At 47.0% G+C, this 133615-nt stretch overlaps 2 protein-coding genes and 1 non-coding gene across 8 annotated transcripts; all 3 read left to right on the forward strand.

Moving 5' to 3' along the window:
* Positions 1 to 255: 255 nt before the first annotated feature.
* PSMD9 (proteasome 26S subunit, non-ATPase 9) lies at positions 256 to 29657 on the forward strand. Of its 2 annotated transcripts, XM_055236994.2 has the most exons (6): positions 256 to 633; positions 6814 to 6916; positions 11679 to 11890; positions 14939 to 15040; positions 28873 to 28961; positions 29301 to 29657. In XM_055236994.2, the coding sequence occupies exons 1-6, from the start codon at positions 496 to 498 to the stop codon at positions 29326 to 29328; spliced, it is 672 nt and encodes a 223-aa protein (XP_055092969.1). In that variant the 5' UTR covers positions 256 to 495; the 3' UTR covers positions 29329 to 29657. The 2 variants fall into 2 exon arrangements, with proteins under 2 accessions (XP_055092969.1, XP_055092971.1); XM_055236996.2 differs by lacking the exons at positions 6814 to 6916; positions 11679 to 11890 and having other exon boundaries at positions 392 to 633.
* LOC129461318 (U7 small nuclear RNA) lies at positions 20305 to 20365 on the forward strand. Its single transcript, XR_008650472.1, has one exon. It is a non-coding gene; the product is annotated as a U7 small nuclear RNA (small nuclear RNA).
* Positions 29658 to 31109: 1452 nt separating the features above from the next.
* CFAP251 (cilia and flagella associated protein 251) lies at positions 31110 to 116102 on the forward strand. Of its 5 annotated transcripts, none has more exons than XM_055236958.2 (22): positions 31113 to 31707; positions 33967 to 34367; positions 36299 to 36676; positions 44690 to 44830; positions 47185 to 47294; positions 55474 to 55585; positions 55830 to 55910; positions 61938 to 62015; positions 64424 to 64474; positions 67051 to 67265; positions 70063 to 70257; positions 71562 to 71812; positions 72153 to 72304; positions 74103 to 74276; positions 75467 to 75651; positions 80679 to 80793; positions 81732 to 81895; positions 88920 to 89010; positions 89221 to 89364; positions 111909 to 112137; positions 113664 to 113765; positions 115835 to 116102. In XM_055236958.2, the coding sequence occupies exons 2-22, from the start codon at positions 33987 to 33989 to the stop codon at positions 115945 to 115947; spliced, it is 3462 nt and encodes a 1153-aa protein (XP_055092933.1). In that variant the 5' UTR covers positions 31113 to 31707; positions 33967 to 33986; the 3' UTR covers positions 115948 to 116102. The 5 variants fall into 5 exon arrangements, with proteins under 5 accessions (XP_055092936.1, XP_063470721.1, XP_055092933.1 ...); XM_055236959.2 differs by having other exon boundaries at positions 31113 to 31694; XM_055236960.2 differs by lacking the exon at positions 31113 to 31707 and adding an exon at positions 31753 to 31976.
* Positions 116103 to 133615: the final 17513 nt, after the last annotated feature.

A 133615-nucleotide genomic window follows, 5' to 3' on the forward strand; every position in this document is an offset into this window, starting at 1 on the left:
TTGCCGTTAAGTGGCAAGATGCGGGGTGTGTACTCAGGCATATCGGATCTGTAAAGTGAGGGATAAGGAACCTTAATGTATTTTGTAAATCCTTCAGGGCTGTGTGGATGTGAAGAACTGAACTGGAGCGCCACGCAGCAGTTCTCTGGCGTACAGTATCCATCCATACAGTAGGCGCTCAATAAATGTCTGCTGCACGAATGAGGAAAGAAAATGAGTCAGCTGGGGCGAGATCATCCCCTAGCGTTGGTATACAACTGCGTGGGGATCCATCGCTCCCGACGCTACTCCTGCCGGGCCACCACAGGCCCAAGTGTTCCGGCAGGGCGCGGCTTCCGGCGACCCAGCTCCGTCCTAAGCCCCCCTCTTGCCTGTTCGCGCGCTCGCGGACAGCTGCGGTGTTTTGGCCCACGGGCGGAGCCGTAGTTACGGTCTACTGGGGCGTCGTCCGTAGCCCGGGAGCCGGGTGTCTGGAATCGCGGCCCGAGGTTCACGATGTCCGAAGAGGAAGCGAGGCAGAGCGGAGGGTCCTCGCAGGCCGGCGCCGTGACTGTCAGCGACGTCCAGGAGCTGATGCGGCGCAAGGAGGAGATAGAGGCGCAGATCAAGGCCAACTATGACGTGCTGGAAAGCGTGAGTGTGGGTTCGGGGCGCCCCAGGTCGCCTAACCCGGCCCCCAGTCCCTGGAGGACTGGGAAGCCAGGGCGGCCTCAGCTTGGGCGCTCCGCAACGGAGTTTCTCCCTGGGAGGCCCAAGGCGCCGCAAGTGCGGCCTCTGTCGGCACAAGAAGGCAGGCAAAGAACTTTAGCAACTGAACAGTTAGCCATATTGATACCAGCAAGCGTTTATGGACCCCTACTGTGTGCTAGGCGCTGGTTTAAGTGCTGTACATTGTTGAGTTCATTTAATCCTTGCAACAACCCTTTGAGATGGATGCTGTTACTCTCTCCATTTTAGGGAGGGGGAAACAGGTATTACTTGGTGATTGAACAGCTGTCATGTGCCTCGCTGTCTGCCTTATCTTAATTTTGTATTTTTTGTAAAGACAGAGTCTCGCTATGTTGCCCAGGTTGGTATCGAACTCTTGGCCTCAAGCGATCCTCCCACCTCGGCCTTTCAAAGTGCTGGGATTACAGGCGTGAGCTACCGCACCCGGCATTTGCTGCTTGCATCATAAATTCTTAAACTTCAGTGTGTATGTGAATTACCTGGGGATCTTATTAAAATGCAGATTTTGTTTGAGGCAAGGGAGCAAATTCTGCATTTGTAGCAAACTCCCAGCAATGCTGATGCTGGTGGTCTAAGGACCGAACTTTGAGTTACAAATAAGGCTCATCATCCTTATTGCATAAGGAGGAAACTGAGGCCCAGAGTGGGGCAAACGCCTATCTAAGGTCATGCAGTTCGGAAGTGGCAGCGGTGGGTCTGGCTCAAAAGCTGATGCAGGTTTTCTTTTTCTTTTTTTTTTTTTTTTTGAGACGGAGCCTCGCTCTGTCGCCCAGGCTGGAGTGCAGTGGCGCAATCTCGGCTCACTGCAAGCTCCGCCTCCCGGATTCAAGTGATTCTCCTGCCTCAGCCTCCTGAGTAGTAGGGATTACAGGCGAGTGCCAGTATGCCAGGCTAATTTTTTATTTTAAGTAAAGACAGGGTTTCACCATGTTGGTCAGGCCGGTGTTGAACTCCTGACCTCAGGTGATGTGCCCACCTTGGCCTCCCCAAGTGCTGGGATTACAGGCGTGAGCCACCGCGTCCGGCCATAAGATGAAGTTTCATACAGAGGGCCAGAGAACCATTTTACTGGGTGCTGACTATATGCTCAAAGTGGGATTCAGACCTCAAGTCTATTCCATTCAGAACCTGTGCTTTCAAGCAAATTACCAGCAATTTCTCAAACTTTAGTTTATTTTCTACCACATGGAGTATACTATTATGCATATACGACTTGTACTGTTATTCCTTTGATATTTTTATTTAAATAGATCTACTTTTAATCTTTTTTTTTTTTTTTTGAGACGGAGTCTCGCTCTGTCGCCCAGGCTGGAGTGCAGTGGCGCAATCTCGGCTCACTGCAAGCTCCGCCTCCCGGGTTCACGCCATTCTCCTGCCTCAGCCTCTCCGAGTAGCTGGGACTACAGGCGCCCGCCACCACGCCCGGCTAATTTTTTTTTTTTGTATTTTTTAGTAGAGACGGGGTTTCACCGTGGTCTCGATCTCCTGACCTCGTGATCCGCCCGCCTCGGCCTCCCAAAGTGCTGGGATTACAAGCGTGAGCCACCACGCCCGGCCATACTTTTAATCTTATATAAATGTATTATTACTATTATTATTATTATTGTTATTATTATTGAGACAGGGTCTCACTCTGTTGCCGAGGCTGGAGTTCAGTAGCACCATCTTGGTTCACTGCACCTTCAACCTCCTGGTCTCAAGCAATCCTCCCACTTCAGCCTCCCAAGTAGCTGAGACTGCAGGTACGTGCCACCACGCCCAGCTAATTTTTGTATTTTTTGTAGCTACGGATGTAGCTCACTATGTTGCTCAGACTGGTCTTAAACTCCTGGGCTCAAGCAGTCCTCCTGCCTCTGCCTCCCAAAGTGTTAGGGTTACAGGCATGAGCCACAATGCCTTGCCATAAATGTATTTTAAAAGGAAATTTCAAAACTCCACTGCATATGGAAAATGATATTCTTTTCTCTTAAATATAAGATCAGATGCTTTGCATGTTGATACGGCATGTTGGTTGCTTCTGGCTAGCTGCTGTTGCTTGCTGAAAGCTTTCAGCCTGAAACCGTGCTCTATATTTGTTTTTAAAAAGTGGGTTTGGGCCGGGCGTGGTGGCTTACGCCTGTAATCCCAGCATTTTGGGAGGCTGAGGCGGGTGGATCACCTGAGGTCAGGAGTTTGAGACCAGCCTGGCCAACATGGTGAAATCCCGTCTTTACTAAAAATAACAAAAATTAGCCAGGCGTGATGGCCGCATGCCTGTAGTCCCAGCTACTTTGGAGGCTGAGGCAGGAGAATCACTCAAACCCGGGAGGTGGAGGTTGCAGTGAGCCGAGATCCTGCCACTGCACTCCAGCCTGGGTGACAGAGTGAGACTCTTGTCTCAAAAAAAGAAAAAAAAGAAAAAAAGTGGGTTTGGGTGCAGTGGCTCACTATTTGGGAGGCCAAGGTGGGAGGCTCACTTGAGGCCAGAAGTTCAATACCAGCCTTGGCAACATAGACTGTGCCTCTACAAAAAAAATTTTTTTTTAATTAGTTGAGCGTGGTGGTGCATGCCTGTAGTCCTGGCTCCTGAGGCAGGAGGATTGCTTGAACCCTGAATGTTGAGGCTGCAGTGAGCTATAATTGCACCACTGCACTCTCTTGTGGGCGACAGAGTGAGATGCTGTCTCTTTAAAAAAAAAAAAAAAAGTCCAGGCGCGGTGGCTCACGCCTGTAATCTCAGCACTTTGGGAGGCTGAGGTGGGCGAATCATGAGGTCAGGAGATCGAGACCATCCTGGCTAACACGGTGAAACCCCGTCTCTACTAAAAATACAAAAAATTAGCTGGGCGTGGTGGTGGGCGCCTGTAGTCCCAGCTACTCTGGAGGCTGAGGCAGGAGAATGGCCTTAACCTGGGAGGCGGAGCTTGCAGTGAGCCAAAACTGCGCCACTGCACTCCAGCCTGGGCGACAGAGTGAGACTCTGTCTCAAGAAAAAAAAAAAAGACTGGGCATAGTGGCTCGCGTCTGTCATCCCAGCACTTTGGAAGGCCGAGGCATGCGGATCACTTGAGGTCAGGAGTCCAAGACCAGCCTGGCCAACATGGTGAAACCCTGTCTCAACTAAAAATACAAAAATTAGCCAGGCATGGTGGTACACATCTGTAATCCCAGCTACTCGGGAGGCTGATGCAGGAGAATCGCTTGAGCCTGGGAGGTGGAGGTTGCAGTGAACCAAGATTGAGCCACAACACTCCAGCCTGGATGGCAGAGATTCCATTTCAAAAAAAAAAAAAAAAAAAAGTGGACAGCTAAAACTATATATCTGGTATAATAAAGCATGGGAGTAAATCTTCATGACCTTGGATTAGGCAAAGCCTTTTTAGATATGGCACCAAAAACATAAGCTACAAAAGAAAAAATGATAAGTTGGACTTCAACATTTAAAACTGTGTTTCAAAGGACATAGTAAAATGAAAAGATAAGCTCCAGAATGGGAGAAAATATTTGCATATCATTTCTCTGGTAAGAGGATAGTATCTATAGTAAGAGCTCTTACAACTCACTAGTAAAAAGACAGCCAATCAGAAGACGAGAAGGATCTGAATAAACTTTTCTCCAAAGAAAATACTGTCAATACAAATGGTCAATGGCCAGGCATGGTGGCTCATGCCTGTATTCCCAGGACTTTGGGAGTCTGAGGCAGGAGGATCACTTGAGGCCAGGGGTTTGAGACTAGCCTGGGCAACACAGTGAGAGCCTATCTTTACAAAAAATTCAAAATTAAAGGCCGGGCGTGGTGGCTCACGCCTGTAATCCCAGCACTTTGGGAGGCTGAGGCGAGCGGATCACGAGGTCAGGAGATCGAGACCATCTTGGCTAACACGGTGAAACCCCGTCTCTACTAAAAATACAAAAAAATTAGCCAGGTATGGTGGCGGGCGCCTGTAGTCCCAGCTACTCGGGAGGCTGAGGCAGGAGAATGGTGTGAACCCAGGAGGTGGAGCTTGCAGTGAGCTGAGATCACGCCACTGCACTCCAGCCTGGGCAACAGAGCAAGACTCTGTCTTTAAAAAAAAAAAAAAATTTAAAAATTAGCCAGGTGTGATGACATGTGCCTGTGGTCCCAGCTACTTAGGAGGCTGAAACAGATTGCTTGAACCCAGGAGTTTAAGGTGGCAATGAGCTATGAACACACCACTGTACCCCATCCTGGGCAACAGAAGATCTTGTCTCAAACCAACACAAACACAAAATCCATTACCTTTTACACTTTACATGGGTCAGTTATATGGTATCTGAATTATATCTCAATAAAACTGTTATAAAAATGGAAGGTCCTAGAGATAGCAAGTAACTGGGGTGTTGCAGAGACCAGCACCAAATGGACACTTTTGCCTTGACAATTGTAGGATTGAAGAGAATTGGGAAGGAATATGTATTTTTTATTCAGGGTTATTTAATGCCCTGTGTGTGAGCTGCCAATGTTATGGACCCCACCCTTTGAGAAGCATTATTCAATGTGATATTGATTCTCAAAGGCTGGTCAACTCTTAACCACTGTGGGAAGGCAGGAGCAGATACAGGTTTTTAGCCTCTGGCGCATTTCTGCAGTGTCATGGCGAGTCCTGTGTTAGGGGAGTGTGGAGAACTATCTCCCTGCACAGTGGACAGTAGGTTTGGGTGTAACCCGGAGGCTTCCAGAGAGAAAGGGAGCAAAGTGAACAGAATCCCTCTTCTCAGTGTCTATGTACACTGGCAGCTTGTCCCTGGACTGACTAATCCTTACAGCCACTATTTATGACCTCTGTGCATAGTCGTTTTCTGAGGCCACCTTAACACCATAGAGTTGGTGACTTAAAACAGGAATTTACTTTGTCCCAGCTCTGGAGGCCAGAAGTCTGAAATCAAGGTGTCAGCAGGGTTGGCTCCTTCTGCAGGCTCTGAGAGAGAAGCTCCCAAGCCTTTCTCCTGGCCTCTGGTGGCTGCCGGCGGTCCTTGGCTTACAGCTGTGTCACTTGAACCTCTGCCTGCATCTTCACATGGCCTTCCTCCTGTGTCTGTCCCACACCTACCTCTGCCTTTCTTTTATGAGGACATCAGCCACCAGATGAGCTTATCTCGAGATCCCTAACATAATTACATCTACAAAGACTTTTTCAAATAAAGTCATATTTACAGGTTCTGGGGGTTAGCTCGTGGTTATCTGTTTTTGGGGGCCGCTCTTCAACCCACTATGCTGTGTATGCGCGTGGCACTGTGCTGCGTACTCTGCAGGTCAGGTCATTAGTTCTTGCAGCAGGTAGGGAGGGAGGTGAGTGCTCCTATTCCCATTTCATAATTGAGGAAGCTGAGGCTTAGAGAGGAGAAGGTCTCAGCTAAGGATGCCCAGCTTGTACATGGCAGAATTGAGATTCAAATTAAAGTCTAACCAACTGCAAAGCTCCTCCCCTGAACCATGTGACTGGTTTCACTGCTTTTATGTACTCTCCTCCGACTCATGTTAAAAAAAAAAAAAAAAGTGTTGTTTTGAATAAAGAATACATTCCCATAGGCAAAATTCAAAACCTACAGAGGGGTGTAAAATGGACCGTTTCTCTCCCTGCCCTGTCACCTAGCCACCCAGTTCCTCTCCCCAGAGGCAGCTGTTTCCTTCTTGGAAAGCCCTTTTAGATCTTTTTATTTTCAGAAGAATCAAAGCCCTGCCACAGCTGGGTGCTGTTTGGACTTTTCACTCCCCTCTAGTTTCCAGGGCCAGCAGCCAGGTGTCAGCCACCTGTGGGAAGGAGGGTCTGAAGGAGTGGAGGAAGAGGCTGGCCTTGGGGATGGTGCTCAAAGGAGTCTTTGGTTTTATCGGCACTGTTTTAACTTCAAAAAAGAATAGATTCATGCATTACTTGTGTCGTTAAAAATAAAAAATGAAAAACACAGTGCCCACCCCAGGGTAGTTGTGAGGCCATGAGTAGAGCCCCTGGTGTAAGTGATCAGTATGTGGCAGTTTTCATTACTGTCACCTTTATTATGACTTCAGAGGAGAAGGGTCTGGGGAAAGACATCCTGAGGACATTATACCCATGAGCACCTTTTAACCACATTTCTTTCCTCCAGCAAAAAGGCATTGGGATGAACGAGCCGCTGGTGGACTGTGAGGGCTACCCCCGGTCAGACGTGGACCTGTACCAAGTCCGCACCGCCAGGCACAACATCATATGTGAGTGGCCCTCTTAGAAGACTTTCCCCACCTTATGGTGGGAGGTGTTAAAGGCATACAAATAAAACCAACTATCTGCATTATCCACTGCCTTCTCTTCTGCCATGATGGGATTGTCTTGTCCCCATCCAAGGACTGAGAACCAAGGGAATGGGCTAGACTCCGAGGTTCTATATTTCTGGTTTCATTCTCTCTCTCTCTCTCTTTTTTTTTGAGTCAAGGTCTTGCTCTGTCTTCCAGGCCGGAGTGCAGTGGCGCTAACATGACTCACTGCAGTCTCAACCCCCCAGGCTCCAAGTGCTCCTTCTGCCTCAGCTTCCCAAGTAGCTGGGACTATAGGCGTGTGTCACTGTGCCCGGCTAATTTTTTTTAGTAGAGACAAGTCTCACTAAGTGGCCCAGGTGAGTCTTGAACTCCTGGACTCAAGTGGTCCTCCTGCCTTGGCCTTCCAAGGTGCTGATTTGTTTTTAATTAAAGAGCTAGCAGAGAGTACAGATTGGATAGTATATTTGTTTCTGTTTCTGCCATAACAAATGACCACAGACTTAGTAGCTGGAGATAAGAAGTCCAGATGGGTCTCACTGGACTAAAATCAAGCTGTTGGCAGGGCTGGCTCCTGGAGGACCTAGGGGAGAACCTGTTTCCTGGTCTTTTCTGGTTTCCAAAGGCTGCCCATCGTCCTTGGCTCATGGCTTCGTCCATCTACACAGCCAGCAATCGCATTTCCCTCACTCTGATTCTGTCATCACATCTCTTTCTCTCACTCTCCTGCCTCCCTCTTTCACCTATAAAGACCTCTGTGATGACACCAGGCCCACCTGGATAATCCAGGATCATGTCCGAATCTCAGGGTCCTTAATCACATCTGCAGAGCCTCTTTTGCCATGTAAGGTGGCATATTCCCAGATTCTAGGGGCTAGGATGTGGATGTGTTGGGGGACATTATCCACTCAGCCGTAGGTAGGCAACCGTCTCCACCACAGAGTCCTATTAGTGTTTATCCTCCACATTTTTCACTTACTAACTCCTCTTTAATCTGTTTGAATCTTGATTCCATCTGCATCACATCTTATTTATTTATTTATTTTTTGAGACAGAGTCTCACTCTGTCACCCAGGTTGGAGTACAGTGGCACGATCTTGGCTCACTGCAACCTCCACCTCCCGGGTGACAGAGCAAGAGACCATCTCAAAAAAAAAAAAAAAAAAATCTGTTTGAGCAATTCCTTATTGGTCTTTTTTTGAAAAATCTGTTCTCGGCCAGGTGTGGTGGCTCATGCCTGTAATCCCAGCACTTTGGGAAGCCAAGGCGGGCGGATCACCTGAGGTCAGGAGTTTGAGACTAGCCTGACCAATATGGCGAAATCCTGTCTCTACTAAAAATAGAAAAATTAGCTGGAAGTGGTGGCACATGCCTGTAATTCCAGCTGCTTGGGAGGCTGAGACAGGAGAATCGCTTGAACCCAGGAGGCAGAGGTTGCAGTGAGCCGAGATTACACCACTGCACTCCACCTTGGGCGACAGAGCAAACAAAACTCTATCTCAAAAAAAAAAAAAATCTATTCTCACAAGTTTATTTTATTGTACAAAATAGGTTTTTTAAGGAACAGTTATAGATTTACATAAAAATTGGAAAATAATGGCCGGGCACAGTGGCTCACGCCTGTAATCCCAGCACTTTGGGAGGCCGAGATGGGCGGATCACCTGAGGTCGGGAGTTCGAGACCAGCCTGACCAACATGGAGAAACCCTGTCTCTACTAAAAATACAAAATTAGCTGGACATGGTGGCGCGAACCTGTAATCCCAGCTACTCAGGAGGTTGAGTCGGGAGAATCACTTGAACCCAGGAGGCGGAGGTTGCGGTGAGCCAAGATTGTGCCATTGCACTCCAGCCTGGGCAACAAGAGCGAAACTCTGTCTCAAAAAAAAAAAAATTGGAAAATAATGTGGAGGTCCTTTGGCTTCTGTATGTAGTCTCCCATGTTGTTAACAGCATATATACACATACATGTAAATATATACACATGTATAAAATATACACGTGCATGTGTATATATGTAAAATATATGTATATATGTAAAATATATACGTGGATATATACGACATATATACACGTGTACATATAAGATGTATATATACAATATATATGTATATATACATATGTGTACATATAAGATATATGTACATACATATATACACATATGTGTATATACACGTGTACACATATATATGTACCTACATATATATCTTATATGTACACGTGTACATATATATGTATGTGTATATATATATTTTTTAAGACAGAGTCTTACTCTGTTGCCAGGCTGGAGTGCAGTGGTGTGATCTCGGCTCACTGCAACCTCTGCCTCCCAGGTTCAAGCGATTCTCTGGCCTTAGCCTCTCGAGTAGCTGGGATTACAGGTGCCCACCACCAAGCCCGACTAATTTGTTTTTTTTTTTTTTTTTGAGATGGAATCTCACTTAGCCGCCTAGGCTGGAGTGTAGTGGCACGATCTCGGCTCACTCACTGCACGCACCATCTCCTGGGTTCAAGTGATTCTCCCGTCTCAGCCTCCCAAGTAGCTGAGATTACAGGCATCCGCCATCATGCCTGGCTAATTTTTTTATTTTAGTAGAGACAGGGTTTCACCATGTTGGCCAGGCTGGTCTTGAACTCCTGACCTCAGGTGATCGGCCTGCCTCGGCCTCTTAAAATGCTAGGATTACAGGCGTGAGCCACCTTGCCTGGCCTAATTTTTTAGTAGTATTTTTTTTAGTAGAGACGGGGTTTCACCATGTTGGCCAGGCTGGTCTCGAACTCCTGACCTCAGGTGATCTGCCCGCCTCGGCCTCTCAAAGTGCTGGGATTACAGGCGTGAGCCACCGCGCCCAGCCAACAGCTTATGTTAATATGGTATGTTTGTTATAATTGCAAATTTGTTTTTTGAAATATACTGCAGAAACATTTTGTACTGAAAAAAACCCTTTCAACATTTTGATTAGAATTATAATATGTTGTAAATAGTCATTTGTTCCATTCCCCAACAGCTGTGTATTGAGCACTTCCCTGTGCCAGGCATTGTAGATTCTAGGGATGCTGTGGACCTCATCGGGGGAGGGCTTTTCTAGTGAAAGTGACCATGTATTATGTAAGTCTGCCTCCCAGGTACATGTCTCCACTTGTTCTGATCTGGGTTCTTTTCCCACATCTGCTCCTGTGGGTTGAGAACTTGAATCTCTTCACGACTGAGGGTCTCGCCTTTGCTCCAAAATGACAGTGGCAGAGGAGGCAGGTCAGGTAGTACCGCAAACCCCCTGACAGGCACAAGGTATCAAAACATCAGCTGCTGTGCTGGCATGGCCTGCCGATTGCCATGGTGGTTCACAACATTTTGAATTAGCCATCTATACTGAAAAATCAGAGAATTTCACTTCAAAGATCCCAATTTTCAGCTTTTCTGGAAAAATCAAAGATTTTGTGGCATGGGCTCTTCCTCCCAAACCCAGCCAATTGGCAAGAGCCCTGTAGCAGGGGTGCCCTTTGGCCACCTCCCTGTGGACTCCCTCTTCTGGACTGAATGTCTCCAGGATTTCTAGGCTTATGCAGCATTTTTTTTTTTTTTTTTGAGACGAAGTCTTGCTTTCTCGCCAGGCTGGAGAGCAGTGGTGCGATCTCGGCTCACTGCAACCTCCGCCTCCTGGGTTCAAGCAATTCTCCTGCTTCAGCCTCCCAAGTAGCTGGGATTACAGGCACCCGCCACCACGCCCAGCTAATTTTTGTGTTTTTTAGTAGAGACGGGGTTTCACCATGTTGGCTAGGTGGTCTCGATCTCTTGACCTCGTGATCCACCCTCCTCGGCCTCCCAAAGTGCAGAGATTACAGGCGTGAGCCTCTGTGCCCGGCTTATGCAGAATTTTTCCTCCTAGAGGATTTCAGAGAAAAGTGAAATCTTTTTTTTTTTTTTTGAGACGGAGTCTTGCTCTGTCCCCCAGGCTGGAGTGCAGTGGCGCGATCTCAGCTCACTGCAAGCTCCGCCTCCCGGGTTCACGCCATTCTCTTGCCTCAGCCTCCCGGGTAGCTGGGACTACAGGCACGCACCACCACATCCAGCTAATTCTTTGTATTTGCCTCAGCCTCCCGAGTAGCTGGGACCACAGGCGCCTGCCACCACGCCCGGCTAATTTTTTGTATTTTTAGTAGAGACAGGGTTTCACTGTGTTAGCCAGGATGGTCTCGATCTCCTGACCTCGTGATCCGCCCGCCTCGGCCTCCCAAAGTGCTGGGATTACAGGCTTGAGCTACCGCGCCTGGCCTAAAAGTGAAATCTTGATTACATCCAGCCTGAGTCATTCATTCACATGATCACAGTGCTGGCCCCTCATATATATGCCTTTGAGTTCATGGCTATGGATTCAGCTGGATGTTACCTTCCTTCTGCTCACCTCTCAGGGCTCACCCGAGACAGCACTGCCTTCAGGAAGCCTTCCCTCATCTCCTAGACTAGCGAGAGCAGACTTTCCTGCTGGCCAGGCCTCCCTGCAGTCATCAGATGTTACTGTAATTACTTATTCTGGAGCTGCTCCTTGCAGGACTGAATGCTGCATGAGGGAATGTCCTCTGTCTTGGTCAGAGACTCCTCCTCGCCTGTAGCTCCACGTCTGGCATGTAATAAGCACTTGTTAACTCTTCAGTGAATGAATGTAGGAGTCTTGTGTCCTCCACTGTCTTCCTTGGCTCCTGATGTGTGGTTCTCATCCCAGGCCTGCAGAATGATCACAAGGCTGTGATGAAGCAGGTGGAGGAGGCCCTGCACCAGCTGCACGCTCGCGACAAGGAGAAGCAGGCCCGGGACATGGCTGAGGCCCACAAAGAGGCCATGAGCCACAAACTGGGCCAGAGTGAGAGCCAGGGCCCTCCACAGGCCTTCGCCAAAGTGAACAGCATCAGCCCCGGCTCCCCAGCCAGCATCGCGGTAATCCAGGGGTTGGCCACTCAAGTCCATGCCCAGGGGACACTGTGGGTCAGGTAGCCTTCGGGATGTGGAAAGACAGACTGGTTCTCTCTGTGCTGCGGTGCTGAGTTCAGTTACTCATTTAACAAACACTGACTGAGGCCTGTTGTGTATCCAGCCCTGTGCTGGGGGCAGAGTTTAGAGAGGGGTTGGCCCCGGCTGCCCACTGCATTGGTCGGGGAGTGACCTCTTCCCAGTGACAGAAGATGAGAAATGTCCCAAGAGAGGGAGAGGATCTCTTCTTGGGGCTCATTTTAGCTGGGCACTGAATGATGAAAATGAGAATGGCGTCTTGCCAAATGAGTTATGCATCTTATGTGGTGTCTTAAAAAAAAACATTAGGCTGGGCACAGTGGCTCATGCCTGTAATCCCAGCACTTGAGAAGGCTGAGGCTACTTGGAAAGCTGAGGTGGGAGGATCACTTGGGCTCAGGAAGTCGATGTTGCAGTGAGCTGTGACTGTGCCACTGCACTCCAGCCTGGGTGACAGAGTGAGACCTTGTCTTAAAAAAAATTTTTTTTTGACCGGGAGCATTGGCCCACGCCTGCAGTCCCAGCACGTTGGGAGGCCAAGGCCGGTGGATCACTTGAGGTCAGGAGTTCGAGACCAACCTGGCCAACATGGCGAAACCCCGTCTCTACTAAAAGTACGAAAATCATGCCACTGCACTCCAGCCTGTGCAACAGAGTGAGACTCCGTCTCAAAAAAAAAAAAAAAAATTACCCATTTAAAGTGTGTATACAGTTTAGTGTCTTTTGGTGTATTCACAGAGCTATGCATCACCACAATCAATTTTATTTCTATTTTAAAAATTTTCAGCCAGGTGTGGTGGCTCACGCCTGTAATCCCAGCACTTTGGGAGGCTTAGTTGGGCGATCACCTTATGTCAGGAGTTCAAGACCAGCCTGGCCAACATGGCGAAACCCCATCTCTACTAAAAATACAAACATTAGCCGGGTGTGGTGACATGTGCCTGTAATCCCAGCTACTCAGGAGGCTGAGGCAGGAGAATCGCATGAACCCAGGAGGTGGAGGTTGCAGTGAGCGGAGATCGTGCCACTACACTCCAGCCTGGGTGACAGAGTGAGACTCTGTCTAAAAGAAAAAAATAGAGATGGGGTTTCGCTCTGTTGCATAGGTTGGTCTCCACCTCCTGGGCTCAAGTGATTCTACGACCTTAGCCTCCCAAAATGCTGGGATTATAGGCATGAGCCACCATGCCCAGCCATAATCAATTTCAGAACATTGTCATTGTCCCGTAAAGAAACTCTATAGTGATTTGCCATCACTTCCCAATCCTCCAGCTCCCCGCACCCAGTTATCTACTTTCTGTCTCTATGGATTTGTCTATTCTGGACATTTCCTATAAGTTGAATCATATAATATGTGACCTTTTATGACTGGCTTCTTTCACTTAGCAAATTTTCAAGTCATCTGTATTGTAGCATGGATCAGTGCTTCATTTGTTTACAGACAGGGTCTCACTCTGTCACCCAGACTTGAGTGCCATGGTGCCATCATAGTTCACTGCAACCTCAAACTCGCAGAGTCAAGTGATCCTCCTGCCTCAGCCTCCCAAGCAGCTAGGACTGTAGGCACATGTGACCATGCCTGGTTAATTTTTTATTTCCTTTTTTTTTTAGAGATGGGTTCTCACTATGTTGCCCAGGCTGGTCTTGAACTCCTGGCCTCAAGCGATCCTCCTTCCTCGGCCTCCCAAAGTGCTGGAATTACAGGCATGAGCTGTCCATGCCTGGCCCTTCATTCCTTTTTTTTTTTTTTTTTTTTTTGAGATGGAGTCTCACTCTGTCGCCCAGGCTGGAGTGCAGTGGCACAATCTCGGCTCACTGCAAGCTCCGCCTCCCAGGTTCATGCCATTCTCCTGCCTCAGCCTCCTGAGTAGCTGGGACTACAGGCGCCTGCCACCACGCCCAGCTAATTTTTATTTTTTGTATTTTTAGTAGAGACGGGGTTTCACCGTGTTAGCCAGGATGGTCTCGATCTCCTGACCTCGTGGTCCACCTGCCTCAGCCTCCCAAAGTGCTGGGATTACAGGCGTGAGCCACTGCGCCCGGCCCTTCATTCCTTTTTATGGCCAAATAATATTCCACTGCCTGGATATATCATATTTTATTTATCCATTTGTCAGTTAATGGACATTCAGATTGTTACCACTTTTTGGCTATTACGAAGAATGTTGCTGTGAACATTCTTGTACGGTTTTTTTGTGGAGATGTAGTTAAATTTAACTCCACAGCCACTTCTGGGATAGGTCCTAATCTTTACTCATTTCACCCTTGAGGAAAAGCCTCGCAGACCTGAAGTAACTTGTGTCAGGACACATAGTTCCTGACAGGTGGAATGGGGTCCTAAACCCTGGTCCTACTAGTCTCCTTTAATGGTCACAAGTCTGTAAGTTACACAGAAGCTCCATATCATTCACTACCCCATCTACAGCATCTAGCCCAATGCCAGTTGGCCCACAACAAATACTTGTTACAGGGGTGAATGAGTGGTGGTCTGTGTTCTTAGGACCCAGAACAAGAGTATCACTCTAGTCTTGGGTCTGCCCTGTGCCTGTGGCTGCTTGTCTGGGGGCTTCTAGGGCAAATGTCTTGTCTAAATGTTGACCACTGAATAAAATGGGCCCAGCCTGGCTTGCCTTCTCTTACCCTTGAAGGTGGGTTAGGACCTCAGAGAGCAGCATTTGGCCTTTCCCATTCTCCTCAAGGCCTTCACAGTGTCTGTTAACTGCCAGCTCTGAGACATTGGGCAGACCTGGTCATCTTTACTAGAGCTGCCCTCAAAGGAACCCCAGGAGGAGGTGGCCCCGTTACCCACTGCCCCTTCCTGCATGAGGTGTCTACATCCCTGACCTCTTTGTTCTGAGCCTACCCTGTAGAAAACAAGCTCATGACCTTGGCATTAAATTGGGTATTAAAGGTTAGAGACCACCAGGAGCACACTGAACCTCTAGCCCGATTTTCCATTTTTCCTTCCCTCTTCAGGGTCTGCAAGTGGATGATGAGATTGTGGAGTTCGGCTCTGTGAACACCCAGAACTTCCAGTCACTGCATAACATTGGCAGTGTGGTGCAGCACAGTGAGGGGGTGAGTGGGGCTCCCTGGTGCCTCGGTCTGTTTGGGTTTCTCTGACAGCATGCCATAGACTGGGTGGCTTACAAACAACAAGTTCATTTTTCACAGCTCTGGAGGCAGGAAAGTCCAAGATCAAGGCACCAGCCGATTTGGTGTCTGGGGAGGGCTTGCTTCCTAGCTCCTAGGTGGTGCCTTCTTGCTGTGTCCTCACATGGCAGAAAGGGGAGGAACCCTGGGAGCTCTTGTATAAGGGCACTAATCCCAGTGGGGGCGCCACCCCTCATGACCTAATCACCTTGCAGAAGCCCCACCCCTAATACCATCTCATTGGTGGTTAGGATTTCAACATATGAATTTCAGGGGGCCACAGACATTCAGGTCATAGCACTCGGCCTCTGGTCTATAGCCCTGGAGTTACTGGAAGTGTTGTTGAGGCCCTGGACTGCTGCCTTCATGGTGTTGCTCAGCACAGCCCCATTCAAGGCCTTGGCACCTGCTATTCCTTCTGCCTAGAATGCTCTTCCTCTTCATCCTCCTTCTGTTTTACACTGGTGACATGCTTGCAGGGGGCCTTTCCTGGCTACCCTAACCCAAATTCCCCTCTCTCTACCCTGTCTCTGTTTTCATTTAACAAAGTTTCTTAGAGATCTTTTCTTTTCTTTTTTTTTTTTAAGACAGGGTCATGCTCTGTCACCCAGGCTAGAGTGTGGTGGCGCCATCGTAGCTACCTCACTAGCTAATTTTTTTATATTTTGCAGAGGCAGGGTCTTGCTATGTTGTCCAGGCTGGAATTTTTGTTGTTGTTGTTTTATAGCAAAGATCCACACTTTTCAAGAGTGATATTGTGGCAAAGCCCAGGAAAATTATTAACTAAAATTTTTGGTTCCCAAATGAAGTCTCCAGTTTACTGAACAGTTCTGGATTTTTTGACTCCTGCTCAGCTGCACGGTTCATCTACTTGTAACCCATCAGTGCAGGCCAGGCCAGGTCAAGTCAGGAGATGGCTGGCAGTTGCCTGTGCCCCTGCTAGTGGTCAGGCCATCATTTCTGCACTGATACTGTCATCAAATCTGTAACTTGTATGGACGTTTAAAATGATGATTTTGTGAAATTTATCAGTTTTTTTGCTTATGGCTCTTGCATTTTGTGTCTGCTTAAAGAAATTTTTTTTTTTTTTTAATTAAGAAATTCTTTGGGCCGGGCGTGGTGGCTCACGCCTGTAATCCCAGCACTTTGGGAGGCCGAGGCGGGTGGATCACGAGGTCAGGAGATTGAGACCATCCAGGCTAACATGGTGAAACCCCGTCTCTACTAAAAATACAAAAAATTAGCCGGGCGCAGTGGCAGGCGCCTGTAGTCCCAGCTACTCAGGAGGCTGAGGCAGGAGAATAGCGTGAACCCGGGAGGCGGAGCTTGCACTGAGCCGAGATCGCGCCACTGCACTCCAGCCTGGGCAACAGAGCGAGTCTCCATCTCAAAAAGAAAAAAAAGAAATTCTTGGCCGGGCACGGTGGCTCACGCCTATAATCCTAGCACTTTAGGAGGCTGAGGAGGGTGGATCACGAGGTCAGGAGATGGAGACCATCTTGGCTAACACGGTGAAACCCCTTCTCTACTAAAAATACAAAAAATTAGCCGGGTGTGGTGGCATACGCCTGTAGTCCCAGCTACTTGGGAGGCTGAGGAAGGAGAATCGCTTGAACCTGGGAGGCAGAGCCTGTAATGAGCCGAGATCGCGCCATTGCACTCCAGCCTGGGTGACAGAGTGAGACTCCGTCTCAAAAAAAGAAATTCTTTTAATTATTTTATTGTTTTATTTTTGTTTTTCCTTTAGTCCATCTGAAATTTATTATTATTATTATTTTATTATTTGAGATGGAGTCTCGCTCTGTCACCCAGGCTGGAGTGCAGTGGTGCGATCTTGGCTCACTGCAACCTCCGCCTCCCAAGTTCAAGTGATTCTCCTGCCTCGGCTTCCTGAGTAGCTGGGATTACAGGCGCCCACCACCACGCCTGGCTAATTTTTGTATTTTTAGTAGAGACGGGGTTTCACCATGTTGGCAAGGCTGGTCTTGAACTGGACTCCTAAAGTGCTGGGACTACAGATGTGAGCCACTGTGCCCAGTCTGTTTTTATTATTTTTACAACAGTTTTATTGGGATTTAATTCACATACTACACAGTTCACCCATTTAAAGTGGTTTTTAGTGTAGTCACAGAATTGTGCAACCATCACAATTGTACATTTTCATCACCTCTCCTCCTGAGACAGCCACTTTCCAGCCACGTGTCCTTCAGAAAGACGGCTCATATACCAGCACACAGAGCTGCCAGTTGATTTTATTTTATTAAGGTGTAATTTACCTGCAGCAGATCCACCTTTTTCAGTGTACAGTCCCATGAGTTTTCTTCTTTTTCTTTTTTTTTTTTTTAGGTGGAGTCTTGCTGTGTCACCCAGGCTGGAGTGCAGTGGCGCAATCTCGGCTTACTGCAAGCTCTGCCTCCCAGGTTCACGCCATTCTCCTGCCTCAGCCTCCTGAGTAGCTGGGACTATAGGCGTGTGCCACCTCGCCCAGCTAATTTTTTTGTATTTTTAGTAGAGACGGGGTTTCACCGTGTTAGCCAGGATGGTCTCAATCTCCTGACCTTGTGATCTGCCCGCCTTGGCCTCCCAAAGTGCTGGGATTACAGGTGTGAGCCACCGCACCCAGCTGAGTTTTCTTTTTTTTTTCTTTGAGATGGAATTTTGCTCTTTTGCCCAGTCTGGAGTGCAGTGGCACTATCTCGGCTCACTGCAACCTCTGCCTCCTGGGTTCAAGCGATTCTCCAGCCTCAGTCTCCCAAGTAGCTGGGATTATAGTCGCCCACCACCAAGCCCAGCTAATTTTTTTTTGTATTTTTAGTAGAGACAGGGTTTCACCATGTTGGCCAGGCTGATCTCAAACTCCTAACCTCAGGTGATCCACCCACCTCAGCCTCCCAAAGTGCTGGGATTACAGGAGTGAGCCACTGCCTGGCCATTCCCGTGAGTTTTCACAAATGTATGTAGTATGTCATTGCCACCATGATGAAGGTCGAGAGCATTCCATCACCCCGTAAAATTGCCTTAGGCTTCTTTGTAGTTAATCCCTCCCGGTCAACTTCCAGAATGTCATAGAGAGAAAAACCACACAATATATTGCCTTTTGAGTCTGGTGTTCTTCACTCAGCACAGTGGATTCTGAGACTTCTGTCTGTTGTGTGGATCTGTGAGAAGAGCTGCTGGTTTTTAATCTGTCTTTTCCAGTTAACTGTATTCCCAGCTTCCTTGTAGGCCTATAAATCCTTCTTTATAAAAGTAGTTATTCAATTTTAAGCAAAACGAATCTTTTCTTCATGTGAAATTTCATGGGGAATTCCAAGATGTCACTGGATAAAAGCTGAGCTGTCTTGGTGGGCTGGAGGATGAAGGTTGTGTGTTGTGAGTAGGGCCTGCCTGGCATCAGCCTCATCCCCTCAGGGGACCTGAGCTCAGCTGGAGAATCAAGAATCCGGGTTTTGTTGTCTGTTTTGTGAGTCAAGAAAAAAAACCTCACCTAGCGCAGCGGCTCACGCCTGTAATCCCTGCACGTTGGGAGGCCCAGGCAGGTGGATCACCTGAGGTCAGGAGTTCGAGACCAGCCTGGCCAACATGGTGAAACCTCATCTCTACTAAAAATAAGAAATTAGGCCTGGCACGGTGGCTCACACCTGTAATTCCAGCACTTTAAGAGGCCAAAGTGGGCGGATCACAAGGTCAAGAAATCGAGATCATCTTGCCCAACATGGTGAAACCCCGTCTCTACTAAAAATACAAAAAAAAAAAAAAAAATTAGCTGGGTGTGGTGGTGTGTGCCTGTAGTCCCAACTACTTGGGCTGCCGAGGCAGGAGAATCACTTGAACCTGGGAGGTGGAGGTTGCAGTGACCCGAGATCACGCCACTGCACTCCAGCCTGGGCCACACAGTGAGACTCAATCTTAAAAAAAAAAAAAAATTAGCCGGGTGTGGCGGCACTCCACAGCTACTTGGAAGGCCGAGGCAGGAGAATCGCTTGAACCCGGGAGACAGAGGTTGCAGTGAGCCGAGATCATGCCACTGCACCCCAGCCTGGGTGACAGAGTGAGGCTCTGTGTCAAAAAAAAAAAAACAAACCTCACAGTGTTCTAGTGTGAGACATTTAGATAGTTTGCAATTTTGTAGAGATTAACACTCTTGCAGATCCATTTCTATTTCTTTTTTTATTTTTTTTTGAGACGAAGTTTTTCTCTTGTTGCCTAGGCTGGAGCGTGATGGCACGATCTCAGCTTACTGCAGCCTCCACCTCTCAGGTTCAAGCGATTCTCCTGCCTCAGCCTCCCGAGTAGCTGGGTGGCACCTGCCACCACGCCCAGCTAATTTTTGTATTTTTAGTAGAGATGGGGTTTCACCATGTTGGCCAGGCTGGTCTTGAACTCCTGACCTCAGGTGATCCACCTGCCTCGGCCTCCCAAAGTGCTGGGATTACAGGCGTGAGGCACCACGCCCGGCCTTTCTTTTTCTTTCTTTTTTTTTTTGAGATGGAGTCTTGCTCTGTCGCCCAGGCTAGAGTGCAGTGGCGTTATCTCAGCTCACTGCAACCTCTGCCTCCCGGCACCCAGCCTTCTTTAGCAAACTTTCTACAGGTGGGATTTCTAGATCAAATGCATACATTTTCAAGGGGAAAAAATCTTTAAAAAAATGTAAGTGACTGCTGATGGATAAGGGATTTCTTTTTGGGTGATGAAAATGATCCAGAATTAGATAGTGATGGTTGTTTATACTAAATACATAGAATATACTGAACTCTGAATATACTAAAACTCACTTAATTGTATACTTTAAAATGGTGAATTTTATTGTATGCAAATTACGTCCCAATGATAAAAATAGGCTGGTTGCAGTGGCTCACGCCTGTGTTCCCGACACTTTGGGAGGCTAAGGCGGGAGGATCACTTGAGGCCAGGAGTTTGAGACCAGCCTGGGCAATATTGTGAGACTGTGTCTCTCCAAAATATTAAAAAAAAATTAGCCAAGCGTAGTGGCACGTGCGTGTAGCCCCAGCTGCTCTGGAGGTTGAGACAGGAGGATCACTTGACCCCAGGAGTTCAAGGGTGCAGTAAGCCAAGGTCACGCCACTGCACTCCAGCCTAGATGACAGAGTGAAACCCTGTCTCAAATAAATAAAATACATATTTATCCTTAAAATCACGTAGTGCAATTGTATTTACAAATAAAATCCTAGTGTTATAGCTCTAAGAATTTGTCTACCAGGTTTTCTGGTTGTCACTGGAAACGCCCCCTCCCCCCAAAATAATTTTTTTTTTTTGTTTGAGACAGAGTTTCGCTCTTGTTGCCCAGGCTGGAGTGCAATGGCGCGATCTTGGCTCACTGCAACCTCCGCCTCCCGGGTTCAAGCGATTCTCCTGCCTCAGCCTCCCAAGTAGCTGGGATTACAGGCATGCACCACCAAGCTCAGCTAATTTTGTATTTTTAGCAGAGATAGAGTTTCTCCATATTGGTCAGGCTGATCTCTAACTCCTGACCTCAGGTGATCCGCCCGCTTTGGCCTCCCAAAGTGCTGGGATTACAGGCCTGAGCCACCATGCCTGGCCCCAAAATAACTTTTTAGAAAGTCCTGTGTCTCTCCCTTCCTTAGTGCCTCTTCCGCTGCACATGCTGGGTCCCGGCCTAGGTACTGGGGCTGTAACGGGGAACGAAACAAACAGGGTCCTTGCCTTGGGAGCACTTTGGTGGGGGAGCCAGGCCTTAATCAAATAATCTCAGCTGTATAATGATACACACTGATAAGTGTTACGAAGGAAGAGTGTTAAGAAGCTCAGAGAGTAAATCATGGGGCCCTGATTTGGTTTGGGATTGAAGGAGTGTTCCTCAGAAAGTGACCTTCAGATGTGTATAGAAGTTTCTTTGGTCGAGGGGAAGCTGGCAGGGGGAAAAGCCTTCAAAGCAGGTTCATAGGCCCTAGGGTGGGAGAATCAAAGAACTCAAAGGAGGGTGGAGCCCACAGCAGAATGGAGAGAAGGGGAGGAGGTGAGGCCAGGAGGTGTTAAGGTCAGGCCTGTGGTGCTTAGTAAAGATGGTGCTGTTTTTTTCCTGAGGTGCAGAAGGGAGCCACCACACAGTTCTAGATTGGGGTGTGACAGGGGTAAGAAGCCTTCTCTGGATGTTAGGTAGAGAACAGATTGGAGGGTGACAGAGCTGTAGCAGTCAGTCAAGAGAGGATGGTGGCTGTGACAAATGGGGTGGAGGAAGGGGCCAATCAAAGAGACATTTAGGGTGTAAAATTCATGGGCCTTAACCTGATGGAGTGTGTCAAGGAGGCCTGCAGGTTTCCAGCCTGCCCAGGGGTGTCATTTATAGAACTGGAAGCACACGAGTGTGTCCCTCACACAGTTTCCGTGCGTGGGTGTGTGTGTCTACAGCCACTGTTTTTTTTTTTTTTTTCTTTTTAAGGACAGGGTCTCTCGCTCTGCTGCCCAGGCTGGAGTGCAGTGGTGCAATCATAGCTCACTGCAGCCTCAAACTCCAGGGCTTGAGCAATCCTCCTGCCTTGGCCTCCCAGGTAGCTGGGACTACAGGTGTGCACCACCACGCCCAGCTAATTTTTTTTTTTTTTCATTTTTTGTAGAGACAGGGTCTTGCTGTGTTGCCCAGGCCAGTCTAGAGCTCCTGGGCTCAAGTGAGCCTCCAGCCTCAGCCCCTCAAAACATTGGGATTATTAAGCATGAGCCACCACACCTGGCTGTGATTGCTTTTTGACAAAGATGACACAGAAAAGGCCTAATGTAAGGCCGGGCGCGGTGGCTCAAGCCTGTAATCCCAGCACTTTGGGAGGCCGAGGCGGGCGGATCACGAGGTCAGGAGATCGAGACCATCCTGGCTAACACGGTGAAACCCCGTCTCTACTAAAAATACAAAAAATTAGCCGGGCGTGTTGGCGGGCGCCTGTAGTCCCAGCTACTCGGGAGGCTGAGGCAGGAGAATGGCGTGAACCCGGGAGGCGGAGCTTGCAGTGAGCCGAGATCGCGCCACTGCACTCCAGCCTGGGGGACAAAGAAAGACTCCGTCTCAAAAAAAAAAAAAAAAAAAGAAAAGGCCTAATGTACATGTTGCTCTGCATTTCCGCCCACTTGGAAGGGAATTCCATGTCGGCACATTTGTATCTTCATTCCTTTGAATGATCCCACCATGTTCCATTGGTCGGTTCACCATCTTTTACTTAGCCAGCCTCCCATGTTCGACGTTTAGGTTGTTTCCAGTGTTTGGCCTTAACAAACAGTGGTGTAGTGAGTGTCCTTGCCTGTGGGAGAATTTCTGCCGTGTTGCTAGATGTGTCATTACTGAGTTAAGGGCAGTGCACATTTACCCTTCATAGATCTTGTCAAGGTGTCCTCCAAGAAGCTTGTGCCAGTGCACATTCTCTCAAGTAGCACCCGTGAGCGCATCTGTTTCTAGCTCTCCCAACTATGTTATAGTCTTTGGCAATAGCATAGATACTCTTTGACAATCTGGTAGGAAATGACTTTTTTTTTTTTTTTTTTTTTTTTGAGATGGAGTCTCGCTCTGTCGCCAGGCTGGGATCTCGGCTCACTGCAACCTCCGCCTCCCGGGTTCAAGCGATTCTCCTGCCTCAGCCTCCCGAGTAGCTGGGACTACAGATGCCCGCCACCATGCCCAGCTAATTTTTGTATTTTTATTAGAGACAGGGTTTCACCATGTTGGCCAGGATGGTCTCAATCTCTTGACCTCATGATCCGCCTGCCTTGGCCTCCCAAAGTGCTGGGATTACAGGTGTGAGCTACCATGCCCGGCCTATGCTATATTTTCTTAGATTTACAGATTCCATTGATAGAGCTGACATATTTAGTTTTTTGTGGTAAATATATATAATATAAAAATTACCATTTTAGGCCAGGCGCGGTGGCTCACGCCTGTAATCCCAGCACTTTCAGAGGCCAAGTTGGGCGGATCACCTGAGGTCAGGAGCTGGAGACCAGCCTGGCCAGCATGGTGAAACCCCATCTCTACTAAAAATGCAAAATTAGCCGGGCATCGTGGTGGGCGCCTGTAATCCCAGTTACTCTGGAGGCTGAGGCAGGAGAATTGCTTGAACCCGGGAGGTTGCAGTGAGCCGAGATCGCGCCACTGCACTCTGGCCTGGGTGACGAGAGAAACTGTCTCAAAAAAAAAAAAAAAAAAAAAAAATTACCGTTTTAACCATTAAAAAATCTACACTTTAGTGGCATTAAGTACATTCACATTTTTTTACAAATATCACCCCTACCCATCTCCCATCTCCAAAACTTTTTCACCCTCCTAAACTGAAACCCGATCTCCATTAAACACTAACTCTCCATTCCCACTTCCCGCAGGCCCTGGTACCCCCCATCCTACTTTCTCTATGAATTTGACCACTCCAGGGACCTTATCTAAGTGAAATCTTATATACTGTATAGTTTTTTTGTTTTGTTTTTGAGATGGTGTCTCACTCTGTTGCCCAGGCTGGAGTGCAGTGGCGCGATCTCCACTCACTGCACCCTCCGCCTCCCAGGTTTGAGCCATTCTTCTGTCTCAGCCTCCTGAGTAGCTGGGACTGTAGGCGTGCGCCACCAGGCATGGCTAATTTTTGTATTTTTAGTAGAGAGGGGGTTTTGCCATGTTGGCCAGGCTGGTCTTAAACTCCTTACCTCAGATGATCTGCCTGCCTCTGCCTCCCAAATTGCTGGGATTACAGGATACTGTATAGTTTTTGTCTGGCTTATTTCACTTAGCATAATGTCCTCAAGGTTCATCCATGTTACAGCATGTGTCAGAATTTCCTTCCTTTTAAAGGCTGTATAATATTCTACTGTATGTATACACCACATTATTTTTATCCATTCATTAGTCAATGGACACTAGGATTGCTTCCACCTTTTTGTTGTGAACAATGCTGCTGTGAACATGGTTGTACCAATATCTGTTCAAATCCCTGCCATTTCTTTGTATATATGCCCAGAAATTTAATTGCTGCATCATGTGGTCATTCTATGTTTAAAGTTTCTAAAATTTTTTTTAACTTGAATTTATGAACTTTTTTTTTTTTTTGAGATGGAGTCTTGCTCTCACCCAGGCTGGAGTGCAGTGGCACAATCTCAGCTCGCTGCAACCTCCGCCTCCCAGGTTAAAGTGATTCTCCTGTCTTAGCCTCCCGAGTAGCTGGGATTACAGGCACCCATCACCACTCCCAGCTAATTTTTGTATTTTTAGTAGAGACTGGCTTTCACCATGTTGGCCAGGCTGGCCTTGAACTCCTGACCTCAAGTGATCCGCCTGCCTTGGCCTCCCAAAGTGCTGGGATTGTAGGCATGAACCACCACACCTGGCCTATGAACATTTTAAAATGTCAAAGATGACTTCCAGGTTTCTGGAATGAGTTTGTTTGTTTGTTTATTTATTTATTTATTTTGAGACAGGTTCTCACTCTGTTGCCGAGGCTGGAGTGCAGTATTGTGATCTTGGCTCACTGCAGTGTGGACTTCCCAGGCTCAGGCAATCCTCCCACCTCAGCCTTGCGAGTAGCTGGGACTACAGGCATGTGCCACCATACCCAGCTAATTTTTGCATTTTGTGGTTTTGCTGTGTTGCCCAGGCTGGTCTTGAATTCCTGGGCTCAAGAGATCCTACCTGTCTTGGCCTCCCAAAGTGCTGCTATTATAGGTGTGAGCCACCGTGCCCAGCGCTTTGTTTAGGTTTTGGAGGACCCTCCATTACTGTTTTCCACTGCCGTGCACCGTTTCATATTCCCACCAGCGGTGCACAGGGCTCCAGTTTCCCCACTTCCTCGCCAGCCCTTGTTTTCTGTTTCATAATCGGTATGTGGTAGAATCTCATTGTGGTTTTGATTTTCATTTCTCTTATGATTAGTGACATGGAGCATCTTTTCCTGTGCTTTTTGATCATTTGTATATCTTCTTTGAAGAAATGTCTATTTAGGCTGGGCGCTGTGCCTCACGCCTGTAATCCCAGTGCTTTGGGAGGCCGAGGCAGGTGGATCACTCGAGCTCAGGAGTTTGAGACCAGCCTGGGGATCATGGCGAAACCCCGTCTCTGGAAAAAAATACAAAAATTAGCTGGGTGTGGAGGCTTGTGCCTGTAGTCACAGCTACTCAGGAGGCTGAGGCAGGAGAATTGCTTGAGCCCAGGAGGCGGAGGTTGCAGTGAGCTAAGATTGTGTCACTATGCTCCATACACTCCAGCCTGGGCAACAGGAGTGAAACCCTGTCTCAAAAAAAAAAAAAAAAAAAGAAAGAAAGAAAGAAATGTCTATTCAAGTCCTTTGCTCATTTTCTTTTCTTTTTTTTGAGATGGAGTCTCGTTCTGTTGCCCAGGCTGGAGTGCAGTGGCGCGATCTCGGCTCACTGCAAACTCTGCCTCCTGGGTTGACGCCATTCTCCTGCCTCAGCCTCCCTAGTAGCTGGGACTACAGGCGTCCATCACCATGCCCGGCTAATTTTTATTATTTTTTTTTTTCGTATTTTTAGTAGAGACGGGGTTTCACTGTGTTAACCACGGTGGTCTCGATCTCCTGACCTCGTGATCCGCCCACCTCGGCCTCCCAAAGTGCTGGGATTACAGGCGTAAGCCACCACGCCTGGCCATTTTTTTGTATTTTTAGTAGAGATGGGGTTTCACCGTGTTAGCCAGGATGGTCTCGATCTCCTGAACTCATGAGCCGCCTGCCTTGGCCTCCCAAAGTGCTGGGATTACAGGCGTGAGCCACCGCACCTGGCCCTTTGCTCATATTCTAATCAGATTTTTTTTTGTTGATGTTGAGGTATAGGAGTTCTTTCTATGTTCTGGATATTAAATCCTTATTCGATATATGATTTGCATGTATTTTCTTTCTTTCTTTTTTTTTTTTTTTTTTTTTTTTTTTTTGAGACGGAGTCTCGCTCTGTCGCCCAGGCTGGAGTGCAGTGGCGCAATCTCGGCTCACTGCAAGCTCCGCCTCCCGGGTTCACGCCATTCTCCTGCCTCAGCCTCTCCGAGTAGCTGGGACTACAGGCGCCCGCCACCACGCCCGGCTAATTTTTTATATTTTTAGTAGAGACGGGATTTCACCGTGGTCTCGATCTCCTGACCTCGTGATCCGCCTGCCTCGGCCTCCCAAAGTGCTGGGATTACAAGCGTGAGCCACCGCACCCGGCCTTCTTTCTTTTTTTTTTTAAAGACAGAATCTCACTCTGTCACCCAGGCTGAAGTGCAGTGGCACATTCATGGCTCACTGCAGCCTTGAGCTTCTGGGCTCAAGTGATCCTCCCACCTCAGCCACCCAAGTAACTGGGACTACAGATGTGCACCATCAAACCTGGCTAATTAAAAAAATATATATATATATTTTTTGTAAAGACGAGATCTCCCTCTGTTGCCTGGCTGGTCTTGAACTTTTGAGCTGAAGCAGTCCTCCTGCCTGGGCCTCTGAAAGTGTTGGGATTACAGGCATGAGCCACCGTACCCAGCATGTACGTGTTTTCTCCTATCATGTGGGTTGCCTTTTCACTCTGTTAATAGTGTCATTTGATACACAGAAGTTTTAGATTTTGATGGCATCTTGTTTTATTTATTTATTTATTTTTGAGACAGGGTCTCACTCTGTCGCCCAGGCTGGAGTGCAGTGGTGCAGTCACAGCTAACTGCAGCCTCGACCTCCCAGGCTTGAGCAATCCTCCTGCCTCAGTCCCCCAAGTAGCTGGGACTATAGGTGCACACCACCATGCCTCACTAATTTTTATACTTTTTGTAGAGTCAGGGTTTCACCACGCCCAGCCCGGTCTTCAACTCCTGGGCTCAGGTGATCTTCCTGCCTCCCAAAGTGCTGGGATTACTGGCGTGAGCCACCGTGCCCGAATATCATATTTTAATTTGTAATTTTCTTTGGTATGTACTCCCCCCGCTTTAATTTTAATTTTTTAAAGTACTATATACAGGCTGGGTGCGGTGGCTCATGCCTGTAATCCCAGCACTTTGGGAGGCCAAGGTGGGTGGATCACCTGAGATCAGGGGTTCAAGACCAGCCTGGCCAACATGGTGAAACCCCATCTGTACTAAAAATACAAAAATTATCCAGGCGTGGTGGTGCGTGCCTGTAATCCCAGTTACTCAGGAGGCTGAGGCAGGAGAATTGCTTGAACCCGGGAGGCGGAGGTTGCAGTGAGCCTAGATTGTGCCACTGTACCCCAACCTGTGTGACAGAGAACCCGTCTCAAAAAAAAAAAAGAAATACATACATACATACATGCCAGGTATGGTGGCACACACCCAAAATCCCAGCACTTTGGGATGCTGTGGTGGGCAGATCATTTGAGCCCAGGAATTTGAGACCAATATAGGTGAAACCCTGTCTCTACTAAATATACAAAAAAATTAGCTGAGCATGGGGATGCATGCCTGTAGTCCTAGCTACTCAGGAGGCTGAGGCACGAGAATCACTTGAACCTGGGAGGCTGAGGTTGCAGTGAGCTGAGATTGCACCACTACACTCCAGCCTAGGCAACAGAGCAAGACTCTGTCTCAGAAAAATAAAGTAATACATACAGATGGTTAAAAAATTAATGATATGAAAATATGTAAAAGTAAACATCTTCCTCTTATTCCAAAGGACTAGTCCTCTCTGGAAGTAACCACTCTTTTTTTTTTTTTTTTTTTTTGAGATGGAGTCTTGCTCTGTCGCCCAGGCTGGAGTGCAGTGGCACGATCTCGGCTCACTGCAAGCTCCGCCTCCCGGGTTCATGCCATTCTCCTGCCTCAGCCTCCCGAGTAGCTGGGACTACAGGCGCCCGCCACCACGCCTGGCTAATTTTTTGTATTTTTTAGTAGAGATGGGCTTTCACCGTGTTAGCCAGGATGGTCTCGATCTCCTGGCCTCGTGATCTGCCTGCCTCGGCCTCCAAACTGCTGGGATTACAGGCGTGAGCCACCACGCCTGGCCTGGAAGTAACCACTCTTAACAAGTTTTTCATGTTCTTCCAGAAAACTTTGCACACTAGAGCAACACAGGTGTCCTTTTAGAAAATATTATCAGCCAGGCACGGTGGCTCACGCCTGTAATCCCAGCACTTTGGGAGGCTCAGGTGGGTGGATCACCTGAGATCAGGAGTTCTGAGACCAGCCTGGCCAACATGGTGAAACCCTGTCTCTACTAAAAATACAAAAATTAGCCGGGTGTGGTGGCGGGCACCTGTAGTCCCAGCTACTTGGGAGGCTGAGGCACGAGAATTGCTAGAACCTGGGAAACAGAGGTTGCAGTGAGCCAAGATTGCGCCACTGCACTCCAGCCTGGGTGACAGAGTGAGACTCTGTCTCAAAAAAAAAGAGAAAATATTATCAAATAGGTTCATGGGGTTTTGGTTTGTTTTGACTAAAACCCTTCATTCTCCATACTGTATTTGAACAATACCTATTGATGGACATTTCTGGTATTTTCAGTTTTTGAATTTCTACACAGCCCTGGAATGAACACTTCATTTGTATGTCATCTTGTAATTGTGTACTATGTACCTTGGACATACCTTTTAAAGACTGTTGGTGGGGGGACACGTGTTTTTTGAGGAAGATGGTACTGAGGTGAGCACCCTGGCTGCCCTGAGAGTGCAGTGCCACGTTCCCCACCCTCTCACCAACCACAGGATTATGCTGAAAATGTAAATCTTTACCAATTTGATAGGCAAAAAATGGGATCTCAGCATTTTAGCCTGCATCTCTGAGTACTAACGAGGCTGAACACAAAACGAGCTTATTTTCTTTTCAGAAGCCCCTGAATGTGATGGTGATCCGCAGGGGGGAAAAACACCAGCTTAGACTTGTTCCAACACGCTGGGCAGGAAAAGGACTGCTGGGGTAAAGTATCTGTTTCTGTTGATTCTCACTGGGGCATCATTTGAATGTTTGTTAAACATGAAGCTGGAGGGGAAGGCTGGGGAGACATTGGGGAATAATGGGAACCCCCAGTTTGCATGGAAACTGCAGATAAATCCTTGTGGTAGGAACAAGACTACAGCTCTAGAAGCAGAGGGAGCCCCAGTGTCTCTCCTGGGAGTCTCTCTAGTTCATTCATGCATTGGGCATTTGCTTTAAAAGAATGAAAGAACATTGGTGAAAAGGTCAGAAGGGCTCGGCCTCTGACCTTCCTGAAGGGAGCCTCCAAACTTACGCCATTCCTTTTCTTCTTTCTTCCAGCTGCAACATTATTCCTCTGCAAAGATGATTGTCCCTGGGGAACAGTAACAGGAAAGCATCTTCCCTTGCCATGGACTTTGGTCTAGGGATTTCCAATTTGTCTTCTCTCCCTGAAGCATAAGGATCTGGAAGAGGCTTGTAACCTGAACTTCTGGGTGGTGGCAGTGCTGTGGCCCACCAGTGTAATCTCCCTGGATTAAGGCATTCTTAAAAACTTATGCTTGGCCTCTTTCGCAAATTGGGCCACGGCCCTAAATAGGAATTCCCTGGATTGTGGGCAAGTGGGCGGAAGTTATTCTGGCAGGTACTGGTGTGATTATTATTATTTTTAATAAAGAGTTTTACAGTGCTGATATACCCTGTTGTCACCCCAACTGAATTTCTTATGACCCTCCCAAACCAAAGCTCAGACGGGGTCAGAAGAGCTTCATAGAAAGTTGGGCAAAACAGGCTAGCAATTGCGAAGTCAGGCTTTGACCAACATATTTCTTTGCACTGAGGCCTTGCTGCTGTGGATACGGAAATTGCTAAGTACTGTGCTTCCTCAGCAGCTGGGCCGTTAGGGCCATAGTAGCTCCCTTTGGAGAACAGGGAAAGCCTGGAGGCTTCCCAGGTAGCCCAGCGTGGTGTGTCAGCTTCCTCTTTAGGAACCCACCAGAGGGCAGCAAGCTCCTTTCACTTCGGTAGTAAGAACCCCTCCGTTTTTGTGTGTTTTTGTTTTGTTTTCTGGAGACAGGGTCTTGCTTTGTCACCCAGGCTGGAGTGCAGTGTCGTGATCAAGGTTCACTGAAGCCTTGACCCCCGGGCACTGCCTTAGCGCCCAAGTATCTGGGACCACAGGTGTGCACCACCATGCACAGCTAATTTATTTTTTGTAGAGACAGGGTCTCCCTGTGTTGACCAGGTTGGTGTCGAACTCCTGGGCTCAAGCAGTCCTCCTACCTTGGCCTCCTAAAGTGCTGGGATCACAGGCGTCAGCCACTGTGCCCAGCTCACTGGTAGTTTGACTTTTTATAACTGAACCTCCTGGCTATGCCCTGAGATCAGCGCTATTTTGTAAACCGCTGAGGTATGGATAGGAACGAGTAGATCAGACCTCTTGAAAATACTTATTCTTCCTCCCTTCTATTTTTTGTCTCTTTTAAGATGGTAAAATGGTTCTCAGGGATTCCTGCCAATGCTTTGAATTATTTTTTTCCTCTCCATGGTATCAGTGTTCATTTCCCCAGTTCTTGCACACTACTTTCTGTTTTGGCAGTTCTGCCAGGCATGCCCTGTGTTCCTTGGGACTGGTTTTGCTGTGGTTGGATACAGATACCAGCTCGCCTTGATGGGATCGGTATTGCTGTGTGCTTCCAGCCACAGGTTCTCACACTCAATTCCAAAGCCCTCCTATTGGGTGAATTCCCTCAAACTCTATTTGACCCGACAGCCACACGTATTCCCCTCTGGTAGCCACAGACCATGCTGTGTTTACCAGTGTTTGCTGTTTAAATTGCATGTTCTAGTTCCACATATTTTCCAGTCTCTTTATAAAGTCTCAGGCTATAATAAACACAGTTTGCCTCAGTTTATCCTTTTTTATTTTAAGATGTATGCATATTAATCAAATTACCATCACTGGGGCGTGGCAGTGTGGGTGGGGAGAATTATTCACATTCTCCTAAAATGACAGCAGCAGAGAGCCTTCTGCCTCAGTGGCTCTGGCTGGTTTCCTGCAGGGCTCCCAGTGGAAACCCGTGTGGCCACCTGTTGCTGTCTTCCATGAGATGTTAGTGGAGAGCCACTTTGACGTGGAATGATCCTAACAGATTTAGCCAGACTGGTTTTGCAGAAACGCTTTGTGCTGAGAACCGCAAGCTGGTGCACCCTGTGTCATATCTGCCCCCAGCCAGCTGGAATTGTCTGCAACACGCGGTGCCCGGTGAGGAGGCAGGACAGTTGTGTGCTGCATCCGTGAGACCTGGAAATTCAATTTGCTTTTGGAAAAGAGAATTGTATCCGAGTTCATACTTCTCCAGCCCATCTTGCCAAGGTTGCGGAAAGTGAAAATTGGCAGTATTGGCCGCTGCAGCTTCTTAGGGGACGGAACCATGTGAAAAGGTGGGGATCGCACGAGCAGAGGGAGAGAAAAGCGAGGAAAGCCTATGCCGCCAGCGGCCGGCAGGGGGCACGTTGGCCACGCTCGTCACCGCTTCCTGGCACGTGACCACCGCCCTGCCCTGTCGCTTTAGGGCCTGTCGCTTCCGGCGGCGGCGGTTGCCATGGGGACGGACCTTGGGTGGCAACCAGAACTAGGGAGCTGGTGGAGAAGGTGGCCGCCGGTGGAAGGAGGCCCGGGAGGTGGCTGAGGGGTCCAGGCGGCGGGACGACTCTGGCCTTTTGAAGACCGGGGTGGGTGCTCTCTGTAAGTCCGGGGCGGAGGCCACGAGGCCCTGGCCAGGGGGCCCCCGGCCTGGCGGGGTCTGGCACCCCTTGGGGGGCGCTCACCCGACCTGGCCCTTGTGGGGCCTGGGGCGGCCCCAGGGAGACCTGAGTTGGAGGCAGAGGCCGTACCTGGGCTTTAATCCCCCCGCAGAGCCACGCACCTGGCACCCCTGCCCCAAACCCCTGCTGCTCGAACCCGGCTGTCCACATGCGCCGGCGAAGTTGGGCTCAGTCAGAAGAGGCTCGGTGGTGAGAGCCCTAGACGTGAATCAGAGCAGTAATTCTTCAGCTGGAGAAACTAAGTGCCAGAGATCTCTTTCTTACTAGCGGTGTCATCTTGAATAAGTCACTTCACCTCTCAGAGCCTCAAACTCATTCATTCATTCATTCTTTTATTATTATTATTATTTTTTACCAGAGATGAATTTGAGGAGCTGATACATTTAGTGCTGAGAAAGAAATTAAGAAATAGAAATACCTTTTCTACTCTGTACTCTTTGGGACTTTATTTTCAAAGTGTTGAGTTCTCTTATTCTAATGTCACTGAAAATGTGGGGATTTTTTTTTTGTTTGGGGTCCAACTCTTTAGGGATAAAGTATTCCTAGTTTAAACTCTTGTTTGTTGTAAGGAATAAATGGGAGAATATGTCAGAAGGCTTTCAAACTGTTCATTTCTTTGCACATTAGGATTGCTTTTCTTTCAAATAATAACAACTGCTACCATTTTTTCAAGCTGTATGTGCCAGAACTGTGTTGAGCATTTTATATATTTTATCTGTTCTCTACAACAACCCTAGAATTTAGGATTATTCTTTTTATTTTGCCCATGAGAAAATGCAGACTCTGAGGGGTAAAGTGACCTGCCCAAGGTCACAGAGCAAGTACATGGTGGAAATGGGATTCAATGCTAGGACAAGCTGACAGCAAGGCCCTTGCTTTTAACCACTAGGCTACCCTGTTTCTCGTATTCCTGTTTCTAGAATTGTTGCAAATATGTGGGTTATGCATTTCGCTGCCTGTGGGAATATGAATATATTTTAAATGAGTAAAAAGGCTACAAGGTGTTTATTCCTAGAAAGTTGACAGGCCCTGGATCAATATTTTTAAGATCTGGGCCACAAATACATATACTTTAAGATTTCCCAACTGCGCATGATGGCTCAGGCCTGTAATCCCAGCACTTTGGGAAGCCAAGGCGGGCGGATCGCTTGAGGTCAGGAGTTTAAGACCAGACTGGCCAACATGGTGAAACCCTGTCTCTACTGAAAAAATACAAAAATTAGCTGGGTGTGGTGGCAGACACCTAGTAATCCCAGTTGCTCGGGAGGCTGAGGCAGGAGAATCACTTGAACCCTGGAGGCGGAGGTTGCAGTGAGCCAAGATTGTGCCACTGCACTCCAGCCTGGGTGACAAGAGCAAAACTCTGTCTCAAAAAAAAAAAAAAAAAATTTCCCACAAATGTGACTTTTTTTTTTTTTTTTTTTTTTTTTTTTTTTTTTTTTTGAGAGAGGGTCTCACTCTGTTGCCCAGGCTGGACTGCAGTGGCATGATCTTGGCTCACTGCAACCTCCGCCTCCCGAGTCCAGGCGATTCTCCTGCCTCAGCCTTCTTAGTAGCTCGGATTACAGGCACCACCACCACACCTGGCTAACTTTTTGTATTTTTAGTAGGGATGGGGTTTCACCATGTTGGCCAGGCTGGTCTCAAACACCTGACCTCAAGTGATCCTCCCGCCTCAGCCTCCCAAAGTGTTGGGATTACAGGCGTGAGCCACTGTGCCTGGCCAGAAATATGACATTCTTTTTTTATTTTTATTTTTGAGACAGAATTTTGCTCTTGTTACCCAGGCTGGAATGCAATGGTGTGATCTTGGCTCACTGCAACCTCTGCCTCCCAGGTTCAAGTGATTCTCCTGCCTCAGCCTCCCCAGTAGCTGGGATTACAGGCGCCCGCCACCACACCCAGCTAATTTTTTTATTTTTAGTAGAAACGGGGTTTCATCATGTTGGCCAGGCTGGTCTCAAACTCCTGACGTCAGGTGATCCATCTGCCTTGGCCTCCCAAAGTGCTGGGATTATAGGCATGAGCCACCGTGCCTGGCCAGAAACACGACATTCTTTTTATTCCTGTGGAAAGGGAACAAAGCCATTTGTGCACATTTCATCAATAGGTTAGTGCACTAGGAGATGGAAATGGGAAGCCGAGGGCCGGCTGGTTATTATGGTCAAAATCTCTCTAGAGGAAACTCTACAGAGAAGAATGTCAGATGCAGAAGAAGCTCCCCGAGAAGCAACAGGAGAAAATGGAGAAACAGAAATGAAAGAAGAGGAGGAAGCCAATCCAAATTATAAAGAAGTAGAAGATCCACAACAGGAATCAAAAGATGACACATTAGCATGGAGAGAGTCTCAGGAGGAGGAGAGGAAAACAGGTGAAGAGGAAGGGGAGGAGGAGGAGGGGAAGGAGGACAAAAAGATTGTCATGGAAGAAACTGAGGAAAAGGCTGGAGAAGCCCAGGAGAAGGAGGCTTCAGGAATACAGGAAGAAACCACAGTGGAGCCCCAAGAAGTCACAGAGTCCACAAGCCGTTTGGAGGCACAGATTACCGATTCCCAGTCAATCACGTCAGGAATTTTCCCAGTAAGTAGTCATCTTAATTCATTCATCAATTCATTTGGAATCATTAATTGAATGCTTAGTATAGGCCAGACTATGGGAACACAAAACCAAATAAGGTACAATGCATTCCTTTTTTTTTTTTTTTTTGAGACAGAGTCTCACTGTTGCCCAGGCTGGAGTGCCGGGGCACAATCTCAGCCTGCTGCAACCTCCGCCTCCTGGGTTCAAGCTATTCTCCTGCCTCAGTCTCCTGAGTAGCTAAGATACAGGCATCCGCCACCACACCCGGCTAATGTTTTATATTTTCAGTAGAGATGGGGTTTCGGTCTTACCATGTTGGCCAGACTGGTCTCAAACGCATGACCTCAAATGATCTGCCCACCTTGGCCTCCCAAAGTGCTGGGATTACAGGCACACGCCACCATGCCTGGCCACAATCCATTCTTTTTTTTTTTTGAGACAGAATTTCACTCTTGTTGCCCAGGCTGGAGTGCAATGGCGTGATCTTGGCTCACTGCAACCTCCGCCCCCCGGGTTCAAGTGATTCTCCTGCCTCAGCCTCCTGAGTAGCTGAGATTACAGGCGTCCGCCACCTCGCCTGGCTGATTTTTTTGTATTTTTAGTAGAGGCAGGCTCTCACTTATGTTGGCCAGGCTGGTCTCAAACTCCTGACCTCAGGTTATCCACCAGCTTTGGCCTCCCAAAGTGCTAGGAGCCCCCGCACCTGGCCACAATCCATTCTTTTAAGGAGCTCTAAGGTGTGTAGGGAGGCAGACCTATGAGTGCAGTGACTGAAAGATGCACAGGAGATGAAACAGGGCCTCTTAACTCAGTTTGGAGGATGGCCAGGGAAAGCTTCCTGGAGGAGGTGTGTGCCACAGCTGAGGTGCTCGCCTTAGAATGGAGTCAATATGATAATAAGAGTGTAGGCTTCCCACAGACTGCTCCCAGTAGGAGAACTTAGCTGTGCCCTAAGAAAAGGTCACTGCCTGTAGCTAGTCAGCCTTTTGGAGACCACTAGTGCCACTTAGAAGAATGATTTTGCCATTGTGGGTCTGCTGGTAGGCCAAGAATAAACTCGAACACACCTATGTTTGTCCTGTTCTTTTCTTTTCTTTTTTTTTCTTTTTTGAGATGAAGTCTCGCTCTGTCGCCCAGGCTGGAGTGCAGTGGTGCAGTCTTGGCTCACTGCAAGCTCCGCCTCCTGGGTTCATGCCATTCTCCTGCCTCAGCCTCCCAAGTAGCTGGGACTACAGGTGCCCACCACCACACTCGGCTAATTTTTTGTTTTTGTATTTTTGGTAGAGACAGGGTTTCACTGTGTTAGCCAGGATGGTCTCTATCTCCTGACCTCGTGATCCGCCTGCCTCGGCCTCCCAAAGTGCTGGGATTACAGGCGTGAGCCACCGTGCCCGGCTGTTTTCTTATCTTTTCCTTTTCCCTTTCCCCTCCCCGCTCCTCCCCTTCCTGTCCCTTCTCCTCTCCTCTCATCCCTCCTTCCTTCCTGGGGTCTCACTTTGTCATCTAGGCTGGAGTACAGTGGCATGATCTTTCACAAGCAGCCTCGACCTCCCAGGCTCAAGCAATCCTCCCACCTCAGCCTCCTGAGTAGCTGGGACTACAGGCATGCACCACGACGCCCAACTAATTTTGTTCATTTTTGGTAGAGATAAGGTGGCACTGTGTTGCCTAGGCTGGTCTTGAACTCCTGGGCTCAAGTGATCCTCCCCTCTTGGCCTCCCAAAGTGTTGGGATTACAGGTGTGACCTATTATACCCCATCTTGTTTTGTTTTTTAAGCACAAAATGTTCCAGCCTCTTTTAAAAAACATTTCATAATTCCTAGGTGAGGCTAACACTAAGACTGGCTGACTAGAAATAGAAAAGGTGAATAAATGGTGAGTAGCAGCATGTACTGTATGTGGAATCATGATCTTTTATTTCTTTTTAAAGAAAACCCAAAGAGGTAGCAAGTCAAAGCTTTCCTTACAATTGGATGATGCAGAAACAGATGAGCTTTTAAGAGACCTGAGCACACAACTTGAATTTCTTGATTTGGATCAAATCAGTCCTGAGGAACAACAGATTAGTTCCCCTGAAAGGCAGCCGTCAGGAGAGCTTGAGGAGAAAACCGACCGGATGCCCCAAGATGAACTGGGACGAGAAAGAAGGGACTTGGAGCCAGAAAACAGAGAGGAGGGACAAGAAAGGAGACTATCCGACATCCAGTCCAAAGCAGGGATCTCCCGGGAGTCACTGGTGTCCAGCACCACAGAGGACATTCTGTTTCAAAAGGATGAAAAGGATAAAAGCGCCCTGGTGTATCCCTTGGTAAGTGTAATGCTTTTAAATCTCTTCCAGCGCTTTGAGAGTGTTGTGCAATAGGGGAATTTTATGCATGTTGGGGGAAAAAGAATACCACCAGAAGGATACTTTTTAAACTAATAATAGACTTGTATTTTTTTTTTTTTTTTAGACAGAGTCTTGCTCTGTCGCCCAGGCTGGAGTGCAGTGGCACAATCTTGGCTCACTGCAGCCTCTGCCTCCCAGGTTCAAGCAATTCTTGTGCCTCAGTCTCCTGAGTAGCTAGGATTACAGGCATGAGCCACCACGCCCGGCTAATTTTTGTATTTTTAGTAGAGATGGCATCTTGCCATGTTGGCCAGGTTGGTCTTGAACTCCTGACCTCAGGTCATCCACTTGCTTTGGCCTCCCAAAGTGCTGGGATTACAGGTGTGAGCCACCACGCCTGGCCTAGACTTGTGTCTTTTAAAGTTCGGTTAAGAGCTCCAACTGGAACATGTGTGACTGAACATGAACTTGAGAGCGGCATCTGGGTTCAATGGTGTTGCTCAGCAGGCAGGAAATTCCAGACATAGTTTGTCTGTTGCATAGGGTGCTATTTCACATGGGAGATTCAAACTCCATTCCACCCCTTTCCCCAGCTTCCTCCTCCCCCTTTCCTTCTCGCTTCCTCTCCCTCTTCTTCCCTTCCCTCTTCTTCCCCTCCCCTCTCCTTTCCCTTTTCTCTCCTCCCCTCCTGTCTCCTCTCCTTTTTCTCTCTCACATTGTAAAATTCCTCCTTCATGCCACCAATTCTGCCCCTTCCCCTTCTTGCCTCACCTCTTCTGCCTTTATCTTTACATGCCCCCAAAACCATCCATTCCAAGAGGGTCCCAGAGTGGAAGGTAATGGAGTAGTGAAAGCTGCCGTGAAAAGCCCCAGGCAGTCCAGAGGAATCTGCCTTTGCCACTGCTGAAAATATTCCAGGGAGGCACCATCTGCGAGGAGTAAAAATATTATCATTTACCAAGAGAAGGAAAAGGAGGAGTTTTTTCCTTCTTCCTCCATCTGCTACTTTCTGAAAATTGTTTCCTAGGATTCATCCTTCCTGTAGATTCATGCCTTTGGAAGATGTGGAAGTGATTGAATGGATATCAAATACTTAATGTAGTTCCTAAGACATAGTGAGTACTCAATAAGTGTCCGCAACTGTGTGTCAATGATGATGACGGTGGCAAGATGTCTGGAGGGAAATGCAGGCAACTGAAAACCTCCTTTCTGCAGATTGGCTTCATTTGAGCCCAGTGTGACAGCCTCTCTCCCATAGCTTGCAACTGTTCAGTCTGAGAGAAAGAATAAATGAGCTTTAGGGCCCACAAAGACTCTTGTCTTGTTTAGCCAGCAAACATGAATCAGGTAATGTCTCTAAGGAGAAGGTGTATTCTTTGTGTCAGGGGCACAGCTATCTGGACTTGGCAAGAACCACTCCCCAAGTTTTGGGTCTCGCTTAGCCTTGGTCTCACTGCAGAACCAAAACGGCAAAACCAAGATTTTTCTATACTGTCTCCCTTTGCAAATTACTTTAGCTTTTATTTATTTATTTATTTTTTGAGACGGAGTCTCGCTGTGTCACCCAGGCTGGAGTGCAGTGGCGTGATCTTGGATCACTGCAACCTCCACCTCCTAGGTTCAAGCGATTCTCCTGCCTCAGCCTCCCGAGTAGCTGGGATTACAGGTGCCCGCCACCACACCCAGCTAATTTTTTATAATTATTTATTTATTTTTTTTAGTAGAGAGGGAGTTTCACCATGTTAGCCAGGATGGTCTCGATCTCCTGACCACGCAATCTGCCCACCTAGGCCTCCCAAAGTGCTGGGATTACAGGCCTAAGCCACCGTGCCCGGCGTTCTTTAAGAGACAGAGAGCCCTGCTGTGTTGCCCAGGCTGGACTAGAACTCAATCCTTCCACTTCAGCCTCCTGAAATTTCTTTAGCTTATTGCATGTATCTTCTTTCTTCTTTCTTTTTCCTTTTCTTTCTCTCTCCTTTATTATTTTTTTCTTTTTGTTTATTTTGAGACAGGCTCTCACTCTGTCGCCCAGACTGGAGTGCAGTAGTGCGATCATGGTTCACTGCAACCTCCGTCTCCTGGGTTCAATGGATCTTCCCACCTCAGCCTCCCAGTATCTGGGACTACAGGCGTGTATCACCACACCCAGCTAATTTTAAAAATCTTTTTTAGAGATGGGGTCTCACTATGTCTCTCAGGCTGGTCTTGAACTCCTAAGCTCAAGCAATCCTTCTGCCTTGGCCTCCCAAAGTGTTGAGATTATAGGTGTGAGCTACCGTACCTGGCCTCTATTTTTTCTTTTTGTTAAAACTATTCAGTGTTGGCTGGGCTCGGTGGCTCACACCTGTAATCCCAGCACTTTGGGAGGCCGAGGTGGGTGGATCACCTGAGATCAGGAGTTAAAGACCAGCCTGACCAACATGGTGAAACCCCTCTCTACTAAAAATACAAAATCACCCGGGCGTGGTGGCACATGCCTGTAATCCCAGCTACTTAGGAGGCTGAGCCAGGAGAATCGCTTGAACCCAGGAAGGCAGAAGTTGCAGTGAGCCAAGATGGCGCCATTGCACTTCAGCCTGGGTAATAGAATGAGACTCTGTTTAAAACAAACAAATAAACAAAAACTATTCAGTGTTATTTGTAAAAAATGCAGACAACTTATACATGTTTGAAGGCAAAGATTCTTCTTCCTACACACACCCCCACCCAATCTCATTTCCCTATGTAATAATTCCTGCCACAGTTTGCTGTGACTGCTCCTCTCCTGCCACAGTTTGCTGTGACTGCTCCTCTCCTGACCTTGTTCTGTGCATGTACAGCATGTTATCTGTGTACCCATGCCTGTGCGTATGCTCACATGGCTCACATTTAGGTTTTGTGTTGTTTGGGTTTTTTTGTTTTTTTTTACCGGTGACATAATCCTGCATTTTTACAAAATGTTTTTCCACTTAATACGTCTTAGAAGGTTTCTTGTATCAGTGCATGTATCTCTACTTCCTCTTTTTGTTTTTCTTTTTTTGAGATGGAGTCGCACTCTCACCCAGGCTGGAGTGCAGTGGTGCTATCTTGGCTCACTGCAACCTCTGCCTCCCTGGGTTCAAGTGATTCTCCTGCCTCAGCCTCTCATGTAGCTGGGATTACAGGCACGCACCACCATGCCCAGCTAACTTTTGTATTTTTGTAGACACAGGGTTTCACCATGTAGGCCAGGCTGGTCTTGAGCTCCTGACCTCAGGTGATCCACCCACCTCAGTCTCCCAAAGTGTTGGAATTACAGGCATGAGCCACTGTGCCCAGCCCACTTCCTCTTTTTAAATGTAACTGTTCCCCTTTCTGTGGCCATTTACGTTGCTTCTAATTTCTCGCTGTGACACAAGGTCCTACAGTGAACGTGCTCCTCCATCTCTCCTGTGTCCACAGTATCCTCCTTTTCCTTTGGGGTCCTCTTCTTAGTGCTAAGGCCTGTACTAGCTCCCAGTGTTCACGGTAAATAGACATGACTGTGGATCCCACCTCCAGCTAGGAAACAAGGCAATCACGTATTTATGAGCAGGAATCTTATGAATATCAAATACAGTGAAATCTCGTTTTGACAGCAAAGTTTTATTTTCCAGATTAGTATGTTTTAGAAAAAGATTGATGTAAGCTGTGGCTATCTCCATAATCATCTGTCATGCATGTTAAAACTTCTGCAAAACACGATGATTAATACTATTTGATTTCCGTGATTGTGAACACTGCTCGAGTGGGGTTGTTCTGTTACCACTAAGTGAAGTCAGCCTCGTGGTGACCCGGGAAGAGCTGTTGTGGCTGAAGACAGGAGTCCTTTTAGGAATGTTTTCTTTTTGTAACTAATTCATTAAATGGCAAAATAAATTTCCAGGAAGATGATCCTTTTAGGATTAGCAAGTTTCCAAAAGAACAATTTCATTTGAATAAATCAGCTTTTAAGAAACAGCAAAATATTAAATAATTCTGTTCCTAGAAGTTGCAGCTTGAGACAATTATGATTCCATAATTCTACCACTCACACCCACACAATAAGAGATCTAAATATAAATATAAATTATAGGGAATGAGCAGATGGAAACAGGAGAGGATGGGGAATTAGGAATGTAGGAGAGAGAAATTGGCCACATTACCTGCTATGTCTGTCTTGGGGAGAAACAATTTAATTTTATAAGTATTGTTCAAAGATAAGAAAGGAAACTTACCAGATTTTGCTTCTATGTTCCAATTTAAGTCACTGATTCTTAGCAACGCAACGCATCACCTTCAGCACTCTACTGCATTTGGTTACTTGACCCTAGATAGTTTTATATATATATATATATATATATTTTTTTTTTTTTTTTGGAGACAGGGTCTTGCTCTGTTGCTCAGGCTGGAGTGCAGCATTACGATCTCGGCTCACAGCAACCTCCACCTCCTAGGCTCAGTCAATCCTCCTGCTTCAGCCTCCTGAGTAGATAGGATTACAGGTGCACACCACCATGCCCGGCTAATTTTTGTATTTTTTTTTTTTGAGACTGAGTCTTGCTCTGTCACCCAGGCTGGAATGCAGTGGCACAATCTCACTCACTGCAGGCTCCGCCTCCCGGGTTCATGCCATTGTCCTGCCTGAGCCTCCCGAGTAGCTGGGACTACAGGCGCCCGCCACCACACCCAGTTAATTTTTTTTTTTTTTTTTTTTTTTTTTTGAGAAGGAGTCTCGCTCTTTCACCCAGGCTAGAGTGCAGTGGCGCAATCTCGGCTCACTGCAGGCTCCGCCCTCCAGGGTTCAGGCCATTCTCCTGCCTCAGCCTCCTGCGTAGCTGGGACTACAGGCACCTGCCACCTCGCCCGGCTAATTTTTTGTATTTTTAGTAGAGACGGGGTTTCACCATGTTAGCCAGGATGGTCTCAATCTCCTGACCTCGTGATCCATGCGCCTCGGCCTCCCAAAGTGCTGGGATTACAGGCGTGAGCCACCACACCCGGCCACGCCCGGCTGATTTTTTATATTTTTAGTAGAGACAGGGTTTGACCGTGTTAGCCGGGATGGTCTCGATCTCCTGACCTCATGATCCACCCGCCTCGGCCTCCCAAAGTGCTGGGATTACAGGCGTGAGCCACTGTGCCCGGCCATTTTTGTATTTTTTTTTAGAGATGGGGTTTCACTATGTTGCCCAGGCTGGTCTTTAACTCCTGGGATCAAGCAATCCACTCACCTCGGCCTCCCAAAGTTCTGGGATTACAGACGTGAGCCACTGCACCCTGCCTGGATTTTATTTTTGAGCAGTTTTAGGTTTATAGAAAAATTGAAGGCCGGGAGCAGTGGCTCATGCCTGTAATCCCAGCACTTTGGGAGACTGAGGCAGGCGGATCATGAGATGGAGAGATTGAGACCATCCTGGCCAATGTGGTGAAACCCTGTCTCTACTAAAAATATAAAAATTAGCTGGACATGGTGGTGCATGCCTGTAGTCCCAGCTACTCAGGAGGCTGAGGCAGGAGACTCTCTTGAACCCAGGAGGTGGAGGCTGCAGTCAGCCGAGATCGTGCCACTGCACTGCAGCCTGGTGACAGAGCGAGACTCCGTCTCAAAAAAAAACAAAAAAAGAAAAAAAAATTGAGCTGAATGTACACAGGGCGCCCTCATATTCCTCTGCACATCCCTCCTCTCCCAGTTTTCCCTTTTATTCACATCCTGGATGAGTGTGGTTCATCCATTAGCACTGATGAGCCAATACTGGTACCTTATTATTAACCTAAGTCCATAGTGTACATTGGGGGTCACTCTGTGTGTCATGTTTATTATGGGCCTGGACAAATGTATCCTGATATGTACCCAGCATTCTAGTATCATACAAATAGATTCATGCCCTGAAACCCCCTGTCCTCCACCTATCCATCCTTCCCTTCCTCCCCTGAGCCCTGGCAACCACTGATCTTTTTATTTTTTTTTTGAGACAGGGTCTTGCTCTGTTGCCCAGGCTGGAGTGCAGTGGTGTGATCTCAGCTCGCTATAACCTCCGCCTCCTGGGTTCAAGCAATTCTCTTGGCTCAGCCTCCCAAGTAGCTGGGATTACAGGCACGTGCCACCACACCTGGCTAATTTTTGTATTTTCAGTAGAGACGGGGTTTCATCATGTTGACCAGGCTGGTCTTGAACTCCTGACCTGAGATGATCCACCCGCCTCGGCCTCCCAAAGTGTTGGGATTACAGGCGTGAGCCACTGTGCCAGGCCACACTGATCTTTTTATTGTCTCCGTAGTTCTACCTTTTCTAGAAAGTCGTAGTTGGAATCATGTAACATGCAGCCTTTTCAGATTGGCTTCATTCACTTACTAACATGCATGTAACTTTCCTCCATACCTTTTTGTGGCTTGTTAGCCCTTTTTTTTTCCTCGTTGAATAATATTGCATTGTCTGGATGGGCCACAGTTGGTTTATTCTTAATTTTTAACAAATACTTTGAGCTGGACGCCGTTGCCCACTGCTGTAATTCCAGCACTTTGGGAGGCCGAGGCAGGCGGATCATGAGGTCGAGAGATCAAGACCATCCTGGCCAACATGGTGAAACCCCGTCTCTACTAAAAATACAAAAAGTAGCTGGATGTGGTGGTGCGTGCCTGTACTCCAAGCTACTCAGGAGGTTGAGGCAGGAGAATCACTTGAACCTGGGAGGCGGAGTGAACAGTGAGCTGAGATCGTGCCACTGCACTCCAGCCTGGCAACAGAGTAAGACTCCGTCCCCCCCGCAAAACCAAAAGAAACACAAAAAACTTTGAACACAAAACTAGTACATAAATAAACTAGTATTGAAGTAAAAGCAGTAGTCAGATTTATTGTACTTATAATTTTTCATTTCATAAAATTTTAATTTTGGGTTTATTCCAGGCAATACAGAATTTTTAATTCTTCTGAAGAGATTTTGTCTCTTCATCCTTTATCCTTCCAGTAGAAATAGTACATAGGGACCAAATACCCAGGCTGAATAATTAACCGCCTTTCTTTTTTTTTTCTTTTTTTTTGAGATGGAGTATCACTCTGTCATCCAGGCTGGAGTGCAGTGGCATGATCTCAGCTCACTGCAACCTCCGCCTCCCAGGTTCAAGTGATTCTCCAGCCTCAGCCTCCTGAGTAGCTGGGAGTAAAGGTGCGTGCCACTACGCCTGGCTAATTTTTGTATTTTTAGTAGAGATGAGGTTTCACCATTTTGGCCAGGCTGGTCTAGAACCCTCAACCTCAGGTGATCCACCCACCTCATCCTCCCAAAGTGCTGGGATTACAGCATGAGACAGGGCTCCCAGCCTATTTGCCTTTCTTATAAAGTTACATAATGACTTCATTGTAACTTGTCTACTCTACATGCTTTTAGAAAGTAAATGGAATTTCACAACATTAGGTGCTCACTGTGTGTCTGGTAACTGAACAAAGTCTAGGTCCTGGGGAGTTGAAGAAAAGGAATTTATTTCTGTGTATTGTTGAAGGCTTTCTTTTCTAATGGAGATATAATTAACCCTTTAAATTCACCCTTTAAATTTTTTTTTAAATTGTGGTAAAATACATAGAACATTAACGTTGCCATCTTAACCTTTTTTTCTCACACTGTCGCCTGGGTGGAGTGCGATGGTGTGATCTCGGCTCACTGCAGCCTCCGCCTCCTGGGTTCAAGCGATTCTCCTGCCTCAGCCTCCCAAGTAGCTGAGATTACAGGCATGCATCACCACGCCCAGCTACTTTTCGTATTTCTAATAGAGACAGGGTTTCACCATGTTGGCCAGGTTGGTCTCGAACTCCCGACTTCAGGTGATCCGGCCGCCTCAGCCTCCCAAAGTGCTGGGATTACAGGCATGAGCCACCATGCCTGGCTGAGGACTTTCTTAAAGTGGTTCCTCTTCACTGGACTGTTGATGTGAAATCCTTCCCCTCCAGCGAGTTCCTGGAGCCCCAGCTCTGGGCTGAACACGCTGTAATGTCTTGCTGATTTTGCCCTTGTCTTCCAGACCATGACCTGGTCGTTTGGATGGAACAGTTCTCTTCCTGTTTACTATATTCGAGAGGAAAAGCAGAGAGTTCTTCTGTATGTTTGCGCTCACACTGCGATCATCTACAACGTGTTCAGGAATAATCAATACCACCTCCAGGTATGCAGGGATTTCGTTCCTACAGGTAGGGGAGTTGTCTTCAACTTGTGTGTGGTATTTTGTTTTGTATCTCAAGGGCTGACTTCATTCTATCACTGTCGTATTTTCCCACTCTCCTTGGAACTAAAAGCAATCCTGTCTTTAGAAACACATGGTATTGTTTATTGTCTCTCTGTTTCTAATCAGAATCAACTTACAAAACAGCAGTTGATATTAATTTTATAGTGAGAATTTAAAACATCTGTATTTTTTACACTTCTGCAAAAATGTGGACAGCGTAGATCATATCTCCACAGATATAACACAAAGGGCAGCTATTCAGCAGGGTGCCGACCTCACGGACGCTTACACACGTCTCTAGTTTTCAAAGGGCTTTCATCTTATAACTGTACCGAGAAGTGGGTATTCATATACCCATTTTACAGAAGAAGAAACTGAGGCTCAGAGTGGTTTAAGTGACTTGCCCAAGACTGTACTAGTAAACAATGACTCTACATCTCCTGTCTTGAAAGTGTTAAGTAGGTCAGTTGTCCTTTTATCCCTCCCTTCTTTCAGCAGCTTTGTTCATTTTCACCCCTCTGTGAGCCTCCCCCATTTGTCCTTCACGCCTGCCCTCCTCACAGCACTCTGCCTCCTTTGTTCCTGATATTTGGGACCCATTTCATTTTCATCATTTACCTTTCCAAGCATCTTATTCCTTGGTGTCTGACTTTCCACTCGTTGACCTGGTGGACTGTTCCATATCACCCTTTCAGTTGACGTGTGTTGTTACAGGAGCATCTTTAGCTGATGCCTAGATCAAAAACACCATGAGGTGTTTACCAAGGACCCAGTCAATACTCAGTGTGGTGCCAGGGACTCAAGATATCTGGGTGCAACTTAAGGAATTCACTCTCTAGAAGTCCAGAAATACGCAGGCAGAAATCAGCAGGCAGCTCCCCTTGGAGCTTCATTGAATGCATGGCAGTGAGCAAAGTGGTGATGGCAGAGAGAGAAGGAGAGATTGCTGTGGGCAGGCTCAAATAGTCACGGCGAGCAGGATGCGCAGATGGGCTGGGGTGGAAGGAGGCACGAGTCCAGCCTCACTAGGGCCAGAGGGCTGGGAGTGGCCTTGACCATCCATTCGTTTCACAAATAGTTACAGCTGCTGTGTTTCAGGGTATAGGTCTGTAGTAATGAACAAAACAGATGTATTCCCTGCTCTCATGGAGCTTACAGTCTAGAACAGAGACAGATGTTAAACAAGTGAACACATAAATGATTACAAATTGTAACCATTGCTTGAAAGGAGATGTGAAAACGCTCTAAGGGAGAAAAAATCAGGGTAAGAGAAGACTTAACTTTAGATTGAGTGGGCAGGGATTGAAGAGGTGCTGTTTCTCCTGAGACCTGGAGGATGCGAATGAGCCAGCCAAAGACAGTCTAGGGGAGAACATTCCAAACAGAGGGAACAACAAGTGTTCAGGCCTGTGTGTGGGGCCTGGAAAGAAGGCTGGTGTGGCTGGTGCACCATGAGGGAGACAGAGAAGGAAGGAGGGAAGAGGGGCCATTTCCCAGCAGGGAATGCTGCCATTTGTGTTTCCAGAAGATTCCTCTCTTGTGTGCACAAAAGGATTGTAAGAAGGTAAGAGTGGAAGCAGAGGCCGAGCATGGTGGCACATGCCTGTAATTTCAGCACAGGCCGTGGCCAAGGAGGCTGAGGTGGGTGTATGGCTTGAGCCCAGGAGTTTGAGGCCAGCCTGGGCAACATAGCAAGACCCTTGTCTCTACAAAAAAATGTAAAAATTAGCTGGGCATGGTGGCATGTGCCTGTAGTCCCAGCTACTTGGGAGGCTGAGGTGGGAGGATGGCTTGAGCCCAGGAGATCGAGGCTGCAGTGAGCCAAGATTGTGTTGATGCACTCTAGTCTGGGTGGCAGAGTGAGACGCTGTCTCAAACAAACAAAAAGAATGGGAGTAGAAAGACCAGTGAGGAGCTTTTTGCGCCAGAGCTGTTCAGAGCCCTGAAGTGAGCAGTGTTCTAGAGAGAAGAGGCTGGCAGCGTGACTCACAGTGGTGGGGGAGGGGAGGGCCCAGATACTTATTCTCCACTTGGGTTGGGAGTTGCCGCATGCCTTGACCTCTAGGAGCCACAGTTCATGTGGGGAGCTTATCTTTCAGGTGTTTAGAGGGAGAGAAAGTTTGAAAATCACACACTAGGAAGTGGAGAAACCCCCAGGAAGGCCAGCGGGAACAGAATTTCCAGCCAGATGAGCGTTGAAAGGAGCTCAGATCTCTCTGTGGGGCCCCGGCCTTTGCTGATAAGGCTGGGCTGCCTCTTGGATGTTTCAAAGTGTTTTCTCTCCATTTCCATAGGGCCATGCCAATATTATCTCCTGCCTCTGCGTCAGTGAAGACAGACGGTGGATTGCCACAGCAGACAAAGGGCCGGACTGCCTGGTGATTATATGGGACTCCTTCACAGGGTAGGCTTTGTGCAGCCACTTCTTTTTTCCCCAAATTTCTGTAGAGTATCTGCCACTGTGTGACAGTGACAGAATGAGTAATGCCAGTGCCTAGAAATTTGATTTGTTGGTGTTCCACAGTAGACTGGCTTATGCTGACTCACATTAACCTAGCTCACACAAGCTCAAAGCATAACCCAGATGGCAAATCTGTCATTTACAATGAGAAACATTACTTCTACAAGGACAGATTTTTTAGTGGCCGGTCATGCTGCCTCTTCTGGGCAGTTCTTAATGGTTGCTACCAAGTGTTCCTGTCTATCCCTGCTCCCCGTTCCATACATTTCTTGTTGGATATGTTCGATTTAGATCTGTTTGCCTGCCATGGTTTTAGGTATAGTAATGATGGGAGGCTTTCCAAAGCTGCTGTTTCTCTGCAGTCTCTCTCTAACAACCCACCATTGCCTCCTTTCTTTTACAGTGTAGACAGGGTCTCGCTCCATTGCCCACGCTGGAGTGCGGTGGCGCAATCGTAGCTCATTGCAGCCATGAACTCCCAGGATCAAGCGATTCTCCTGCCTTGGCCTCCTGAGTAGCTGGGACCACAGGTGCATGCAACCATACCTGGCTAACTTATTTTTGTAGAGAGGAAGTCTTGCCATGTTGCCCCGGCTGGTTTTGAATTCCTGGCTTCAAGAGATCCTCCCATCTTGGCCTCTCAAAGCACTGGGATTATAGGCGTGAGTCACCTTGCCTAGCCTCTTTTTAAATATTTTATTTTATTGTATTATATTTTTGTAGAGATGGGGTCTTGCTTTGTTTCCAGGCTAGTCTTGAACTCCTGGGCTCAAGCCATCCTCCTGCCTCGGCCTCCCAAAGTGCTGGGATTACAGGCATGAGCCACCGCATCCGATCTCTCTTTCTCTCTTTTTTAAGTTAACAGACTTTATTTTTAGAACAGTTTTAGATTTACAGAAGAATTGGGAAGATAGTACTGAGGATTCCCATATACCCCACACCCAGGTTCCCACCGCAGTTACATCTTACATTACTAGGATCAATTTGCTATAATTCATGAACCAATATTGACACATTATTATTAACAAACATCCAGGATCCCACCCAGGAGACCACATTCGATTTAGCTGTGATGGCTCCTTAGGCTCTGCTCGACTATGGCAGTTCCTTAGACTTTCCTTGGTTTTTGATGACTGACAGTTTTGAGGAGTACAGGTCAGGGATTTGGTAGGGTCTCCATCTATTGGACTGTGTCTGATGGTTTTCTCATGATAAGTCTACCAGCCTTTTGACACACTCTGGTGTCTAAGAAATGAGTTGCAGTGACCCTCTTAACCTGGGGGTAAAAGGCAGGCTCACTTCAATCAAGCGTCAGATAAACCAGTCCAGGTGGTGAGGGGAGGCTGACAGCCCACAGACTCGCTGGCACTGGAGCTGGGTCCGGAAGGCCAGGGTTCTGTACCCTCCTTGTATGTGCTTCCGTAACTCACTCTCCTCCTTCCCCGGCTGGAGGCAGACTGAATGGAGAGTCTCTCTGGTATCAAGGTTGTCATCCTGTATTGCCTTTCTTCCTAACTCATAAAATTCACTTTTTCTGGTCCCTTTTCTGATAGTGCATCCAACAAGGAATGGTGGAATTTCTGTGGGCTTGAGCAATGCTGCTCAAAGTGTAGTCTGCAGGCTGAGCTGATCTGTCAGCTGGTCCTGGGCTATGTTGAACAGAAAGTACAGAAAATGAGAGGGGGCCTTTGGGAACTGTTAGAGCAATTTGTTTTTGCTATGGTATTTTTATTTTGTGAAAGTATTTGACCTGGGCTGGGTGCAGTGGCTCATGCACTTTGGGAGCCTCCCAGCACTTTGGGAGGCTGAGGCAGGAGGATCACTTGAGGCCAGGAGTGGGCAACATAGTGAGACTCTGTCTCTACAAAAATTTAAAAGTTAGCCACATGTGGTGGTGCATGCCTGTAGTCCCAGCTACTCAGGAGGCTGAGGCGGGAAGATGGCTTGAGCTTAGGTGTTTGAGGCTGCAGTGAGCCATGATCATGCCATTGCACTCCTGCCAGGGTGACAGAGTAAAATCCTGTCTCAAGAAAAAAAATATATATTGGTCTGCAGTGGAATAAAAGTTTTTAGAAATATCTTTCACCACAGATAGTTTGCAAAGTGCTAGGCAAGCAGATGCCTAGGCAGTTGGGGGATACTGTGGGGCTGAGCACGCCACCTTGTGTGACAGCCCTCAAGCAGGAGGCCGTCTTATCTGCTGAGGACATTGGGAATGGGGCTGGTAGTTTGGGCTGTGGGATGTGACATGGTGTAATTGATGAGAATGCAGTAGAGGTCCACCAAATGAAGGGAAGGAACTGTAGGGTTTCAGGGAGGGGCCTGGCTGGGGACAAAAAGCATGAGCCTGCAGCAGATGGTGGGTGGGGGAACGTGGTGATGCTTGTCCAGCTGTGCTGGGCAGGGTGGGAGTAAGAACAGATAATGTGACTGGTGGTGGCTTGCCTGGGTAGGAGAATTGGAAGGGGAGAAGGGAAGGGGCCCAGGGGACCTCAGAGTGACATGAAAGAGCAGGTGGCAGGAGGCAGGTGTGAGTGCGGGCTCTGGCATCCACCTGGGCTTCCATGCCTGCTTGGTCGTGGTCTGCTGTGTGACTTGGAGGCCCAGAGAAGAAAGTGACTTTCCCATTTGTGAAAAAAGAATAATGACGTCTACTGTTTTTTACTTTCCTTGGGCTGCTGTAACAAATTACCTCAAACGATTTACTCTCTTGCAGTTCTGGAGGCCAGAAGTCTGAAACCAAGGTGTCGACAGGGTTGGCTGCTTCTGGGGGCTGTGAGGGAGAATTTGTCCCAGACCTCTCCCCTTGCTTCTGCTGCCTGCGGGTGACCCTTGGTGTCTTTGGCTTGTGGACGCATCCCTCTAATCTCTGCCTCCATCTTCCCGTGACATTCCCACCATGCATCCATCTGTGTCTTCTTGAGGACACTGGGCATTAGATTTGGGGCCCACCCTAGTCCAGCACAACCTCATCTTAACTAACTACATCCACAAAGGATCCCTGTGTCCAAATAAGGTCATATTCTGAGGTTCTAGGTGGGCCTGAGTTTGGAGGGGCCACTTAGCTCATTAAACCCAGTGCACAGGATGTTGTGAGGATCACTAGAGCACAGCACCAGGCCATGATAGAGGATCCTAGATGCGTTTTCTTTCTTAACTCCTGGCCTGAGGCAGAGAGCAGTCAGATTCACTGACAAGATTGTTCGGGCCTGGTTGGGTAGGTGGGTGGGGAGGTAAGAGTTCAACAAGTGAGTCCAGATGCACGAGGAGGTTAGGAAGAAGTTGGGTTGAATGTTCTAGAGTGGGGGACACAGGAACTGCTCTCCCACAGGTGACCAGTCACCTCCAGGGGATCGCATTACCCAACCCTGATCCTCATCTGACTTGACTTCTCTGTGGCATCTAACACTTCATTTCCTGTGGCTTCTCTGATCTCACATCCCTACAATACACGGCCTTTGTGTCTGGCTTCTTTCACTTAGCATTGTGCTTGAAGGTTCATCCGTGGTGTGGCACGTGTCCTTTCTGTGGCGGAATCATATTACATTGTATGGATAGACCAAACAATGTATGGTCTTTCATCTGGTTTTTTTGTTTTGTTTTTGTTTTTGTTTTTGTGAGACAGGGTCTCACTCTGTCACCCAGGCTGGAGTGCAGTGGTGTGATCATGGCTCACTGCAGCCTTGGCCTCCAAAGCTCAAGTGATCCTCCCACCTCAGCTTCCTGAGTAGTTGGGACCACGGGTACATGCCACTGAGCCTGGCTAATTTTTTTTTTCTGGTAGAGACAGGGTCCTGCTATGTTGCCCAAGCTGATCTCGAACTCCTAGGCACAAGTGATCCTCCTGCCTTGGCCTCCTGAAATGCTGGGATTACAACTGTGAGCCACTGCGCCCAGCCTCATCTGTTGTTGTTGTTGTTGTTGTTGTTGTTATTTTCGAGACAAGGTCTCACTCTGTTGCCCGGGCTGGAGTGCGGTGGCACAATCTCAGCTCACTGCAACTTTTACCCCCTGGGTTCAGATGATCCTCCCATCTCAGCCTCCCAAGTAGCTGGGACCACAGGTGTGCACCACCACACCCAGCTAATTTTTTTGTATTTTTTTAATAGAGATGGGGTTTCACCATGTTACTCAGGCTGGTCTCAAATTCCTGGGCTCAAGTGATCTGCCTGACTCAGCCTCCCAAAGTGCTGGGATTACAGGCGTGAGCCACCATGCCCGGCTCATCTGTTTAATTTGTAAAAAAATGATTTTAGTACATTTTAATAGAAAACTGTTAAATTTAATGAAAACCAGTCCAGGCATGGTGGCTCACGCCTGTAATCCCAGCACTTTGGGAGGCCGAGGCGGGTGGATCACTTGAGGTCAGGCGTTCGAAACCAGTCTGGCCAACATGGTGAAACCCCATCTCTACAAAAACACAAAATACAAAAAAATTAGTCGGGCATAATGGTGCACTCCTGTAATCCCACCTACTTGGGAGGCTGAGACAGAATCGCTTGAACCCAGGAGGCGGAGGTTGCAGTGAGCCAAGATCGTGCCATTGCACTCCAGCCTGGGCGACAGAGCGAGAATTCATCTAAAAAAAAAAAAATAATGAAAACCGATACATTTTCATGGAAAGCACTGGCTGCCATCTCCGATCTTAGTCTTCTTTCTAGAGGTAATCAATTTGGTGTGTTTCCTTCCAAAACATTTGCTTTTGTTTTAAACACACGTATATGGATAACTTCATGTAGTTTTTCTCCACAACATTGTTGGTGTGATCTTTTCCCAAACAAATCTGATTGTGTTGCCACCCTGATTAAAACCCTTTAGAAACTGTCCATTGTCAAATCAACTTACGCTACAGGGGACACGCACCCTGCATTAGGGCCCTGCAGACACTTCCCCCAGAAAGTGAAATGCCCGCTCCGCAGAGCCGTCTGCAGCTGCTATACGCTCTCAGCTGCAAGTAATGGCACATCCCAACTTAACCACAAGGGAAGAGTGTTAGCTCATGCAGTAGAAGCCTGCAGTCGGCCAGCAGAAGGGTCAGAGTTCTTCAGGTGTGTCTCATCTCTGAAGCCTTTGCTGACCAACACCTTCATCAGACAGAGCTGCCCCGTTACGATGTTGAGCCGCTGTTTTTTCCTTATTTGTGAAACTGTCTCTCTACTAGACATGAAGCAACTTGAGGGCAGTGATTTTTAAAAAAAAATTTCACAGTAAAGCGTATCTGTGGTTAATAATGCAAATGCTATGTTAATATGAATTTTATGATATCCCAAGTGATTACTTTGGGACCCAGAAAAGATTATTCAGAGGCTGTTTTGGTTTTAGGATTAATATTCATTTTATTAGTGATAAATTAAAAACTGTAGTTCTTCCTCCAGTTTTTCGTTCAACTTAATCTTACTCTGTTTATAAATCTAGCATATTTTTGCAATCACCTTTGAGGAGGCTTTGATTAATGTTTGGCCCCACTTACAAATTTGGTTATTAACTCCTTTTAAACATGTAAAACTGCATTTCAATATTTAAGAGATTTAGTTTCGTTAAGTTTTTTAGTAGTCTGATTAACAAACAAATCCTTCATGGTACTTAAGTAATTACTGCAAATCTAGTAAATTAGACATAAATATGGTAAATCTTAAGTTTCCTTAAGTGTTCTAATATTGTTTATAAACCTATTACGATTTTAATTTAAAATCACAAGTCTAAATCAACTACATATTTTAAATTAGCATCACAAATCTAATCTGGTAGCAACTCTGGTATGTCAAATTCACTTAAACATTACAAATTCCTAAAAAATGAACAAATTGTCTTATCACAAATATGTTAATAATGCAGGTCTGACTGACATCATCTTCTCTATATTCAATTCCAAGTATCTCCAGGGATAAGATACATTTTCTCACAAAGGACTTCACTGTGTTATTTCCAATCATTTTGGGATTGCCTTCCCAGGCGAATTTTTGGGGCTACTTCTCAGTGGGATGAAGTTTCTCAAGTGACAGAGAACCAGAGAAGTCCTCAGCTGGGACACAGACTTGATGCCAGCCAGTTGGGACCCTGATGTGACATACAGAGATACTGAGGCCTGTTTATCTTCACTGTATCTAGGACTCCATAAACAAACAAAAAAGAACCATGCAGCCCGCATTCCTGGTTTAAGTCGTGCTACCACCCACTTTTCATTCCAGTGGGAATCAGTAGATCTCCCCCAACCCAACCATTACAACTTGCATCTTCGCTTCCACTGCCTCTGTGCTTTGGCTGTCTTAGATACTTGCATGTCATCTCATTCTGGGTATTTCAAGGCTGTGTTGGAATCATACAGCTCTAAGGTCTTGTCAGTAACACAGTATGGAAGTGTAAGAGCAAAAAAATAAAAGTTCCTCCTTACCCAAACCCCATCTTCAGAGGAGCCATTGCTTACAGTTTGGAGTCTATTCCTCCAGAGTTTTTCAATACACACACACACACACACACACACACAACACACACACACACACGATTAGGATGATACGATTGTTTTGCAGTTTGCTTTTTTTCACAAATTTTGGTCACTTTCCCAATCTACCTCATTCTTTTTAAAGGCAGCAAAGTTTTTATTTTTATTTCTATTTTTTATTTTTATGTGTTTTTTTTTTTTGAGATGGAGTTTTGCTTTTGTTGCCCAGGCTGGAGTGCAATGGTGTAATCTCGGCTCACTGCAAACTCCGTCTCCTGGGTTCAAGTGATTCTCCTACCTCAGCTTCCCAAGTAGCTGGGATTACAGGTGCCTGCCACCACACCCGGCTAATTTTTTGTATTTTTAGTAGAGACGGGGTTTCACCATGTTGGCCAGGCTGGTCTCGAACTCCTGACCTCAGGTGATCCACCTGCCTTGGCCTCCCAAAGTGCTGGAATTACAGGTGTGAGCCACCATGCCGGCCTTTTTTTTTTTTTTTTTTTTTTGAGGCAAGATCTTGCTCTGTCACCCAGGCTGGAGTGTAGTGGCGTGATCTTGGCTCACTGCAGCCTCAACCTCCTGGACTCAAGCGATCCTCCCACCTCAGCCTCCCAAGTAGTTGGGCCCACAGGCACGTGCCACCACGCCTGGCTAATTTTTCCATTTTTGGTAGAGACAGGGTTTTGCCATGTTGCCTAGGCTGATCTCGAACTCCTTAGCTCAAGCAATCCACCCACCTCAGCCTCCCAAAGTGCTGGGATTACCAGTGTGCAACACTCTGCCCAGCCTAGTTTCTTATCATATGGTTATGCTATAATATCTTTTTAAACAATTCATGTATGGTATATTAAGGGACATTTGTGTTGTTTGATTTTTGCTATTAGAGCAGTACCACGATGACTGTGAATTTTCACTGACCTTTGTTTACTTTTTCCATGATTTCCCTAGGAAAAAGTCGTAAGAGTGGAGTTACTGGGCTGTAGGGTGTATGCATTGAAGGTTTTGATAGATACAGCCAAAGTGCTTCTAGAAAAGTGCTGCTCCTTTGCATTCCCACCTATGTAGGAGAGTGCCCGATTCCCTGAGAGCTGGGACGTTGTCCTAGTCATCTTTTCATATTTACATCCTTCCTGCCAGGCACAACCTGGCACAGAATCAGTGCCTGGCACCTAGTGAATGAGAAACTAGAGCTTGTGAAGAGGGCAAACAGCAGGCCCTTGAGTTAGGCTTGACTACTGTTGTTGTTGAGGTTAAATTCGCATAACATAAAACTGACCATTTTAAAGCATATGGTTCAGTGACATTTAATACATTTACACTGTTAGGCAACCATCGTCTCTATCCAGTTCCAAAACATTTTCACCGCCCCAGAAGGACACCCTGCACCCATTATCTGTCTCTGTGGGTTTGCCTATTCCGGCCATTTCATACAAGTGGACTCATACACTACGTGCCTTTCGTGCCTGGCTTCTTTCACTCAGCATCGTTTCCAAGGCTCATCCGTGTCATAGCACGCATCACTGCTTCATTCCCTTTTATGACTCAAAAAGATTCCACTGTATGGATAGACCACATTTTGTTCTGTTTTGGAGAGGTTTGGGCTGAGCTCAGACCTGCCCTGGGCCTCTCTGGGAAGCCAGGGAGACCTCAGCAAGTGTCGCCCCCCCTTGTCCTGTTTTGCAGTATTCCTGTGCACACAATATTTGACAGCTGCCCTGAAGGGAACGGCATCAGGGCCATGGCCATGACCCACGACGCCAAGTATCTGGCAACCATCTCAGATGCTGAAGTCCAGGTAAAGGCCCTGGCCCTTTGGGTCAGCATCAGCGAGCTGGCCGACCTGTCCAGCATGTCCCCATGGGCAGCTCTGTTCAGGCTGCATGATGTCTGTGATATTCTCAAAAGACCAGACTCCACAGCACAGAGTCTGGGCCTCTGTCCTTAGTTACTTGAAGTTTTGGGGTCACCACAAGAGGTGTAAGTTACTTCAGCAGACTTCACAGACCTTCTCATGCCCCTGTCTCTACTGTCACCTACAGAAGGTATGCATCTGGAAGTGGACTTTGGCAGTGGAAACGCCAGCATGCACTCTCGAACTCCCCACAGAATACGGTGTTCAGGTGAGTTCAATTGGAGCCTGTAAACATCAACCTAAAGTTATACAGGTGCCAGGCCAGGCTGGGTGTGGTGGCTCACACCTGTAATCCCAGAACTTTGGGAGGCTGAGGTGGGTTATCACTTGAGGTCAGGAGTTCAAGGCCAGCCTGGCCAACACGGTGAAACCCTGTCTCTACTAAAAATACAAAAATTCCTTGGGCGTGGTGGCACATGCCTATAGTCCCAGCTACTTGGAAGACCGAGGCATGAGAATTGCTTGAACCTGGGAGGCAGAGGTTGCAGTGAGCTGAGATTGCGCCACTGCACTCCAGCCTGGGTGACAAAGTGAGACTCTGTCTCAAAAAAACAAAAACAAAGTTCTACTGATGTCAGGCCAAAACCTACTTTTTGTTTCAGTAGAGGTGTGTTATGTTGCAGTAGAGTGTTTTTTTTTTTTTTTTGAGATAGAGTTTCGCTCTTGTTGCTCAGGCTGGAGTCTGGAGTGCAATGGCACGATCTCGGCTCAACATAGCCTCCGCCTCCCAGGTTCAAGCGATTCTCCTGCCTCAGCCTCCCGAGTAGTTAGGATTACAGGCATGCGCCACCATGCCTGGCTAATTTTGTATTTTTTTTAGTAGAGATGGGTTTTCTCCATGTTGGTCAGGCTGGTCTTGAACTCCCGACCGCAGGTGATCTCCCCACCTCAGCCTCCCAAAATGTTGGGATTACAGGCGTGAGGCACTGCGCCCGGCCTCAGTAGTGCTTTTAAAACCCTTTCATTCCCTGATCTCATTTTACTTGAATATAATAGCTAATATTTTTCAAGCACTTATGTTCCAGAGTCTGCCAAATTCTTTACTTACATTATCTCACATAATCCATGCAAACATGCTAGCAAAAAAGATATTAATATCTGTGGAATACTACCATTAATTATTAAATAATTTGTCTAAAATCACCCACCTGGCCGTCATTCTTATTCTAGAAGTGTTCTCTTAACTACTTCGAACCTTGTAAAACTAACTCTGAGGAGTATAGGGAAGTTATTATTATTGCTCCCAACTTACATGAGGTGACTTGCCAAGGACACCCAGAAAGTTTCTATCAGGTCTCCTTATTTCCTGGGTCACTGCTCCCTGCTTTTGTGACTTGTCTTATTCATCCTTGCATGCTTCATTTGTCATATATTTATTGAGTACCTGTTCTGTGCCAGGCACTGTGATAAGTACATGACTGACTTGCAGGATCTAAAACCCAAACAGAGGGTTTGGGTGACTAGACTCAGCCAGGGAAATATGGTTATGCAGCCATATGTCCATCTTCTTTCCTTTCCCCCCAACGTTCCTCTTGCCCCTAAAAAATTTTTTCTTACTCCTTAAGGTTGTGCTAACACAGTAGCCACCAACCATATGTGGCTATTTAGGATGGATTTTTCTATTGCTGCAAAAAACGCCATTGGGGTTTTGATAGCAATTGCGTTGAATCTGTAGATCACTTTGGGTGGTATCATCATCTTCACAGTGTTGTCTTCCAATCCATGAGCATGGGATGCCTTGCCGTTTATTTATGTCTTCTTTAATGTCTTTCAGGAATGTTTTGTAATTTCCAGAGTTCAAGTCTTCACCTCCTGGTTAAATTTATTCCTAAGGATTTTGTGGTTTTTTGATGCTATTATAAATGGATTTGTTTTCTTAATTTCCATTTTAGAGTGTTCATTGCTAGTGTATAAAAAGGCAGCTGATTTTTGTATGTTGATTTTGTACCTTGCAACCTTGCTGAGTACACATGGTGATTTAAATTTAAAATAATTAAAATGAAAAAAATCTTCTTTGAGACAGGGTCTCACTGTTGTCCAGGCTGGAGAGCAGTGGCGCAATCTCAGCTCACTGCAGCCTCTGCCTCCTGAGCTCAAGCAGTCCTCCTACCTTAGCTTCCTGAGTAGCTGGGACTACAGGTGCACACTATCACGCCCAGCTAATTTTTTAATTTTTTACAGAGACAAGAGTTTTGCCATGTTGGCCAGGCTGGTCTCCAACTCCTAGGCTCAAGCCATCCACCCGCCTCAGCCTCCCAGAGTGTTGGGATTACAGGTGTGAGCCACCACACCTGGCCCTCTTCTTCTTTTTGCTATGCTTTCTTCTTGGGTATTGTCATCTATTCCCAAGGCTATTTACTTCCAAGACATATCCTGAAATCTTTCCTCTCCTTTCCACCTCTGTTGCCACCATCCTCGTCCAGGCCACAGTCACCTCTACCTGCATTATCTGGCCCGCTGGTCTCTCTGCGTTCACTCTTGCTTCACTCTCTAACAGTCTTCCCACAGCAGTCAGACTGTTTTTTTTTGTTGTCGTTGTTGTTGTTTTCTTTTCTTTTCTTTTCTTTTTTTTTGAGACGGAGTCTCATTCTGTTGCCCAGGCTGGAGTGCAGTGGCATGATCTTGGTTCACTGCAACCTCTGCCTCCTGAGTTCAAGCGATTCTCCTGCCTCAGCCTCCTGGGTAGCTGGGACTACAGGCACATGCCACCATGCCTGGCTAATTTTTTGTATTTTTAGTACAGATGGGGTATCACCATGTTAGCCAGGATGGTCTCGATCTCCTGACATCATGATCCGCCCGCCTTGGCCTCCCAAAGTGCTGGAATTACAGGCGTGAGCTACCGCACCCGGCCAGAGTGTTATTTTTATTTTTCATTTTTAATTATTTACTTATTTATTTATTTTTGAGACGGAGTCTTGCTCTGTCACCCAGGCTGGAGTGCAGTGGTGCGATCTCGGCTCACCACAAGTTTTGCCTCCTGGTTTCACGCCATTCTCCTGCCTCAGCCTCCTGAGTAGCTGGGACTATAGACGCCCGCCACCACGCCCAGCTAATTTTTTTGTATTTTTAGTAGAGACGGCGTTTCACCGTGTTAGCCAGGATGGTCTCGATCTCCTGATCTTGTGATCTGCCCATCTCGGCCTTCCAAAGTGCTGGGATTACAGGCGTGAGCCACCGTGCCTGGCCATATTTTTAAATACTTAAAATATTATATCACTCCTGTACTTAAAATCCTTTGGTGACTTCTCATTGTCCTCAGAATAACATTAAAATTCCATGACATGTGACCTCCAAGGTGTGATCTGATCCCTCCATCCATCTCCTAACGTCTACCATCCTGATTATTGTTTATCAGTTTGCATTTTCCAGAATTTCATGTATAATAAATGGACTCCATTTGCAGAGAGCTTTGGTTTCTTTCACTCAGTTTTGTTGTTGCACATATCAGTAGTGTATTCCTTTTTATTGTTGAATAGTAGTGCATTGAATAGGTATGTAACTGTTTATTAATTCACCGTTAATGGACATTGGGTTGTTTCCTGGTTGTGGCTATTGAAAATAAAGCTGCTGTGAATGTTCATGGACAAGTCTTTATTTTTGAAGGAGATTTTCCTTTGGTATAGAATTCTAGAGTGGTAGTATTTTCTTTCAGCACTTCATATCTTCAAGGATGTGATTCTGTTGTCTTCTGGTTTCTACCATTTCTGTTGAAAAGTCAGCTGTCAATCCCTATTTTGAATGTTGTGTGTCTCTCTCCTTGGCCCCCAGCTGCTCTTACAGATTTTTCCCTTGGTTTTCAGTAGGATTTTTGTTTTGTTTTGTTTTGTTTTGTTTTGTTTTGTTCTGTTTTTGAGACAGGGTCTCACTCCATCACCTAGGCTGAAGTTCAGTGGCACAGGTCACCGCTCATTGCAGCCTTGACCTCTTAGGCTCAAGTGATTTTCCCACCTCAGCCTCCCAGGTAGCACCATCACACCTGGCTATTTTTTTTTGTTTTTGTAGAGATGCGGTCTCGCTGTGTTGCTCAGGCTGGTCCCAAACTCCTGGGCTCAAGTGACCTTCCCACCTCAGTCTCCCGAGGTGCAGGGATTATAGGCGTGAGCCACTGCTGCACCAGCCCCAGCAGCTTTTCAGTGATTTGTCTGTGTGGAAGTGGGTATGTTATTGATTTTTGTAAAGCTTATCCTTTAGGATTTCTTGAACCTGAGATGTTATATCTCTTCTCAGTTTTGGAAAATTCTCAGCCATTACCTCTTTACACATTTCTTCTGCCACATTCTTTCTTTATTCTCCTTCTGGGGCTCCAATTACACATATGTTAGACCTTTTCTGGTCTTGTCCCACTGGTCTTTTATTTTCTTTTCTGTATTTTCTATCCTTTCATCTGTTTCTGCTTCAGTCTGGATGTTTTCTAGTATAATTTGTCTTCCTTTCCTGCTGACTAGTTCTTTCTTTGGCTATATCTAAATTTCTGTTAAACGATTGAGCAAAGTTTTGAATCATTTTTTTCAGGTCTAGAATTTCCATTTGATGCTTTTTTAAGTAGAGCTATCTGCTGAGATTCTCCATTTTGTCCTCTACTTTCCTGCATGTTAATCCAGTGATTGTCACATCTGTGTCTAATAACCCCAGTACTTGGATCTCCTGTGGCTTCTTTCTGCCAATTGCTTTTTCCCCTTGGTTTTCAGTCATTTGGATGGATCTTTTATCTTTTCTTTTTTTTTTTTTTGAGATGGGCTCTCGTTCTGTTGCCCAGGCTGGTCTTGAACTCCTGGCCTCAAGCGATCCTCCTGCCTCAGCCTTGCAAAGTGCTGGGATTCCAGGCATATACCACAGCGCCTGGCCTAGATGTATCTCTTTAATATGCCTGGCTATTTTTTACTGAATGCCTGATGTTGTGTTTTTTTAAAGTGTAGAAATAAATTTGAGGCTTGAGATGACTTCGTCCAAAGAAGACTGACTTCTGCTTCTTAAAGGCACTTAGCAGAGTGGTCAGCTTAATCTAATCAGAGCTTGAGGTTGTTTGAGGCTGATTTTCAGGCTTTGTTAAGTCTGCCTCATGCACTTGCTTTTGCCAGTTCCTTACCCTGCCCAGGCTTTTGTGCTGTTCTGATATGAATTATCAAACACTGGCATTAGTAGTTTATACTCCTGTGGTATGTAACATTCATAAAATGTTCAGAAAATGATAGGTAAGGAATAGGCGTGGAGACGGGGTGGAAATGGCAGAAATGGAACTTAAAAAGCTTTTCTCCAGCCTGTCCCTCAGTGCTGTCTCCTGTAGCCCTTCTCCCCAGGCTGTAGCCACCCACCTCCCATGCACATTTCAAACACATACCCCATGGCTCCCCAGGAAGAGCTTGCTTTGTTGTTCTTGCTGTGACTGTTTGGTTTCTGTATTTAAACTTTCCCTCACTTCCATAGTTTCTGCAGGGTTGGTTTTTGGGAAGGGAGCCAGCAGCCCATGCTATTCACCATCTTGGCAGGAATTAGAATCCCCTTCCAATATCTTGCATTCATTCCAAGATATTGTGTGGCCCTGTCAAATTTAGAAATGTATACGCAGCAGTCTTTATCCAAAAGGATACAGAATAAAGGTTATTGGTGAATATTGGTTCACTTTTGCTTGTTCCAATTTATTTTATTATTATTATTGTTATTATTTTAAATTGACCACTATCAGAAAAGCTTCTTACAGCCAGGTGCAGTGGCCCACACCTGTAATCCCAGCACTTTGGGAGACTGCGGCGGGTGGATCGCTTGAGGTAGGGTTCGAGACCAGCCTGGCCAACATGGTGAAACCCCGTCTCTACTAAAAATATAAAAATTAGCTGGGCGTAGTGGCACGTGCCTGTAGTCCCAATTACTCAGGAGACTGAGGCAGGAGAATGACTTGAACCCAGGAGGTGGAGGCTGCAGTGAGCTGAGATGGCACCACTGCACTCCAGCCTAGGTGACAGAGCGAGACTCTGGCTCAAAAAAAAAAAAGAAAAACTTATTCCAATTTATAGATGATGAATTATAATAGATCAGACTGGAAAGGGAACACATTTGACACGATTTTAATCACCAGTATTTAAATGATATTCCTATTTTTTACCAAATGCCATATCTTTTCTGTTTTATATTCCTACTCATTTGTTTTAATTAAAATTATTATTTAATTTTAACATTCAGCTTAACCAGAAACAGAAAATTTATCATTAATGTATTTTCATACTTTATATTTCAGAACTACATTACTTTTAACCCAACAAATAATAAAGAATTGGTGAGCAATAGTAAAACACAGGCAATATATTATGCATGGGTAAGTAGAAATATTTTGATTTGTTTTAAATGTGGGTAGAAGTATGTATTCATTCTTTGAGTACAAATGTGTCAGTAATGTAACAATATAGTATCTCTACTTAGGAAGCAATGAATATATATTAAAATGTTTTTATTTAACTATAGTATTTAGTCCCATTAGAAATTAGCATATTAAATCAAAAGCAAATAATTCAATTTTATTTATTAAATTTTATTGAAGTGATGAGGCAAATGTTTATTTGAATTTATTTAGCAAGACTAAAATACAAGTTTTGTGGTTTTTTGGAGACAAGGTCTCGCTGTGTTGCCCAGGCTGGCCTCAAATTCCTGAGCTCAAGTAATCTTCCCGCTTAATCCTCTCAAGTAGCTAGGATTAGAGGGGTGAGCCGGCCACGCCTGGCTCTAAAATACAGGTTTTTTTTTTTTTTTTGAGACCTTGGTCTTTTTTCCCTTTTAGAAAGGAATTAGCAAACAGATTAGTGATACATATACTGACACAGGGCAAAATCATGAGAATAAAAAACATTGAGGCTGAGCACAATGGCTCATGACTGTATTTCCAGCACCATGCGAGGCCAAGGCAGGAGGATCACTTGAGGCCAGGAGTTTAAGACTAGCCTGAGCAACATAACAAGACCTCATCTCTACAAAAAATTATTTAAAACAAATTAACAGTGCATGGGGATGCATGCCTGTAGTCCCAGCTGCTCAGGAGGCTGAGGCTGGAGGAGTGCTTGAGCCCAGGCGTTTGAGACTGCAGTGAGCTGTGATGGTGATGGCGCCACTGCACTCTAGCCTGGGCAACAGAGTGAGACTCTGTCTCAACAAAACAAAACACAACAAAACAAAAAACGTTCCAAGTTAAACATGGAATAGCTATGTGACTCAGCAATTCCAAGGTAAGATGTAAAAGAATTAAAAAGAAGCATTTGAACAAATACTTCTACACAAATGTTCACAGCAGCAGCAGCACTATGTGTAATAACCAAAAGGTAGAAACAAACCAAATGTTCATCAACTGATGAGTAGGTAAACAAAATGTGGTCTATCCATACAATGGAATGTTATTGTATGAAGTACTGATACATGCTGTGACGTGGATCAGCCTTGAAAGCATGATGCTAAATGAAAGACACTAGACACGAAAGTCACATGTTGCATGATGCCATTTCTATGGAACGTCCAGCATAGGCAAGTCCACAGATACAGAGTAAACTGGTGGTTTTCAAGGCCTGGGGAGAGACCGAGTAGCTGCTTAATGGTAGGAGATTTCCTTTTGGGGTTATGAAAATGTCTCGGATCTAGATGGTTGCAGCATTGTGAATGTATGAAGTACCACTGAATTGCACACTTTAACATGGTTATGATTAATTTTATGTTAAGTGAATTTTACCTCAATAAAAAATTGTAAAGCAAAACCAAAACACATTGAGTCACTGATTGTGAGTGATAGTCATTATTTAAGATATTTATTATAGCTTTATTTTATTTTATTTTTGAGATGGGGTCTCACTCTGTCACCCAGGCTGCAGTGCAGTGGTGTGACCTCAGCTCTGCCTCTCGGGTTCAAGCAATTCTCCTGCCTCAGCCTCCCGAGTAGCTGGGATTACAGGAAACTGCCACCATGCCTGGCTAATTTTTGTATTTTTAGTAGAGATGGGGTTTCTCCATGTTGGCCAGGCTGGTCTCAAACGCCTAACCTCAAGTGATCTGCCCGCCTCGGCCTCCCAAAGTGCTGGGATTATAGGCGTGAGCCACCGTGCCCAGCCGATTGTGACTTTACATAGTACTTAATGCAAATTCGAATTCTCTATTAATAAGGCTTTAAAACTTTAATAAATACCTTAAGGTTGGCCGTGGTGGCTCATGCCTGTAATCCCAACAGTTTGGGAGGCCGAGGCGGGCGGATCACCTGAGGTCAGGAGTTCGAGACCAGCCTGGCCAACATGGCAAAACCCCATCTCTACTAAAAAAAAAAAAAAAAAAAAAAAAAAAAAATTAGCTGGGCGTGGTAGTGCACTCCTGTAATCCCAGCTACTCAGGAGGCTGAGGCAGGAGAATTGCTTGAACCCGGGAGGTGGAGTTTGTCATGAGCTGAGATCACGCCACTGCACTCCAGGCTGGGTGATAGATGTGTTTCTGTTTGAGGACACCTTATTTAATATGTAACTCCATCTCAAGAAAAAAAAAGTCATAATCGTTGGTGGCATTTTTTATATTTTTTATGTATTTGCTTTTCTTTCAGAATGTTTTTAGGTATTTCCCAAGGCAGCAAGTTCTCTTACCTGTAGAAACTGCAAATTTCTGACCTTGTTTAGATGTATTTGTTTTGCTTTTATTATTAATGCAGTTCTTCCTTTGGAAACTGGGTCTTTTTGAGTAGTGATTATTTTTTCCTCTTATCAGTATGAAGAGAGGGATACACTGGCTCACAGTGCCCCACTTTTAACCGAAAAAGTAAGTATGCCTATTGCATTTTTGTCCATCAGATTTTGTGGAGAATAAATATTTATGTGCAAGCTTAGCTGCTTTGGGCTACTCTTTGTACATCTTGATATTAAGCTACTGGGAAATAATTTCAAAAATTTTACTTGGGTCCCGTATACATATTGAATTGTCAGTTGAAAATAATGGAAGTATTGTTAAAAATAAATTTTTTTTTTTTTTTTGAGACGGAGTCTTGCTCTGTCGCCCAGGCTGGAGTGCAGTGGCGCGATCTTGGCTCACTGCAACCTCCGCCTCCCGGGTTCTCGCCATTCTCCTGCTTCAGCCTTCCGAGTAGCTGGGACTACAGGCGCCTGCCACCATGCCCAGCTAATTTTTTGTATTTTTTTTTAGTAGAGATGGGGTTTCACTGTGTTAGCCAGGATGGTCTCGATCTCCTGACCTCGTGATCTGCCCGCCTCGGCCTCCCAAAGTGCTGGGATTACAGGTGTGAGCCACCGCGCCTGGCCCTAATAAAATGTTATAAAAAGAGTTATTGCCATGAGAAAATATAAAAACATGATGGCTTTTAGAATGTGTATGTGCATATTGACAAGGAGTGAAAGTTGTAGGGGTGCAGTGGCTCTAATCTGTAATCCCAGCACTTTGGGAGACTGAGGTGAGAGGATCACTTGAGCTCAGGAGTTTGAGACCAGCCTGGGCAACACAGGCTAGACTTTGTTTCTACTAAAAAAAAAAAAAAAAAAATTGCCAGCCAGGGTGGTATGAGCCTGTAGTCCCAGCTACTTGGGAGGCTGAGGTGGGAGGATCACTTGAGTCAAGGCTACAGTGAGCTGTGTTTGTGCCACTGCATTCCAGCCTGGGCAACAGAGCTAGACCCTGTATATATATGTAAAAAAAAAAAAAATGAATGAAACAGTGTAAGTAGAGTCGTTGAACATGAGTGGATCCCTTATAAAGCTGCTCAGTTTCAGAATAATACATGATATTAGGTATTTAGACGTTTAAGAGCCAATAAGAGGGAGGTGAACCAGATGTTGAGAAAACATTTTATCTTGCCTGCTTACCACAAGCTCTTGTGTCTGAGGTGGAACCGAGTCGTCTCCTGTAGCGTTTTCTGCATTTGCTGCCCGTGTAACCTGCTCTCAGGGAGCACCTGTTGATGAGTTTTCTGCATACTTGCTTCTCTCTTGGTATGATTTGTAGAAATTTATTTACGAGGGCATGCCAAAAGACAAAAACAAAAAATAAAAAGTTGAGATGGATGGGCGCAAGGAGATTATTCTGTCTGCAGACTTGTTTTTCATAAATGAAAGTACTAAAAAATACCGTCAGTTCTCATTATTGTTGGTAGTTATGTTCTATAAAGTCTCTGCAAACACCAAATTAGCAGATACTTAACTATTGCTCTTAAGGGAAATATAGGGGTAGGTTTCTGTGAGCCTCTGGTCACATTTTCACCAACTGATCAATACATAACCTTGTTTTATGTGTATTTCTATTTAAAGACACTTTATTTAATATATAACATTGATTCATTAACATTGAGCTCATGGCCAACAGCACTATAACTCATGACTTGAACAAAACTCATCTAACCCACATATTTTCTCCATAAGGCACATCACAGCATTCTTTTGCTTAGGAACACTAGACAGCACTTCAGCACTATGTTTCGGGGTCAATTTAAATACTAAAATCATCAAGAAAAATGCAAACAACCAAAAATGCAAGCATGGCACTAAATAGACCAAGAAAAGGACACTTGTTTATAGTCAGAGCTGAGACAAGAAGGCAGGCCATTGCCCTGCTTGCCCCCAACTGGAAATGTGCATGTTGACTGAGTAGTTATTTGTCACACTGCACATGCACTTCTGCAAATGACCGTGAGAGTGCTGCAAGGATTGATTTTGGGATTACAAATCAATTCTTAAAGTAGGTGAATTCGCAAATACAGAATCCACAAATAATGAGCCATTTGAAATGATAAAAATGTGTTGAAACAGTGCTGCTCTTAGGAAGAACTTGGTGCTCTTCCTTGACTAATTATTATTTTACTATTTCTCTTGTGTTCAAGTCAGAAGAGGTAAACCTTAGGATCTTCTCTGTATTATTAGAGAATCGGGCAGCATAGAGAATAGGGCATTTCTATGTACAGTGCTTAAATATTTTCTACTGATGGGAAAATACCTTATGATCAAAGGAGGCTGGGATAATTATTTTATGCTATTTTATAACCAGAGCATGCTTTGACTCACAACAGGCATTAGTTTCTTCAGCAGTCTCTGAAACCGCCATAAGAGAAGTTTAACAGGTATAAACAGTGATTAACCACTCTGTCATTTGCTTTAAACAAACAATGTAATTGAACAGAGTACATAACCCTTCACTCGCTCTTAGCAAACCTCCAGAGGTTCAGAACTGCCTGGACCATGGCAATCCATGGGAGACGGTTTTAGTGATTGTTTTCTTTTTCTTTCTCTTGTTCTCACTATATTTCAGCATAGCATTATAAAATATCGTGTTGCTAAATGCTTTGTTTTATATTTATTACCAACAGTAACTATAACCTTTCTTTTGAAACACAGACCTTCAACAAGCTTGTGGGAAAGTTTAGCCAGTCCATCTTTCACTTGAATTTAACACAAATACTCTCAGCCACAATGGAAGGGAAGCTGGTTGTCTGGGACATACACCGCCCACCCTCATCTGCCTCCACCTTTTTGGGCTTTCCCTATATCAAGCCTTGTAAATTGGTTCATTTGCAGAAAGAGGGTATCACTGTGCTTACTACAATCGATAGGTAATTTTAACTTAATTAAAAGATAGCTATAGATGATTATAAAAATATTTAAAAATTGTTATGGGAGGTTGGGCACAGTGGCTTACACCTCTAATTTCAGTTCTTTGGGAGGCTGAGGTGGGAGGATCACATGAGGCCAGAAGTTCGAGACCAGCCTGGGCAACATGGTGAGACCCTATCTCTACCAAAAAACAGAGAGAGACAGATGGGAGGATTACCTGAGCCCAGGGGTTCGAGGCTGCAATGAGCTGTCATTGCCACTGCACTCCAGACTGAGTGTCAGAGTGAGACCCTCCTGTCTTAAAAAAAAAAAACCTCTTTTGGATGTATATGCGTATTTTGTATATGCATAGAGTATTCTGGGGAGAGTCATAATGAACCGGGAACATTGGTTGCCTCTGAGGAAAAGAACTGAGAACTAAAATCAGGGATCGGGGTGGATTTACTTCTTTTTATAGTTCCATTTATACTAATTGGATTTTTAAAAAAATCATGAGCATGCGTTATGTTTAAAAAAATCCCTTTGTGTTGATGAAACAAAAAGGAACTAGATTTTTTCTTCTGTGCTAATTGGATGGATTTTGCACCCAACATTTTACATGCATTAAATGTAAGAAAATAATTTGAATAGCTATATTATTTTTGTCTGATTGCAAGATAACATTTACAGCTGGGAGCAGTGGCTCACGCCTGTAATCCTAGCATTTTGGGAGGCCGAGGTGGGTGGCCTCAGGAGTTTGAGACCAGCCTGGCCAACATGGTGAAACCCTGTCTCTACTAAAAATACAAAAATTAGGCAGGTGTGGTGGTGTGCGGCGGTAGTCCCAGCATCTTGGGAAGCTGAGGCATGAGAATCACTTGAACCCAGGAGGCAGAGGTTGCAGTGAGCCAAGATCTCACCACTGCATTCCAGTCTGGGCGACAGAGCAAGACTTGGTCTCAAAACAAAACAAAAATAATATTTACCCATTGTGAGAAGATCAAATGCATCAAAACTTAATAAAATTCACGAACTCTGACTTTGAGTGGCTGTGGAGACTCACAGATGGTCATTAAAGTCCTTAATTAAGACAGAGTTCTCATTTCAGCTGGGTCCCTTCCTTGCTGAGTGACCTTGAGCAAGGAACTTAACCTTGCTGAGCCTCTATTTCTTCATCTGTAAAATGGGCATAACAGTACTATTTCTCTCAGAGTGGTTTTATGAGGATTTCACTAGATAGGGATGTAACACTCTTTGCACATGCTTGGCGCAGGGGAACCCTAGGTAAATGGTGGCCATCATCAGTGTGTGAGAGAAGTTCCTGAAGGTGTGGAGAAAATTGCCTAGTGACGGGGACCCTGCCCATATGGTTAGAGTCGCTGGGCCATCTGCTTTTGAAACACCCATTTGCTTCCATTCACCTTTCTTTCGATGCAGGGGAACAATGAGGTCTTGACATGGTTTTACAAAGAGAAATGCAAATTGTCATCCTCACTCAGTGGGGCGAGAAGATAGGAGAACTGCAGTTGGCCATGCCATCAACCTTTAATCGGTTGGGGGTTAGGATCCAGTGAAGACCAGGCCTGGGTTCTCCAAGTTAATAAAACCCGGTCAGGACCTGGGAGTCCAAGAAGGAAAAGGTCTCTGAAAATACGTGGTCAGTACTGCTGCTTCTGTCCAGCAGAGGGCAGTGACAGATGTTCAAGCCAATTACTTGGCCCACCTGCCTTGCTTATTAATCAGAAGCCTCATTTAACCACTCTGCATATGTAAGAGAAAATCCTCCTCATCTGCCTCCCGTGATTAGAATTATGTCAAAGTCTTTTTTAAAAAGCCCATTTGGGATGGATCCAAGGACTGGAAATGAAAGCCATTTTGTCACGTGGCACTGCCTTCTGCTGTGATGACTGGACAGGGTTTTATGATCACACTAACAGTAGTGCCTTCCTGTAAAGTGGCTAGTGTCCCATTGCCAGCCTGCATGATTTCAGAGGGCTGGTGGAGCGATTCTCTCCATTGTCATCTGTAGTTATATGGGGATTGTATAATCCTTGTCCACCGACATTGTGTATGGCTGATCTTGGAGGTCAGGGAAGAACCTAGCAGACAGCACCGACTTTGCTTTAGATACACCTGGGTTCCCTGCATAGTCAAGCCACATGGCCCTGATAAAATTGCCAGGTATAAGTATGTCCCATGCAATATTTGGGATGTACTTACGCTAATTTTTTTGTTTGTTTGTCTGTTTTGTATTTTGAGACAGAGTTTTGCTCTTGTCACCCAGGCTGGAGTGCAGTGATGCAATCTCAGCTCACTGCAACCTCCACCTTCCATGTTCAAGCGATTCTCTTGCCTCAGCCTCCCGAGTAGCTGGGATTACAGGTGCGCACCACCACACCTGACTAATTTTTGTATTTTTAGTAGAGGCAGGGTTTCACCATGTTGGCCAGACTGGTCTCGAACTCCTGACCTCAGGTGATCCGCCCGACTGGGCCTCCCAAAGTGCTGGGATTACAGACATGAGCCACCACACCCAGCTACACTGAATTTTTTAATGCAAATTTTAAAATGTAACTGGGTATCTGTATTGTTATCTGCTAAATCTGGCAACACAATGCCCTGAGCAAATTTCTTAACCTCTGAACGTTAGTTTCCTAGATGTAAATTGGGATAACAGTAAAATCATTCTTGTTGGGCAGTATTAAATTAAGTTTTTGCAATGCCCTAGAATCCAGAGCCTGACATATAATTAGGTATTACATAGATGCTACTTGTTATTATTGCTATTTGCAAAACTGATGTTATTCTCCATTTCAGCTACATTGTCACAGGCGACATTAAGGGAAACATTAAGTTCTATGATCACACCCTATCTATTGTTAACTGGTACAGTCACTTGGAACTGGGCGCCATAAGAACTCTGTCCTTTTCAAAGACCCCAGCAACTCCTCCTACCGAAAAATCAAACTATCCTCCTGACTGCACTTTAAAAGGTGACCTTTTTGTCTTAAGGTAAGTTGTTAATGAATCTAGTCATTAGAATGGTTGAAAAATGATTGCTGTCTTCTTTAGTTTGCATGCAGTGGGAGGTTCGTGTTGTTCCTGGGATATCTCCCTGGCTGATTGTGATAACTATTGGATCATTTAAAAAATTAATGGGCCAGGTGTGGTGGCTCACGCCTGTAATCCCAGCACTTTGGGAGGCCAAGGCGGGCGGATCACGAGGTCAGGAGATCGAGACCATCCTGGCTAACATGGTGAAACCCCATCTCTACTAAAAATACAAAAAATTAGCCGGGCGTGGTGGCGGGCGCCTGTGGTCCCAGCTACTCGGGAGGCTGAGGCAGCAGAATGGCGTGAACCCAGGAGGCAGAGCTTGCAGTGAGCCAAGATAGTGCCACTGCAGTCTGGCCTGCGTGAAAGAGCGAGACTCCGTCTCAAAAAAAAAAAAAAATTAATGAAACATAAGGCCAGGCGTGGTGGCCCATGCCTGTAATCCCAGCACTTTGGGAGGCCAAAGTGGGCTGATCATGAGGTCAGGAGATCGAGACCATCCTGGCTAACATGGTGAAACCCCATTTCTATTAAAAATACCAAAAATTAGCTAGGCGTGGTGGCGGGTTCCTGTAGTCCCAGCTACTCGGGAGGCTGAGGCAGGAGAATGGCGTGAACCTGGGAGACAGAGCTTGCAATGAGCTGAGATAGTGCCATTCCACTCCAGCCTGGGCGACAGAGTGAGACTCCATCTCAAAAAAAAAAAAAAAAAAATTAATGAAACATGACTTTAATATTAAGACTCTTTAGTAACTGGAAGCTGGAAAGTCCTGATCCCTGAGCTCTCACCTCTGTTGAGTCTGGAGTCTTTTGCTGAAGGTTGGTCTCTTTTCTCTAAGCTGAGCTTGTCCTATCCACTGCGGTTAAAGGCACTGGATAATTAATAGCCATAACATTTCAAGACCGAATTATCTGTGAGTCTGCTTAATTACCCTTGCAGTATTTACAGGCACATCTGTATGTGTGCACCAAACTCCATATTTGCATACACAAATGAATATTTGCATGTGCAGATTAGCTAATTGTACAACTGACTGTCCATCTGCATACTTAATGACTCAATTTACATGGAGAAAAGTGGGCTTTTTCACTTGCAAATGGAGGCTGTTGGGTATTGGTGGTATATTTTTGGAAATGTTGGGTTAATAATGTCACTAAATTACAGACGACAGAGGCGTTTTATGTGCAATTAGAAGCAGAATAGCTGGCATGCCCCATTCCCTGCAAACACTGATATTGTTTGGTCTCTCCTTGGCAAACAGGAATTTTATCATTGGAACATCTGATGCCGCGGTGTACCACTTAACAACAGATGGGACCAAACTTGAGAAGTTATTTGTAGAGCCCAAGGATGCCATTTGTGCCATCTCCTGCCACCCATATCAACCCCTCATTGCCATTGGGAGCATCTGTGGGATGATCAAAGTGTGGAATTATGAAAACAAACAATATCTTTTCAGCAGGGTTTTTGAGAAGGGGCTTGGAGTCCAGAGTCTGACCTACAACCCGGAAGGTATTTTCGTCTTATCGGCCTACCATCGGTTCCACATGGACAGCCCCGAAAGGGATGGATGCACCTGGGCTGGCATAGCTCCAGGAAGTCTCCGTGACTCCAGCCCCCAGCAGGCTGGATGAGGCGCCTCCTCTCTGGGGCTCCCGCGGTGTTCTGGGCTTATCTGCGCGTCTCTGCGCGTTCACCCCAGGAGATCATGCGTTTCGGTTCGTTTCTCCGCACAGGAGCTTTGTTGTGTTAGTTGCTGTCTTCTCTGCACCCAGAACAAAGCCTGGCACAGACTCAACATCTCCTGAATGAATGTAATCCTTTTCCATCGTTCTCTGGCTTGTCATTTCAGGAGCCCTTCTTGGAGCTGGCTTTACAGAGGGGACAGTTTACATTCTTGATGCAATGTCTTTAGAAAATGAAAGCCCAGAGCCTTTCAAATATTCCAGAACCAGTGTGACTCATATAAGCTTTTCCCATGACTCCCAGTATATGGCAACTGCTGTAAGTATTTTCATGGACAACCCATCCAGTGGCTTAGCAATTTTATTTGAAACCAAAAGAGGCCAGACATAGTAGCTAACACCTGTAATCCCAATGATTTGGGAGGCCGAGGTGGGAGGATTATTGGAGGACAGGAGTTCAAGAGCAGCCTAGGAAACACAGCAGGATCCCATTGCTACAAAAACATTTTTTTTTTTTTTTTTTTTTTTTTTTGAGACGGAGTCTTGCTCTGTCACCCAGGCTGGAGTGCAGTGGCACAATCTCGGCTCACTGCAAGCTCCGCCTCCCGGGTTCATGCCATTCTCCTGCCTCAGCCTCTCCGAGTAGCTGGGACTACAGGCGCCCGCCACCACGCCCGGCTAATTTTTTGTATTTTTAGTAGAGACGGGGTTTCACCGTGGTCTCGATCTCCTGACCTCGTGATCCGCCCGCCTCGGCCTCCCAAAGTGCTGGGATTACAAGCGTGAGCCACCGCGCCCGGCCAAAAACATTTTTAAAAAATTAGCCAGGCCTTGTGGCGCACATCTGTAGCCCCAGTTATCCAGGAGGCTGAGGCAGGAGGACCCCTGGGGGCCAGGAGTTAGGTTACAGTGAGCTATAAGGCAGTTATGTTGGTCTGCCTTTATGTTGGGAGGGGAAAAGCAGTGGTCTTCGCTAAACTCCTGTCCCTTACAGCGCTCTCCGTCTCCACACTGGTGCGGGCACTCCTCTGGTTTGTGTACACAACGCTTCTGAAGCCAAAGCCATGTCAGCACACTGTGGGTGCACACAGTCCAGCCTCTGTGTCCCCTCAGGCCAGGCTCCCCCACACCAACGGGGTTCACTTGCAGCCTTCATACCTTTCAAAAACACATAGCTTTTTTATTGTATGTAGCTAGACAAAGAAAAGGGAGGACAAAGGCACAAAGGGTCAGGCTTTTGGCTTTCTACAGACAGCGAGGGGGCACCTGGAAAGGAGTGTAAAAACCACAGTGTCACGTTCATACTTTCTCCCTCGCTACCTTTTCAGTTTTCTGCTTTTAACTTTAATTTTCTTATCTGTAAAATGGGCATTAGGCCAGGTGTAGCTCATACCTGTAATCCCAGCACTTTGGGAGGTCGAGGCAGTCAGATTGCTTGAGGCAGGAGTTTGAGACCAGCCTGGGCAACATGGTGAGACCCCATCTCTACAAAAAATAATGAAAAACAACTAGCCAGGTATGGTGGCGTGTACCTGTAGTCCTAGCTACTTAGGAGGCTGAGGCTGGAGGATCTTTTGAGCCCAGGAGACTGAGACTGCAGTGAGCCGTGATCAGGCCACTGCACTCTAGCCTGGGCAACCGATCAAGACCCTTGTCTCAAAAAAAAAAACAAAAAAAACTAAACTAAAACTAAAATGGATGTTGTTTTACTACTTGCTTGAATAGACTAAGATTTTTTTTGAAGAAAATATTCTTAGTATTTTTTTTTTTTTTTTGATAGGGTCTTGCTCTGTTGTACAGGCTGAAGTGCAGTGGTATGATCTTGGCTCGCTGCAACCTCCTCCTCCCAGATTCAAGCAATTCTTATGTCAGCCTCCTGAGTAGCTGGAATTACAGGCATGTGCCACCACTCCCAGCTAATTTTTGTATTTTTAGTAGAGATGGGATTTTGCCATATTGGCCAGGCTGGTCTTGAACTCCTGACCTCAGGTGATCCACCCACCTCGGCCTCCCAAAGCGCTGGGATTACAGGCGTGAGCCACCGCGCCCGGCCCATAATGATGATTTTTAATTTACTAAACGTAAAATGGGTTAACTCCTCTTTTGCTCATCTTTAGGATAGAAGTTTTACTGTGGCTGTTTACATGCTGGTGGTCAGAAACGGACAAAGGGTCTGGGAGTACTTAGCAAGACTTCGCTCTCATCGCAAAAGCATTCGAAGTCTCCTGTTTGGGGTTTACCTGGACAGCAATGAGCCTAGACTGCTGAGCCTTGGGACAGACAGGCTCTTGGTGAGCTGTTTAGTTTTCATTGACCTGGTCGCCAGGACTGTGTCTCACTCTTGTGACATCCCTGGCATCTTGCATAGAGCCAGGCCTACAGTACGTGTGTTTGTTGGAGAAAATGAATGCACAGTGAAGGATCACAAACCTCTCCAGGTTGGCATTTTGCCTTAACATGGCTGAGACACCACCTGGGGACTCCTGTTCTGAATGAGGAGGCTTCCCGGGCAGCGACAAGTCAGAAGGCAAGGAGCGGGGAGTTCCCCACAGCTTGGAAAGCAGCCGCCCTTGCCTCCCAGTGTGCACGGGGAGGGCTGACACTCACTAACACTGTCTTCATGTCCATCATTTGGGGCCAGGCTGCTACCTAAATGTGAACACTAGGAGAGGTTGTGAGATAAGAGGAAAAGGTAGGGACAGGGGCAAACGCGGTATTACAGAGTCAGGTGAAATGGATTCAACCAGTCATTGTATCTGTTTTTCCTTCCTCCCTCCCTCCCTCCTTTCTTTTCCCCCTCTCCCTCCCTCCCTTCCTTCCTTCCCTTTCTTCTTCCTTCCCTCCCCCACCCCTCCCTTCTTTCTCTCCCCTTCCTTCCTTTATTCAGTTTCTCCATCCATTCATCCATCTGTCCATCCATCCATCCATCCATTCTGCCCTGCCCACAAAAGCATACCTGTATGGGCCCAGTTCAGTGGCTGCTGATTTGTGACCGCCAAGTGTTGGGCTGAGATTTAGATATGAATTAGTTCCTAAGATGATAAGTGACACAGTATAACAGAACTGTAAGACGTCAGGTATGGGAGTCAGCTGGATCTAAATTTGAATTTTTGAATTTTTACTCTGCCACTTTTTAGCTATGTGACCTTGGACAAGCCACTCTGAACATCCTTGACATCTGTTTTCTCATCTGTAAAATGGGCACAACAGTACTCCTTTGCAGGGAAGTTCTGAGGATGACATGACAGATGTTTTTAGAGCACTCAGCTCATTGTCTTCCGGGTAGTGAATTCTCAGTACTGACGACTTAGTCAGTGTCAGGTCTAGGCAAGTCTTCTCTTAGGAGACCTGATACCATCTCCCCCAGAACAGCACCATTGGCTGATAATTATAAAGGCTGTCACCCCAGAGCTTGGGGTTCTTTAGCTGAGCCTTTAATTTGGCTTGGTCCTCATGTGTGTCCATCTGGGCTCCTCTGCAGATAGAGTATGATCTTCTCAGGAGCTACAAAGACCACCTGGAAGTCCTGGACATTCACCACACCGACCAGGGCTGCTATCCCACCTGCATGGTCTGGTACCCACCACTCACCAGGGAACTCTTCCTGCTTATTTGCAACAGTGGCTACAAAGTGAAGCTTTTTAATGCTACCACCAAAATGTGCAGGTAAGCACCCAGAGCTTCCCATTGTGGGGGGCGTGGATCGAGTTCTCTGCCCCCAGCCTGTTTCAAGTCTCCACGTAGGGACCTGCAAGCAGCTTGGCTACTATTATCATCCTCTTCGCTTTGCAGAGGAGGAGACTGAGGCACAGATAACGTAAGTAATTCTCACCAAGGTCATGTGGCCCTGTGTGGAGGTGAGATGTGCAGAATCCAGGAAGGACACAGACCCTGGGGCCCTGGGAAAGTTGCTAATGCTATCTCCTGTTCTCCTCTCGTTAATAAAAACATAGTTTTTCCTGGCTACTAACAACTGTTTGATTTTTTCTTACTCTTGGGTCTCAAAGGAGTTTTAACTTTAATTGCTAGCCCTCCTTTGTTTACACCCTGCGTGAGCCAGGTACTGTTTTAAGTGCTGAAGACGATGAAAACAGAACAGTTTCCATCACTGTGGAGTTTACATGTTGGGGGGGGGGCAGGTGATGCAATAACGTGAACAAATAGCAAGGTAGTAGGTATGTGGTGATCAGGTCTGTGCAAAGAAGAAAAAAAAAAACGAAAAGGAAAAGGTGGGATAAAAAGATGGGGAGGCAGGGAAGGCCTTGGAGAGCAGGGGACATCTGAGCATCTGGACAGAGACTTGAAGGAGGCGAGGGGGAAGTGAGGGGCGGCTGTGCGGTTGGAGGAAAGACAGTGGATCAGCAAGGGCCAATGAGCGAAGGTGGGAGGCATCTGGGGTTTGGGAAATGCCACGAAGGCTGGTGAGGCCGGAGTGGAATGGGCAAGTAGGGGGCATGGGAGAGCGGGTCAGAGGTGCAGGCTGGTGCCAGGCACATGGCACCCTGGAGACTCTGGCTCCTTCCCGGGTAAGACGAGAGCTAGTGGAGGGTTTTGAGCAGGGGAGTGACATGTTCTGATTGATTCTTTAGAATGATGTCTGGCTTCTGTACAGAGAGCAGACTCTAGGGCGCAAAGGTAGAAGCAAGATTCGGGAAACTGGTGTGAGAGCTGATGGCGGCTTGGCCCTGAGGGCAGAAGGGAGGGGTCAGATTCTGGATATATCCTGCCGGCAAAGCGAACAGCATTTGCTAATGGAGGGAAAAGGAGGTGTGAGAGAAGACACCTCTCGAAGTCAGAAGAATGGACTGGACCTTTAAAGAGATGAGGAGGACAAGGGAAGGATAGCTTTGAGATAAACCAGGGGTCAGACTGGACAGGGCAAGCTTGAGATGCCTGCTTGGCATTCAGGTGGGAACCCACGAATCAGACTCTGGATTGTGGAGGTCCCAGGAGAGGCTGGGCTGGAGTCAGGAACACAGGATGGTTGAAGGCACGAGACGGGGAAGACACCAGCGGGGAAGCAGGGCATCTGCAGCCGGGGAACAGGGCGTCCGCTGCTGGGGAGCAGGGAGTCCACAGCTGGGGAGCAGGGCGTCCGCAGCCCAGCATCCTAGAGTGGCGTCTCCTCCCTCCTGATGCCATCCTGCACATGCACGTGGGCCCCTGTGCTTTAGCCCCTGTGAGCTCTCACAAGAAACACCGACGATTGTGCCTCGAGTGCAGCAGCGCCTGCACTGTCATCCCGTTCCCTCATCCACAGCCCTGCTAAATATTCTCCCACTGAGCTTCAGGAGGCTGTGTGACTTGTCCAAGGTCCAGCAGGGCAGGACTTGACCCTTGACCCTAGCCCCGACCCCATCCTCTACTCAGCGCTATGGGGCCTTGACGCAGCCCTGGCTTTGGGATCTTACCTGGTCAGCCCTGGAGGGGAGCTTCTGCCTTTGATTTGGCTGTGTCTTAGGTATGGCTGGAAAGAAGGATGGAGGCAGGAGAAGTTGGAAGGGAGAATGTTTCAGTGATCCGCCACGACCACCACCACTGCCACTGCCACCACCACCAGGAGAAGGAAGTCAGGGAACTGGCAGCAATTGGCCCAGGCTTGAGGACTATCATGGTTTTAAAATGTATCTCAGATAAGACAGGTCCTCAAAAGGCCAGGACCACCCGGAATTTTGTTGTTGTTTTAAACGGTTCTTTCCCAGAAGGCACAAGAAAAATGACTGAGAAATGCAATGTTTTATGGTAGAGAGAGAAATCCAGGACAATTTTCTTAAACGATTAAAACACTCGAAAGCATGTGTAAAGAGGAGCTTTAGAAAGACTTCACAATCATTGTGCATAGTTTTTAATGAACACATACTTTTTGGACAAAGAATATCTCTCAGATATGCGCAGTCCTAAGACACTGAATTGGCAGAGCTGGAGAATGAGGGCTGGCAGACCTCGGGCCTGAAGTTCCTGCTAACGGTCATTCACTGGAGGAAAGAGGCAGGAGGGACTTTTAGACACAAAGTTGGGACCTTCTGCCTATTGATGATCAATCTGAAATTAGCATAAAGCATCTTAAAAATTGTATCAAGGTGATACTCATGTAACATAAAACGAACCACTTGAAAGTGAACAGTTCAGCTGGGCGTAGTGGCTCACGCCTGTAATCCCAGCATTTGGGAGGGGCCGAGGCAGGTGGATCACCTGAGGTCAGGAGTTCCAGACCAGCCTGGCCAACATGGTGAAACCCTGTCTCTACTAAAAATACAAAAATTAGCCGGCCGGGCGTGGTGGCTCACGCTTGTAATCCCAGCACTTTGGGAGGCCGAGGCGGGCAGATCACGAGGTCAGGAGATCGAGACCACGGTGAAACCCCGTCTCTACTAAAAATACAAAAAAAAAAATTAGCCAGGTGTGGTGGCGGGCGCCTGTAGTCCCAGCTACTCAGAGAGGCTGAGGCAGGAGAATGGCGTGAACCCGGGAGGCGGAGCTTGCAGTGAGCCAAGATTGCGCCACTGCACTCCAGCCTGGGCGACAGAGCGAGACTCCATCTCAAAAAAAAAAAAAAAAAAAAATTAGCCAGGCGTGGTGGCACACGCCTGTAATCCCAGCTACGGGAGACTGAAGCAGGAGAATTGCTTGAACCCGGGAGGTGGAAGTTGCAGTGAGGCGGGATTGCACCAGCCACTTTTACTCCAGCCTGTGCGACAGAGCTAGACTCTGTCTTAAAAAAAAAAAGAAAAAAAGAAAGTGAACAGTTCCATGGTTCCATGGCATTTAGTACTTACGGTGCTGTGCAACCCCCACTGTAGCTTCAGAGCATTTCCATCATTCCAGAATAAAAGCCCTTGCATAAAGCATCTTGTAAGCTGTAGGAATAAGAAAGCCTCATAACCATGGCTTAATTGGGAAGGAATTGTCTTTTTGTGATAAATCCAAAAGAATTTAAAAATGCATTTAAAAAATATTTGAAAGAACATGAAAAGGCAATTCACAGGAAAAGGCCAATAAACCTGTGAGCAGATGCTCACTAGTATGTCAAAGATGCAAATGAAAACAAGATATCATTTTTTCACCAATCAGATTAGCAAAGATAAAAATGATTGATAGTGCTTAGCGTTGGCAAGAGGCCAGGGAAACGGGCACTCTCATCCACTGCTGGGGGCGGGTGTGAATCAGTCTAACCTTTTGGGAAAGCAATTTGTCACCCTCTATTAAATTTTATCATATCTTCTGACTTCTAGGAATGTAGCCCACAAAAGTACTCACACAGTATGCCAAGACATAAGTAAAAGGATGTCTTATTTGAAAATATTTTTAAAAATGGAAACAATCCAAATGCCCGTTAATAGGGGATTAGTTAAACGATGGTTTGTCAGTACACTGGAACGTGACGCTGCTTTTAGAAAAGAAAAAAAGAGGAAAAGTAAGACAGCTCTCTGTGTAATGACGTGGAAATATCTCAAAGATGTAATATGAGATAAAGCAAATTACCAATGAAGCATGAATAGCATAATTCTATTTTTATATAAAATTATAATTACAAAAGAAATTCTTGAGTCATATACACCAAACTATTACTCATAATTATCTTGGGATAGGGTGCAGCAATGTGGAGATAAAGATTTTCTCCTTCTTCTTCTTCTTCTTTTTTTTTTTGAGGCAGGGTCTCACTCTGTTGCCCAGGCTGGAGTGCAGTGGCATGATCTCGGCTCACTGCACCTCGACCTCCCAGGCTCAAACAATGCTCCCACCTTAGCCTCAGATCACCAAGCCAGGCTAATTTTTCATAGAGACAGGAAACTACTGTGTTGCCCAGGCTGGACTCGAACTCCTAACCCCAAGCAATCCTCCCACCTTAGCCTCCCAAAGTGCTGGGATTATGGGCATGAGCCACTGCGTTCTGCCCATGACCAGAGTCTTAAAACCTATGTTGAGATTTACGGAATTTTAAAAACCTCTCCTCTCCTCTCCTCTCCCCTCCCCTCCCTTCCCCTCCCCCGCTCCTCCTCTCCTCTCCTCTTCCTTTTGATGGAGTCTTGCTCTGTCACCCAGGATGGAGTGCAGTAGCGTGATTTCACCTCACTACAACCTCCACCTCCAAGGTTCAAGCGATTCTCATGCCTCAGCCTCCCGAGTAGCTGGGACTACAGGCGCGCACCACTATGCCTGGCTAAGTTTTTTTTTTTTTTTTTTTTTTTTTAGTAGAGGTGGTCTTTCACCATATTGGCCAGGCTGGTCTTGAAACTCCTGACCTCAGTTGATCCACCTGCCTCGGCCTCCCAAAGTACTGGGATTACAGGCGTGAGCCACCATGCCCCATCCGTGACCAAAGAGTCTTTTTTTTTTTTTTTGAGACAGAGTCTCACTTTGTCACCTAGGCTGGAGTACAGTGGTGCAATCTCAGCTCACTGCAACCTCCACCTCCCGGTTTCAAGCGATTCTCCTGCCTCAGCCTCCCGAGTAGCTGGGATTGCAGGCACCCGCCACCACGCCTGGCTAATTTTTGTATTTTTAGTAGAGATGGGGTTTCACTGTATTGGCCAGGCTGGTCTCAAACTCCTGACCTTGTGATCCGCCTGCCTCGGCCTCCTAAAGTGCTGGGATTACAAGCATGAGCCACTGCACCCGGCCTGACCAAAGAATCTTAAAACCTATGTTGAGATTTGTGGAATTTTAAAAACTCTTTCTCTTTTTGCCTTCAGAAAGACGCTTCTGGGGCCAGCTTATGGTTCCCCTATTGAGCAGACACAAGTCCTCCCAGTGAGAAGCATGGCGGAGCTACAGAAACGCTACTTGGTGTTTATTAACAGAGACAAGGTAACAGCGCTCTCTTCTCCAGTTCTGGGAGTTGACTCTGTGTGTCATGAGCAGCAGTCATTACCAAAGATCACGAGACTCAGAGAGTTCTGGGTTTACAGCCAAGCCCAACTGCTTCCACCCCAGTCAGCTGTGATACTGAAAATTGCCCTTGATGAGTTAGGAAGACTCTGGGGAAATATTTCTGAGCAGAGTTACTGCATTTTCTATATTCCCAATGAAGATACATGGGCCACCAAAGGATTTTTCCTTCTTACTTATTTACATGGAAAAACTCTTATAAAAATATGCAAATTAGTTACACTTTGTTGTACATTTAATGAATAATCTACGTTGAAAAGTGTAAAGTCGGGCTGGGTATGGTGGCTCATGCCTGTAATCCCAGCACTTTGGGAGGCTGAGGCGGGCGGATCACGAGGTCAGGAGATCGAGACCATCCTGGCTAACAAGGTGAAACCCCATCTCTACTAAAAATACAAAAAATTAGCCGGGCGTGGTGGCGGGCGCCTGTAGTCCCAGCTACTCGGGAGGCTGAGGCAGGAGAATGGCATGAACCCGGGAGGCGGAGCTTGCAGTGAGCCGAGATCGTGCCACTGCACTCCAGCCTGGGCGACAGAGCAAGACTCCATAAAAAAAAAAAGAAAAGTGTAAAGTCATAGGTTGTGAGATTTATTCTGGAAAACCCGGGACAACTGACCATGAAGGCAGGGAGGAAAGCTTCCCTTCTGTGTACCTGTTAGAACTGTGCAAGGGGCCCCCTACCAGGGCTGGTGTGTGTGGATGCCCAGCTACATTAAATGTCGCTCTCACACTCAGAGATGGGTCTAGACACACAGGTCCTTCTGGCACACAGATCTGGAGGTGACATGTGAACGTGCCAGGCCTCTCTTGGGCCCAGCTACCTGAGTCTGAATATCCAATTATGTGTTCCTTTCTAGGTTGGACTTCAGATCTTACCAGTTGATGGCAATCCACATAAGACATCTGCTATTGTTTGCCACCCAAATGGAGTGGCTGGCATGGCCGTTTCCTATGATGGCCACTACGCCTTCACTGCGGGAGGGCACGATCGCTCGGTGGTGCAGTGGAAAATTACCTTAAGGTACACGATGGGGCGAGAAGGAAGGTATCAAGTGTAAACTCCTTTTCACTCAGCAACAGTGATAGAGACTGAAACCTACTGCGTGCCAGGCACTGTGCTAGGATGTCACAGGGCCTGGCCTTCAGGTTGCTCCCTGGTGGCATTGCTCACGTTACTCTGCAGACGAGAGTTGCTGTCCTGTCCCATGGACCAATGGTATTTGCAGTTCAGGCAATGTGACAGCACCTTGGGCTCACCCTTTCTCCCTAAAATGCTTCTCCCTCTGCTCTACATATCCACACCTGCTAGAAAGATCTAGGCCGACCCTCCAAAGCATGCACTACGGAAATAGTAAGAGGATCATTTGAAGTGGGTATATTCGGCTTCTCTTCTCACCCTCCCTGCCCTGAACGGAGAACCTCTGCCTGAGGCGAGGCTGGAGAATTCTAGAGTTGAACATTGGACAGTATGTGGACTTTGAGGTGAAAGGGATAATATGAGTTTGAATATGGACCCACCCTCTACTGGCTATGGGGCCTAGGGCAAGCTTCTTAACGTCCCTGATCTTTGGATTCCTTGCATGCGAAATGGGGGTGATAATAGGAACTTCTGTAGGATCCCTGTAAAGATCAGGTAGTTTAATACGGGAAAAGCACCTAGTACAGAGCAAAGTACTCAGCAAGTGAACGATTTCCTTTCATCTTTTCTTCCTGTAAGGGCAGTTGCTTATGAGCTCAGGATCTTCCCTAATAAAGAGGGGACAAGCACCCACACTGTCCTCTTATCTACCCAAATCCGGCGTGCTGCTGCAGGGCAGAGTCAACCACGTGGCAGCCGGTTCCTGTTCCTGACCACTTCTCCAAGCCCCTGCACTGCCTGTGGCTCGGCTGGGCCTCTCTCTTGGCAGTGTAACGTTGAGGAGCAAAAACGGCTCAGAGGCACCTTCCTTCCTCAGAGAACAAACCTGATTCCTGGCTGCCAGCACAGTGTACCCCCTGCCATCTGCCAAATGCACATCTTTCTTTTTATGGCAGATATTGAAGCTTCTACTCTTAACCTGAATATGAGCAAAAATAGCCAGTTAAATCTGCTTTGGAACCACGGTGGTTTGAGACTGCACTTGCAGCTCTGACTTCCACCCCGCCTTCACCTGAGAGAGCAGATCTTGGGAACTTGGGGATTTAGGAGCTGGAGGTAAACTCTCCCATTGAAAAGGGATCATGGCCTCAGAATGGCTGCCTGGTTCCTTGCTCCCTGGCTTGTTGCCTGGAACCATGGGGGCAAGCCACACCCTGTGGGGACAAGCAGAACCTTCCCTTCTATTTGTTGTCGTTGTTGTTGTTGAGACAGGGTCTGGCTCGGACGCTCAGGCTGTAGTAGTGCAGAGGTGTGATCATGGCTCACTGCAGCCTTGAACTCCTGGGCTCAAACAATTCTCCTGCCTCAGCCTCCTGAGTAGCTGGGACCACAGGCACATGCCACTGTACCTGGCTAACTTTAAAAAAATTTTTTTTGTTGATACAGAGTCTCACCAAGCCTAGGCTGGTCTTGAACTCATGGGCTCAAGCCTTGGCCACCCAAAGTGTTGGGATTACAGATGTGAGCCACTGCACCCGGCTAGAACCTTCCTTCTAAAATGTTTGTCTTCTTCTCAGTCGTCCTGGGATCTGGAATGGTAGAAATTTAAGAAGAAGAAAAAAAGGCCTCTGCTTTCCAATAGCTTTCTCCTGGCCAGAGTCCAGGCTTCTGAGAATTTCAATTTAATCTGTGGCGGGGACAAAGGATCATTATAAACTAATTATCACTTCATTGCTGCTTCTGGTGACAATATGATCAGCACTTCACTAATGGAAAGAAATGTAAAAAACCTAAACAAGTCAACAAACAGAATTTCCTACTAGAGTTACTGACGATGAGTTGTAGGGGAGATAAAGATGATAAATCCCCTCACATTCGATCATTTTAGTGAGTGCACCCCTTGGCCCCAACTGCTACCATCACAGTCTATGGCGCTTCTGCCCTGGGAGAGCCCCTTCCATCCCCTCTCTCAGGGTTCATTCCGCACGCCCCTTGTTCTTCCCCTCCGTGCTAGCATGCCACCCTTTCTCCTCTCCTTGTCTGGCATCTGTTTCAAAATCCTGCATTACTTTTTTGTGCTCATCCTCCCTGCCTCCTGTCATCCTGCTGCCCTGCTCAGCCAAGAGCAGAGAGACTCCAATTTGAATCCTAGCTAGTCACTGACTGCTTGCTGGATGACGCCAGGCAAGTCCCTTCACTTCTCGGAGCCTCAGTTCCTCCAACTGTTAAATGGGACTGCTACCACCAAGTTCAGACCATTCCTCCTCCTCCTCATCCAGGGAGCGTTTACAGAGCACCTACTGTGTGCTTGCCGCAGGGCTGAGCTTTAAGCTCCTTTCCAGAAGTACTGTATGGATTGCCAGGTACAGAGCAGATTTTCAGTAAGTGTCATTTCCCTTTTGTGCCCTAATGACCTCTTTTCTGTTGCAAGTGTTAAAAACACAATTTAGGCAAAAGGGAATGTATGAGAAGGTCGTTGGGATCACACGTAGCTACACCGCAGGAAGGTCATGGACAGCGGCACGCTTGGTGCCCACAGCACTTGCTGTCTGCTTGGCCCTGCTGTTGGCTTCATTCTCTGCAGAACTGGGTTTCCTTACTCAGCAGGAAGATGGCAGCTGACAGTTCCCAAATTTCACAAATTATAGCTCTCACCACAGAGAGAGGGAGTCTCTTTCCCAGCTTGTGTTGGAGAAATCCCAGTGCAGCCCCCAGGCCCCTCTGGGGTCAGTTGACGGTGGCCAGGAGGTAGGGGATGTAGGGGAGCTCTGAACACCGGAGCCGGGAGCTGCGGGCTGTTCTCAGAGGACCAGGTGCTCTTGCCAGCCTTTCCCCTCAGGGGCTCCTGGTGGGGACAGGCTCCTCTGTGTCACTTCCGGCCTTTACCTGGCCCTGCTGCAGAGCCACATGGCTAAAAGTGGCCTTGTTGCTCACGGAGCTTGTCGGGATTGGGCCTGGAGGCCACAGAGCGGGAGCCCTCTCAGCTGGACACTTGCCTCCATGGCCTAATATTTGAGCTGAGAAGTGGGGGAAGACCCAGCCCTGCTGGAGGGGCCCTCAGGCACCCCTGGAGAATACCCAGGTTCCTCAGACCTTAAGCCAGCTTGTGCATGCCTTGGTGAGAGGACCCAGGACAGTGCGTGGCAGACTCTTCCTAAGAAAGGTGTAGGAGTGTGCTAATACCCATTTCTATGGCCGTAATAATCCCAACCACTTGTGCTGAGTTTTCTCAGGGCCGGGGCCTGCACTGAGTGAGTTCCATGTATCATCTGATTTCATCCTGACAGCCATCCTGGGAGCCAGGCACCACTATTATCCTCATCAAACACATCCAGAAGCTAACTCCAAGGGGTCTGATGACTGCCCAAGCAATGGAGTAGGCAGTGGGGCTGGGATTCACGGCCAGGGCTAAGTCCACCCCACACCTTAACAAACATTCATTACAGGATGAAAATAAAGGACTTTTGTCTCCAATCTTTGTGATATGGTTTGGCTCTGTGTTCCTACCCAAATCTCATCTTGAATTGTACTCTGATAATTCCCATGTATTGTAGGAGGGACCTAGTGGGAGATGGTTGGATGGTGGGGGGGGCGGGGGGTGGTTTCCCTCATGCTGTTCTCGTGGTAGTGAATAAGTCTCACGAGATCTGATGGTTTGATAAGGGGAAACCTGTTTCACTTGGCTCTCATTCTCTCTTGCCACTGCCATGTGAGACGTGCCTTTCACCTTCCGCCATGATTGTGAGGCCTCCCCAGCCACGTGAAACTGTAACAATAAACCACTTTCTTTTGTTAATTGTGCAGTCTGTTATGTCTTTATCAGCAGCGTGAAAATGGACTAATACAGTACATTGGTACCAGTAGAATGGGGCACTGCTGAGAAGATATCTGAAAATGTCAAAGTGACTTTGGAACTGGGTAACAGGCAGAGGTTGGAACAGTTTGGAGGGCTCAGAAGAAGACAGGAAGATGTGGGAAAGTTTGGAACTTCCTAGAGACTTGTTGAATGGCTTTAGCCAAAAGCCTGATAGTGATATGGACAATAAGGTCCAGGCTGAGGTGGTCTCAGATGGAGATGAGGAATTTGTTGGGAACTGGAGCAAAAGTGACTCTGTTATGTTTTAGCAAAGAGACTGGTGGCATTTTGCTCCTGCCCTAGATATTTGTGGAACTTTGAACTTGAGAGATGGTTTAAGATATCTGGTAGAAGAAAAAAAATTTTTTTTTTTTTGAGATGGAGTCTCACTCTGTCGCCCAGGCTGGAGTGCAATGGTGTGATCTTGGCTCACTGCAACCTCCACCTCCCGGGTTTAAGTGATTCTCCTGCCTCAGCCTCCTGAGTAGCTGGGACTACAGGTGTGTGCCACCACACCTGGCTAATTTTTTGTATTTTTAGTAGAGAAAGGTTTTCACCGTGTTAGCCAGGATGGTCTCAATCTCCTGACCTCGTGAGCCACCTGCCGCGGCCTCCCAAAGTGCTGGGATTACAGGCATGAGTCACCGTGCCTGGCCTCTGGCGGAAGAAATTTCTAAGCAGCAAAGCATTCGAGAGGTGACTTGGGTGCTGTTAAAGGCATTCAGTTTTATAAAGAAAGCAGAGCATAAAAGTTCAGAAAATTTGCAGCCTGACTATGTGATAGAAAAGAAAAACCCATTTTCTGAGGAGAAATTCAAGCCGGCTGCAGAAATTTGCCTATGTAATCAATAGCTGAATGTTAATCTCCAAGACAATGGGGAAAATGTCTCCAGGGCATGTCAGACATCTTCTTGGCAGCCCCTCCCATCACAGTCCTGGAGGCCTAGGAGAAAATGGTTTCCTGGGACAAGCCCAGGGTTCCCATGCTGTGTGCTGCCTAGGGACTTGGTGCCCTGCATCCCAGCCACTCCAGTCATGGCTGAAAGGGGCCAACATAGAGCTCGGGCTGTGGCCTCAGAAGGTGCAAGCCCCAAACCTTGGCAGCTTTCATGACGTGTTGAGCCTGCAAGTCCACAGAAGTCAAGAATTGGGGTTTTGGAACCTCTGCGTAGATTTCAGAAGATGTATGGAAACACCTTGATGCCCAGGCAGAAGTTTGTTGCAGGGGCGGGGCCCTCATGGAGAACCTCTGCTAGGGCAGTGTGGAAGGGAAATGTGGGGTCAGAGCCCCCACACAGAGTCTCTACTGGGGCACTGCCTCGTGGAGCTGTGAGAAGAGGGCCAAGATCCTCCAGACCTCAGGATGGTAGATCCACTGACAGCTTGCACTGTTTGCCTGGAAAAGCCATAGACACTAATGCCAGCCCATGAAAGCAGCCAGGAGGGAGGCTGTACTCTGTAAAGCCACAGGGATGGAGCTGCCCAAGACCATGGGAACCCACCTCTTGCATCATCATGACCTGGATATAAGACATGGAGTCAAAGGAGATCATTTTGGAGCTTTAAGATTTGACTGCCCTGCTGGATTTCGGACTTGCATGGGGCCTGTAGCCCCTTTGTTTCGGCCAATTCCTCCCATTTGGAATGGCCGTATTTACCCAATTCCTGTACCTCCATTCTATCTAGGAAGTAATTAACTTGCTTTTTATTTTACAGGCAGAAGGGACTTGCCTGTCTCAGATAAGACTTTGGACTATGGACTTTTGAGTTAATGTGAAATGAGCTAAGATTTTGGGGGACTATTGGGAAGGCGTGATTGGTTTTGAAATGTAAGGACATGAGATTTGGGAGGGGTCAGAGGTGGAATGATATGGTTTGGCTGTGTCTCCACCCAAATCTCATCTTGAATTGTACTCCCATAATTCCCATGTGTTGTGGGAGGGACCTGGTGGGAGATGGTTGGATTGTGGGGGCACTTTCCCCCATACTGTTCTCATGGTAGTGAATAAGTCTCACAAGATCTGATGGTTTGATAAGGGGAAACCTGATTCACTTGGGCTCTCATTCTCTCTTGCCACCGCCATGTGAGACATGCCTTTCACCTTCTGCCATAATTGTGAGTCCTCCCCAGCCATGTGAAACTGTAAGTCCAATAAACCTCTTTCTTTTGTAAATTGCCTAGTCTAAGGTATGTTTTTATCAGCAGCATGAAAACAGACTAGTATACCATATGTGCATTTATTTATTAATTCTTACAACAATGCTGTGAGACAGAATCTTCTCATTTTATAGTGGAGGACACTGATGCCAGGAAGGTTAAGTCACCTCCCCAGAATCACACAGCTTGCCAGAGGTAGAGCCGGGACTTGCACACATGTCCGTGTGACTCCACACTCTGGACGCTTCCCCACTTCCCCACTGTGGTCTACATGAGGTGTGCTTGATGTCGCAGCAAAGAGGCTAATCGCCCGATTAGCAGTAATCCAGTTAGTGGATTATTAGAATGATTTCTGATGATTAGCCTTTTGTAGGAGGCAAAGTTGGTCTCATACAAAAGTAGGTTTTCTTACCATTGAAAGGGCCTATTTTTGGAAAGTCCGACCTTGTGTTAGAGAGCAGAGGGTTATTTTTATCTGACTGGCATGGGTCCCTGTGGTCTCCTGAGTTTTTATGGAAGCAATTAGTGTTGGCAGTCCACTTGCACAATATCCCATTCTTTTGACTCTGATCATTCCTGGATCTAAAGTTACGGGTAAGGCTGCTCTGTCTGGGAGGATTGTGGTTTCAGAACACAGGATGCCTCCCCCACCCCCAGGAGAGACATGTTCCCCAAAGATTGCAGACAAATTGCCAAGCACCTGCTCTGTCGTCATCAAGAGAATATCACCATAATTAAGGCAGGTGCCCTCTACCTCTGAGTTCCACGCTTGAAATGGAATTTTCTGGTTTGGGCTTCATTTTAAAGGAACTTTTCTTAACAAGTGTTTAGAGACCCCAACTGTGTCTGCGCGGTGACACCCTTCAGAGGGCCGCAGTGCTGTGCAGACCACCTTCTGAGCCATGCTCACGCTTGAGCGCTTTCTAATAGGGACATTTCTATTGTCGTTCCAGTGTCCTGGAGGCAGCGGTTTCTCTTGGGGGTGAAGACTTGACCCCATTCTATGGTCTGCTGTCTGGTGGCCGGGAAGGAAAATTCTACAGGGTAATTGTCTCTAGAGTAAACACCTCCTGGTAACATCTAGTTAAGTTTGTAAAGCAAATGTGCCTGGGGTTAACCTTCTTGCTTTATTCCAAAGCTTTGTTCCCCCATTGAGCTTAAAATGTACTTTCTAGAAAATGTCCTTGAAGTGTTCATGGATGCTTCAGACTTAAGCCTAAACGTGTGTTGTGTTTCCGTTGTATTCCTATGTAGGAGCTAGAAGACTACTTCTACTATTCTCAGCTCCGCAGTCAAGGCATCGACACAATGGAGACCAGAAAGGTGTCAGAACACATTTGCCTGTCAGAGCTTCCTTTTGTCATGAGAGCAATTGGCTTTTACCCATCTGAAGAGAAGGTAGGGAGAACGAAAACAAGAGCAGCAATGGGATGTGCTATTTATAAAAAACGACCTCTGGGAACAATCATTATAGGTCAACGCAAAAATTGCACATTTTTCTTGCATAAATGGATCAGAAAGACGGTTCTGGGCATTTCAGATGCACTCCTGAGTAACTGCCTTACGGTAGAGATATGCTGTTTCTAAAAGGCACACTCCTCATGGAAGTTTGATGTTGGTTGGAGCATGGGTCTTGCAACCATGGTGTTGAATTGGACGGACTAGGGCTGCTGTCTCAGCCCTGACCCTTGCTGGGTGAGGACCAGCCTCATAGGATTTTTTTTCTTTTTTTTTTTTTTTGAGGTGGAGTCTTCCTCTGTCGCCCAGGTTGGACTGCAGTGGCACAATTTTGGCTCACTGCAACCTCCACCTCCTAGGTTCAAGCGATTCTCCTGGCTCAGCCTTCCAAGTAGCTGGAATTACAGGCACCCACCACCACGCCCGGCTAATTTTTGTATTTTTAGTAGAGACGAGGCTTCACCATGTTGGTCAGGCTGGTCTCAAACTCCTGACCTCAAGTGATGTGCCCGCCTCGGCCTCCCAAAGTGCTGTGATTACGGGCGTGAGCGACCACTCCCAGCCAGCCTCATAGGATTTGAGGAGGGGATTGATGCCTACGCAGCCCTGGGCACGGTGCTGGGTGCACAGGAAGAGCTCAGTGAAGGGAGGGAGTTATTATCATCATTGTTTTTCTCACTATCTAGCTGCGCTTAACCTAGCAGGTGTTAATGGGGCACCTTTGGAAGGGGGGTGCTCATCTGGGCTGTGGAGCACGGAGGGTGCAGCCATCCCTCATGACCGTGCCGCAAAAGCACCCCCAGATGCAAGAAGCCCCAGGCAGGGTCAAGAAGCATCTCAGAGAAATGGTCCTCATGTAAACTGCTGTTTAAAGTGCAGTTAAGCCGGGTGTGGCAGCTCATGCCTGTAATCCAAACACTTCGGGGTGCCAAGTCGGGGAGGATCACTTGAGCCCAGGAGTTTGAGAGCAGCCAGGGTAACATAGGGAGATCCTATCTATCCCCATCCCCCCCAAAAAAATTGCCCGGTGTGGTGGCCCATGCTTGTGGTCGCAGCTACTCAGGAGGCCATGGCAGGAGGATCGCTTGAGCCCCAGAGGTGGAGGCTTCAGTGCCCGTGATTGTGCCACTGTACTCCAGCCTGGGAGACAGAGCGAGACCCTGTCTCAAAAAAATTAATAAATAAATAAAGTACAATTTATTGTATTTTTTCTGACTTTTATTAATATTTTCCTGTTTTTTTGTATACATATTTATATAACCATATATATAATCATGCATCACTTAATGTTGGGGAGATGTTCTGAGAACTGTGTCATTAAGCGACATCGTTATTGTGTGAATATCATAGAGTGTCCTTATGCAAACACAGATGGCAGAGCCTACTGCACGCCTGGGCCGTATGGTAGAGCCTGTTGCTCCTAGGCTACAAACCTGAACAGCACGCGACTATACTGAATACTGTAGGCAGCTGTAACACAGTGATATTTGTGTATCTAAGCATATCTAAATGAAGAAAAGGTACAGTAAAAATATAGTATTATGACCTTATGGAACCATCATCATATATGCGATCTGTCATTGAAATATTATTAAGTGCAGTGTGACTGTATAGATGTATATAGTTTTAAAAAACTAATTGGCCTTGGTGTAGTGGCTCATGCCTGTAATCCCAGCACTTTGGGAGGCTGAGGTAGGTGGATCACCTGAGGTCAAGAGTTTGAGACCAGCCTGGCTAACATGGTGAAGCCCTGTCTGTACTAAAAAATACAAAAATTAGCTGGGCATGGTGGCGCACGCCTGTAGTCTCAGCTACTTGGGAGGCTGAGGCAAGAGAATCGCTTGAACCCAGGAGGCAGAGGTTGCAGTGAGCTGAGATCACACCACAGCACTCCAGCCTGGGCGACAGAGCAAAACTCTTTCTCAAAAAATAAAAAACTGGCCAGGTGCGGTGGCTCAGGCCTGTAATCCCAGCACTTTGGGAGGCCAAGGCAGGCGGATCACGAGGTCAGGAGATCAAGACCATCCTGGCTAACACGGTGAAACCCCATCTCTACTAAAAATACAAAAAAAAATTAGCCAGGCGTGGTGGCGGGAGCCTGTAGTCCCAGCTACTCAGGAGGCTGAGGCAGGAGAATGGCGTGAACGTGGGAGGCGGAGCTTGCAGTGAGCCGAGATTGCACCACTGCACTCCAGCCTGGGTGACAGAGCGAGACTCCATCTCAGAAAAAAATAAATAAATAAATAAATAAAAATAAATAAAAAACAGACAAAAAAACTAATTGATACCACATTGAATATGTGTTTGTATCCTATATTTTCTCTTAATAGTGTCTCATAAGTATTGTCCATTATATTAAAAATTCTCCAAAAATATGCTTTTTAAAGGATATATTTTAATTTTTTAACTTTTTTTAATTTAGAAAATAGAATTATAAAGAAGAAAATAGAAATTACTCAGAGATCATCACTGTTATTATTTTGGTAGATATCCTATCATTTTATATATGGACATAGATATATCTATATTTTTAAACAAGGAGTTGAGACTATAAGGTATACATATGTATATACCTATATATATATCAACATTATACAGAGGATGTGTGTGCATATACATATGTATCAACATTCTTAGTAACTTGTTTTGTGAGCAAGGTGGTAAAAATTCCTTGGCAACATGCTTTTAGAGGCTGGAAACTTAATTGGACCATTCCCCAGTTGATAGGCGTGTAAGTTGTCTAAAGTAGCTGGTGTCAGAGACACAGCTGTGTTGAGCATCTCTGTGCATGGCTTTTGCACACTTCTCTGTTTTCCTGGGTCATAGTGCAAGAAGTAGAATTACTGGGTCAGAGAATATGAAATTGCAGACCCTATTGCTAACCTACTTTCCATAAATGTAGCATTTTACGTGCCCATCTTCAGGAATCCACAAGTCCTGAAACCCAGCTAAGACTCGATGTTCATGTTGACTGAGAACACTTGAGCAATATAAGCTGTAGTCCCAGTCCCTTCTCTCGGCTTCAGTGGCCTACCCAGAATCACCTGTTTTGTGTGCTCCAGGTGCACAAAACTCATTTCTGGAGAAATTAGTTATCAGAGCCCCTTAATCCCTGCTGAGTCTTGAACGAGGACCTTAAAATCACCAGGTACTGTTGTAAGCTCCTCTAAAGGTCTTTGGCTGATGTGCATTTTGTAATAGCACATTGCTAGAAACATAAGCAACTCTGAGAAAGTTCGTACAGCCCACGTAAAAGTGTTCCTGAGGGTGGCATTTTCCAAAGAGTGTTCCCTAGAACATGGCTTCCCAAACTGGGAAGCTGCATCGGAGCATTTACTGACTATTCAGCTCCTGGGCCCTGCCCAGGTCCAGCCAATCGGAATCTCCAAGCGCAGGCTTAGGATTCTCTTCATCTCCTGGGGGTGCTCACTGTGGAGCTGCCCACATTTGAAGAGAGGAAGGGGCTCAACACACTGAGTGGGATCATTAGTCAGCTTTCTTCTTCTTCTTCTTCTTTTTTTTTTTTTTGAGACAGCATCTTGCTCTGTCACCCAGGCTGGAGTGCAGTTGTGTGATCTCAGTTTACTGCAACCTCCACCTCCCAGGTTCAAGTGATCTCCTGACTCAGCCTCCCGAGTAGCTGGGATTACAGGCATGCACCACCCATGCCTGGCTAATTTTTGTATTTTTTAGTAGAGACAGGATTTCACCATGTTGGCCAGGCTGGTCTCGAACTCCTGACCTCAAATGATCCACCTGCCTCAGCCTCTCAAAGTGCCAGGATTATAGGTGTGAGCCACCGTGCCCGACCTCAGCCTTGTTCTTTGGTTACAAGTTACAGAAACCTAAGTCCACCCATTTTCTGGTTCACAGAATTCCAGGTCCAGAGGGAGTGGGGATGTGCAGCGTAACTTAAGCCAGGCCTTCATCCATGTCGCTGGGAAGGGTCTCTCTCTTTAGGCCTTGCTTTCTGCTGTGCTGTCTCCCTCCGTGTCCGACCCCCAGCCCACATCCAGTGGGGTTCAACGCTACAGGCAGGAGCCTGTCTCCTTCCCAGAGCTGCAGACATTGTCACTGTCATCACTGCCATCGGGCATGTGCCACTCAGGTTGGCCAGGTGTGGGCACTCTCCTTCCTGGAGTGTGGGCTGGGCTCAGTCCCCTTTAACCATGAGGACTATGACCAGGTGACAGCTAAGACGTGGGCAGGTGTCTCAGCCTCTTCATGCTTCAGCTTCCTCATCTACAAAATGAGTGCAGCAGTTGCACCCAGGACCACTCTGAGCAGGTGGCGTGGCTTCCACGGAATTCTGAGCAGGGCAAAAAGTGGGCCCCTCTTCATTCTCACTTCCTTCTTTTTTTTTTTGGAGACAGAGTCTCACTGTGTCACCTGGTCCTCCAGCCTCAGCCCTCCAAGTAGCTGGGACTACAGGAGCGTGCCACCATGCTCTGCTAATTTTTCAATTTTGGTAGAGATGGGGTTTCTCCTTGTTGGCCAGACAGGTCTTGAACTCCTGAAGCTCAAGCCATCCACCCTCCTTAGCCTCCCACAGTGCTGGGATTCTAGGCGTGAGCCACCGCTCCCAGACCTCGTTTCCTTCTCATTTTACATCAGAAATGTTGCCTCAGATGTCTCACTGTTCCCACGGCCACTGCACTTCATCTGCGTGGTTCTATCTGTGTGGTTCTGCTTCTTCTGTTTTTAGTCCAACATTTAACCAAATACCCACCTCCTCTGGGTGACTGGTTGGCCTAACACTTGGTACTTCAAGATGGAGAAAGGGAAGAAGCACATCTTGGTGCAAACTAGCTGGCCTGGGTACAGTTCCCAACCTCCTTGGTGAGCCATCCCAGCGGTGGTCTGAATGCCGGAGTCCTCTCTGTAGATGAGGCTGGAGCAGGCTGCGCTCTCACAGGAGTGTCGTGAGGACTAAAGAGCGAGGGTCTGTGCGGTGCCCAGAGCACAGAAGTGCTTATTCAGTGGGGGGCTCTTCCCTCAGTATTTCCTGTTGAGTCAGCACGTTCCTCTTAAGAGGCAATGGGATCGCCCCTCATTTGCTTATTTTTAATTTTATTTTTAATTTTATTTTGTAAAATTCCAAGCAAACACAAAAACAGAGAAAATAAAATGAACTCTTGGCCAGTCATGGTGGCTCATACCTGTAATCCTAGCACTTTGGGAGGCTGAGGCAGGAGGATCGCTTTAGTAAGCCTAGGAGTTCAAGGCCAACCTAGGCAATATAGGGAGACCCTGTCTCTACAAAAAATAAAAAATAAAAAAAAAATTAGGCCGGGCGCTGTGGCTCACGCCTGTAATCCCAGCACTTTGGGAGGCCGAGACGGGCGGATCACGAGGTCAGGAGATCGAGACCATCCTGGCTAACACGGTGAAACCCCGTCTCCACTAAAAATACAAAAAAATTAGCCGGCGCGGCGGCAGGCGCCTGTAGTCCCAGCTACTCGGGAGGCTGAGGCAGGAGAATGGCGTGAACCCGGGAGGCGGAGCTTGCAGTGAGCCGAGATCGCGCCACTGCACTCCAGCCTGGGGGAAAGAGCGAGACTCCGCCTCAAAAAAAAAAAAAAAAAAAAATTAGCCACATGTAGTGGCATGTGCCTATGGTCCCAGCTTCTCGGGAGGCTGAGGTGGGAGGATTGCTTGGGCCTGTGAGGTCAAGGATGCAGTGAGCCGTGATCATGCCACTGCACATACACACCCCACACTCCTGCATACCCATCAGTCAACTTCAGCTTCAGCAATTCTCAGCTCCTGTTTGGTCCAGACCCACTGACCTGCTCCCACCCCATGGGTTATTCTGAAGCAAATTCCAGGCACCCTCGCCTCACAAGGAGGCCTTTCAAACCCAGGTGTCCCTTCCTCAGCCAGGGAGAGGATCTCCTTCACAAGGCCTGCAGGTGTCTGAGGTTCACACTTCTATGAAAGTCACCAAAATGCCATCGTGGGCCATGCCTCTCACAGTTCCTGTGGGTGAGGAGTATTCCGGCAGCTCTCTGATGCCTGCAGGTCAATGATAACCATGGAGGCCACATTGTGGAACCTCCCGGATCAGGCAGCTCTGGGTTTCAATCCTGACTGTGACCACGTGCCAGTTACGACTTGGTCAAGTTTCGGAACCTCTCCATGCCTCAGTTTCCTCATCTACAAAATAAACATAATAGTAGTACCTACCTCCAGAATTATTGTGAAGATTAACTGAGTATCCGTTTCATACAGTACATGGCATACGTTAAATGTTTAAAAATGTCATCTGATATTTTTGTCTTTGTCATGATATCCCCATCTCTGGATCCATGATTCCAGAAGCCCTTTATGGGAATGTTTCTCTGACCTTGTGCTTCTTTGTGTACAATACCCTTTCCAAAATCTAAAAGTTTATATTTTCTTGATTTTTTGGTAAAGATACTTTACATAAATGTCCAAACATATCAAATTGATGGCAGTCTTCTCACTTGTTCAGGATTTTTTTTTTTTTAAGAGGCAGGGTCTCACTCTGTCGCCCAGGATGGAGTGCAGTGGTGTGATCACAGCTCACTGCAGCCTCGACTTCCTGGGCTCAAGTGATCCCTCTGCCCCAGCCTCTCTAGTAGCTGATATTATAGGCACACATCACCACATCACTGAAGATTCTTGATTTTTTTTTTTTTTTTTTTTTTTTTTTTTTGAGACAAGAGTTTCACTCTTGTTGCCCAGGCTGGAGTGCAATGGCGCCATCTCAGCTCACCGCACCTCCACCTCCCGGGTTCAAGCGATTCTCCTGCCTCAGCCTCCTGAGTAGCTAGGATGATAGGCATGCACCATCTTGCCTGGCTAATTTTGTATTTTTAGTAGAGACGGGGTTTCTCCATGTTGGTCAGGCTGGTCTCAAACTCCCGACTTCAGGTGATCCACCCACCTCGGCCTCCCAAAGTGCTAGGATTACAGATGTGAACCACTGCGCCCAGCCAGGATTCTTGATTTTAATCCCTGGGCTGTCCTGCTTTGTTGGTGAGGTGTTTAGCCCTGGCGACCAGTGCCCACCTTTCACACAAAGTACTTGAGAAAGGGGGTGGGCACAGAACAACCCGCTTGTCTCTGCTTCCTATAGAAATAAGGAAGTCCTGCATATGCCTGGAGTCCTAGCTGCTTGAGAGGCTGAGGCAGGAGGATCACTTGAGGCCAAGAGTTCCAGACCAGCCTAGGCAACATAGCGAGACCCCGATCTCTAAAAAATTTAAAAAATTGGGCTAGGCCCAGTGGCTCACAATCCCAGCATTTTGGGAGGCCAAGGCAGAAGGATTGCTTGAGCCTAGGAGTTCAAGACCAGTCTGGGCAACATAAGGAGACCCGTCTCTGCTAATAAACAATTAGCTGGGTGTGGTGGCGTGCACCTGTAGTCCCAGCTACTTGGAGGGCTGAGGTGGGAAGGATCGAAGGATCGCTTGTGCACAGGAGGTCAAGGCTGTAGTGAGCTGTGATTGTGCCATTGCACTCCATACTGGACAGCAGAGTGAGGCCCTGTCTCAAAAAAAAAAAATTAGTCGGGGATAGTGGTGTGCAACTGGAGTCCCAGCTACCCTAGAGGCTGAGGCAGGAGGACTGCTTGATCCCAGGTGGTGTAGGCTGCAGCATGCTATGATCATGCCCGTGAATAGCTACTGTCCTCCAGCCCGGGCACCATAGCTCTCCAAAAAAAAAAAGTAAGGAAGTGTCTAATTATTAAAGATGTACTCATTTATTCTATCATTGGCAAAAAATAATAAAGCTTAAACAACTTATCAAAATCTTGCTGATGAAGAAAAGGTATCTGGAAAAAAATGTTAGTTGGTAACAAATGTTACAAAGTAACAAACATCGACAATTACTTAAAAACATAAAGACAGAAATAAAAACAGAGGTCGTAAGGTTTGCGCTGGATGTTGTATATGTTCTCCTGCCTGACCCCACCACTTCCCAAAAGGAGAGTCTCGGTGCTGCACTCAGTGAGGGCCCCACTCACCCTTGGATTCCAGGGTTTTTAATCTACTTTAAAAAAAAAAAGTTTCCTCTTTGGAGATGTTTTCCGAAGGCTCCACCCACATCAGTGCAGACTTGATTAGCTTATATCTGAAGCTACACCGGGAGAAGATTCTGATCTTTTGTTTTCAAGTCAGATTTATAGTGATTAAAAAAAATCTTTTCAGGGCTTTGAAACTAACCCAGGCTTTACGGTGGTTAATGAAACATTTCCTATTGAGATGTAGCTGCTCCCCCTCCTTCAGGAAGTTGCATGGAATATACGCCTTACTACTGGAGTGTGTTCACACTTGGTTACAGAAAAGATGCAGATGCAGGGTTTAAACCAGCACCCCAAAGACTACATTATTGATACTTTTCTTACGTCATTACAACTGTCTTGAGGATTTGAAGCTAGTCGGTGTGGTACACTGAAGCCAAATTACACAAGAATATAACCCTCCCCAAAGAATTCCTAGCCATTCCCTTCTTCTGCAGAAAGCTGTGCTCAGGAGCAAAACACAGCCAAAGTGGTCACGGTGGACTGCTTCTAGAAATCTTTATTTATTTATTTATTTATTTATTTACTGAGACCCAGTCTGTCGCCTAGGCTGGAGGGCAGTGACTCAATCTCAGCTCACTGCACTTACTGCAACCTCCGCCTCCCAGGTTCAAGCGATTCTCCTGCCTCAGCCTCCTGAGTAGCTGAGACTACAGGTGCCCGCCACCACACCCAGCTAATTTTTTGTATTTTCAGTAGAAACAGGGGTTTCCTCATGTTAGCCAGGATGGTCTCAATCTCCTGACCTCCTGATCCGCCTGCCTCGGCCTCCCAAAGTGCTAGGATTACAAGGTGTGAGCCACCAAGCCCGGCCTAGAAATCATTTTTAAATGAAAGATCTGCAGCGTGTATGTTATCAAAGGAACCATAGCTTAGGTGTCATCATTTCTACAGATGATTTCACATACAAGGCAGTTCCCTCCTCTATCTTTATAAATGTGTCTTTTCCTCCAGGATGTTGGACTGTCACGTTGGGATGGGGCCCAGCATATCATTCGTTTCCTGCTTACTTGCAACTTCACTTCTCTTTAGCTTGCAGAGTGTTGTATAATCTTTACAGGTTTGGGCAGGGAATTAACATTGGTGCAACCACCTGGTTCTGTAAACTTAAGTCTAATCCTGTAGAGACGTATGTGCCCAGCAGGTGTCCACATGGTGGACGCTTGGCAAATGTTGATGGAATGAGTGAATGAATCAATGATGCTCATTGGTCATATTCGACAGCAGAGACAGTGAGGAAGACAGAATCCCTGACATTATTATTGATCTCAGCGTAATTCTTAGTAACCCTAATGTGTTTGATATATTCAGGAGCTTGGGCATAGCTTAGGAGCATTTAGAAAGGAATTAAACAGTCACTTAACTTTTTATTGTATTTGCTATTTATTTTTTGCTTAACTTTAAAAATGTATATATCTTTTGACTCAACAAATGTACTTTTAAGAGTGTATCCTGGCCGGGCGCGGAGGCTCACGCCTATAATCCCAGCACTTTGGGAGGCCGAGATGGGAGGATCGTCTGATGTCAGGAGTTCGAGACCAGCCTGGCCAACATGGCCAAACCCCGTCTCTACTAAAAATACAAAAATTAGCTGGGCATGGTGGTGCATGCCTGTAATTCCAGCAACTCCGGAAGCTGAGGCAGGAGAATTGCTTGAACCCAGGAGGCAGAGGTTACAGTGAGCTGAAATGGTGCCACCATACTCTCCAGCCTGGGCAACAGAGCAAGACTCCATCTCAAAAAAAAAAAAGGGGAGGGAGTGTATCCTACAGAAAAACTCACCCAAGTTTATAATGATGTACATATGGAAGGGATAATTTTAAATATATAATATATATAAATATTGAGATGGGATCTCACTACGTTGCCCAGGCTGGTCTCAAACTCCTGGGCTTAGACAAGCCTCTTGCTTTAGCCTTCCTAGTTTCTAGGACTACAGGCCCTCCAAACCCATACCTGACCTGAAGGGACAATTGTTGCCACATAGTCTATTGTGTTGAAAATCAAAACAACACTGATATCCATTGATAGGAGATGAGATTAATAAAATAAGGCACACCTACAAGTGAGATTGGCCTGGTGCTGTGGCTCTTCACCTGTATTCCCAGCACTTTAGGAGGCCAAAGTGGAAGGATCGCTTGTCCTTGGGAGTTCAAGACCAGCCTAAGCAATATAGTGAGACCCTGTCTCTACAAATTTTTTTTTTTTTTGAGACAGAGTCTTGCTGTTTTGCCCAGGCTGGTGGGCAATGGCGTGATCTCAGCTCACTGCAACCTCCACCTCCTGGATTCAAGCAATTCTCCTGTCCAGCCTCCCAAGTAGCTGGGATTATAGGCAGTGCCACCATGCCCGGCTAATTTTTTGTATTTTTAGTAGAGATGGGGTTTCGCCATGTTGGCCAGGCTGATCTCGAACTCCTGACCTCAGGTGATCCTCCCACCTTGGCCTCCCAAAGTGCTGGGATTACAGGCATGAGCCATCATGGCTGGCCATGAATTTTTTTTTTAATTGCTGGATGTAGTGGCGCTCGCCTGAAGTCCCAGTTACTCAGGAGGCTGAGGTGGGAGGATCACTTGAGCCCAGAGGTCAAGGCTGCAGTGAGCCATGATCGCTCCATTGCTCTCCAGTCTGGGCAACACAGTGAGACTCTGTCTCAAAGAAAAAAAAAAGCCCATCTAGGGGTTCTATAAATAAAAGACCGTTTCATTCAGTGGCATCTGCCCTCCTTAGGAGACAGTTGTGGCTATAAATTTGGGGAGACCTCAGACATACATTTCTGTACTATTTAAGTTCTCCTAACTATAAACATGTAGCTTGTGTTGCTTTTGTATTCAGCACAAAAACGAGAAAAATAAACAAGCAAATCCCCCCAAAGCCCTGTGCGCTAATCTTTGTGGCTAAAGCAGGGTCCCAGCTGGGATGGAGGCCTGTAGCCAAGTGGTTCAGCCTCACCCATAACGAGGGGAGAAATTTCAGCCAAGAGGCACGGGGTAATTTCTGCTTAAAGACCCCAAGGGAATTTGGAAATTTGTACTTTGAAGAGAAGCCCTCAGTATGTTGGGTCTTGCCCTGAAACGTAAATATCAGCAGGTATTTCCATCCTGAAGGTAACAGAAGTGGCCCAGTGTTCTAGGGGAGGCCTTCCTGGCCAACAGAGAATCCGTGGCCAGGCCCCTGCCTGGCGAGAGGTGGGCTTCCTGCAGAAGGATCAGAGCAAGACAAAACTATTTCTGCTTTTCACATGTAAAGCATTTAAATAAATGAATCCTGGATTACTATGCAGCCATTAAAAAGAATGCAGGCAATAGAGTCCGGGCCTGGTGGTTCATACCCATAATCCCAGCACTTTGGGAGGCCAAGTTGGGCAGATCACCTGAGGTCAGGAGTTCGAGACCAGCCTGGCCAACATGGTGAAGCCCTGTCTCTACTAAATATACAAAAATTAGCCAGGCGTGGTGGCGCACACCTGTAATCCCAGCTACTCGGGAGGCTGAGGCAGGAGAATTGCTTGAACCCGGGAGGCGGAGGTTGCAGTGAGCCAAGATGGCACCATTGCACCCCAGCCTGGGCAAGAAGAGCGAGACTCCGTCTCAAAAAAAAAAAAAGAATGCAGGTGATAGTAATGCATAATACCATTCTGGGAAAGTGAGGCCTAGAGAGAGAAGGAAGATTGCATAGTCACTTAGCTACCGAGGGCACAGCCAGGGTTTGAACCAAGCTGGCTGACCCCCAACTCCAGGTTCTGTTCCTACGTATGTATGAGTTGGTACAAAGAAGGAAGAAAACCCTAAAAATTCAGGCATCCAGCACTGGTTATTGCTGCGGGATGGGGCATTTCAGGGCATTTTATTATTATTTTTCTTTATATCTCCATTGTTAGAATTTTTCATAACAAGCATGTTTCAATCTTGACTGGTTTTATGATATAAAAGGGTAGATCACAATGATGGTGGAAGATATATTTTAAAAATACTAATGTTCTTAGAATTGAAATGTTCTTACTTGCCATTGCCATGGCTTCTCCATATTATTTATTTTCTTTTCTCAAAAAAAAAACTTTATTGAGATATACCACATACCACGTAATTCACCTGTTTAGAGGATGCCGTTCATTGGTTTTTAGAATGTCCACCAAGTGGTGCAGACATCACCATCACGTAATCCTAGAACATGTTTATCATCCCAAAAAGAAACCCCAGACCCATGAGCACTCACTTCCCATTTCTCCTTCAACCACCAATGTGCTTTCTGTCTCTATGGATTGGCCTATCTTGGCATTTCATATCAATGGAGTCATGAAATACGTGGTCTTTTGGGTCTAGCTTCTTTCACTCACTCAGCATCATGTTTTCCAGGTTCATCCAGGTTGTAGCATGTGTCAGTCCTTCATCCTTTTCTTTATGATTGAGTAACATTCTATTCATTCATGTAGATATGCCACATTTTATGTATCCATTCACGAACAGATGGATATTTACGTTTTCCCATTTTCTTGGCTATTATGGATAAGGCTGCTGTGAACATTCGTGTGCAAATTTTTTGTTGTTGTTGGATATTTTTTCTTTTTTCTTTTTCTTTTTCTTTTTTTTTTTTTTTGAGATGGAATCTCGCTCTGGCTGGAGTGCAATGGCGTGATCTCGGCTCACTGCAGCCTCTGCCTCCCGAGTTCAAGTGATTCTCCTGCCTCAGCCTCCCGAGTACCTGGGACTACAGGTGCCTGTCCCCATGCCCAGCTAATTTTTGTATTTTTAGTAGAGATGGGGTTTCACCATGTTGGCCAGGCTGGTCTTGAACTCCTGACCTCAAATGATCCACCCAACTTGGCCTCCCAAAGTGCTGGGATCCCAGGCGTGAGCCACAGTGCCTGGCCCACATCACTTCTTCACTTGAGCTAGGAACCACCTGGGGCTTTAGGGTGCATGAGGCAGGATCAGGATTTTGGAGAGCTGTGGACACAGAATTAGCAAATCCTTGATTGTGGGTTTGGTACAAGGTACAAGACTTGTCATTCAGCTAGGACTGTCTCTTTCAGACCTTTAAAAACATTCACTGGGAAGGGAAGAGTCCCTGGAGGTGTTTGAGACCTGGGCTCTGATGCGGGGCAGCGTGACAGTCGCTCTAAAGGGCCCTGTGAATGGGTGTTGTTCACATGGAGTAGAAGACAGTGGGCAAGAGCACCAGGCCAGGCCTTGGCTGCCGTCACCTGCGACTGCGTCCAGAGGGCAGAACTGTGCGTGCGTGCCCCACTCCTGGAAAAAGAGGCAGTCGCCATCCAGGTCTAGTTCCTGGAGGGAGGTACGGAGCAACTGGGGTCACAGTGTTGCATGAATCGCAGAGGAGGTGCTCACAGGGGTCTCCAGATGTGGCCATGCAGTGACGCTGCCCAGCCCTTACGCCCCCTCCTCAGCCCACACCCTGCCCCGGGTCAGCGAGGAGATGCAGGGGGTGACCAGGAGAGGGTGTGAGTGAAGATGATGAGTGGGAACAAGACACTGTGCCCCATTAGTTGAGGATGTTCTAGAGGGTATTGTGCTTTGGGGGGAGGGCTTGGGGAAGAGGGTGAGTGCTCCCAGCCCTACGGGTCCATGAAACCATTACAGAAGCAAATCTGCCCCCACCAGGAGCCTGCTTATAAAAACAAGGAATGGCCCCAGTTCAAATGTATCGTGTTCCTCTCCATTTAATAGGGAGGTTGTAAAACTTAATTATAGAACATAATTCTAAGGACATCATTGGCTTCCTGAGGCTGACAGCAGGGATCACAGACCCAAAGCCCTACGTCGTCAATGGCAGAAGCAGAAATAAGATGCTCTCGGGCGAGGGGACTCCAGCCCACCACCAAGAGGCCACCCTCAAGTCTCGGGGCCTGGAGCAGTTGGGGCAACAGAGGCCCAGATGCTGTATGTCTAAATGTTTAAAAGTTACCAATCAAGCAACAAGCTGCTAAATAAATATTCCCCCTTGACAGTTCAACCTTCTACATGAGCTGATTCAAAGTTCACACCCGCATGGGCAGCATGCAGGGCCAGGCTGGGCCTGCCCCATGTGTCCTCCCAGCTCTGGCTCCATCCCTGGCCACTGTGTGCATGGCATTCAGGAGGTGGACCCTTCTCTGTACCCTCCAAACAGCAGCCCCGGGGCACCCTGCAGGCCTATGGGTGAGCAACACCAGAGGCACAGGTTGGCCTCAGGAAGGTGAGATCCCCATGGGCCCCAAAAGTGGGCTTAGGTTATGTAGGGGAGAGAAGCCTTGGGTTCAGGTACCCAGAGTGTGGTCTAGAATTGGGTGCATGGGCTCGGGGTGGGCACCTCCTCTGCACCCTCCTCTTCACGCTTGTTTCCCAGCATCGAGTGTCTTCCTCTGACCTCCTACTGGCCAAACCCTTCGTGGCTCTGCAGTAGGCCCACCTCTTCCAGGAAGCCTTCCCAAAGCCCACCTGGCTGAGAGCTCCTCCAACCTTTGATGATGTTCTCCTGCATCTTGGCACTGAATCTTTTAGAGCCACGGTAGCCAACCTTTTAAAATCACTTGAGGGCACTTAACAAAATACATCAGTATTTTTACACCTGATTTTTACACCAGGGCCCCAGCCTCGTGCAACAGAACCTAGGGGTGGAGCCTGAGCATGGACAGTTTTTAAAGCCCCAGGCAGCCAGGGCTGAGGACCTCAGCGATGGAGCCTGTTAGTTCACTTTCCTTGTGTATATCGTCTCTTGAGCGTCTCTTCACATGGCCCAGACCTTAATAGATGCTGAATAAATATTTGCTGACCCCAGCGACTAAGATTGAAAACCAGAATGCAGAGCTGTTCTCGTAATAATTGAGAGACTTGCATTTCATTGGCTTTGCGCTAAAGCAAATGCTCAGTAACTACTAGTAAATCGAGTGAAATTAACTAGGGCACTAAATGATTATTCTAAGCTTCTTGTGAGTTTCAAGAGAATTCTTTTTGTGGCCTCACTTGTGTCCACATTATTTACTTCATCATTCATTCATTCATCCATTCATCCATCTATCTATCCATTCAGTAAACATTTCTCTGAGCCTCTATAATGTGCCCGGCTCTGAACTAAGCTGCCGGGGAAATAGAGATGAAAGCTCTGGCTACAGCTTAATGGGGAAAACAGATGTGAGCCCAAAGAATTAGAGCGCGCACCGCAGCTGCCACCCATTCTTACTCTCTCCTGAAAGTCACAAGCTTGGGGCTGATTCATTTTGGCACCAGTATCACCTCCGTGAACCCCTGCGGTCTAAGAGCAGCAGTACTCAAAGTGTGGCCCCCAGACCAACAGGATTGACTTCACGTGACCTAGGGACTTACAAGAAATGCAAATGGTCAGACCCTATCCCAGACTCAGAAACCCCGCAGGTGGGACCAGCAGTCTGTTTGAACAAGACCTCCTGGTCATTGTGATGCCTGACGATGTTTGCAAGCCTTTGCCTTCCAGCCATGTTTCTCAAGCTTGGCTACACATTCAAATCATTCGAATGAGAAGCTTCCAAAAATTTGGTCCCCAGACCAATTAAATCAGGATCTCAGCTGGTTGTGGTGGCTCATTGCTGTAATCCCAGCACTTTGGGAGGCCAAGGCAGGCAGATCACTTGAAGTCAAGAGTTCGAGACCAGCCTGGCCAACAGTAGCCAACCGTGTTGCTACTAAAAATACAAAAATTAGCCAGGTGTGGTGGCACGCGCCTGTAGTCCCAGCTACTTGGGAGGCTGAGGCAGGAGAATTGGTTGGACCCAGGAGGTGGAGGTTGCAGTGATCCGAGATCACGCCACTGCACTCCAGCCCGGGCGACAGAGTGAGACTACCGTCTAAAAAAAAATCAGGTTCTCAGGGAATAGGATCTGGGCCTCAGAACTGTTTAAGCTCTCCAGGTGAATGGAATAAAGCCCCGCCTTAGCAGGCGTGAGAATGCCAATCAAAGGCCAGGCTGACTGACGACCACCAGAGTGTCTGGGCTGCTCAGCTAGGACTCCTGCTTCTCTCAAGTCATCTTCACACGGGGGCGTTCAGAACGAGCTCCGCATTCTATTTCCGGCTCCGAGGTTCCTCTCCCAAGCATGAACTTTGTTCAGACATGTAGCAGAACCTGCCTTTTCAATGAACACTTGCGAAGTCGGCTCAGGAAGGAAATGTCAGTGATGCTGAAGCTGCCAACTCTGTGCTTGTTGAGTAGTGATTCTTGATCAGTCATACGGGAAGAGAGAGTAAGAGGTGAATCACATGCTGAGTGGTTTGTGCTGTGAATGTTTGCTGAGCTCTTTGGAACTCTCTGGGTATGAGTAACTCAGACCCTTATGAATTCCTTTTGTCATCTTAGTCTCCTGTTTCTGAACTGAGTTAAATCATATATTACATTGGTAATTTATATATATTTATATATATTATTTCTTTTTTTTTTCTTTTTGAAACAGGGTCTTACTCCTCACTCCTGTTGCCCAGGCTGGAGTGCAGTGGCACAATCACGGCTCACTGCAGCCTCCACCTCCGGGGCTCAGGTGATCCTCCCATCTCAGCCTCCCAAGTAGCTGGGACTACAGGCACATGCACCACCACGCCAAGCTAATTTGTTGTCTTTTTTGTAGAGACAGGGTTTCACAGCCCAGGCTGTCTCAAGCTCCTAAAGTGATCTGCCCACTCGAGCCTCCTAAAGTGCTGGGATTACAGGTGTGAGCCACCCCACCCAGCCAAATTATAATTTATCTTATGTCATGATTACATGTATTGTAATTAGCAAGTGCATAGAAAAATATAATAATCACAAGAATAATTACTGTCTGTTGAATGCTTGCTATGTGTTAGGCATTATGTTAAGCACTTTACATACATAGTCTCAATAGGCTTCATAAAAGCCCAATGCATACGTATTACTGTATTCCCTGCTTTTTCAAGATGAGGAAACTGAGGAGAAGGAATGTGATTAACTCACTCAAGGTCATATAGACAGAAAATGGCAGAGCCAGAGTTTGAACCTAGGTCTATCATCAAAGATTGCTCTTTTAGCCCCCGCCTCTACTGCCTCATGGTAAATAGTGGCATTCCTATATAGTAATACTGTCAAAATTATATAGTGCAATATGCAAATAATTGCTACTGGATAGTGTTTTTTCCTACATAAAATTATACATGATTTAACAAGCAATTGTGCATAGTATAAACTCAGTAAATGCTGTATATGAAACAGTGTTACCATTTGCAGCTACTTTTAGAGTATCAATTATATATCAATTATAGTTAATTTGTATCTGTAACCAATAATGTTATTTCAACATTCCTGGAATCTTGCCTTTTTTTTTTTGAGACAGGGTCTCACTCTGTGGCCCAGGCTGGAGTGCAGTGGCACAATCAGGGCTCACTGCAGCCTTGGCTTTCTGGGCTCAACCCATCCTCCTGCATGAGCCCCCCAGTAGCTAGGACTGCCACCACACCTGTTTTTAGATTTTAGTAGAGATGAGGTCTCAATATGTTGCCCAGGCTGGTCTCAAACTCCTGAGCTCAAGCCATCCTCCCACCCTGGCCTCCCAAAGTGCTGGGAATACAGGCATGAGCCACCACGCCTGACCTGGAATGTTGCATTGAGAATATGTGGCATCTCTGAAAATACTAGGTGATTACTTAGATACAGTGTTAAAGGAAAAAAGGATGTAAAGTTATACATATGATACCAGTTTTGTAAAAAATCTGCATGTGTATTTTATATGCATAGAAAAAATAGGAAGGGAGTGCCCCAAATCTTTCACAGAAATTGTGATTGGATCGTTGGATTACAAGAGATTTTTATTTTTTTCTTGATACTTGAGGCCAGACCAAGATGTGAGGGTGAAGAGTACTTGAGACAGGTTGGTAGCTTGGCAGTGCTGCAAACTGGTGTCCTCTGAATTTTTGTTCCACATTTTTTAAGTGGGACATGGAGAAATTGGTTACCGATTGATAAGTAATGTGTACAAATAGAGATTAACTTCCTGGTTCATTCCCACAGACCAAAGTAGAATGCCTGTTCTTTGGCAGGAGCAGGGAGGAGAGGAAGCAAATTCATTCCCACTTCTCTATTGCTCTTATTCTTTCTTTGTAAAATTCCAAACCCCATAGTTTATTGGGAAACATCTTAGGTTAAAATGTAAATGCTAAAATAAGTTACTAATTCCCAGCCCTTTCACTGGTATAATTGGGGTTTCTGCATTTCAGCTGACTGCTACATGCACGATACAAAAATACTGCACAGAGAGAGGCTGATGGCAGTGAGGAACAGTTTTGTTTGTTTCTTTAATTATTATATTTCTCTCTTCCTCATGTTTTGCCACTGACATAAGGCATCCTGTGAGGAGTCCTGTGTTAACTGGCCCCGCATTTCCACTTAAACCTAGGCATGTCAGCACCCTTTTCTCATTCGAGAAAAATTAGAAAATACACAAACTTTCCAAATGAGAAAGGGAAAATCTTTTTAAATTATTATTTTTTTAAGCTGCAAAGAATGAACATCTAAAAGATCTCATGGGCCTGGGTTCTCTAGGAGTTGGCAGTAGTAGCACAATCACCTGATCATCTGCTGGTGGCCAAAAGGAAAGCCCTTATCAAAAAGGTATTTAGGAGCCTGGAGTCACAGCTTTTATCTCTGATGAGAAGCTGTGCACACTCTAAGGTGAGGTGGCCTGGTGCAGCCCCACTGGAGGGTGTTTTTAAGTTCTTGCAGTGACAAGTTGTCACATCTTCTTTTTGCTTCATCCAGATGCATGAATCGAAGCAACTAAAGTCTGAAAGGGATTGAAATGCCATGAGCCAGTATCTGTAACCTGCGGGTGACAGCTCGAGAGCAACAAGTGACTGGGTTTAAGATGATCTCCTTTTAAAGGCGTCTTTAAAGCAAAAGGAAGCATGTGTGTTAGGGATCCACACGCATGTGATGAACCACATAGAACAGTGAAGTGGTGCAAATGAAAAATTCAGTAGCCGGTACATGGGGCGAGGAGGTAGTGAGACGGCACGAGGGAACAACACCCAGCTTATTTATTTATATATTTACTTTTGAGACGGAGTCTCGCTGCGTCCCCCAGGTTGGAGTGCAGTGGCGCAATCTCAGCTCACTGCAAGCTCCGCCTCCTGGGTTCACGCCATTCTCCTGCCTCAGCCTCCCAAGTAGCTGGGACTACAGGCGCCCACCAACACGCCCGGCTAATTTTTTGTATTTTTAGTAGAAACGGGGTTTCACCATGTTAACCAAGATGGTCTCGATCTCCTGACCTCGTGATCCGCCCGTCTCGGCCTCCCAAAGTGCTGGGATTACAGGCGTGAGCCACCGCGCCCTGCCCCACCAGCTTATTTTTGTATTTTTTGTAGAGACAGAGTTTCACCAGGTTGCCTAGGCTGTTCTCTAGTTCCTGGGTTCAAGCAGTTCTCCTGCCTCAGCCTCCCAAAGTGCTGAGATGGCAAGGTGTGAGCCACCATTCTTGGCCATCATCTCTCAAAAAAAAAAAAAGGCAGGCATGATGGCCCACTCTTGCATCCCTACACTTTGGGAGTCAGCTGTGCTGCAGCCTGGGTGACAGAGCGAGATTCTGTCTCTTAAAGAAAAAAAATTTAGGCCGGGCGCGGTGGCTCACGCTTGTAATCCCAGCACTTTGGGAGGCCGAGGCGGGCGGATCACAAGGTCAGGAGATCGAGACCATGGTGAAACCCCGTCTCTACTAAAAATACAAAAAAATTAGCCGGGTGTGGTGGCGGGCGCATGTAGTCCCAGCTACTCGGAGGCTGAGGCAGGAGAATGGCGTGAACCCGGGAGGCGGAGCTTGCAGTGAGCCGAGATCGCTCCACTGCACTCCAGCCTGAGCGACAGAGCGAGACTCCGTCTCAAAAAAAAAAAAAAAAAAGAAAGAAAAAAATTTAAGTCTTCCAACCCCTGAATATGGAGCATCTTTCCATTTACTTATGTTTTCTTTAGTTTTTTTTTTTACAATATTTTGTAGCTTTTAGAGCACAAATCTTACATTTTTGTTAAATTTATTCCTAAGTACTTTATTCTTCTTAATCCTATTATAATTGGAATTGTTTTATTAATTTATTATAATTCTTTTGCTCTTCACTACTAGTGTGTAAAGAAATACAATAGATTTTTTTTTTTTTTTGAGTTAGAGTTTTGCGCTTGTCACCCAGGCTGGAGTGTAATGGCGCCATCTCAGCTCACTACAGCCTCCACCTCCCAAGTTCAAGTGATTCTCCTGCCTCAGCACCCCGAGTAGCTGGGACTATAGGCGTACACCACCACGCCTGGCTAATTTTGTATTTTTAGTGGAGACGGATTTTCACTGTGTTGGCCAGGCTGGTCTTGAACTTCTGACCTCAGGTGATCTACCCACCTTGGCCTCCGAAAGTGCTAGAATTACAAACGTGAGCCACCATGCCCAGCCTCAATTGAATCTTTTTTTTAAGATAGGGTCTCACTTTGTATCCCAGGCTGGAGTCCAGTGGCATGATCATGGGCTCACTGCAGCCTCGAACTTGTGGGCTCAAGCAGTCCTCCCACCTCAGCCCCCTGAGTAGCTGGAACCGCAGGTGCATGCCACATGCCTGATTAATTTTTTGTTTTTTGTAGAGGCAGGGTCTTTTTTTTTTTTTTTTTTTTTTTTTTTTTTTTTTTTGAGACGGAGTCTCGCTCTGTCGCCCGGGCTGGAGTGCAGTGGCGCAATCTAGGCTCACTGCAAGCTCTGCCTCCCGGGTTCACGCCATTCTCCTGCCTCAGCCTCCGAGTAGCTGGGACTACAGGCGCCCGCCACCGCGCCCGGCTAATTTTTTGTATTTTTTTAGTAGAGACGGGGTTTCATCGTGGTCTCGATCTCCTGACCTCGTGATCCGCCCGCCGCGGCCTCCCAAAGTGCTGGGATTACAAGCGTGAGCCACCGCGCCCGGCCCTGAGGCAGGGTCTTTTAATATGTTGCCCAAGCTGGTCTCGAACTCCTGGCCTCAAGCAATCCTCCAGCCTCAGCCTCCCAAAGTGATGGGATTACAGGGGTGAGCCACTGCACCTGGCCTATAATTGATGTTTATATTATTGATCTTATACCCTGCAACCTTGCTGAAGTTGTTTACCAGTTCTAACAGTTTTTAGTGTATTTTTTATATATATATAAGATTGTGTTATCTGCAAATAGAGATAGTTTTGCTTCTCCCATTCAATTCTGGGTGCCTTTTATCTTCTTCTCCTGCCTCATTTCCCTGGCTAGAACCTCCAGTACAGTGTAGAATGGAAGTGGTGCCAGGTGGCTCATGCCTGTAATCCCAGCACATTGGGAGACCAAGGTGGGCAGATTGCTTGAGCCCAGGGGTTTGAGACCAGCCTGGGCAACATGGTGAAACCTCATCTCTAAAAAAATTACAAAAATTAGCCAGGCATGGTCAAGCATGCCTGTAGTCCCAGGTACTCTGGAGGCTGAGGTGAGAGGATCGCCTGAGCCTGAGAGGTCAAGGCTACAGTGAGCTGAGATTGCCTCACTGCACTCCAGCCTGGGTGATAGAGCGAGACCCTGTATCAAAAAAAAAGGTGGGGGGGGTGGGGGAAGTGGTGAGAGTGGACATCCTTGTCTTTTTTTCTGATCTTAGGAGGAGAAAGCATTTAGTCCTTCATCATTAAGTATGATGTTAGCTGTGGGTTTTTCACACATGTCTGTTATTGGGTCGAGGAAGCTTCCTTCTATTCCTAGTTTGTTGAGGGTTTTTATCATGTAAAGTTGTTAGATTTTGTTAAATGCTTTTTTTCTGTATCTGTTTAGATGATCATGTGGTTCCTGTTCTTTATTCTGTTAATAATAATGTATTACATTAATTCAGGTTGACATGTTAAACCAAGCTTGCATTCTTGGAATAAATCCCACTTGATCACGGTGCACAATCCTTTTGTATGTTCCTGGATTCAATTTCTTGTATTTTCTGGAGGATTTTTACATCTAAAATAATAAGAGATCTCAGTCTGCAGTGTCCTTTTCTTGTGATATCTTTGTCTGATTTTGGTCTCAGGATGATACTGGCCTTGTGGAATGAATTGGAAAGTATTCCTTTTTCCCCTATTTTTGTGCAGTTTGTGGAAAATTAGTTTTCTTCTTTTTTTTTCCCCCCCAAGACAGAGTCTCACTCTGTTGCTCAGGCTGGAGTGCGGTGGCACATTCTTGGCTCACTGTAACCTCAACCTCCAGGGTTCAAGTGATTCTTGTACCATGCCAGGCTAATTTTTGTATTTTTAGTAAAGACAGGGTTTCACCATGTTGGCCAGGCTGGTCTCGAACTCCTGGCCTCAAGTGATCCTTGGGCCATGGCCTCCCCAAGTGCTAGGATTACAGGCATGAGCCATCGCACCAGCCCTACTTTCCAATTTTTAGAAATCTATCCCTGTGCCTTTTCTATTTACCGTGGTCTTTTTTTTTTTCCCATCTTTCCCCTAGATTGATGATATGTTTAACGAAATCAAATTTGGTGAATATGTGGACACTGGAAAGCTAATCGACAAGATCAACTTACCAGATTTCCTCAAAGTGTACCTTAACCACAAGCCACCTTTTGGTAACACCATGAGTGGCATCCACAAGAGCTTTGAGGTGCTTGGTTATACCAACTCCAAAGGGAAAAAGGCCATTCGACGAGAGGACTTCCTGAGACTGCTCATTACTAAAGGTAAGCACATACATCAAGATGTCTGGTAACATCCTGGGGCCATTCCCAGTGTAGGGAACTGAGTTTGGGGAGCCAGCCCTTGTGGGAGCTCCATCTTTCATGAAAGAGGTGATTTGACTGGTTTGAGCCATGAGGGATCTGGCTGACCCACCTGCATCCCTGGCAAGTATGAGGTAATGGGAGGGACCCAGAGCTAGAAAGCAGAAGAATGTGATTCGTGTTGCAGCTACCTGAGCCTCAGCAAGACTCGGCGTCCTCACTTGTAAAATGGGAATAAAAATGCCAGCTAATCCATCTCCCTGGGCTGTCATAAGGTTTGGGTTGGGGCCAGGCACGGTGGCTCATGCCTGTAATCCCAGCACTTTGGGAGGCTGAGGCGGGCAGATCGCTTGAGGTCAGAAGTTCAAGACCAGCCTGGCCAACATGGTGAAACCACATCTGTACTAAAAATACAAAAATTAGCTGGGTATGGTGGCACACGCCTGTAATCCCAGCTACTTCGGAGGCTGAGGCCGGAGAATTGCTTGAACCCGGGAGGTAGAGGTTGCAGTGAGCCAGGATCACGCCACTGCAGTTCAGCCTGGGTGACAGAGCGAGACTGTCAAAAAAAAAAAAAAAAAAGAAAAGAAATATTTGGATTGCATTTGTGAAATGCAGCCACACCAAAGTAAACTTTTTAATTTTTACCTACTATGTTTCTCATTATTGTACATGAGGATGTCAAGTAAACTCTCTCAGGATGACAGTTTCATCTTAGTCCAAGTGGGTGGTTCTGAGAAGAGGGAATTTGAAATGAAGCAAAGTCTGGTCCCTGCAGCATGCTGCCCTATTTCTCTATGCCAGCCCTACCTATGTTCCCTGCCTGGAGGACCCTGTTTAACACCATTAGGAAGCATATGTGACAGTACCATGGGACTCTAGATCATTTTCGTGTCTAAAGAAAAGGGGCTGGGCGCAGTGGCTCACACCCGTAATCCCAGCAGTTTCAGAGGCTGAGGCAGGAAGATCACTTGAGCCCAGGAGTTGGAGACCAGCCTGGCCCAACATAGCAAGACTTCATCTCCGTCAGAAAAATTTTTGTTGTTTTTGTTGCTTTTTTTTTTGAGACGGAGTCTCACTCTGTCGCCCAGGCTGAATTGCAGTGGCATGATCTCAGCTCACTGCAACCTCCACCTCCAGAGTTCAAGCAATTCTCCTGTCTCAGCCTCCCAAGTAGCTGGGATTACAGGCATGCACCACCACACCCGGCTAATTTTTGTATTTTTAGTAGAGATGGGGTTTCGCCATGTTGGCCAGGCTGGTCTTGAACTCCTGACCTCAAGTGATATGCCCACCTTGGCCTCTGCAAATGCTGGGATTACAGGCATGAGCCACTGCGCCCAGCCTAAATTTTTTTTTCATTGAGTAAAAGAAAAAAAAAATAGTGGGATAATTCTCTTTAAGACCTCTAAATAATAACCCTAAGCCCTGACAGTATGCTTAGCCTCAAGAGCTAAACAACCACCTTCTTACTCTTTGACACACAGGTGAGCACATGACGGAGGAGGAGATGTTGGATTGCTTTGCTTCGCTGTTTGGCCTGAATCCTGAGGGATGGAAATCCGAGCCTGCAACCTCCTCTGTCAAAGGTACCCTGGCTGGCTTTGTCTGGGCTTGTAGCCATGGCTCACTAATTTGTTGTAGACTTAAGTACATTTATTTCTCCTGATTGGTGCAAGCCACTCTCCCTAAGACTGCACATAACAAAGTAAGTCTGTTGGGAATCCCACATGAATAAGTTATGAAAAGAACAGTGAGTGGTGGCTTTTGTTCCCGCGCTCTGTCTGTCCTTTTGTTTCTTCTGGGCTTATTTTCCCTTCGTTCCACTGACCTGTCATCTTGCCAGCTTGGGTGGGTGCATACTGGCCACCCGCAGAGGATCCAGTTTGACAGCCGTTTCAGAGGAAGAGGTATGTCAAGAGAGACTTGGGGACCAGGCACCATGGCTCACGCCTGTAATCCCAGCATTTTGGGAGGCCAAGGCAGGAGAATCGCTTGAGGTTCAGAATTTGAGACTGGCCTGGGCAACACAGCAAGATCTCATCTCTACAAAAAAAAAAACAGGCTGGGCGCAGTGGCTCACGCCTGTAATCCCAACACTTTGGGAGGCCGAGGAGGGTGGATCACTTGAGGTCGGGGGTTCGAGACCAGCCTGACCAACGTGGTGAAATCCCGTCTCTACTAAAAATACGAAAATTAGCCGAGCATGGTGGCACACACCTGTAATCCCAGCTACTTGGGAGGCTGAGGCAGGAGAATTGCTTGAATCCAGGAGGTGGAGGTTGCAGTGAGCCGAGATCACACCATTGCACTCTAGCCTGGGTGACAAGAGCAAAACTCCGTCTCTAAATAAATAAATTAATAAATTAATTAATTAAAGCAAAACAAAACAATTAGCTGGGCATAGTGGTGTATGCTTTTAGTCCCAGCTACTCAGGAGGCTTAAGTGGGAGGATGACTTGGGCCCAGGTATTCACGGCTGTGGTGAGTTAGGATTGTGCCACTGTACTCCAGCCTGGGCAACAGAGTGAGAGCCTGTCTCAATTAAGAAAGAGAGAGAGAGAGAGAAAGATTTGGAGAAGGAGAGAGCATCAACTTTGTGGGCAGTACAAGCCCAGCTACAAGCTGCCAAAACTTTCAAGTTTTTAAAGATCATCCTCCTGTCCCTTCCTGCTATAGCCTAAGTATTTTTCACCTTCTTTTCGTGCACTGGGCCTGAAGTTAGGGCCTCCTGACTTTCAGCTCAGGAGGAACCAATCTAAACGGCTCTTCTAGGCTCGCTGGCACAGAAGCAACTCTCCTGACAAGCCCGGGGAAGGTCAGATCCCACCACCATCACCAAGACTGAGGAGGGTGCAAAGACCCCTCACCCATTCCCCTTTTCCCTCTCCTTTTATTGTCCATTCCCCACTTCAAATTAACAAAGTCCCTGAACTCAGATAATTCCAGACTCCGGTAGCTAACAGGTCATTCCCAACCTGCACGCTCTCCCTACCCCATTCCTTTATGTACTTCGGATCTCAGAATGTACCTTTCCCGATTGTTATATATTTCTGCTGTCTTCCCAGGCATCTTGAAACAGAAAAATCAATCATACTATGTGGTTAAGGCTTTCCAGTAAGGTTTGCAGAGATTTGGTTAACAGTGTTCTGTTCTGTAAAGGAGAGATTTTTAAGCAATTTCCACCCAGAGTTTTTCAAGAAATCAAAGCCAAATCACAGCACAAAGCCCCTCTTGTTTTTGTTTAGTAGCATTTCCTTGTGTTTTTGGAAAATCCTCCTGAGTTAGAAACATAATCATTGAGGCCTGGTGCAGTAGCTGTGATCCCAGCGCTTTGGGAGTCTGAGGTGGGAGGATCACTTGAAGCCAGCAGTTTGAGATCAGTCTGGGCAACTTAGCGAGACTCAATCTCTACAAAAAAAATTTTAAAATGAGCTGGGCATGGTGGCGTGTGCCTGTAGTCCCAGCTACTCGGGAGGCTGAGGTGGGAGGATCACTTGACCCCAGGAGTTCAAGGCTGCAGTGAGCAATGATCGTATCACTGCACTCCAGCCTGGGCAACAGAGCAAGGCCCTGTCTCAAACCCCTCCCTGCACCCAAAAAGAAAGAAACATAATCATCATGAAGGCATTTGGTGTTCTTTTCTTGTTTTGGCTAGGTTCAGAAATTTGCCTTGAAGAAGAACTTCCAGACGAAATCACTGCAGAAATATTCGCGACTAAAATTCTTGGTTTAACCATTTCAGAAGATTCTGGCCAGGATGGTCAGTGAAGTTACCAGGAATGTTTAAAGCACAAAGGACTTTGGGTGTGTGTGCATGCACATATGTGTGTTTTCCATGAGGCACTGCTTTTTATGCATTTCCCTCCCCCCTCTCATCTTTAGAACATTTAGACATTAAAGCAAATTTCTGGTGAGCAATGGAATTCACAAAGTTGGACATTCCACTGTTTCTGAAATAGAAAAGTGGGCGGAGGCGAGAAAAACCCTGGCAGCTGGATGTACATGGTAGCTGGATCTCTGGGTCTCTGGCGATGCTGCCTGGATGGGGTTTGCACGGGATATGGAGGGGGCGTGGTCTCAGGGGGCAGAGGGGTCCTCAGCCAGCAGCAGGCCTTCCTCGCGACACGTATGGTCCAGGGAAATGATGGTCCATTGCCTCATTCCCTTTCCCTGTAGGGCCACCTGGACCCTCCGCCCAGTGTGGCCCAGTGTGGATCACCCCTGCCTGTTGTGGGGCTGGGGTGGGGGTGCCGGGTGCGCCGGGCTCCTGAGAGTCCCAGATTGTGGCTTCTTATCAGCAAAACACCCAAGTGGTGGTGTGTGGCCGTTATAAAGAGCATCATTGGCCATGCTTAACCCCGGTGGCAGCTGCCAGGAGAATGCAGAAGCCCCTCTGAGCGCCCCCGAACCCATTCACACTGCACCTGGGCCAGAAACCACAGAGCAGCCCCGCCCAGCAGAGGCCGGGGCCTCCCTCGCACCCACACTCACCAGTGTGGTGGCTTGTCCGCCTCACACTCCGCTGGGCCGCAAAACATGTAGTAGGCAAAAATAGGGGCTGGTTCGCCAGCTCTGGGACATTTAGGGGACGTTACTAAGTTTATAGCAGTATTTTGGCCTTGAAAATAGCATAGCATTGTAGTGTGAACAGATGAGACTTAGTCTGACTTCAGAGTTTTGTCATCCGTTCTGAGGCCTCATTTAGGCAAAGGTGCCAGATGTCATTCTCCAACACACTCCGTCCAACACACCCCCTAGGACCAGCTTCTTCCTCAGAGAAACTAGCATCTGAGATAACATTTCTGATCCACTTAAAGTGCCTTTCTCGGAAGGAACATTCCGTGGCAGAGAAACAGAATAACAACCACATCCTTACTCATGCACGAAGCCCCCTCCACTACGTGGGGTCCAGCTGGAAATCTGGCATGGTGAGAGTCTTTGGAACGCCCCAGAACATGGAACGGAACTGTCTACCCCAAACCAGGCTGTGTCACTGTGACCTTGGGGCAGACAGCACGGGCCAAGGTTCTGCCAGCACCAGCTTGTCAGATCATGTCACTAGGGCTTTGCAACCTAATTTACATTTTGTTCTTTTTAAAAAACATGAAAAGAAAAACAAGCTTTATGAATCAATTTTGCAGCTGCTGAGGGCTTAGGAGATCTAGTATCAAGCCAGTTAAAAAGTTCCTGGGGACATTTTAGGGAACAAGAAACTCTCAAATGACTTGTTCTCTTCAAAAAATAACTCAGAATTGGATGCAGTCTCTCACCAACCAGGGGCTTCGTTCATTGAATCTGGCGCCCTCTGATTTGGTTCTGATTGACGGCATGTATTGGAATTGTCTTGAGCAGAACCGACCTGTGGTCAGTTGGACCCACTATGGCAGGTTCATTAAGCTGGGACACCGCCTAGCACAGGAGATGCTCTCTCTCTCTCTGGTCATCTGGCTTCAGCATCTCCTTTGGAATCAGAGAGTAGGGAGGTGGAGGTCCTGGTTATGGATCATGGTTGTGGTTATGTTCACTGAGGAGACCAAAATCACCATGGACAGCAGGATTGGCATGAATGGCCTTCCCACCCCACACCCAGCCCAGCCTGGCAGGGGGACCCTTCTTACCTGGGAACCTCTTTCTGCAGGTGTTTGTGGGTTGTTTGGTTTTTTGTTTTTGAGATGGAGTCTGGCTCCGCCACCCAGGCTGGAGTGCAGTGGTGCAATCTCAGCTCACTGAAACCTCCGCCTCCTGGGTTCAAGCAATTCTTGTGCCTCAGCCTCCTAAGTAGCTGGGATTACAGGCACGTGCCACCAGCCACCATGCCTGGCTAATTTTTTTTTTTTTTTTTTTTTTTTTTTTTTTGAGACAGAGTCTCACTCTGTCACCCAGGCTGGAGTGCAGTGGTGCGATCTCGGCTCACTGCAACCTTCACCAGAGAAACTAGCATCTGAGATAACTCAAATTATCTCCCAGGTTCAAGTGATTCTCCTGCCTCAGCCTCCCGGGATACAGCTGGGATTACAGGCACACACCACCATGCCTGGCTAATTTTTGTATTTTTAGTAGAGATGAGATTTCACCACGTTGGCCAAGCTAGTCTCGAACTCCTGACCTCAGGTGATCCACCTGCCTTGGCCTCCCAAAGTTCTGGGATTACAGACGTGAGCCACCGCCCTGGCCAAGGTGCTTGCGTTTTGTTGTCTCCCAACTTCTTTGACAAAGGCAGGGCACAGCCAACTGCCCCTTTCAGCTCCAGGAGGGCCTCTTCACCTCTCATCAGGGCAGGCCCAGCCTGGTGGCCTCACGGATGAGAAAAGGGAGGGCCCAGTGGCCCGGTCCCATCAGCAGGAAAGAGGGTACAGTGCAGAGAGCTCAGGCTTCCAGCAGTAGGGTGGCAAGGCAGCGACAACAGGAAGGGATGGCAAAGAAGACAGCGTCGCGAAGCTCGCTCATGCATCACACTTACGGACTAAATGCTGAACGGACTTACGGAGTAAATGCTGAACACCAAAAACACGGTGATGCTCCTTTGCAGAAAGATTACTGTGCGTTTCACACGGGGCCTGTGGCCGGCTGACTCTCACATCCCGGTTTGTGAGTTCTAGATCAGGAACCACCAAGAGCCGCCCCAGCGCCAGCTCTCTGCTCCAGACCCCCGGTCCCACCTGCAGGTGAGGGCCTCGCCCGCACGGCGTCTGTGCTGGGAGCCCATGGACTTGCCACGCTCCTGTTCAGCTTCTGCAACTTTCTAGCCACCTGTGCGCCCTTGGGTGTGGCTAAGCTCTTAGACCTCAGTTTCCTCCCGGAGCAACTCCTGCGGTGGTGGTGCGGATGAGAAGAGATGGTGCAAGTAAAGCGTTATTGGCACAGGGTAGAGCTCCAAATATGACAGCAGCTATTATTATCACAGCAGAAACTGTGCCCGAGAATCAGGAAGACATTTGGTGCAAATTAACCTCTCCCAAACCCAGAGTTTGAGCAAGAGTTAGTGTTTGCTCAAATAGGGGTCTCTCCTAGTTTTGATGGTGAGCTCTCAACAAGTATTTGTGGAATGATGGAATGAATGAACTCGAAGCCTCCGTGCTTTTTTTTTTTTTTTTTTTGCCGCTCTGTCACCCAGGCTGCAGTGCAGTGGCACGATCTCGGCTCATTGCAACCTCCGCCTCCCAGGTTCAAGGGATTCTCCTGCCTCAGCCTCCCAAGTGGCTGGGATTACAGGCCTGCGCCACCACACCTGGCTAATTTTTGTATTTTTAGTAGAGATGGGGTTTCACCATGTTGGCCAGGCTGGTCTCAAACTCCTGACCTCAGGTGATCCTCCCACCTCAGCCTCCCAAAGTGCTGGGATTACAGGGGTGAGCCACCGTGCCCGGCCGCTCCATGCTCTATTTATAGCTGACTTAGCTTTGGAATGAAAGCCAGTGGCAGGTCCTCACAGGGCCCTCGTCAGGGTGGGCAAACCTCCCCTGTCAAGGGCCAGGGAGTAAATATTGAGGCTGTTGGGGCCAAAGGGCCTCCATAGTGACTTCCCAATCCTGCCATTGTAGTGCAAAAGCCCCCAGGGAAAACACAGAAAAGAATGCCTGTGGCTGCCTCCCAGCCCCGCTTTACAACTATGGACACTGACATTTGGATTTCATGATAATTTCCACATATCATGGACTATTATTTGTCTTTTTTTTTTTTTTTTCAACCATTTAAAAATGTGAAACCCATTCTTAGCTCAGAGACCTGCAAACACAGGCAGCAGCCTAGATTTGTCCCGCAGGGTGTAGCTCACCACCCCCGACTCTGCCTTGTAGGCCAAGGGTACTTATTCCAACAGATTTCCACAAATACTACAAATCTGGACCAAACACCTGACCAGCACTATTCAAAAAATGTCAAGGTCATGACAGACAAGGAAAGATGCAGAAACTCTCACAGACCAGAAGAGACGGAACCATGACAACTAAATGCAGTGTGGACACCTGGATCCATTCCTGAAACAGAAAAAGGACATTAGTGGAAAAAATGGTGAAATCCAACTAAGGTCTGTGGTTTAGTTAATAGTGTTGCACCAATATTAATTTCTGAGTTTTGGGCGGTGCGCAGTGGCTTACACCTTTAATCCCAGCACTTTGGGCAGCCGAGCCGGGAGGATCACTGGAGCCCAGGAGTTCAAAATCTGCCTGGGCAACATAGGGAGACCCTGTCTCTACAAAACATTTTTTTAAAATTAGCTGGACATGCTGGAGCATGCCTGTGGTCTCAGCTACTCGGGAGGCTGAAGCCAGAGCATCACTTGAGCCTGGGAGGTTGAGGCCGCAGTGAGCCGTGATTGTGCCACTGCACTCCAGCCTGGGTGACAGAGCGAGATCCTATCTCAAAACAAAATTTCTGAGTTTTGCTCAGTGTATCACAGTTGTATAAGATGTTCACATTAGGGAAACTGGGTGAGGGGTCTAGGGAACATGGCACTATCTTGGCAAGCCTAAAATTATTTCAACATAAAGTTTTTATTTATTTTTATTTTTATTTTTTTGAGATGGAGTCTCACTCTGTCGCCCAGGCTGGAGTGCAGTGGCGCGATCTTGGCTCACTGCAACCTCCGCCTCCCGGGTTCTCGCCATTCTCCTGCCTTAGCCAGCTGGGACTACAGGCGCCTGCCACTATGCCCGGCAAATTTTTTATATTTTTAGTAGAGATGGGGTTTCACCATGTTAGCCAGGATGGCCGCCTGCTTCGGCCTCCCAAAGTGCTGGGATTACAGGCGTGAGCCACCGCGCCTGGCCTTAAAGTTTGTAAAAAATGAAATCTGTACCACCCTTCTGACTCAGTCACCCCTGAATTATTGTCACTATCTGCCCTGTGCCTTTCAGTTCTTGAGCAAATGCTCCTGCCGGTGCCACAGCACCTGGTCCCCTCACTGGCTGCCTGGCCTGTGCAGACCCGGCCCTCTGCTGTGCTTCGAGGTGATGCAGACAAAAAGGTCTTTTTTTAAACATCTGTGTCCTCAAGCTGTGGCTGCCTGAGACACTGGTGTTTTCGGCTTAAGCGTGTTCTTTAGGGATTTGGCCAGCAGTTCCCCTGCGGGCAGCTATTTCCAAATTGACTGTAATAAATAGATGCCAGGCACTGGGAGTTGACGGTAGTTGCCACCCTGCTCATATGTCATGTAACCACCCTCTGCTAGCTTAGCTGGAAGGAATATTAAAAAAAAAAAAAAAAAAAGAAAAGCAAAGCCGGTTGATACAACACTGTTGGGCGGCAGTGCGATGCTGACTGGTGGGACAGTGAGCTGTGGGTCTCGGTGCCCTGAAGCTCGTGTTCTCCCGAGTGCACTGATGCCAAGGCGGACTCACATTTATCAGTGCCCAGGCGAGAGGCATCAGCCCCAGGAAGGTCGTTGTCCAGCACTGCCGTCACCGCCCTCCCTGAGAGTATGAAATCGCAAGTGGTGCTGTGAGGCAAGGGTGGGGGCATCAATACCGAAGCTGCCGCGACCCAAAAGGGCTCAGACCATGGCCGGGCGTGGTGGCTCACGCCTGTAATCTCGGCACTTTGGGAGGCCGAGGCGGGCAGATCATGAGGTCAGGAGATCGAGCCCATCCTAGCCAACACGGTGAAACCCCATCTCTACAAAAAAAAAAAATAATAATAATACAAAAAATTAGCTGGCCGTGGTAGTGGGCACCTGTAGTCCCAGCTACTCGGGAGGCTGAGGCAGGAGAATGGCATGAACCTGGGAGGCGGAGCTTGCAGTGAGCCAAGATCGCACCACTGCACTCCAGCCTGGGCGACAGAGCGAGACTCTGTCTCCAAAAACCAAAAACAAAAACAACAAAAAAAGGGCTCAGATCATCGTCTGAAGCTCCCTCCCCATGTCCTCTTGTTGTTTTGATTGGAAATCATAAAACACATCAATGTAAATATAGTATTTATTTTTGCATATGTTTTTAAAGCTGGTGGAGTTTTTTGAGGGGAGCAAGTTTCATGACCACAGCAAAGGCAGGCTCCAGTGAGCACTTCACACCACCTGGATGTGCTGCAGACTGCACCACCCCCAGCCCACTGGCCAGACTGGCTGCCCTGGAGAAGGCACAGTGGGTAGTCCCCTGGCCCTGGACCACGGCTGTCCCTGCACCCGCGAGGGGATGGGCGAGTGGGGCACATGCCTCCTGGATGCGAGGGTGGCTGCCATCCCCCCTCCCCTGGAAGCATCTCATTTCTTCCTTTATAATCTGAGTGAGATGGGGCTGGAAGAAGTGGCTGTAATCCCAGCACTTTAGGAGGCCAAAGTGGGCAGATCACCTGAAGTCAGAAGTTTGAGACCAGCCTGACCAACATGGCAAAACCCCGTCTCTATTAAAAATACAAAAATCAGCCGGTTGTGGTGGCGCACTCCTGTAATCCCAGCTACTTGGGAGGTTGAGACAGGTTAATCGCTTGAACCTGGGAAGCAAAGATTGCAGTGAGCCGAGATGGCGCCACTGCACTCCAGCCTGGGTGACAGAGCCAGACTTCATCCAAAAAAAAGAAAAAAACACCTTAGAGAGATGGACTTCATTTATTACCCACTCATGAATTCAGCAAACGCTGACTGTGTGCTGGGCCCTGTGTGAGTGAGGGCTGCCTATCTGGAGTGAACAAGAGAGTGGCTGTTGTCTTTAGGGGGCTCATGTTAAACAAATACATTAACGTAAACTTGCAAACGGTGCTCAGAGCCACGAGGGAAAAGCCCAGCTACTGTGAGAGGGAATCCCTAGACGGGGGCAGGTTTAGATGAAGTAGTCAGAGAGGGGCGAATGTTCCAGAGGGAGCCAAGTGAGCCAAAGCTGGGAGCTGTGGAAGAGCCAGATGCATTCAGTGAACCAAAGTTTTCTATGGTCAACCCTGGGGAATGTTGCAGGCTCAAGACAAGGCATCTAGAATGACCCCTAGTGTTCCTTTACCACTGCCATTGTATGATTCGTCCTCATGAGCCTGAGTAGGAGTGTTTCATATGGGAAGTGGGTAGGTGGCCGGGTGCAGCAGCTCACACATGTAATCCCAGCACTTTGGGAGGCTGAGGTGGGAAGATTGCTGGAAGCCAGGAGTTCAATACCAGCCTGGGCAACACAGCAAGACCCCAGCTCTATTAAATTTAAAAAGAAAAAAATGAAGTGGGTAGGAAGAATGGAGGCTGGCCAAGTGTGCCAAGTGGAAGATCTGGCCACTTCTCATTTCTTCATATCCCAGGGTCCTGATGTGGGATAGGCAGTCACTTTAGACTAGCCCCAAAGTCAGTGTGTTCCTTCCTATGACACCAGCCACAGATTGAATGGCTCACAGTGGGTTTCAGCCCCACCTACTTTAAGTCCTTGAGTTGGCACTTTTTCATCCTTTTGAGTTTTCCAGGGATTTCAAGTTTTTAAAAATGAAATCGGCTGGGCACCATGGCTCATGCCTGTAATCCCAACACTTTGGGAGGCCACGGCAGGAGGATCGTTTTAGCCTAGGAGTTTGAGACCAGCCTGGGCAATATGGTGAAACCCCATTTTTATAAAAAATACAAAATTTAGGCTAGGCCCAGTGGATCACACCTGTAATCCCAGCACTTTGGGAGGTCAAGGTGGGTGGATCACCTGAGGTCAGAAGTTCGAGACCAGCCTGGCCAACATGGTGAAACCCCATCTTTACTAAAAATAGAAAAATTAGCTGGACGTGGTGGCACGCACCTGTAATCCCAGCTACTCAAGCAGCTGAGGCAGGAGAATCGCTTGAACTCGGGAGGTAGAGGTTGGTGAGCCGAGATTGTACCACTGCATTCCAGCCTGGGTGACAGAGCAAGACTCCATCTCAAAAAAAAAAAATAAATAAATACAAAATTTAGCTGGGCATGGTGGCACAAGGCTGTGGTCCCAGCTACTCCGGAGGCTGAGGTGGGAGGATCACTTGAGCCTGGAGAAGTTGAGGTGCAGTGAGCTGTTTTGCACCACTGCACTTCAGCCTGGGCAGCAGAGTGAGATCCTGTCTCAAAGAAGGAGAAGGAGAAGGAGAGAGGGACAGCTTCAATTTGGTGTCAATCATGATCTTTGGTTTGCAGTAATAGAAATTGACTCTCCTTAGCTTAAGTGGAAAAGGACTTGATTTCAAAGCTACCAGGCAACTCACAGAATCAATAGAGACACTGGAGAAGCAAGCCCTGGAGATGAGTGGGAACCAAAGGATGCCAGGATGTCCCAGTGGTGCTGCCACCCCGAGCACTTGATCCTCCAATCCTGCGAAGATTTCCAATGGCCACATCTGCTGTGAGTCATTTCTCCATTGTCCCTACCTTCCTCAAACCTCAAAGTCAAAATCAGTCCCACGATGAGATCCCGCTTGACCTCCACTAGGATAGCTAAAAATTTTAAAAGACAATAACAAGTGTTGGCGAGGATGTGGAGCAGTTGCCACATTGCTGGTGGAAGTGTAAAAGGGTGCAGCTGCTTTGGAAAGCAGCTTGGCAGTTCCTCAAAATGTTAAATATAGAATTACCATATGACCCAGCAATTCCCTTCCTAGGTATGTAGCCAAGAGAAGGGAAAATATACATCCACACATAAAGACCATGATGTACATTAGTGTTCATAGCAACATTAATCATAGTAGCCAAAAGGTAAGGTAAGACCAGGCACAATGGCTCATGCCACAGATCACAGATCCCAGCACTTTGGGAGGCTAAGGTGGGAGAATTGCTTGAATCCAGCAGTTCAAAACTTCAAGACCAGCCTGGGCAAGTGAGACCTCATCTCTTGAAAAAAAAAAAAAAAAAAACAAGGCCGCCGGGCATGGTGACTCATGCCCATAATCCCAGCACTTTGGGAGGCAGAGGCAGGTGGATCACCTAAGATCAGGTGCTCGAGACCAGCCTGGCCAACATGGTGAAACCCCATCTCTACTAAAATTACAAAAATTAGCTGGGCATGGTGGCTCATGCCTGTAATCCCAGATACTTGGAAGGCTGAGGCATGAGAATGGCTTGAACTCGGGAGGCGGAGGTTTCAGTGAGTTGAGATCATGCCATTGCACTCCAGCCTAGGCGACAGAGCGAGACTCCATCTCAAAAAAAAAAAAAAAAGAAAAACAAAAGGTAGAAACAACCCCATAACCATCAACAAAAGAATGAAAAAATAAATTGTGGTATATCTATACAATGGAATATTATTTAGCTATAAGAAGAAATGATGTATTAATTCATGCTACCAGATAGATGATCTTTGAAAACATGCTAAGCAAAAGAAGCCAGACCTAAAAGGCTAGATATTGTATGACTCAATTTATGTGAAACATCCTCAATTTATGTGAAACCATAGAGACTAGTGGTTGCCAGGGGCTGTGGGGAGGGGAGACGGAGAGTGACTGTTTAATGGGTACAGGGTTTCTTTTATGGATGATGAAATGTTCTAAAATTGATTGTGGTGACAGTTGCACAACTCTGTGAATATACTAAAAACCACTGAATTATATACTTTAAAAGGGTGAATTTTATGCTGCATGAATTATATCTTAATAGAACCATTATTTTAAAAAAATCAACTGGCTAGACCATCCACCATCCACACCTAAGGTTGGAATCCATTCCCAGGACTTAGCTGGGACCCCAGTTAAGAGAGAGACAGACCCCCTTTAGCTCCTGCAGCGGGGTGGGGAGGGGCTGCCTCCACCTACAAAGGCTCACCCGGAACTAGGAGGGTGTTCAGATGCTAAACAGGCGGAATCACTCCACATGCGGAGAGTACAGGGGAAGAAATCTGGGCAGCGTTCTAGATCCCCGACCTAAGAATGTACCAAGCCTGTGTGTAGAAGGATCCGAACTTTACTCCAAGCCACTGGGTCATCCAGACTTTCTGCATTTAGAAAATGCTAATAATTTGAGACCTCACTGAGCTCCACCAGCTGTATGCTGCTAAATGCTTATCAACCAGCTCTGGCTGGGGAAGAGGGGAGGGGTCTGACGTATAGCACTTGCCAATTTCCATAGTGTAAATATTCCCATTAGAGCTGATTTCAGACTATCAGCGTTATGACATGTGTGGAGTCTGGAAGCCCAGGTTCTCCAGTCGGGAGAGCTGAGTTCTGGCCACAACTCTGCTAAGTGGCTGGGCAGCTATTGAATTGTAGCTTTCTTTTCTGTAAAAGGAGGGAGGCGGCCTTGATGGTCTTTTTCGTGCTTTGCTTCATCGCCTTTCTGTTCCTGTGTCAGAGGAATGGAGTATATTTCATTCTGTGGTTGGAGCTTTCTCCTTAAAGCTTTGCCTCTTTGCTAGGCCTGGCTAATGACCTGCTCCCTAAACACCAGAGCACCTCTGTTTATGAAACCACAGGCTGCTGCTGCCACTGCAAGTTGCTAGGCTGCAGAGACTCACCGAGGCTGGGTCTGCACGCGCCTCACAATTACACATCTCTGTTCCAGAGATGGAAACCTCCTCCACCCCGCAGTGGTGAACGAGCCTCCACCCCGGAGGAACAGCAGCAGGAGTGGATGGAGACTTGGATTTAGAAAGCCAGGAAAGGGGAATAGTTTGACTTCAGTCCCTAGCGAGGGTCATTACAAAGTAATGATGTTTAATCATTATGATGATTATAATGATGACATGAGCAATTGTACAGCTCCTCTAACAAATATAGTCATGTGTCACTTAACGACAAGGACATGTCCTGAGAAATGCATTGTTGGGAAATTTTTTTCCTTTTTCTTTAAGAGACAGAGTCTCATTCTGTCACTCAGGCTGGAGTGCAGTAGCACGATCACAGCTCACTGCGATCTGAACTCGTGGGCTCAAGCAATCCTTCCACCTCAGCTGGCCGAGTAACCGGGACTACAGGGGTGCACCACCACACCTGGCTGATTTTTTTTTTCTTTTTTTTTTTTTGTAAAGACTAAGTCTCGCTATGTTGCCCAGACTGGGCTTGAACTCCTGGCCTCAAGTGGTCCTCCCACTTTGGCCTCCAAAGTGCTGGGAGTACAGGTGTGAGCCATGGTGCCCAGCCCAGACAATTTCATCAGTGTGCAAACATCATGGAGTGTGATTTCACAAACCCAGATGGTGTCACCTACTGTACACCTAGGCTGTATGGTAGAGCCTACTGCTCCTAGGCTACAAAGCTGTATGGCCTGGGAATCCTATACTGTACCATACTGAATTCTGTAGGCAATTGTAACACAGAGCTAAGGGTTTGTGTATCTAAACATTTCTAAGCATAGAAAAGGTACAGTAAAAATACAGTGTAAAACATAAAAAATGGTCCATCTGCCCAGGCACTTACCGTGAATGGATCTTGCAGGCTAGAAGTTGCTCTGGGTGAGTCAGTGAGTAGTGAGGGAATGTGAAGGCCCAGGACATTACTATCCACTACTATAGGCTTTACAAACATGGTACACTTACGCTGCATTAGATTTATTTTAAAAACAGAGTTACAGCCAGGTGCGGTGGCTCATGCCTGTAATCCCAGAACTTTGGGAGGCTGAGACGGGTGGATCACCTGAGGTCAGGAGTTCAAGACCAGCCTGATCAACATGGTGAAGCCCCATCTCTACTAAAAATACAAAAATTAGCCGGGTGTGGTGGCGGGTGCCTGTAATTCCAGCTACTTGGGAGGCTGAGGCAGGAGAATTGCTTGAACCAGAGAGGCGGAGGTTGCAGTGAGCCGTGATCATGCCACTGCACTCCAGCCTGGGCAACAAGAGCGAAACTGCATCTCAAAAAAAATTAAAATTAAAATTAAAAAATAAAGTTAGGCTGGGCATAGTGGCTCACAAGTGTAATCCCAGCACTTTGGGAGGCTGAGGCAGGAAGACCCTTTGAGCCCAGGAGTTTGAGACCAGCCTGGGCAACAAAGTGAGACCCCCCCTCTCTACAATAAAGAAAAAAAAAAGCGTGGTGGCACACACCTGTAGTCCCAGCCTCCTCAGGAGGCTGAGGATGGCTTGAGCCCAGAAGGTCAAAGCTGCAGTGAACCATGATCCTGTCACTGCACTCCACCTGGGCAATAGAGTGAGACCCTGTCTCAAAAAAATAAATAAATAAAAAATAGGTGGGCATGGTGGCACACACCTGTGGTCCCAGCTACTTGGGAGGCTGAGGTAGGAGGATCACTTGAGCCTGGGAGGGGGAGGCTGCAGTGAGCCATGATCCTGCCACTGCACTCCAGCCTGGGCAGAGTGAGACCCTGTCTCTAAATAAATAAAGTAATTGCAGGAGCAAGACCCCGTCTCTAAATGAATAAATGAATGAATGAATGAATGAAAGTAATTGCACTATGAGGTGAGGATGGATCCAATGTCGTCAGCTCCGTTACAGTTTTCTGGGACCGCCATCGTGTATGCAGTTGTTGACTGCAGCGTTGTTATGTGGCACGCGTCCATCCTTTCCGATGCAGCATCTACTGCGTGGCGACACTGCTCTAAGTGCTTGACAGATAGTGTGCATAATTTTCTTTTTGTTTTGTTTTGTTTTTTGAGACAGAGTCTCGCTCTGTTGCCCAGGCTGGAGTGCAGTGGCGCGATCTCGGCTCACTGCAAGCTCCACCTCCTGGGTTTATGCCATTCTCCTGCCTCAGCCTCCCAAGTAGCTGGAACTACAGGCGCCCGCCACTGCGCCCGGCTAATTTTTTGTATTTTCAGTAGAGACGGGGTTTCACCGTGTTAGCCAGGATGGTCTCACTTTCCTGACCTCGTGATCTGCCCGCCTCGGCCTCCCAAAGTGCTGGGATTACAGGCATGAGCCACCGCACCTGGCCTAGTGTGTGTAATTTTCATAAGAACCCTATGAAATGGGTGTAGTTATTTTCATCCCCACTTTACAGATGAGGCACAGAGAGGTTAAGACATTTGACACAGCCATAACTAACTCATTTTTGTGACCCTGGAATCCCTCTTTTACTCTTTTTTCTTTCTTTTCTTTTCTTTGAGGCGGAGTCTCGCTCTGTTACCCAGGCTGGAGTGCAGTGGTGTGATCTGGGCTCACTGAGACCTTCATCTCCTGAGTTCAAGCGATTCTCCTGCCTCAGCCTCCTGAGTAGCTGAGATTACAGGCACCTGCCACCACACCTGGGTAATTTTTGTATTTTTAATAAAGACGGGGTTTCGCCATGTTGTCCAGGCTGGTCTTGAACTTCTCACCTCAGGTGATCTGCCTGCCCACCTCAGCCTCCCAAAGTGCTAGGATTACAAGCGTGAGCCACTGTGCCCGGCCTCTCTTTTACTCTTTTAACATAACTAGAATAATAGTAAACATGTGTAGAGAGCTTGACTTCCAGTTTCTGGTAAACAATTATTCAGACTAACTCTCGAAGTAACTAAAAATGCTAGGAAAAATATTTGAAAATATCCTAAAGCCACTACATGCTGACTGTAAGAAAGAAGATAGTGAGAAATTAGGCCAAAATTGAAGGAAAAAAACACTGAAAGGCAATCTGGCAAGGAAGCCACTTTTACTTTTGCCAGCTTAGCATATTTGAACTTGACCATGAATGGTTTTATGGGGCAAAAGGCCAGAAAATTAGGCTGGGTGCTGTGGCTCACGCCTGTAATCCTAGCACTTTGGGAGGCCGAGGCGGGCGGATCATGAGGTCAAGAGATCCAGACCATCCTGCCTAACACGGTGAAACCCCGTCTCTACTAAAAATACAAAAAAAAATTAGCTGGGCGTGGTGGCGGGCATCTGTAGTCCCAGATACTCGGGAGGTTGAGGCAGGAGAATGGCGTAAACCCAGAAGGAGGAGCTTGCAGTGAGCCGAGATTGCGCCACTGCACTCCAGCCTGGGCGACAGAGCGAGACTCCGTCTCAAAAAAAAGGCTGGGCGCAGTGGCTCATGCCTGTAATCCCAGCACTTTGGGAGGCCGAGGTGGGCGGATCATGAGGTTGGGAGATCGAGACCATCCTGGCTAACATGGTGAAACCCTGTCTCTACTAAAAATACAAAAAATTAGCCAGGCGTGGTGGCGGGTGCCTGTAGTCCCAGGTACTTGGGAGGTTGAGGCAGGAGAATGGCATGAACCCAAGAGGCAGAGCTTACAGTGAGCTGAGATCGCACCACTGAACTCTAGCCTGGGCGACAGAGCAAGACTCCGTCTCAATTTAAAAAAAGCCAGAAAATTAAAGTCCATGACTCACACTAAGTGGGAGTCCTTTCCCATGATAATTTGGGCCCCGTTGGACTCCACCAATGGTATGCTGGTAAATGTTCAACCACCAGCTCTGGCTGGGGCTGGGGAAGGAGGGTCCTGATGTATAGATCATTTGCCGATTTCCATGGTGTAAATACTCCCTCCACGAATGATTCCAAACTCTCAGCATGAGGTCACTAAACACAGAGCTGGGAAGCAGAAACCTGTAAACCACCTGCAGCACATCCCTGGCTCTACTCTCAGACTACAAGAAGTCAACCAGTGTTGCACAACTGTGCAGCCAGTATTCGCATCACCTGAGTGGTCAGGGACTCACAAACCCTGAACTTGGATTAAGGTCATCCCAGACTAGCAGTGACCTGAGGAGCCTGGCAGAAGCAAATATAAATTATCTCTAGGGGGAGGCCTCAAATTATCCCTATGAATAAATTTTAAAATAGTGTCCAGCATGGTCAAAGAGAACCAGGCATATAACAAGGAACTATGACACCATGAGCAAGACCTAGCAGAAACAGACTCTTGGAGACTTCAGATATTAGAATCATCAGACACAGGCTGTAAAACTACTGTGCTTTGTTGAAAGAAAGAAGTGTAAAAATACCTGCAGGAGACAGGAAACTACTAAAAGTGACATACTAGATTTACAAAGGATATTTGAAGAAACCTTTATGGTTTTATTGGGGATCAAAATCACGAATACTTTCAGGGGCCAGACAGGTAACACAAATGAGTAAAGTGGCTATGAGTGCACTGGTGACCCAGAGAACTCTGTCTGAAAGATACAGGGTCCCTCAGCTCTAGCCGATGGGTGCCATGTGGCACTGAGGGTCCAGTTTGCAGATCTGCTGGTTCTAAAGAAGCTGGGTATTTTTTCTTTCTTTCTTTCTTTCTTTCTTTCTTTCTTTCTTTCTTTCTTTCTTTCTTTCTTTCTTTCTTTCTTTCTTTCTTTCCTTCCTTCTTTCCTTCCTTCCTTCCTCCCTCCCTCTTTTTCTTCCTTCTTCCTTATCTCCCTCTCTCCTTCTCCTCATCCCTCTTTCTTTTCTCTTTTCTTTTCTTCTTTCTTTTTTCTCTCTCTCTTTCCTTCATGCAGTGGCATGATCTTGGCTCACTGCAGCCTCTACGTTCTGGGTTCAAGCCATCTTCCCCACCTCAGCCTCCTGAGCAGCTGGGGCTGCAGATGCGCAGAACCACACCTGTCTATTTTTTGATTTTTTTGTAGAGATGGGGTTTCACCATGTTGCCCAGGCTAGTCTCAAACTCCTAGCCTCTAGCAGTGCACCCACCTCGGCCTCCCAAAGTGCTGGGATCACAGACGTGAGCCACCGCGCCCAGCCTAGATTTCTTTTTATTATGATGAAATACACATAAAATTGACCGTTGTAACCATTTAAAAGTGTACAATTCAGTGTCATTAAGTACATTCACATTGTTCTGCAACCATCACCACTATCTCATTCCAGAACTTTCCTATCACTCCAAAAGGAAACCCCACATCCGTTAGCAGTCACTCCTGTTCTCCCCTCCCCCTTGCCCCTGGCAACCACCAATCTGATGTCTTATCTTTATGGATTCGCCTAGTTTTAGATATCTCCCGCAAATGGACTTACACATATTTATCCTTTTGTGACTGGCTTCTTTCACTCAGCATGTTTCAAGGTTCACCCATGTTGCAGCACGTATTCATTCCCTTTTATGGCTGAATAATATTCCATTGTGTGGATAGACACATATATCTGTTCCTCAGTCACTATTTGAATTCTGACATAATATTTTCCTATTTTAAATTTTAAGATACATTTTTTTAAAGTTTTGTGTGGCCCAAAGCACATATCTATTGATCTCATATATCTCTGTGAGATCTGTTTTATGACCTGCTGTTGCATATTTTCCCAGGAAATTCTCGGAACGATTCTCTGAAGTCCTTCTTCCTCTTTCTCTTTTGTTTTCTTTCTTTCTTTTTTTTTTGTTTTGTTTTGTTTTGTTTTTTTGAGATGCAGTCTTGCTCTGTCACCCAGGCTGGAGTGCAATGGCATGATCATTGCACCTCTGCCTCCCAGGTTCAAGCATTTTCCTGCCTCAGCCTCCCGAGTAGCTGAGATTACAGGCCTGCACCACCACGCCCAGCTAATTTTTGTATGTTTAGTAGAGATGGGGTTTCTCCATGTTGGCCAGGCTGGTCTCGAACTCCTGACCTCGTGATCTGCCCACTTTGGCCTCCAACGTGCTGGGATTACAGGCATGAACCACCGCGCCCAGCCTTTTTTTTTTTTTTTTTTTTTAGACAGGGTCTCACTGTCTCCCAGGCTGGAGTGCAGTGGCTGGATCTCCGCTCACTGCAACCTCCGTCTCCCAGGTTCAAGCGAGTCTCCTGCCTCAGACTTCCGAGTAGCTGCCGTTAGAGGTGTCCACCACCGCGCCCGGCTAACTTTTGTATTTTTAGTAGAGACGGGGTTTCACCCACCATGTTGGCCAGGCTGGTATCGAACTCTTAACCTCAAGTGATCCGCCCGCCTCGGCCTCCCAAAGTGCTGGAATTACAGGCATGAGCCACCGCGCCCGGCCGGTATTTGTTCTTTTCTTCATTTTTCACGTCAGGAGTCTGCGTTTCCGAATAGTAAAAAGAAATGCCTAGGAAAAGGCCTGCGGTCTCTCCATTTCCTCAGTAGCGTGTTCCCCAAAGACCAAACCCTCAGGGGAAATGTCTAGAATGAGTGACAGCTTAAGGCTGCAACCTTGAACTTTCCCAGGACTCAGTTTCCCCAGCTGTGAAATGGCTGCTGTCGGGCTGTCATCTCCAGGCCCGGGGCGCTGAAATTTGGGCCACTCTCGGTCTCCCACTTCATTCTGGGCGCGCATTAGCTCTGGTCCGGCCGGTTCCGCCGCAGCTGAACACCAAGATGCGGCACCCAGGTTACCCTGATCATCGCAGATTTCTCCCCGGGGCTCTGTTCTGAGGCCTCAAAAATGCTCCTTGTAGATGGGACCAGGGGTCATTTGGGCAGTAGCAGTGCCTGGTCTCAGTCTGGTACTGGAGTCAGGAATGGCTTAAGGTGAAATCGTGGTCCTCTGGTGAAGCTCAGCGAAGACCTCCTCGCCTTGTTTATGACAAGGGAACTTCTAGGGGCGGGAGGAAGAGTCCCTGTTACGATGCTGATCATCACTGAGTTTTGCTGAGCAGAAAACTCTTTAGTACTCAAAGTCGAGAGTCTCTGGTGCTCTGCCTGGCACCAGGCACCTTCCTACAACCCCAGTTTTCCAAAAGGACAAAGCCTGGGGCAGGCGACGTCCTAGCACGCATTTGAACAG

The sequence above is a fragment of the Symphalangus syndactylus genome, chromosome 13 (genome assembly GCF_028878055.3).
Source record: "Symphalangus syndactylus isolate Jambi chromosome 13, NHGRI_mSymSyn1-v2.1_pri, whole genome shotgun sequence".
NCBI classification, from domain to species: domain Eukaryota; kingdom Metazoa; phylum Chordata; class Mammalia; order Primates; family Hylobatidae; genus Symphalangus; species Symphalangus syndactylus.

Coding starts and splice junctions, on each gene's coding strand:
- PSMD9 (XM_055236994.2), top strand. CDS start 496: ATGTCCGAAGAGGAAGCGAGGCAGAGCGGAGGGTCCTCGCAGGCCGGC. Junction 6,917..11,678: donor CGCCAGGCACAACATCATAT/GTGAGTGGCCCT, acceptor TTCTCATCCCAG/GCCTGCAGAATGATCACAAG. Junction 11,891..14,938: donor GCTCCCCAGCCAGCATCGCG/GTAATCCAGGGG, acceptor TTCCCTCTTCAG/GGTCTGCAAGTGGATGATGA.
- CFAP251 (XM_055236958.2), top strand. CDS start 33,987: ATGTCAGATGCAGAAGAAGCTCCCCGAGAAGCAACAGGAGAAAATGGA. Junction 55,586..55,829: donor TCTCAGATGCTGAAGTCCAG/GTAAAGGCCCTG, acceptor TGTCACCTACAG/AAGGTATGCATCTGGAAGTG. Junction 71,813..72,152: donor TCTGACCTACAACCCGGAAG/GTATTTTCGTCT, acceptor TTGTCATTTCAG/GAGCCCTTCTTGGAGCTGGC.